Source organism: Phyllostomus hastatus, unplaced genomic scaffold, assembly GCF_019186645.2.
Source record: "Phyllostomus hastatus isolate PE091 unplaced genomic scaffold, TTU_PhHast_1.1 phas_contig_150, whole genome shotgun sequence".
Lineage (NCBI taxonomy): Eukaryota > Metazoa > Chordata > Mammalia > Chiroptera > Phyllostomidae > Phyllostomus > Phyllostomus hastatus.
The window spans coordinates 13,235,468-13,378,864 of record NW_025333611.1 but is presented as its reverse complement, the minus strand read 5'-3'; the positions used below and the strand labels follow the sequence as shown (position 1 = coordinate 13,378,864).

Sequence of the window (143,397 nt, the reverse complement as noted above, 5' to 3'; positions counted from 1 at the left end):
TTGCAAGTCTTTCTGCCATGGTTTTAGCCTAGAACACATTCCAACCAAGAATGTGAATCCAGGTGAGAGCTGGCGTTCGGCTTCACTGGATTGTGAACATGCAAAGGTTTCCTTTTGGAGGGGGCTTGTGGAGCTGGGTGGAAAAGGTGAAAGGATTAAGCAGGAAAAAAAAACTCATAGACACAGACAACAGCATGGTGATTGATTACTAGAGGGAAAGGGAGGGTGGGGGAGGTGGAAGAGGGTAAAAGGGAGATAAATGGTGATGGAACGGGACTTGATTTAGGGTGCTGAACACACAATACAGTTTACAGATGATATATTACACAATCATATACCTGCAACCTATATAATTTTATTAACCAATGTCACCCTCAATAAATTCCACTTAAAAAATGAAAAAGAAAGGAAAATGTTTCTTTGGGGGGCCACGTGATGCTACTTTAGCAAATGCTACAAACTGCAGAGTTACACCTCTAGTTCAGTATGTGATTTGCATACAACCTAGCTTGGATCTTAATTTAGACCTGGGTGCCCAAGCCTTTTCCACAGAAAGGGAAGAGGGCTGAGGAAGTGGCTCAGAAAGAACAAAGCTCCTTCACGTTCCTCCCTCCCGCTTTAATCTCTGCAGAAGCGCAATTAACCAGGCAGCGCCTGCCCGCTGCTTTCATCACGCTCACTCAGAGACAAGCTTTCTCTGGGCACAATCAAGTGCTTTCAAAGCTTAAAAGTCGTGGCTTTTCAGTGAATGTAGCTTGTCCATTTCCATTTCATTCAGAACATGAGGGAAACAGATTATGCTTTGTCAAGTGGATAAAAAGAGAGGGGTGGCAGGGAAGACAAAAGACCAAAAAGAATCTGTATTCTACGAGTATATGAGTTACTCCGCAGCGATGTTTAAATCTACAGGACAGTGATCAGCCTTTTAAGATTTCATAGACCCGTAGAAGGTAGAGTTGGAAAGGATCGTAGAGATCAGCAAGTCCAATCCTGTGCATTGACATAAGGGGAAACTGAGTCCCCAAAAGAAAACACTGGTCTTCCCAAGGCCACATGACTGGTTGGTGGCAGAGTAATGACTAGAACCCTGACCTTCTGTCTGGTGCCCTTTCTGTCACACTAGACTGTCCCCATATTCCTTTTCTTCACTTACCCTCTTGCAGTTGGTTTTTATAAATTTGTCCAGCACACAGAATCTGCCCCCTTGTATACTAATCCCCAAATTCTCTAGTTTTCCAAGACCAGTATCTATTCCATGTGCTTCAAGAAATTAACCCAGTTATTCTAGAAATAACTTCTGCTCCATTCTCTGAAACCACGGCGTTTGTAATCTGAGTCATTCACTTGTTTGTGTTGTAGCTTGCAAGTGACAATTTACAATTTAAATTGTCCTAAGTAAAAATAAAAGGGACAGTTTGTTCGCTGGAAAACTGAAAAGTCCAGCGGTAAATCTCACTTCTGGCAGGACTGGATCCTGAGACTCGAGTGACAGCATCAGCACTCAGCGTGATTCTCTCCACCTCTCCTCCGGTGGGTTCCTGTCTCGGGGTCTCCACCTCGAGGGGGCAGGGTGGCTGTCAGCAGCTCCGTGTCGGACTTGTCCTTTTACCAGCATTATCAGGAAGCAGCTTCTCTTTCCCAGCAGTCCCACACAGTTCCCATGTAGGAGTCTGTCCCATTGGCTCTGCCTGGGTGCGTGCCTGCTGTCAGCCTGCTGTGCTCACCTCCTCCTGGACCCTAGAGGTCATGGTCATCATTACACGGCTGTGGCACAAGCATAGGGATGTTTGGTTGTTATTAGCACATAACTTGCGGACAATGCAGCATGCTGCTGTTACTGGTGAACTAAGAAATGGACAAGACTTGATAAAGTTAGTTTGGTAACCATGGTGTTATAGTATAACGCCTCACTGGGGGCCTCCTGAGGTCTGTCAGGACCTCATGGCTGAAGGGCCCAGTTCTGTTACCACCGACCCAAGTGCCTCTTCCATTGGGAACTGGGGCATCTCAAGTAGTTGAAGTCCTTAAACATGCCACAGCCTGTTCTTGTGTCCTGGCATGTTCTGCTGATAATCTATCCTTTGAGCTTACAGAGTACTCTATAACTTTTGTTAATAGTTTAGATCAGAAAGAGCATTTTCTGATGACCTTCTGTCCATCTCTGAAAAATCAATGGAATGTGATGCTCCAGTTGGTCAGGGCTGGGTCACGTGACTTCCTGAACTGCTTCAATACCACAAGGCAGAAGTAGCTATAATGTTGGATTCTTGAATAGTATATTTTTTCTTAGAGAGTGCTAAATGCTCCTAAGAACATGGAGTGCGGAGCAACAATTCCGAGGAAAATCAGGTTTCCTGCCAGAAAAAGAGGAAATGGTTGTTAGGCAGGGAAGAAAAATGGTGATTCATCATAAGTGGTGTTTTCTTATTTTTTCATGTGTATAAACCTTGATTTTCCAAATCAATTTTAAGCTTCTTGAGGGTAAAGACAGAGCTCAGTGTCTAATCAATAATCATCAGTACATTCTTCTTGATTAGTCAAAAGCAAACATTTGTTTGGCACCCACAGAGAACCAGGTGCTGTGATGCTTCGAGGAGTCTGAAGTATCAGACATTGCTTCAGATTCGGACTCCACTTTGGTACCACAGACATCTCCTGAATATCTACCATATGCCAAGCACAGCGCTCGTACTACAATTACAGAGTTGAACAAAATACAACCCCTGCCCTTAAAAAGCCTCATCTAATAGAAATAAGACCAGTAATACCATCATTTATTGAGTGCCTACAATGTGCCTATGTTTCACATACATTAGTCTTAAGTCTCAGCACCCTTCCCTGGTATGACATTATTTCATGATGATTTTACCGAGACTCAGAGAAAAACACTTACAATTTGATCATCAACCTTGGAGGTCAAATAAAGCATTAAGAATGTCCAAAGACACAGGGCTAGTACGTAGTAAGTGAGGAATTCTGGTTGTAAGGCGTCTCAGAGTTGGTTCTGATCATTTAGGTATGTAGACATCAAAATAGTGGGGGAAAGGAGAATCCATTACAGAGCGACTTGTAGATGTCTCTCTCCTCTGAAGAATTCTGAAAAGCCCTTAAGACCTTACCGCTTCCCTCCACGTACACACCCGCCCCCACCCCTTTAATTTTACTTCTGAACGCCCTGCATGCTCAATCCTTTTCTGTATAAATTACAAAGCCATTCAACCATTAGAGGAGCTCAGTGCCAGATAAATACAATATATTACAATTACCATTTTGATCATAATTCTTTTTTCTTTAATGGAGCATTCTTTTTATGGCCACTGAACACTACTTCTGGTTGATTAGGCTTTTAGTATTTCATAAGTTTCAATAGGAAATGAGCAGGATTAGTACAGTATCTTGAATAATGAGCTATTAATGTATTTTTAATGACCAAGATGTTCCGACAAGAAACTTGTTGATTTTTGTCACTGTAACATTATTGGGAAAACGATCTGCGCATAGACTGAGTGGTGTGCTGTTGTGTGAAGTGGGATGCTGTTTAGTGCGCTCACAGCATCCTTTAGAAGCCAGTCTGACTTAGGCAAGTTGTCACGGAAAGAGGAGAGAGCTTAGATATCAGACTAGAGTATGAATTGCAACATTTTTATGGCATTCTAACAAAAAAGTCTGTACTTATTTCTCATAGAAGTTTTCATTTTGTCTCCTTTGTTCCTTGCTTGTTAATATCTGTTAACCCATTTTACAGATGGGTACAGTGGAAAGGCTCGTCCTGCTTCTGTCTAGATCTGACTTTCAAAACAATCATGGAATCAGTTTACTAGAGTTTTGTTTTGTTTTGTTTTGTTTTTAGTAGGAGAGATTATATAACCTCTCTGAGTCTTGGTTTCTTCATCTGTTAAATGGAGATAGCGAAGTGTGTGTTTCATAGGATGTTACAAAACTGAAATGAGATCACTCATGTGAAGTACCACTAGGTTTTCCCCTCCCTAATTTAGTCCCTAGGACAAGTCAATGAATGTCCCCCGTCCTAAGACAGTACTTTTGGGGGAAACTTTGTATTTTAGTAGCCTTTAATATCCTACTTGGGTGGGGGCTCCCTGAGGTCAGGGACTACATGGTACGCATTTTCCTTTTTAGTCCTTCCGTGCGCGCAGCCCTGGGCCCCAGCAGGTGATCGATAGACCTCTGTCGAAGACGGCCACCGGGCTCCCTCCCGGCGCTTACACGCTCTGACCGGCTCTGGCAGACTTCTCCAGGAGCACGGGCCCGTTCACTGGTCGTTCACTGTGGCATTAGAACTTCTTATTTCCATGGTAGTGATAAATTTAATTGTAAGGAATCTATGGATAGACACTATCTTTCCAGACAAAATGTAGCTGCAAATGCTTCCGAGGGTTAAATGTGAAGAATACTAGTAAATAGAGTTGACTTGAGAAGAGGAGGAAGAAAGAAGCCAAGTACCTGGCATATCTGTGTGTAGGGTTTTATTTTAGATAGCGATTTGGGGTAACTAAGTAGACTGGGTTATTTAAGGTAGCTTAAACAAACAAAAAGGCTATTTATGTGTGGTCTTCTGTCTCCTTGACCCACTCTCCCCAGGGGAGGGGCGTTGCCTTTATCCCCAGGGCGGTGACCACTCCTCACCACGTCCTCACTCTGTCCAGTAAGAAGAGGAGAGAGGGAGGGAGTGCGTTCTTTCCCTTTAAGAGCACCATCAGAAGTTGCACACGCTTCTGTTCCCCGCTGCTTGGTTAGAATTTAGGCACAAGGCCATTCTAAGCTGCAAACGAAGATGGAAAATATAGTCTTTATTCTCTGTAGCCAAACGCCCAGCTGTAAATCATACAGGTCAGGCGTTTTATTGCTGTAGAAGAAGACAGGGGTTATCGGGATATATGACTGGAAGTGCAGACACTCACCGTTTTCATGATGCCCTTACCTGTAGAAGGAAGGAGTTCTCTGAACTACCAAAACAATAGGTTGTCACGTCATGTCATCCTTGACCTTGAAGCCCCCAAAACTTTAGGGGATCACCTGGTGTGGCCACCACTTTAGATTTTAAAGGCGAAACCACCTTTTACAGGCCTCGGGGACCCTCGGGAGGCCCTGGCCGGCTTGCCCGTCTCACCAACTGGGCGCCCACAGCAGCACCTGACTCCGGTGGGGGTGCAGTGAACTTGTTCAGTACGTGTGTGCACTCTCTCAGTTTTGCTTCCTCACTGCGTGGGGATTTCTGGGTCTGGTCCACTAAAAGCACAAGTTGGGAATCATTTGGGGCCCCATTTGACAAGGAATGTTAGGAATCTTCTGAAGCAGCTGGAAAAGAGCTCTTACGAGAGAGAGAAGAACATCGACAACGTTCAGGTCAGGGTGGGCTTCGTGAGAAGCCCTGGGCAGCCGTGGCCCCGCCTCGCAACTTCCTGTGGTTTCAGGCCCCCGGCCGAAGATGTCCCCCGTTGGTCTGAAATTCTGCCGCTAGTTCTTTCCCTCGGTTGGCCGAAGCCCCACAGAATGTCCCTAGTTCTACAGCGGGCACCGCCACCAGGCAGGTCGCTGTCAGTCAGTAACACCGTTATCCATGGCAGCGAGCAGGGGCCTGAACGCAGGAGCAAGGAGAAGCCATTTTTAAAAAGATTTTATTTACTTATTTTTAGAGAGGGGGAAGGGAGGGAGAAAGAGAGGGAGAGAATCATCAATATGTGGTCGCCTCTCACATGCCCCCCACTAAGGACCTGGCCCACAACCCAGGCATGAGCCCTGACTGGAAATCGAACCGGCGACCCTTTGGTTCACAGGTCAGTGCTCAGTCCACTGAGCTACACCAGCCAGGGCAAGAAGCCATTTTTTTTTTCATTTGTAGGGAGGAGCTTCTAGAAACAACAGACCAGACTGAGGGAGAAGGTGAACAGACCAGCCCAGCCAAGAGGCAGCCTGAGCATACTGGGCACGAGGGGGTCTGGGGAGTGGACTGCAGACCCAGGCTCATGGCTACCACCCCCCCTAACTTCCCAGGTGGTAGCAGGTGCTACAGAAATATTTGTAGAAGAGGTCAGTGGGGCATGATATTTATTCAGTTACCTTATTTAATAAACACTTACATCATGCCTACTATGTGCCAGGCACCATTCTAAGTGCTTAACAAATATTAACTTGAATTTAACCATCCAAAGGCCTTGTGGAAAGTCAGAGCGTGAGAGCCATCTCTGCTTTTTCTGCCTGTGTGTCCTTGAAGTACTGATTCATGCCGTCCCAGGCTCATTTTATCCCCTATAGAAGGGACACTGTAGTGAAAGTACCTCAGAGTTATGGCGAAGACCTATAAAGCTAAGAGCCGTAAAGTTACTTTATAGACTGAAATCTTTAGCAAATCGTAACTAATACTATAAGTAAGCCTGGGACTGGCTTAGCCTGGAGAGCCAACAATAACAACAAAAGTCATCCTGTGGTATATTGTTATCATCAATTACCTGCCTTGTGGCCTTTGGAATTGGGTGACTTCATTCCGGTCTATCAGGCGCATGACTTTAGGTAAGCTGCTTTGTTCTCAGTGGGTCTCTGTTCCCCTCTGTAAAACTAGGGCTAATAATACTATCTACTTCATAGAGTTGCCTTGGAAACTTTAAAAAGATGATAAAAATAAGGTGCTTAGGACAACAGCCTAGAGCAGGGGTGTCAAACTCATTTTCGCCGGGGGCCGCATCAGCCTCACAGATACCTTCAAAGGATCGAATGTACTGTTAGGACTGTGTAAATGTATCTACTCCTTAACTAGGGGCAAGGAGCTCGGTGCTGCCACCAGATAGAAACAAGGTGCCGGGCCGGATAAAACAAGGTGGAGGGTCAGATTTGGCCCACGGGCCTTGTGTTTGCACCTGTGGCCTAGAGCAATGCACCATAAATGGTACCTATCTCTCTGCTCTTGTAAGCCTTGTTACAAAGTAGGTAATTGTTGTTGTCGTCCTTATTTTCCAGAGAGGGAAGTAGACACAGAGAGGTTGGGTCACTTCCCCGAAGCCATGTGTCTGGGGAGCGATAAAGCTGGGGTTCCTAGACAGGTCTCCTCTGACTTGGGCATTTTTGTGGCTGCCTAAGTGAAGATTCACACTGTCCACAATGACATACCAGAAACCCTGAAGAAATTCTCGAGCAAAAGAAAGAATTACAAAGCTAGAAAAGAGATAACAAGTGCCTAACTTCTCTCTAGATGCTAAGCTGTTGCAAAAGGGAAACACAATCCCTCAGACACAGATGCTGGGGACTGGAGAGGCTCCCAGAAGCCACCTGCTCCCAGCTCCTGCCCAACCCAGGCACGGCACAGCTGGCGGATTACAACCAGACTCGTCCCCTTGCTCCCTGGGCCATCATCACCCGAACCCTGCGTGCTGTATGTGGGTGCCAGTCAGTGGAGTATGAGCAGAAGGCAAGAGTCCCTCTTCCAGACATGGCCTAGTGTCACCTCTTTCCTTCTAACTGCTTGATGCCATTGGGCACGGTGACCTAAAAAGCCACATTTGAAGATGATGGAGCCACCGGATGAAAGGGGCCTGAGTTCCTGAACTTCCTAGTGAAGAGCTGCCTGCCCATCAAACGCAGCCAACTAAGACTACATAGCTAAAAAAATAACTCTCTTTGATGAGTGAACCATTATAGAGTTTGGGTCTGTTTGTCACAGCAGCTGGCATAACTACCCAATGCCGGGAGGAGGAGGAGGGAGGGCTTTCTCATGTCCCTGACCATTGGCCACTCAACCTCTGCTTAAATCTTTTCAGTGGTGGGGAACTTATTTTCTCCTGAAGTATTCACTGGCTCTTCATTCATTCCATCACCAGCTGTTTATTGAGTTCGTACTATGTTCCAGGCCCCACACTAGGCACTGAAGAAGCAAGGATGAACCAGACACAGAGGCCTCTGCCCTCACGAAGGGTGTTGCTCAGACTAGTTAGTAGGAAACGAACAAGTGAGCAGCAGTAAGCACAATGTTTATTGACTTTGATGAGGAACTTAGAGGAAATAAACAGACTGATGGCACAGAGTGATGGGGTGGCGGGGGGACATCAGATTTAGCTGGGGAAGTGGGGAAGGAGGAGTTCATGGAAGCCTTCTCTGAGGAGGTCACGACACCGGCACAATTGGCAGACAGCTCTGACTGTGAAAAAAAAAACAGTTGGGTTTGTTGTTGTTTTGCTTGTATTAACAGAAAAATGTGTCTCCTTTAGCTCTACCTCCAGTCCTAATTATAGAGGCTGGGGTCCCAGAGAAGTCTGTTTTTTCTCATTTCCAGTTGACAGCTTCTCCAACATCCTGCGCGTGCAGACAGCTGTCGCATGTCTCCTGTCCCCCAGAGTCCCCCCACCCCCGCCCCAAGCAGCCCACAGGGTTCGGAGGCCCAGGCACCTGCCCGAGTATGTGCTGCAGGTATTAGAATCAGCAAGTACCTAGCACCCAAGGTCCCGATAAACAAGGGGGTCCCATGCAGAGGCTCTGTGGGCCACCCCCAGCACCTCGGGGATAATTGGTCCCACTCCGTGACGCGGCTTGCTCCTCTCCCTAGGGCGGCTGGCTGGCTGCTGGCTCCTGTCAAACTCTGATTCCTGACACTGTGAGAGAGCAGCGGGGTTAGGGCCTTCAGGGCTCCCAGTGGAAGCCTCTCCTCTCTCTCTCTCTCTCCAAAAATTTATTTTATGTTAAAACCACGTCCTTCGCCCCTGGTTTGAACACCAGAACAAACTCAGCTGTCCCTAGCGTTGGCCCCAAACCGCAGGCATTTGGCTGGAGAGCCAAGGAGGCAGTGGGAAGAGCTGCTTGGAGTCTGGCTCCTCCAGATTCCTGCCAAGTGCCACTCAGGAGGCAGGGAGGCTGCATTGTACAGAGGCCCAGCCTCCCTGTCCTCAGAATTACCCAGAAGGAGTCTGCCCCGCCCCTGCGGAAGCTCTCAGAAGGCAGAGGCTTATGCAAGCTCCAGGGGCCCCTGGGCTGGCGGCAGCCCCTGTCCCACCCACCAGCTCAGGGGCTGGACTGAGGCTGTCGACCCTAGCATGGTGCCCACAGGTGCTTTTCTTGCTTGGTTTGGAAGTAAAAACTGCGGCTCCTTGTTTTCTCACACTTTCCACCAAGATCACTTGGGGCAAGAGTCAGTCAAGGCTTCCAGAAGGTGTGGTGATATAAGGGAAACAAACAGAGGTGCGATAAGCACGGGACACCCTTTGCCCAGCTCCTTCCATGTCAGAGTCAAGTCATACTGTCTGTAAAGCTGGCCTTTCGTGGCCTTCACACATCTTGTCCACTCCCTGGGGTCTTCTCCGCTCAGTCTGACCTATAGACACGGCTCCCGACTCATGGCTGGTCCTCCTCCCTCCCTCGCACAGCCCAGGTGAGGGAGTGAGGCACCTAGGGAGCAAAATTTAAGGAAGTGCTCCCTCTCCAGGTCATACAGGTTCAGGGTCAGCCCTGAGAGTAAGTGCCTCTTTAAATGTGGCTCCCTAGGCACCTCCCTCACCTCACCTGTTCCTGGCCCTGCACTTGCCACCCAAACTGCTGTCCACGAAGTTCCCTGAGGAAACATTTTATTTCTTCGATCTCCCTGATCCCCTGTCCACTGGAAAGATCTGCAGATGGCTTTTTACTCCTTTGTAAGATATCGAATCCAGCTTGGAGAGACAGAAGTGTTTGTTTTCTTTTCTTTTCTTTTCTTTTCTTTTGTTTGGGGGTCAGATAGTACTTTGACTTTTGTTGGTGTTGCTGTTGTTGCCAATATTTAAAATTCAGAAGAGCTCAGATTTTAAAAAATGTTCTGTTTTGTCTTGAAAACACAGAATATATGGCCCCTCTGGCTGGAGCCGGCCACCGCTGCTCCTTTAGGCCCTTGGGCATGGCCTGGGCTCTCCAGAACCCCACTGTCCCCGCTGTGCCAGCTCACCGTCTTTATTACCTGCTCAGCCCCCTAGGCTTTGGAAGTTGTGACCTTTGGTCTAAAGACAGATTATGTCCAGATATAAAGTGCAGCTGCTGGCAGCAGTGACTGGCCAGCAGCGGGTACTGGGCTGGGGAGAGGAAGGGGGAGAATTCCCGATGCCCTTCGAATCAGGACATGAAGGCCCCGTGCCACCAGCCAGGGTGCGTGAAGAATTGACACCCGCATCTTGGGAGAAGAAACATGTTACGTGACGACATGAGAACGGCTGCTGGGACAAACGGACTAACCCTGAGATGAAAACAGCACTGCCCAAGGGTCAGGGGGCCTGCCTGGGTAGCCTGCATCTACCCCTGTGGGTGTGGTGTTGAATACAGCTCCTCCTGAGCGCCTCGCCCCTTGTTAAGGAGAGTTGAGCTGGACTATTTTTAAGGTCCCTTCCAGCTCTTACCCTCTTAAATTGAATGCTTGCTATTCTTAGGTGAAATTATTCTAGTAAAAGAGAGCCTCAGAACATTGTTCGAGCTTAGCTTAGAAGTGCAATTGAGCGAACATCAGAAACGACATTTCATTGATAGCATGGAATTTTGCAACTTTCTCAGCTCTCTACTTATTCTTTCATAATTTCTCTGATTCTGCTGAGAATATACACTTACAGGAGCTCAAACAATAGCCTGACTCAACAATTTCTTCCCTTAACAATCACTTGTCTGCTTGAGAATTCACTAGGTTTGAAAAAGAGTTTGCTAAAGACTGTCTCTATTTTTAAAATACCTGAGGAGAAGAAAGCTTCCTGTGCGTACTGGGGTTGGCAGTCATAGTGGAACCCAGTGCAGCCGGCAGCAGCAGATACCCGGGCAGCGCTCTGCACAGTGGGAGCTGTGGCCCAGGAACTGCAGTCGGAGTGAAGCCCAGTCCTTGTCCTCAAGGAGTCTCCAGCTGGGCAGGGGAGGTTAGCACAGCGCCTCCAGAACCCAAATGCATGGTAGAGTACAATAAAAGTCTACCCAACCTACAAGGTGCCAGAAGGAGTCCAAAAAACCAAGGAGTTACATAGGCCAAGGGATGAAGAAGATGAGGATGAGCAGAAAGGAACTTGGGCCCTAGTCTTTCCTTCGTCTACCGAGGATGCAGGCTTCCCACTGCCACTGTTGCCTGTGGCACTGGGATGTCGGGGGTCGAGAGACGGGTGGAGTCCTGCCGTCATGGTGCTGACTCTCTAGGGAGGGACAGACAAGTACGCCAGTGCGTCTGACCACTTCAGATACTGTCGAGTGCTATGGAGGTACTGAATGATTGATTATCAGGGTGGCCACTATGAGTCGGACAGGAAAGACTTCTCTGCGGAAGCTCCGATTAAGCTGTCATGAGATAGCCTGGGGAACAGCACCCCAAGTCTTCTCCAGACATTGCACATGGCCAGATACCCCTGGGGGGAGTGCCACGTGCCCCCAGCTCGGAACTCTTGTGGACCGCACGACAGCCAACACCATCAGGCCACTGGAGCTAATGGGTCTTTCTTAACCCAAGAATCCGACATCCAAAATGGTTTTAGCCACCAAATCAGGGGCAGCATGAATTTGACAGAGAAAAGTCAAATGCCCTCTTGCAAAATGTCAGCTTACCTCCATATTCTCTGGCACACCAGACTTCTTCCCCACCCTACTTCAGTGAGTAGTCGGGGGGCAGGGGGTGATGAAGCCTGGCAGTAAGCAGGATATTTCATTCTAGGGCTCTTCCCCCCCCACAGACAAAAGGAGGGACAGTAGCTCCTGTTCGCTCTTTTTAACGCCGGGACCAGCCTGCTGTAACCCTGACTTGGAGACGGCAGCTTCAGGAATTTATTCAAGCCTCCCCGTTGTTTAAGGCAGAGTCTCCATAGCTAGGCTTGTCTATTTTTATTTTTTGTTGTGTTTTTTAAAGAGGACAAGAGGAGAAAATAAAGTGTGATTTGATTCAATAGGTATATTCCATGCACCTCCCTTGTGTCCATTAGACCAGGGTCCCCGATGGGCACCAGCCGAGACACGGTGCGTCTGGGGACTGCCAGTCCTGGGTCTGGGCCCAGTAAGGGGTCAAGCCACAGAGCAGGACGGAGGCCAGACCTGTTCTTGAACACCAGGCTAAGAAATTTTACTTTGTCTCGTAGGGTATAGACCATGGAAGACTGAAGCAAGAAGGGTCACTTATTCAATATCTGAGGGGTTTTAGGGTTCATGTGCACCTTCAGCAGAGCCAACCCCCCCCACCCCAGCCCCGGGCCCTGCATTTCAACTCAACCCTGTTCCTTCACAGCTTGGCACAATGCAGCTGGAGGGGCACAGAGGTGGGAGCCAGGAGGAGCCTCCCTGGGAAAACAAGCAATGGCTTCGTTGCACAGGACGGATCCTTATCCCCAGAGGGTCCCAGGGCCTTGCCTCTGAAGGAGGGGATGATGAGTCTCGCTGTGGCTCAGAAAACAGATGCAGCCTTGGCAGCACTTGAGAGCATTTGGGAAACTTCTTACCACGTTTTGTTTTGTTTTGTTTTGTTCACAGGCCCTTAGAATAAGCTGCAGAAATAGTCTCTGGGGGCTCGGATCCCCCATCACTCTCCAGCTGCCACGAGCTGCCCAGGGCCTTTCCTGACCTGGCACCGCCCACAGCCCTTCATCAGTGTGGTCGTCTTTCCGAAACTGAGCCTACCTACCACAGAGGGAGCAGCGTTCACCAGGTCGGCTCGAGGCAGCGGCCAAGAGTGACTGCAGGCTGTACATAACCACCACCACCACGGTCATACCTGTGACTTAGCCGGGTGCCAAGATCAATATGTGTATCCTGTCATCTAGTGGCCAGAACAGCCTAACGAAGTAGGTTCAATTATTTTCTTCGTTTGTTAAACAGACCGAGGCACAGAGAGCAGCTTTCCCAGTCAACAGCTAGTGTTTGGCAGAACCTAGTTCAAACCTGGTCCTGACTCTGAAGCCAGACCGTTGGCCCCCGAGTCTCCCATTTCTCAGCACTTGCTCTAGGCACTGCCCCTTCCCCTGCCCGCCGGCCACCCGTCGCCTGGCTCCTGACTTTTCTCAGGGCAACCTCCAGTTCTTCCCAAGCGCAGCTCCTTCTTCAGGACAGTCTCGGCTCCGCCGTGAATTGATTCTGTGCCCCGGGAAAACTCGTTTCACCCACCTGGGCCTCAGTTTTCTCATTGGTACAGTGGGGGTGCCCTGCCCATCTCAGAGTCAGTGCGGGGATGAAATCAGTTTGTGTCCCCCAACCCCTCAATAGCCTGTGATGGGCACAAAATCGAAGGGTCTTACCCTGATGGTGCAGAGGTGACTCACAGAGTCAGAGGCTCGAGCCCTGCCCGGGGGCAGTGAGCACCCAGGAGGCCTCCACAGGCAGTTTTGAGGGAGAGCTGTCTGCACTGGGGAAGCTTGGTACCTGCCAGCTCTGCTGGCACAGCTCGCTCTGGGCTCTTCCTGCAGAGAGGTCACATTCCATAGCCGGCAGCCCCCACAAGGGAACAGCCCCGCCCAGAGACACTCACTGGAGAAGTGAAAAGGAAGGGGCTCTGTTTGTTTATAAAAGGTTATTAGCCTCCAAGTTCTCTTGTTTGTTGCTGAGGCGAGCAACAAACACGAGGAGGGAAGCCTGCGGGCTCCTTGCTCTCAGCTGGTAAACAGAAGCGCTGTCAAACCCAGGGCTGGGGCCAGCAGTGTTCCCAGCCAGCCGGCTGTGCGCTGCTGTGTTCAGGGCTCAGGCCGGGGTCTGATGAAACAGCAGCCCCGGAGCACCACCCCAGGGTCCGTGTCATACCTGCTGCGTTAGTTTCCTGGAGCTTTTGTGACAGAGAACCACAAAGTGGGTGGCTTAGAGCAACAGAAAATTTCACAATAAATTTCTAGCTCTGAGGGCTACAAGTTCAAAATCAAAGTGGCAGCAAGGCCGTGTTCTCTCTGAGACCTGTAGGAGAAAAGTCCTCCCTGGTCTCTTTCAGCGGCCATCATGCTGTTTGTGCTACTCATCAGGCCGAACGTCCAGTTCACACTGCATTGTGTGCCTGGGGTCCAGGTGTCAGAAGCCAAAAGGAAACCAGACTTGCCTGAGTAAGTTTTCTGAGAGAAGTTTAATTGAAAATCATATTTTTCCTTTATTCAACCATTCTCAAACTTTATGTCTTCAGAACACTTTTTTACTCTTAAAAATATTGAGGACCCAAACAGCATTTGTCTGTGTAGGTTATATCTGCCCATACCTAGTGCATTCAAAATTAAAGCTGAAAAATCTTAAATTATTTATTTATTAATTTCAAAAATGATAAAAACATCACATAACAAAAATAATACATTTTTTAAATAACTGATTTTCCAAACAAAAAAATTAGTAGAAAGAATGACATTGTTGGGCATCCTGGAAATCTCTTTAACGACTGGGTTAGTAGAAGACAGCTGGGTTCCCGTATTCATTTCTGCACCCAGTTTGTTACGTGTCACGCAGGCTCTAGGATACTCCCCCTACACTTACGAGGGGACGAGAATGGAAGAGCAAATATTTTAACATTATTGTGAAAATAGAGTCAGCCTCACAAACCTCTTGAAAAGATCTCGGGAACCCCCAGAGGCTCCCAGACCACAGTTTGAGAACTGCTGCTCTCACCTCTGAATTCTCCATGCCTTCTCCCCTGAGTTTCAAGTCCAAGGTACAGCTGGTTCACCCAACAGCCACATGTGCACCCTAATTGGTAGCCTACTAATGTGGTCCCACCCTCGAGAATTATTTTGTTCACTGGTCTGTATATAACCGCTGTGTCTTAAGGTGTAACTGATTATTTAAAGCTTTGCTCAAAAAGTCAGGAAGCCTGGTTTTGCCACTTACCAACTGTGACTGCAACAGTTGTCCCTTCTGGGCCTTAGTTCATCCACTTGCCAAATAGATACTCGTTTACTTCACAAGACTGCTTAAATATTAAATTGAATAGTAGGCATGAAAATGCTTTTAACACATTCATGTAATAGGACATTATGCCATTCTTTTAAATCATTGTATTATTTGGGATGCTTTGGGTCGTCAGCAATGGATAATGCAACTACCTGGGCATAGATTGATTGGCTCATTTAACTGAACAGTCTAGAGGGGGCATGAGCCTCAGCGCGCTTTGACCCCAGTGCTTGGTGATGGCGTCCGGGCTCTGATGTGCGTCTCCCCCATGCCCTCCGCTCTGCTCTGGATGCTTTAGTCTCAGTTAGCGCCCTTCCTCCTGTCAGTAACAACGACTGCTAGACTTCTTCCCATCCCACCTTCTTAGGCCGCACTACCTGAGGTGAAAGAGAGCATCACGGAAGCGCACGGAAGTTCCAGAAGCTTCCGTGAAAGACTGAAAAGCATTCTAACTCAGAGGTCCTCAGCAAATGTCTCCCCTTGGATCCAAACTGGGTCAAGTGCCAATCCCAGAACCAGTCACCAAAGTCTGGGTAATAAGATAAGCCGATTGGCTCGATCTAATCAAAGTCCTCTCTGGAGCTGGGGATAGGATGACTCACCCAAACCACTTGGCTTGGAAATTCTTCATTCTGTTAAGAAATGAGGCTTGCCCTGACCAGTGTGGCTCATTTGGTTGGGCGTCATCCAGCAAAGCAAAAGGTTGCCAGTTCAATTCCCCATCGGGGCACAAGACTGGGTTATGTGTTTGGTCCCCAGTCAGGTTGTGTATGGAAGGCAACCAATTGATTCCCTTATATCGATATTTCTCTCCCTCTCTTCCTCTCTCCCTTCCCCTCTCTCCAAAAATAAATAAATAAAATCTTTTTAAAAATGAGAAGGTGAGAATAGTTGTTTGGAAGGCAGTCAGTGAATGTCCAATATAACATCCCAGATCTGTATTTATTGACTAAGGAAGATGATCACAATGTGTCTAGTAAAATCCCCATCTGCAGAGTTCACATGTATACATGTATGTGTATGTGTATAAATATGTATCTTAGTGGCCATGACTAGGGGATGGGATTATGGGGGACTATGCACTTTTGTTTATTGGTTTGTTTTCTGTCATCTAAATAGCTTTTATGTAATAGAAAGTGCAATACTTTATGTAAAGTTGCCAATTGGGGACAAGTCTAAGATCCTGTAGATTTTTGCAGCATAAACACCGGCCATGCCATTCTTTACTCCTAACACCCAGTAGTCTGGCCTCCTAGGACCCGAGGCTGACCTTAGCTCGTGCCACCCAGTGGGCCCCTAGGCAAAGGGCTGAGCCAGTGCACGAAACTTACATTTGCTTCGACACCCCTAAAGAATCACAGAACCAGGACCTCTTGCTCAGAATAGAAAATAGTCTATTTTCATTCATATGCAATTCTAATTTTTATTGGTTCTTTTCCCCTGTCCTCCCCCTCTCCCCAATTCCTCCATCAGCTCCCATGACCTCATCATGATATTTAGGATAATAGTTTTTTCCCACAGGTCATCAGCTTCTAAAATAAATGTATTTCCATCAACGGAAGCTGCCGAGTCACCGAAATTATTATACCTCAGTTCAGAGTCACAAGCTCATTAAAGACTGATTATTGTGCTTTTCCAAAAAGAATGGCAGTAGAAGGAGCAGGATGATTCTTTTCCATTTAACTAGGGAAAGAGATGCACAGGCAGATTCACATAAAAGGCAGCAGCCTTTGGAGGAGGTAGCTGAGATAGTTAATAGGTAAGAAAATGAGGGAACAACAACAACAGAAGTCTTGCTTGATAAGCATTTCATTGGCCTCTGAATTTCCCTGGAACACTCGAACAGCAGTGAGGCAGTTTAGTCAAAAGGAAAAAATCTCAAGAACAGAAGTCAGGAATTCTAGATCCCATACTGCATCTTATTCCAGGAGGGACCTTGTCCAGCTCCCTGGGCCCTTGAAGTTGAATAAAATCAGAGATGGAAAATGGCTGACACCGCTCCACCCCCGCCTTCCTCATCCTCCTGTTGTCCGTCACTAACCCTTTCCCAGCGAGCCCAGATGCGGCCTGAGAACCCGGGCCATGCTCCAAGCAGCCATTCGCCACTTACTAGTGAATGCATGAGGCTGTCTGATTTCCCTGGGCTAACGATTTCTAAAATGCCCATGAAATCCTGACTCTCTGATTTCCCTTTGCTGACCCAGGCTTATTTCATTTGCTAAATGCTCACAGCTGGCATTTAATAATCAGTCGTAACATTATTACCATCATGCATAAAAACAACTGAGAGTTATAAGTGCCTACCATGGAGAGGAGATTAAAACAATGGCAACACATCTGACTCTGCATGTCCGAGGACTTGTCGTGTGCAAGAGACGGGATAAATCTGTGTAACCCTGAGATGGAACTGGGGTGATTCAAGACCACGGGCTGCCCCCCACACACGCATTTCTCTACCTCTGGATGTATTTCCAGCAAAGTGGGCTCAGCGACACCCCAGGGAGGCTGTAGAGCAGGGTCACAATTATGTGAGATGGACCCAGTGGAAGTGAGGTGACCAGGGAGCACATGTCCCGTCTGAAGGGGACAGGAACCAGGATGCTCTGATCACTAGCAGCCCCGTGTTCATCTCCTCCCCGCTCTCCCAGCCTCCGGCTGTCCTACCTCCTTTCACACGAGCTCCCTCTTGTTGCCTCCCTACTAGGCAACTAGCAGTGTCTGCCACGGATCCGTGTGGACGTAATGAGAAGGTGGCATAAATACATACACAAGGTGCCATTGGAACACAGAGCAAAGACAGATGGATTTGGTATGATGGGGCTGATGGAGACCTCCTGGAGAAGACGGCATTGGCTCTGGACTCAGAAGGGGCTTGGAGTCCAACATGCAGAGATAACAAGGAAAAGGCCCTCCTGGTGGGAAAATGGCACGAGCAACAGCATGGAGGTAAGGAAATGTGGGAGCAGAGGGGCCGTAACGAAGGAAGGGATACAACTGGAAACATGGGTCCCAGTCAGGTCACAAAGGTGTTCGGACACTCCACCAAGGAAACTGGATTTCACGATGCAGTTTAGGGGGTTAACGTCGCGCCCACTCCTCGGCTTTCCCGGAGCAACCCTCCTGGCCTCTCGCCTCACTCCTCACTCAGGCCTCCCCTGGGGGAGACAGGAAAGAGGCAAATTCTGTCACTGCTATTTAATCTCATCCCAACTGGCTCAGAAGGACTATGAGCCACACCACTTCCTGGGTTGGGCTTATTCAGATTATGTGGCCGGTCAACAAACCGAGGGCCCGTAATGTGCCAGGCACTGGGGACAAAATGAGGGACAAAGCAAACTGTGTCCTGCTCTCATTGCTTACAATCCACTGGAGGATATAGATGGTCATTAAGTCAATAAATAACAAAAGAATTACAAATAAACAGTTATGGTGCGGAGATAAGGAGTGGGGGAGGCGGCAGTGGTCAGAAGACCTGCAGTAGACGTGACAGTCAGAGGAAGCTCTCCGAGGATGGAGTGTTTAAACAGAGGCCAGAAGAGTGCAGAGGACCCAGCCAGGTGAAACGAGGGTGGAGGGAGGAGATTTGCAGAAAAAAAGGATGGCATGTGCAAAGGCCCTGGGGCAGGAAAGTGCCAGGTCAGAAAACACTGAAACTGGACAAGGGTAGCCAGGACATCAATGAAGCAAAGACACTGATTCTCACAGAAACTGACATTGACCCACTGACAAGTGGAACAAATCTACTTGAACATGTAACCTACTGGCCCTCATTCTATTATACATCCTGTGGGAAATAACTTCCCAAGTGTAATGAATACTCTGTGAAGCCAAAAGGCATCCATCCATCCATGGCCAAAAGGAAGGGGCAGACAAACCCGCATACACTGTGGGGCGGTGGGTGGTGGGAAAACGGATGGTGTTCCTGTTGGGAAATAAACTTTCAAGGAGAAAAGAGTATCTCCTTTGAGTTTCTTCTTCATAACTCCATAAAGTTCTGCTTTCTTAGCCAAACATGCCACGTCCCGGGAACCTCAAGATGCCAAGCGTTAGCCTCTTTCAGGAATTTCCACTAGAAGAACAGTGCTCAGTGGGTAGCTTTTCAGGAGGGAAGGGAAAACTTTTTAAAAGAATAATAAAAGTTTCCATGCCAATCGGAAGGAAGAATGGTGGAATGATCACAAGTCCCTGACAATTTCTCCAAACCAAGTAGCAAATATGACCTAGAGGAGAGAATGCAGCAAGTATTCCTTTTAAAAGCAAGCTGATGCTCCAAAGGCACCGATCGGGAGCACTGGGGCCCTTGCTTCCTATATAGACACTGAGCTCATCTCAAAGACTTGGGTTCCGTAAGCGGGTGAAGGGCCCAGAGATCTGCCTTTCTCACCAGGACCAAGTGTCTCTCCTGTCACGGGAAAACGCTGCCCCACGTGCACTGGGGGAGAGTGCCATCAGGGAGAGAAGGAAACAGAGCCAGAAGGAAGTCAGAGGTACAGACACTCCTCCGGAAGTCTGCACAACTCTGGACCGTGTCCCTGGGCGGCTGGAGTCGCACTGCCTCAGCCTCGGGTTCTTCACTCCTTTTTGCCCTGCCTGTGATCACTCATCGCCTTCTGCAGACCTCCTCAGCTCCTGGCCGCACTCCTGCTCTGCCAGCCCTGAGTGCCCGTGTGTCCATGTCTCTGCCGTGCCCGTTGTGGCTTGACAAGAAGACACAAACAAGGCTTTCGGGCCACAAATCTCCAATCCCCTCCGTTGACTGACAGAGCCAACACCTCCACCTGTTCAGGGAACGAACTCCATTTCTCCTCTCCTACCCAGGAACTTGGCTGACATCTCTGTCCACGTGCTGTCCCGTGTGAACATCCAGTCCTTCTCCACTGGATCGTCCCCTAGGCCTACGGACTTGCTCATCGCCTTGGCACCCACAGCCCCTCCAGCCACCCCTCCACCATTGCTCTGTCTCCCTTAGAGCAACCCTCCTTGAAAAAGTTGTTGCTACTTGCCACCGTCAACCCCTCCCCGTGCATCATCTCTGTCACCCTCTTCAGCCAGGCCTCCAGCCACCCCGTCTACAGAAACACAGTCCTCTAGGACCCCAGCCCCTCCCAATGCCATTGCACTGCGGGTTAGGGTTTCAGCATGAGAATTGGGAGGGGGAAACAAACGTTCAGGCCATAACATATGAGAATGTAAGCATCCAAGTGTATCCCCAGCCGCATCTTAAAATAGGCAACATTAGTTGGCAAGTTTTCAGTTCCATAATCATCATGTACCCACCATGGACCTACTGGGTGCTCAGGTGGAAGTCAGACCCCTCCCCCACAGTCAGACTCAGAGCCTAGCTTGTTGTTTCTGTAAAGTGATTTGAAAAGACTTCTGGAAAGTGTTCTTTTTAAAAAGGCAGATACACTGTGCACTATTTTTCTTCCTCCTCAAGTGGTCATGAAGTTTATAAAGTTCTAAATCCTAGGATAGAAAACCCCGCTCAACTTGGTTTAACCCCATGCTTCCCCAGTTTATTTGCCCATAGAATCCCCATTTTGCAGAGTACCTATTTGCCTCCTACAAATGTGTGTTCCAAGGCACAACCTTATATAAACAATACTCCACCCTGATGCTCTCACCTCACCCCAGTCAGGCCAGTCCTAAGGGGTGGGTTCTCCAGGGGGGGTCTTAGCCAGGCTCGGAGTCCTCCTTGTCCCTGGTCCCCTTCTTTCACCTCTGCCAGCGTAGTGTCTTTGTCTGGGCTCCAGGGATCCTGGAGGGGGAGGACTTGGTGTCGATCTAGCACCAGGCCTAGGAAAGTGGATTTCACGTTCACCAGGAAGTTGCTCCCTGGAGCAGCCCAGAAGATGGGGCTATTTTGGTCCAGGCAGGCGATAAGTCTCCACACGGAGACAGCTGCCCACTCCTCCGCCTGTCAGGCCGCCCTGTGAGATGTTCTCACTCCCGCCGTCCCCCTGCTGCTCTTCTCGAATGTCACCCTAGCTCTGCAGCGTTGAAACAGAGCTGGGCTTACACAACCTGCCTGGATACGCGTGCTGCCTCCCTGCTTCTTTGGACTTCCTCTCTGCCCAGGGTTACAAGAATCCAGAAGCAGAAGGAACTCGTCTCTCGAGTGCATTGAACAGTTGAGAAAACAGGCATAGAAAAGCTCAAAGTCAGCAATTAGATGCAGTAGCCCAAGCTTGTGAGTCCTGGGTCCAGGCTGGTTTCCATCCTGTGATGAAGAGTCAGTAATAGCAACAGGCTGGAAACCAGCTGTGCCTGCATAACGTTCTGTGGCGTGAATATACACATACATGTCTGTGAAGAATTTTGTATGCACGTATCTATGCAAGTTCTTTTAAAAATTACCAGTGGACTCATACTCATGCTTCTGCAACTTGTTTTTGTTTTCTTCACTCACCAGTGTTTGGAACGTCTTCCTCCCCCATGATCACAGTTCGCTCTCCCTCCGTACACAGTCCTGGTCTGCCTGCCTCGGCTTTGCCTGTCCACCAGCCTAGCTGCACTCGGCAGTCAGAAGAATCTTTCTAAAATGTAAGTCAGATCCTGTTACCTTCAGGCTCAGAAACCTTCAGTGGCCTCTTATTACTCTTAAGACAAAGGCCAAACTGATCTCTGAGGCCCTAGGTGACCTCGCTCCTCACTCCCTTCCTGGCCTCACCTTGGCAGCCACACAGACTTCTTTCAGTTCCTTAAAGCCACCCGGCCCCTTCCCCAGCCCCACGGCCCACTCAGGGCCTTCTGGAACGCTTCCCCCTCTACTTGAAATGCCCCACACATGCACACACACACACACACATGCACATATTTCTGCATGCATGCACGTTCACATCTGCACACAGACACAACTTTCATCTAGTCTTTTAAGATTTTATTTACTTACTTTTAGAAAGAGGAGGAGGGAGAGGTAAAGAGAGGTAGAGGAACATCGATGTGAGAGAGAAGCATCAATTGGTTGCCTCTTGTCCACGCCCCAGCCAGGGGCCGAAACCCTGTAACCCAGGCATGTGCCCTGACCAGGAATCAAACCAGAGACCTTTCACTGCTCAGGATGATGCCCAGCCAACTGAGCTGCACCGTTCATCAGGGCAAACCTGACCTAGCCTTGAAAGTTCCACTCAGACGTGACTTCCTGTTTCTCCCGATATCTCCTCCACTTCAGCCCCACTCTAGGCTATATCAGATCTGTTGCTATGCACCCTTATAGCAGCATCTATTTCCCTTAAGTCTCTATCCAGGTGTGTATTTGCATATTAAATATTTGCAGAATTATGTGATGAGCATGTACCTCTCCCGTGAGACTGTAGGGTCCATTGGGGCGAGGGCAGGCTTTGTACACTATTGCATCCTCCACACTTAACCCAGCACCTAACAGAGAGTGGACCCTCAGTGAACATTTACGGGCTGAATGAGTAAACGGAAAGACCAAAGGATGAGTGCGGGTTGTACTGGAAATATTGCCCAAGGAAAAGACGAGTCTTTGCCTGCAATTAAGAAGGCAGGCACAAATTGCAGGCCTCAGATACAATCTGACAGAAATAGCGCCTTCTGAATTTTTTTATTTAAAATTGATTTACTTCCTACTCTGAGCCCTCCATCTGCCGGAGTGGATATGGAAAGGGAAAGTCTTTACTGGGGGTTCCGACTCCCTCCCCCCCAGGCACAGGAACACAGTGCATTGATGGAACGCTCCAGAAACAGAAAAAGCGCCTGCGACCTCCAGCCTATCATGGAAACCACTGATATTTTCCAGGTCTACCCCTACGCAGGGGTGTGCAGTCTGTGGCCCAACACAAATCATAAATTTACTTACAACATTATGAGATTCTTTTGTGATTGTGTGTCACAATGTATTTAACCTGTGGCCCAAACGACTCTTCTTCCGGTGTGGCGCAGAGACGCCCAGAGGCTGGACACCTGACAGCCCTCCTTGCCCTCCAGGCCCCTCATGGGGCACAGGCCTCCACTGTGACCCAGGCCCGCAGTCATAGGGTCCCGCCCTCCTGGGGGAGGCCCAGGCTGCCATCCCCACAAGGCCGTCTCATCTCCTCAGGGGGCAGCTGCAGGGCCCCCACGCAGAGCAGGAAGCCCCACTCTGAGAAAGTGCCTCGGAGACACGTCCTCTGCGTGCTGCCCCAGCCCGCCCCGGCTTCTCTTTCCTCTCATTCAGGGGCAAACCGGCTCAGTCTCTCCCCTTCTCCTCCCCCAAGGACACCTAATGGCATCGCCTCCCGAAATGCAGATGCGCTGTGGGCTGCAGGCTGCTCCTGCTGACAGGAATCCCTGAGGTAAGAAGCCCAGGAGGGCCAAGCTGCTTGCATAAGATGAGCATGGAAGAAGAGAGTTGAGGAAGCTGAAAAACACATTAATATTCCAATAAATCATCTTGCCTCACAAGTCACTCTGATACCTTACACGCCCCCACTTCCTGTCTGAGCTGTGCCAACTGCTATTTGCAAGAAAGTCCTGATCACTGGGGCTTAGACCTTATGCGGAGAGGGGTGAGGATCTGAGGAAAGGGAGAAATTTGAAGAGGGACTAGGGGGAGGGGGCCAAAAATATTGAGAGTCAGGAGGCGGGGCATCTGGTAGGCCACTTCCCAAAAGCCTACACTAGCTGATTGGTCCCCCTCCCTCATGGTCACAATGCCACCCTGCCCCCACTTCCTCCCTGTCCTGCTGTAAGACGCTCTTCTGAGATTTTCATGGTAGAAATACTTCCACCTCCCTGGAACTTCAACTGGGTTTAGCCTGGGGGAGAGAAGAATGGTAGACTCAAGAAGATGACTCTTACAAAGGGAGCGGGGTGGTAGGTGAAGCTAGCCCTCCCACTACTAGACTGCCAGACAGAACAGACCACAGGTGAGCTCCTTCACAGCTACTCAACCAGAAGGATCTGCTGCACCCCATGGAACAGGAAGGAGGGCCCCTTTCCTCCCTGAAATGGCATAAATGTGCCCTCTAGAGAAATCCTTTTGAGTAAACTACGACCTCTGGGCAATCGGAAGACAGGCCAAGGGGTGGACTGTGAAACCATTGCCAGAAGATAAAAAAGTTAGTCACACACCCTCGAGCCTGGGTGTCATCGTCCAAAAAGCTTTCACCTGAGCTCCGCTGTAATCTCTGGCAGCTCCCGACCCTCCTAGGAAGGTCTGCCCAGATCCCACTCTGGCGCCAGCTCCTGGGTGAACCACAGGAGGCTGGGGTGACTTCTTTCTTAGCTGATCTGTAGCAGCCACTCAGTTGGCTCATGCCTCAAAGGCAGAAACTCAGCCTGTAGTTCATCAGCACTGGTTTCTGCCAAGGGTCAGGGAAGGGGACAGGCTCTGGCCTCCCGCAGGCCCCTGCCTGCCACATGAGCCCAGACTCAGACTGTGGCCAGTGGAGCCACTGATTACACAGGACCTCAGGCTTAGTCCAAGGTGTCATCTGAGGTGGAGTATCTCCTTACCACAGGCCCTCCTTGGCCGGAAGTCTCCACCTGGATCCTGGTGGTGATAAGCAGGGTGCTGATAAGGGCCTCACCTCACCTCCTCCTGGGTGGAGATAAGAACTGAGGAGGACTGAATACAACGACTGTGTCGGCCCCCAAAGAATGCTTGCTGAGTGCCTAAACAACCGAGGGGAGTACGTGGCTTTGTGACCATAAACAACAGATTGTGTAGACGACACAGGTCAGAACATTTTATGTGCTGTGGAGGATACGCAAGTGTTTGGGGTAATCTTCTTATAGGATTACAGCCCAGGTGAAGACACCAAATGTGTGCAATGCGTGATGTTCGTTTGATAAACATTTACTGAGCACCTATCCTGTGCTTGTCACTGTGCTGGGACAAGGTCTGTCACCAATGAGGGGACACACTCAAGGAGCTCACACTCTCATGAGTACGACAAGAAATTGCATGAGTAATGTACAGTAAAGTCTAGTGGATATTTCTGAGTGCTGTGAAATGCAAAATGAAGAGAACTTCACTGCAACGCGCTCTTCAGGAAGAGGCTCCCTGGAGAAGGCAGGGGCAGGAGAGAGGACAGGGGCTGTGCTACCGGCGCTCGGAGAGCAGGCCGCACTGGACAGGCCAGCTCAGAAGCTCGTGCAGAAATGGAGACGTGACCAATGTGTCGCATTCAAACCCCAGTTCCTCTACTCACCCTCGTCCCATCTTGGGCAGCTTTCTCGCGTGGAGCCTCAGTGTCGTCATCTGTGATAAGGTGGTAACAGTGGTGTTTGTCTCTTGGGATGTCTGGGAGGGTTCGATGAGGCAAGCGATACAAGGAATGATCTCAGCAGAATAGGTCTCCATGTTGAATAATTAGCATTATTATTGTTGTTATCGTGAGAGCTCAGCTGAGGCTGGAGCCAGAGAAATTATAACAATAGACAGAGTCCAGGCCATGCTGATGAAACAGTGTCATGGGACTTGGTGACAGGCTTTGTCTAGGTATCAGGGAAGAGAAAGAACTGGCAATGATTCCCTCCTTGTTGGTGAACAGTGTGGAAACTGCTCTGAGCCATAAATTAGGGTGTCAGAAGGCCTGTGCACCTCATGAGGTGGTACTACAGAGCAAGCAAAAGGGGGGTGTGTGGGCCCTTTGGTCAAATTGTAAAGTGCCACCAGCCTGTGAATTATTATTATCCTGAAAGTTCTAGCTTGAGAAATCAAAAGTTCATGTTTTGGATTGTATCCAACAAAGGAGATTCTAGATTTCTTTTTCTTTGCTTCTTATTTGCCTTTAATGGCTCTGAAGCTGTGCTTTTCAAACGTGACTGTCTCTGCAAATCCCCTGGGAATCGCAGTAAGTGCAGTTTGATTCAGTGGGTCTAGGGTGGGCCTGAGAGTCTGCAGTTCAGACAAGCCCGTGGCTCATAGCACTGCTGGCCCGTGGACCACACTTTGAGCAGCAGGTTCACTAGGGGACCACACCATGGTCACATGCCTCAGGCTGAGCTGACAGCATAGCCCAAGGGGAGAGATAGGACCCTGTGAGAATGTTCACGATCCATACCTTTAGTGACAGTCACTCTGTGGTGTTTGCTCAGTGTCCGGCTCTATATCCTAAAGGCTTGGCAAAAATTTATTCACTTAATCCCCATAACATCCCAATTTTGCCCCTACTTAACAGATAAGGAAACTAAGGCCCAGAGAGGCTAAATTATTTACCCAAGTACACACGGCACAGAGTCTTTATACCTCCAACTCCAGAGCTGAGTCCAGAGCAGACAATAGTAAAATAATACGTCCTGTGATCAGCTGTCCCTCCAAACCACAGAGCAGAAAAGCAGCTGCTGACGTATCACCCACTGGCAAGGCTGGTAAGAGGAGAGTCACTCAGTGGCCGTGGCCTGAAGAAACAGTGTCACATCTGCCCTGGTTCCTGTCCTGGCCCATGTTCTTCTCCCTTCCGTCTTGTGAGGTCTGTGGGATCGGTCCAATGATCTGTTGTTTTTGAAGGGCGTGGCTTTGAATCCTGACATCACCTCTTCCTAGTTACCTCACTGCTCCAAGGCTCAGTTTCCTCCTCTGTAGCATGTGTATGTAACAGTATCGACCCTGTCGAGTTCTTGAGAGGGGTAAAGGTGACCGGGCATGCTGAGCACGTAGCCCAGTGCCCTGTCCCCAGCATGGACTCCATAACTGTAACCGGTACGATTATTAAGACAAAAGTGAGAACAGGCCCTTAGCTCATGTGCTGTGAATTCAGCCCACAACCACCTGGCCCCGTCTTCAGATGTGGCGGAAGCCACCCAGGGTGTCATGGTGCCAGCGGCGTGAAGAACTTGTACTTCTGGCAGGAAGTTCCAGGCCGCTGCACCTGCCAGCCACATTTGACACTGCCTCTCTTAGAAAACAGGGAATGTGTCACAGTTGTGGGGCCCTTTATCGCACTTCGGGGCAGCACTTTGCACAAATGTTTGGATCAACTCTTCATGACGCTGGCCCCGGGCCCACTGTGAGTCAGCCTTGCGGTCCAGCTCGGCGCCACACTGCTCCCGCGATGGTCCTGGGGTGCCTGTCTCCAGCGCTGCCTGCCTCCCTCCCTCCCCTCCTACCTGCGGTCAGCACCACCACCCTGGGTCCCCCCGGAACCCAGGGTGAAAGAGGAAGGTGCTGACTGATGTGGATGACAATTGCCCAGGAGTCACACTGGCCCTGCAGGATTTGTTGCCTGCTATTAAAAGATACTCCAAGTCATTACTGTGGCCTTGTGGGTGCTTAGCCGATGGCAACTAATCTCAGGCTCCCTTTGTGTCCCTAATGGAAGGGAGCACCCCATGTGAAAAATCCCATTTCGTGCCTTTCTCCTAAAATTTAGTTTAAGAAAAATAACTAGAGTCAAATGTGATATTCAGCCATTGGAAATGAGTGAGATAAGCGTGTAGGTGCAAAGCAGGGGACTCGCAGAACAGCACTGTTCGCGGTGAGGCGGACGTTAGAGACAGCAGACGCACAGGGCGAATTCGGGGCAAAGAGTGTTGAGTCACGTGGTGAGCAAATCGTCCTCTTGTGATTCTCTTCTGTGCCTTCCAGTTCCATCAGTGAGAAGCTCCCCTTTAGAGCAGTGTGTCTTTAACACCCTCGGACACAGCTGATCTCTCTCTCTCCTGTAAAAGGGAACACCAATAGCCCCCTCGCAGAGAGTTACCCTGAGGACTGCCTGAGGAACTCCAGAGGAGGCAGGCTTGGCACAGAGCGCTTGGCCGGCGCCATTGTTTGGCAGCCGGCAGCCTCCGACTGAGCTGTAATTGCTTTGTGCTCGTAGTACTTGTGTTTAATGTTCGATTCTACTCAGGGACACTGTATTTGTTTTCCATTTTTAGTAGTAATGTAAGATGCATTTGTAAAAGAGAGGTACTTAAAATTTAGCCCCAAATAGTATATTAACAGTAAAATAGATAATATAAGGTTGTAAGAAGTTCACTGAAAGTAGTACGAAGTGACTGAATTTGGGTAGCCTGATCCAGTTGAAGTCACTATTTAGCAAATGAAGACCTGAAGCCCAGAGAAGGAAAGTGATTTCCTTGAGGTCACACAGAAAGCTAGAGGCAGAATGGTTCTAGGATCTAGAACCCTAACTCCCTGCCCAGTGATTTACCCAAATAATGTATTCCGGTCACTAAACCGATAGTGTCCTAAGAAAGGACCAATTAAAGGGCGCCTGGGAAGCGAGTGGCCACGCCCTTCGAAGCCCTGGCGCTGAGGCCATCATCGCAGAAGGAAGGCCTCAGTCACAATGAGCCACCTTCCTCACACACACAAAAGGAAACATGGTTTTCAGGTTTTCAAAAACCTCAGGCAGGTCATAAAAACAACTCAGAACCCAGGATCCTGTTTGCACTGGATTATGAGTAAGATATGCCTTTGGCATCCTTTTTCCCCCTTCATAAAAGCATATTTTGGCTGAAGTAGAAAATACTGTAATGATTTTTTTATAAAGCAAGAAGGGCAGGCAAGAGGGTATCTATCTCATTGGAGAACAAAGGCCGAATTTACGGGGTCCAGTGTAACCGCAGCCTAACGAGATTACATCACGGGGCGGGGGTGGGGGGAGATCAGTCCAGTGGCAATTGGAGAGCAAAAGCCAAATCGCTCCCCAGCCCAGGTCTGAGTGGTAACTGGCTCCAAAACTGACCTCGGACTCTCAACCCTCCTCATCATTTCTCTCCCGTAGGCAGGACTGAGGGTATCCTCTCAGTTCTGACTTTCCTTGGCACTGATTTTTTGCAAATCCTAGTGCCTAATGAACAGGTTTCATGCTAATGAAGGGGGGTGACTAACTCCCCCCAATACCAGCACCCACAGCAGTAAGCAACACACAGGACCGAACCTCCGAAGAGGTCCTTCTCTTCCGCAAGACAGAACTCACATCTCATGAACAAACCCCGGAGCCATGAGGAAGAGCCGGAGGTGAATCAGAAGGAGGGCTCGCCCTGGGGGTGCGTGATGCTGAGAACGTGAGGGTCGCAACTCCAAAGCGTTCATGGAAATGAGAGGAGCAGGCCCGCCGTGGACAGTGGGGACCCGAAGATCGTGTGCCCTTCGAAAGTGGCAGCAGCCACTCAGCTCTGGTCATCACATATTGTCTTGTAACTCGGGCCCAGCATTGCCAGATCTTTCCATCTTTAGAGAGAAGCCAGGAACCTAGACTTTACATCCTATTTTTTCTAATTTTTAAATGTTGATGACTACCTTGTTTCTTATCCAAAATTCAGTGTAGGCTCAGCACAGGCGTCTGAGCAGCAGACCCAGCCTCGGGGGCCTCTGCTCTGCACTCTCTCCCAAGGCAGCTTCTCTCCTCTCTGGGCTTCAGGCACAGAGCGCGAGCGGCTGCACTCCAGCCTGGCCCTCAGCAGGGCTCTCGGTCTGCCTGTCTCAGCACCAGCCTTTCTCCTGATTGTGCTGTTATTTTGGAACATCTAAAGCAGGGATGGAGAAGGAGGCAGTGAAAGACACATGAAGAACCTAGTCAACGTCATCCAAGAGGGCAGAGAAGTCAGGATGGTCTCTTGTTCTCCCTTGTAGCCTCAAACCTGAACACAGTGCCTGGTACGCAGTAGGTGCTTAATTAATGTTTGTCACTGGATGACAAGTGAAAAGATAAACCAGAAGACAAATAGAGGCGCTATGTTGTCCATAAGGAATAATAACCAGGGTGTGAAGCAGACAATACCAATCACTATAATGGAATCAGGGATGAAAAGACTTGAGCTTATGAAGTCAGAGGTCAAACAAGGAGAGAAAAGAAAGGTAGAGAATTTTAAGTCCCACAGCCTGAGTCAAAGTTGGGATATATCACTTGGAGACAGAAAGTTGGATGTGAGTCATTGCTCTGCCAATTAGTAGCCACACGATTCAGAGCAAGTCATGAACCCCCCTGGGCCTTGGTTTCTACATCTGGAAACTGGGGCCAGGATTAGCTATCTCCTAGAGGTGACATGAGGACCAAATGAGATAATGGATTTTAAAATGCTCTGTATACTGAAAACACCCCAGAAGTGGGAGAGGGGGACAGGAGAGTCGAATCACGTAGAGGACTGTGAGTCAGAGGGACAGTGCAGGGCCAACACGTTTCTTGGGCTCTCTGCATCACTTTACCCGTCAAGACAGCTGTTGGCCTATCCTTCGGCGTGAGTCATCCTGATTAACAGGTGCCCGGCCAGCCAGGAGTTTGAGGTGATTGGATGACTTAACAGGGAGGAGCTCCCTCCTGAACTCGGCTGCTGACTGGAGAAAGCTAAGACAGCAGCCAAAAGGGAAAACAACTTTCCCCACGCAGCCCAAGGACAACAGGGTTTGTGTAAAACACATCCTACAGTCTGTCTCCAAGGGTACTCATGTAACAGTTCTTCCAGGGTCTCAGTGGCAATGAAGACAGCACACCAACAAACAAGCTCAGAGCTCATTCAGGGTGTGAATTATTTACATTCATAACATGCAAGTTTACACAGATCCATTAACAAAAATTATATCTGGCAACCACTCCAAACAATTACAGTAACTGTGGTTTTAAGTGGTGACTGAGGTAGTAACACAGAGCAGCCATCCTCACGCCTGCAGAATCTCTCTCCTTGACCTCAGCAGCTGCAGGCTAGATAAATGATTCCACACGAGGGCTCTGGAGACAGGCCTGGTTCATTTCAGCTCTGTCATCTTGGGTCACTGACTTAACTTCTCTGCATCTCAGTTTCTCCCACTGTGAAATGGGAATAATAATAGTAGCTGCTTTCGAAAGAGGTTGTAGGATTAAAGGAGATGACCCTTGAGAGATGCTGCGCAGAGTGCTTCTCTCAGAGGAAGCAGTCCAGACACGGGAGAGAGCCTGCCCGTTTCTACAGCCACTTCCGAACTCCGTCTTAGATTCAGTCCATTTCCAACTGGGATCTGGGGGCTTCTAAACTGTTAAAGGAAGCACCACTTAATTAAGGCTAATGAGGACAGAGGGGTTTTTCTTTTCTTGGCACCAAGGGGTATCTTGAAGACCCACAAGAAACTTTTGGGATACCTAGAGGGCCCCAAATTAGAAAAGCTATAGGTCACCCATGAGTGCTTCAACCCAAATGGATCCATTTTGATCTGATTTTTTTTTAATACCACCGCTTGGTATAGGATTTTGCTTGAAGAAAAGTTTTCACTAGTAGAAGTAATTCAACCACTTCATTTTACAAAGAGAAGCTGAAACCCTGAGACAAGTAAGTGGCTTGTCCCAGGATACCTTGTGAATATGTAACAGATGTAGGACCAGCTTTTATGTCTCCAAATGTTTGTTAAGCTTAAAAGTAATTAGCCTCAATTATTAACTATTAGGTGATTAATATCCCCAATGCAACTACTCTGTCAGATGAAAGTTACACCCAGTCCAATATGCTTTTTTTTCCTTCAAGACATTGGCTAAAAAGGCATGATCTCAGGTCCAAAGAGACGGGGAATGTCACTAAGGCACAGATACCTTGTGCCTGTGATCTCAAGTACAACCCAAGAACCTTCACCTTCTGTGGCTTTGCTTTGGCTTTTGTTTTCAAACTGGCAAAAGAGCAAGCCAAGCCAATTTAAAAGCGATAGCAAGGAAATAAAGAGGGCGGGAGAAACAAGAATGCATGAAATCTCAAACTAGAAGAGTTCTGAATACACAGAGAGCGTCTAGCCCCCAGGAATACCATTAAATTACCATCACCCTGGCCCCGTTGTGCATCCTCAGAGTGGGCAGCTGCTGAGCGTTTATCAGAGCCAGGCCCCATGCCAGGCACTTTGCACATGTTTCCTCGTTTGAATCTCTCAAAAACCCCATGAGGTAAGTAGCATTATTCCCATTTTACAGATGAGGAAAGAAACACAGAGACATTAAGTAGATGGCACAAGATCACAACACAGGGGCAGAACCAAGGTTAGAATTCACATCAGAGTGACTCTAAAATTCTTGCTCTTAACCATGGTGTACAGTGGACTCATAAACCCTGCAGGCACATGGAACTTGCACAGATTCAGCTAGATACAATTAAACAAGGAAGAAAAGCAACCAGAGAGAGAGAGAAATAACCCGATAGTTTAGGTGGTTCCAACTGTCCTTCTAACCATTGCCTGTGGCCACCTTTTGTGGCATTAGCACCACTACCCCGGGAGAGTGACTCCAGACATGTTTCCTCATTTCACCGAAATGTAGGTCAGCTGTGTCATCTGAGGCTCCAAGAAGCAGCAGCGGTCTGGTCCAATACTGGGAGAAAAATGGCTGTGTTTTGGCTCTCACAGTGTCCAACAAGGGCAAGTCGTCCTGAGAGATGTTCAAGGGGAATTTTGACCACACCCAGTGTTTCTCCTGGGTGCGCACGTTAGAACCCGGTCCCCATAGATGTTATGCGCCCTGTGTCTGAACCGACAGAGAGCCTGGTGAGGCAGGAGAGCCAGCTTCCGGTCCTCACCGTGCCACCAGCCTGGAGGGACACCCCTTCTCATTCTCTATTGTATGAGGGGTTGGACTAAGCTGACCACTGAGGAGCCAAATGACGAAGAAGCCAGGACCTGGGATTTGGGACTTGTCTCTGAAGGCCATGGGAACTGGGTTAAGCCAAGTTGAGCCCTACAAGGGGCCTGTCCAAACCTGCAGGCGATTCCGGCTTTCTACGCAGTGGACACCCACTAACCCCAGCCTTCCTGGGAACTCCACGTTGTTTAACGGTTGAGCTTTCTCCTGGGTCTGTGGGCAGATGAAAGGGGACAGCTCCTTGGCCTGGAGGCACAGTTGCAGCTGAGCTGGGGCTCGGACCTAGACCTGAGGAAACAAAGACGGGCTGCCCAGCCTCTCTCCATCCAAATCAGCCGCCCTCCCCACCCCGGCAACCGGCCACTGATAGTTCATAATCTTGATGACAGAAGAGGGGTGGGGAGCCAAGAGAAGACAAGAGAGCCTTTCCAGCCCACTGGGATCTGAGCTGTTGCATCCAGAAGTTTAATTTATTAAAAATAAGAACGGACAAGAAAAAACTTGACCAAGTGTGGTTCAGAGTCTGCCATTGCGCATGGCTGGGCTGCCTGGTGAAAAATGAGGACTTCCTCCTTCAGCCAGTGGTTTTATCTTCCTTGTGCCAAGCAACCAGCCACATCGGCTCTGTTTTCTTTAAACAAATTGACCCGTTTTATTCGAACAAATAGACCAATTGATCGAGTGCCATGGAACATAGCCTTCATGTTCTCCTGCATCTTAGCAAAGTTTCTCATATAACAGCTTTGCACGCCTGCCCAGGCTGATAAAACGTACAACTTAATCGTTTAGGGCCCTGAGCCAAGGTGATTGCTGGAGGAGACAAACAGTCCGTGTAATGAAGGTCCAAGGCCCTGTGGAACCCAGTGGAAAACAGTGCTCTTTGGGGCTGGAACCTGGTAAGAGATTCAGTCCCACCCCAGTGGAGTTTCAACCGTAAGTACCGAAAGGATCCAGAACAGGCAGTTCTAGATGGAACCATTCTGCTGCCCACACTGACTTTGTAATGCAATACCCCCCACTCCTGCGGTCTGCCGCTTGGAGAGGTTCCTCTGCCCGCAGCCAGATGCGCTCTGCACATCAGCCTGCTTAACGAGCCAAGCTCCTCTCTGCCTCTAGAGGTAAAGGCCAGTATCCATGTGCCACTGGTACACTTACTCTCCAGTTTCAGGAAGTTCTGTGTGTGTGCGTAAATATGTAATTAATATTAATGGTACATCATATACCTGTGAGCTATCATACAACCCGAGAATCTTCCTCACTTGCTGCCTGCCTTTTATTCTCAAACTGGTTTTGGGGGTTAAGCCTTTCCTTCTCTTTCCAGGCTAGGAATATCTCTTGTTTCTCTAAATCAAGAGAATTCCAGTGGATCTTGAAGTAGGGCTCTTAAAAGTTCATTTTCCCATCCAGTGTTTAACTTCCTGTCCCAGAGCCCAGTACAGGATTGGGCTCACAGTTGCCACTCAGTAAATGTTTGGAAACTTCATCAGGAGGTTGGTTACAAGGCTGCCTGGGGCCTGCCCCAGTCAAAGGCAGTGGCAGGTCCTTGGCTCTGCTTCCGTGACCACGCCAGAGCTACGAGGACCCTCCTCCTCATCCAGTAAACATACGTACACGACGGTAAGCTCCACCAGTACAGTTTGGAATTCCCCGCTTTCCAGGGCAGCCCCTGAGCCAAAAACTCAAGGTCAAGTGGTTTATTTCAGAGGTGATCCCAGGAGGCGCCACCAGGGGTTTGGGGAAGTAAGATGGAAGGGAAAGCACCAGGACTGGCAGTGTTCATGAGCAGCTGAGTCATGTTTCCAATGGGAACCTGTGGGACAAGGTGGAGACCACGGCCCAGCGGTGTCCCCACTGAGGGGTACATTCCACCAGCTCCCATCTGTGAACTGAGGGCTCCTCCTATAGACGTCGGTCCTCACACTGCCGGCTCCTGGGCTGCGCGCGCTGCTGCTGCCCGAGAAAGCCCTGAGGCAGAGTGGAAGGAGCCGGCACTGAGAAGCTGGTGAGCCAGGGGAGGATGAGTCCTGGGGGAAAGGGGACAAGCAGGACACTGACAGCCACGGTTACAGCTCGACTCCTGGGGCCCGTCGCAGTGCCCGGCATGCAATTGCTGGTGCTCAAAAACAATGTTGCACAAACAAGTGCATTTATTCTATTGATCTTTATAAAACTTTTTACTATTTTTTAAAGGAAGATACTTTCTTCAAAGGAAATCTTATGAGAAAAGTTTAGAAGGTAAAGGAGATTAAAGAGGAGTCGCCTGACTGAAGGACCGAAGCCCTGTCGCCTCCCCGCACTGTACACAGGCAGACGTGAGGAACAGCCAGGGGCCTCGGAGTGAGAGGTAGAAAGTCCCGATTTAATTCATTCCCCTTGTTTTATACACGGGATCATGAAGGTGCTGTGCCTCTGGTGACACCATGAGTTAGTGCTGGAAGCCAAAGGCCACCAAGGAGAGTTGGTCACAGGGCGTGGACACCCCTCTGAGCACGAGCCCAGTCTCAGCAGGAGCCTCCGCTGGAAGCCCCTGGAACGCCCTGGCTCAGGGGTGGATGTGCGGCCTGCAAGGCAGGCGGCGGGGTGGGGTGGGGGCAAAGGGAGCCATCTGTTGCAATGTCGTGATGCCCCCACGGTCTCCAAGAACACAAGTGATTAACTTTGCTGTCCTTCACATCCCATCACTCCAGGGCCGCATGTTAGCAGCCAAGAGGGATGTCAGCACCTCCCATTGTCACCATGACTGCGTCTACTCTCCACAGCTGCCAGAAGGGCTGTCATCTTGGACAGGCAGACTCTGCACCGCACGTGGAACCGGGTCCCCTCTTCCCCGGGAAGGCGTGCCGGACATCCCGAGGGGGCGGGCGAGAGAAAAAGTCCCGAAGAACTTAAAAACACATGTTTGTGCTAGAAATCCAAGTTTGAGGCCACTAAACTGGAGTGAACTCAGTTTGGACAGAGAAAAAGACTGACATGTAGAAGGAAATATTTCATTAACTTTCAGGAGCTGTTGGATTTCCCGTGGCCGAGTTTGGATCCACACGGCCACCTCTCTGAGTCTCGGTCTCTTGCAGCCGACACTGAAAACCTGGGCTCAGCCGTCTTCCCCTTTCCAGTCCCGCCATCAGCCTGAAAACCAGGGGAGGCAGCCAAGATCACCTGCCAGTTTACCAACGCAAGAGGGAAATCCCTCTTCCTCAGTCTCTCTGGAGCACCTGGGCCTTCCCTCTGCTGACCACAAAGAGAAAAGAACTAACAAAGAATGGTCTCGTGTGAGCCCCAGAGGAAAACAGCGCCCCGCCTCAGCCTCCTCTCCGAAGAGGAACACTCACCAGGTCACTCCAGCCGGGCGGTGCACCCGGAGTCCTCATTTCCGCGGATGGACGTCTGAGGCCCGGAATGGGGTAAGTGACTTGACTGAAACTTCAGTTATTCCATAGAACACCTACAGTTGAAGTTATAATTTTTCCTCATTCCTGGTCCAGTGCCTTTTTTTAAGACTAATTTTAAGTAAAATCAATCTTTTTTTCTTTTTGTTCTACTTTTTCTTTTCTTTTTGATTTTTATTTGTGTATTTGTTTATTTATTTAATGTTTAGCTCTGTGTCTGGCACACAAACTCTTGTCCAATATCTGTTGAATGGAAGGACTGTATGCGTATATGAATGAATCTCCCCTCTGAGGGAAAGCTTCGGACTTCTTTTTATGACCTTCAGAGGACTCCTAAATGGTACAAACATACGCTTCTCGGATGAACCACGTTCTCGGTAGAAGCTGAGGTTTCCAGATGGAGGGCAATGCACTGGAGTTCACGACTAGCGGTGATGGAGAGTGAGCAACATTGGGTGGCGCCCCCTTGGGGGTTCTTGGATCCCTTTCAGTGGCCCAAGGCAGGGGCAGTTCACCCAGAGCTTGCCTTGTGGCAACGCTGAAATCGTTTCCAGTCCTAAAACGCTATAATCCACTACACCAATTCACTAACAATTAGGATATCTATACAGCTGGATATGATCACATGTACACCCTCCTAACACTTAATCACACTTAACCTGTGATTGCGGGGGGAGTTATTTTGATCCAAAACAGCCACAGTTGTTTCCCCCTACGAGAGAAGTCTCCAGACGTTAGCCTCTCCTTGCAGCCCAGCTTGTCTTGCTTTGGCTTTACCTACGTGTCATTAGCGCTAGAGTATTGAAGCACTAGAGCAAGCCACAGGCTTTATCTTTGTTTGTGTAAGTTTTGCTATTTTCTTTTCCATAAAACAGGCTCGCTGTAAACACAGTTCTTTTCCAACAACACAGACACTGACAATGAAGAAAATAAAAATCACTATCGACATTTTTATGAGCATCCTCCCTCTCACATCTCTGACTCTGTCGTCCGCCATGTTGACCCCATTCACCCTGGTGTTTCCTGTCCACACACTGCAGAACGTTGGAGCACGCATTTGGAGCGTGTTGGGCTGAGTCTTCATTTAATTCTCACAACCTCCCCACACTGTGACAATCACTATCCCCGTTTCATAGGTTGAAAACTGAAGCTCTGAGAAGCTGTGACCTGCCCCAGAGCACACAGCACCTAAGTGACAGAGTTGGGTTTCAAATCCTGGTTTACCTTATTCCAAAGATCAAGTCTAAAATATATGACATTTTTTATATTTTTACTATGTGCCAGACACTGTGCTAAGTGCCTTATATATTAACTGAGACCCTTACAGACAGTTGATAAAGTAGCTTTTATTCTGTTGTTGGGAAATATAAAGCATAGAGGGGCAGAGTGACTGCCCCAGACTCGCACAGCTGGTAAAAGGCAGAGCCAAAAAGCAAAGTCAGGATTTCTGACTCCTCGGTCCATGCTCTTGCCAGGAAACTGCATGGTGCCTCCATTCCCCTGGCTGAGGCAGATTTACGCAGATGTGGAGACATACTCTACACACTGTTCTGTAACTTGTCTGCTTTTCGCATAGGTAAAGGTAGTGGGGTTTCAGTGCTTGCCTTTGAATTTGAAATGACATGACACAGTCCTGATCCCTTTGGCCAATACTTGGCCCTGACCTACCTGGTGTCCCCCGCTACTTCATCACAGCCCACACGCTGACCACCCATCTCAACCTCTGGCTCTCTGTCACTCCTCAAATCCGCATGGTGGTCTCGCCTTCAGGTTGTCTGTTTATTCCCACCTCTGGAACCCGGTGCTGCGTACAGACCCTCTGACCCAGACCTCGGTTTCCCACAAACCCTTGCCCCCAGGGTTGGCCACTCGGCCTGCTCCTCTGCAGGCCATCCAGCCTGCCCCTCACCCCCAGGCCATCCAGCCTGCCCCTCGGCACTCGAACTCTCACCACAAGTCCGTGTCCTGCAAGCACTTGCCACCTGCCCAAGATTGGCTCTGGCTGACTAAACAAGCCAGCAACAGAGACTCTACCCAATAACCACCAAATGCCCTGTAGCTGAAAAACAGCACCCAGTGTTGCCACCTGCACTTAGATAAGGAGATGAGAGTTTCTTCGTAAATATGCACAGACCACACTCTCTGAGGTTGACTGATGTCTGTTGCTCTGCATTAAGTAATCTCCCTGAGTGACTTTGAGCAAGTCACTTTAGCTCTCTTGCCATTAGTTTCTCTAGCTGTCAAAAAAAAAAAAAAAAAAAACCAAACCAGGTATAAATAGATGGCCCCAGGCTTTGGCAAACTCTGGAATTCTATTATCCTATGATTAAAGAAATAACAAGCCTGGCAGATATTACTCCCATCAGTGTTTTTGTCCAATCATTTACCAAACTAATGAGGCCGTTTAGGCAATCCAACTGCAAAGTTCACTTTCGGGGACAAGGGGAGGAATCAGGGCAGTTGGACATTCCGGGACATCGCTGGGGGCCAGACGTTAAGTTGATGGTAGAGTGCTGTCAACAGAGAAAGGAAATCGGGGGGATCCTCACGGAAATGGGGTGCATCTTAGAATGAGGGAGCACTTTCGGTGAGTAGAAAACTTATCTGGCTGAAGCCAAGATAAAATCTACTTTTTGAAAATGTTTGTTGTCTTTTAAGTTTGGCTCAATCACTTGTTTTGCTCTGTTCCTTATGTAATCTTGTGGGATGCGGTGTCAAAAGTCATAAATCATTCATGGTGCTCCAAAAGAAATTACTTTTGCAAAGCAGATGCAACTTAAAATGAAATGGGAGAAGTTTTTGAACCAAACACAAAGAAAAATATAACTCACATGGTTCATAACCCACATGGATCGCTAATTCCCATAATCACTCTGTGGCTCGGTTTTTTTTCTGGCTTCTCGATGTGCTTTGTTTTAAGTGGAGACTGAGTTAGCCCTGGCCAGTGTGGCTCAGTTGGTTTGATTCCAGTCAGGGCACATACATATACATGTTGTGGGTTCGATCCCCAGTCAGGGCACATAGGAGAAGGCAACCAACTGAAATTTCTCTCTCTCTCTCTCTCTCTCTCTCTCTCTCTCTCTCCCCCCACCCAATAAAACTTAATTTTAAAAAATGTCCTCAAGTTAGGATTAAATAAGTAAATAAATGGAGACTGAATTAAAGATGTAGCCTGTCACAACTGTACTGCGTTTTTTGAGGAGTCTTAGAAAAGAGGCTATACTTACGGCATTTGCACGGACAGCCGAAGCTGGCGGATTTTATTTCCTGCTTCAAGAAACCAAGAAAGCCCCCTCTTTGTCCAAAATCCCCTTTTCAGTATGCCCATCATTCTGTCCACAATTCCACAGGCTAGTTAAATTCCCTTTGTAAATGTACTCTTCCCCAGAACCCACATACAAAAAAATAAAAAACAAGTAGCCCCCAACAGAGGGAACCCATAAAGCTAACTCCTGAATACTAATGCCTTAAATAAATTCAGTTAGCTTTATAAATTCTAATGTGGCAGCTAGCTGTGATGAGGTTTCTAATAAACAAGAAAATTATGGGTTTCTAGAAATCTTTCATATTCATGAACTCGTTGGTGCTTCACAGAAGTAGCAAGCACAGGTATATGTTCATTGATTAATTCATCCCTACCACAGATTTTACTGACTGTCAAGCACTGTGCTGGGGCACTAAGGTTCAGACAATATGAAGCTCCTTGCCCTTGAGCCCCTCACGGTGTATAGGGAACCTCTGACCAGAGTCAAGTTCTTTTCCACTGAGAGCAGAACAACAGCCACAAGTGGAAGTAGCACGGAAGTGGGCTTCAGCTTTGTGTAAGGAAGAACATCTCAGCTGTTAAGGTTCCCCAGTTAGAAAAGCGAGGGAGTCCACATTGCCAGATTGTTTCAGAAGAGTCTGAAGAACTAACTCTCAGAGTTTCTGTAGGAGACATTTCTACATTGCACAGGCTACAAAGTTACCCAAGATAGATAGATAGATAGATAGATAGATAGATAGATAGATAGATAGATAGATAGATAGATATCCACCTAGTTCTAAGTCCCAAAGTCCCTCAATACTCAATCATGATTCATTCATTTACCCAACAAGCAGCTAATGACTGGTGCTGACTTGGGGACCCTCTGGCTGGGTTTAAATCTCAACTCTGCCACTTTCTGCCTGTGAGACTTTGGACAACTGAGCTTCTCCCTATCTCAGTTGCCTCATCTATAGGACGGGAACAATGATCGTTTCTGCTCACGGAGTTGCTGTGAAGGTGAAAGAAGGTTTGGAACAGCGCCTGGCACATAACACGCAGTCAGCTACTGTCAGACGCTGGTAGCAATAGGAGTGTGTATCGGGCGCTGGGCTGCACCCTACGTCACCAGGGTTAAGAAAAGAGACACCAACCCTACCTTTCTTGAGTTTAAAATCAGCCAGGATGTGGGAGAAGATAAAAGATATTAAACTAAATGTGACAAAAATACAAATACAGCTTGAAGCTATGACAGTTGCTGTGAAGGGAAAAGAGAGTGCCTTGAGGACGTATGATGGAGGAGGGGGGACTCATTTAGAGCAGGGGTGTGCACAGATTTCTCTGAGGAACTGTCATTTAAGCTGAGTTGCAATACATATGCGTTCCAGCACCCTGCGGTGTAATGAAGTGCCTCGGTGCCGCCGGGCCTGCCTTCAAGTCAACAGAGAAAGGAAGCGAGCTCCCTCTGCACGGGTACGGAGTCCCCTGTCAGTCTGAGTTCCAGTTCGTGTGTCAGGCTCACGTCACACAAGGAAGGTGTAGATAGGATCTCTTCTCTTTAGCTATTCGTTTCCATTTGATTTTTTTCTTAACTGTATAAACTCATCGGTTTATCCATCAGTCATTCATCCAGTCTGTGGGGGTTTCAAAGATATGTAGCCCCCAAATGCAAGGAGCTGCTGTAAGAGAGGCTGATGTGTGCACAGGTTCCTGTAAGCAAAGGCACACTGAGGAGGTAGAGGAAAATGTTACGGAACTTTGAGGAAGCCAGAAAGGCAACACAGATGAGGGGATAAAGGGAGAATTGTTTTAAAGGTGGCACGTTGAAGCATGCCAGCGGATTCTAAGCAAGGTGAATTTGAGGGAATCAAGTCTTACTCAGCATCTGAGTTCTAAAAATCAATGCATAAAGCCAAAAAAAAGTCATGACTAGACAACAGTCAGAGGTACCCTTGAAAATCCCTTCAGCGGGGACTGTGTTGGAAAAATGATGTAATCTCTCTCAAGAAATCCAATCTAGTCAGTGTTTCCTCCGGTCCTGAAACCAATTGCTGCTGCCTCAGTGGAGCATCAGATGAATGTGTGAGCCTGCCTTGAGGTGCCAAGTTGTGTGAAAAATATGAATCCTTCCATGTAGAACTCACACGCAGTACAAGGTCCACAGGCGCGGAGAGCAGGCTGGCATCACCATGCCTCCTGCGCCCTCCTCCATCACCTGCCCCGTGCAAAGTGGGCAGAACTGCTCCCAGTAGCCTCAGTGTTAGTGCCCTCTTGCTCTCTGCCTCTCTGTGTCAATCAATTAACCTATCTCTTTTTATTTTTGCCAGATAGTTAAATTTGCATGCATTAAATATAAATATGATATGCATGTCCAATAATAATATGATTAAAGACCTGAGGTCCGCAAAGAGTTGGGCTTTCAGGAAATAGCCCGGTGACACAATACAGCTGAAATTTGAGATCTGTATTACTTTTCTAGGGCTGCCATAATAAACCACCACAAACTGAATGGTTTAAAAAAAAAAAAGAAATACTGTCTCACAGTTCAGAGGCCAGAAGTCTGAAGTCAAGGTGTCAATAGGACCACACACCCTCTGGAAGCTCTAGGAGAAATGTGTTCCTTCCCTCTCCCAGCTTCTGGTGCCTCCCGTGCTTCTCAGCTAATGGCAGCATAGCTCCAGTCTCCACCTCTATCTTCAAGTAGCTGTCTTCCCTGTGCCTCTGTGCCCCTCTCCTTTTTCTTAAGAAGACACCTGCCATTGGATTTAGGGCTCAGTCTAAATCCAGGACGATGTCATCTGGAGATCCTTAACTTAATATCTTCAAAGACCTCATTTCCAAATATGGTCACATACATAGGTACCTGAGGTTAGAACTTGGACACGTCTTCTGGGGGCTACCATTTAACCCACCACAAGGATCAAGAAAAAGAGAAATAAAAATGAGTTGAAGCTCTATTTTGATGGCTGTAGAGTGCCAATTTCAGATGTTTCCGAGGGTCTAGTTATTTGCAGATTCACGATGCTATTTAAACATCTTGTACTGTAGGGTCTCCTTCTCTACCTCCCTGCCACCATCTGACATCCTGAAGCCCTGTTCCCCATACTTTAGTCGCTCAGCAGGGCCCCTGCAGTGCAATAAGCCTTGACATATTTTAACATCTGCTTTTCCATGTCCTAATCAAAATTCCCATCTCATATCCCATCCTCTACACAAGTGATGGTTAATCAACAAAAATAATCTTTATGAAGGCACTGGCTTGTCAACATTGTTAAAACTTGTACATGTAACCCTTAAAGTGTGATCCTGTTAATACCAGCTCCCCACTGTGGAGGTACAGCTGCTGCCAGAGACACTACCAGAAGCTGATGGGGAGGAGAGAAATGCCCCCAGCTAGCCTCTTCTTGTTGTCCCCAGAGCTCCTACAATTGGCCAAACTCAGCTAGAAGCCAGCTGATACCGGAGTCTGGGAAAAGTAGCCTGAGAGATCAGCTCCCTGTGACACAGAGCAAAGGAAGGAGGCAAAGGCACAGATCTGAGGACAAGTAGGCTCAGGACCAGCACATACTATCATTCCTCATTTTACAGAGTAGGACATGGAGCTCAGAGAAGGTTATTAATCTCCCAGAGTCACATAGCTAGTAAATATTAGTGTGAACCTTGAATCCAGGTCTACCTGAATCTAAAGTCTGAGTCCTTCCTTGCTCTGCTGTGCTCTGCTCTCACCACCATCACAGACAGTTCAGTGGCTTTGTCCAGCCGCCTTGGTCAAGGACATAATTTGGGGTTCCAAGAGGCTGTTTCGTGGCTATCACAGCAGCAAGAGGACCTTCTCTGGGTTTGAGGTTTGGATCTTGTGAAGGACACAGAGATGCCTCACTGAGATCTCCCCTCAAGGAAGAACTCGCCATGCCTACTGCTGCGAGTGCTATGAGCTCATCTTGGCCCGTAACCCCTCAATGTGCACGTACTAGTTGATGATGGGTCACAGCGGAAACAGTGTGGGTAGTGTCTCCTACTTTTCTCTCACACAGTCTGCAAGCTTCCAAACCTGGCCTCACTGCGATTTCCCTGGGTAATTTAGCCTGATAAGCAAGTGAAGATACTATCAGATGATGAGGCATTCGGTCATTCTCTTGATGACCATCCTTTGCTGGTCCCTCCACAGTGGTCACCAGGAAAGTATTTGGTCTCTGGAAACACAACCACCAGCTCTTAAACCTCACATCTATTTCTTATGCAGAGACCAGGACATGTCTCCTGAACCATTACTAGCTTGGTGGCAGGAACTGAAACCCATCCCAGCATTGCTCAGCACTCCTGGGGAGGCTGGGCTCTGCCTCTCTGCAGGGTGCTCATTCTGAAGGGATCAAGGTACTTGGGGAAGTGCGCCAGCTCACTGATTTCTGGCTGCTGCCCCCTCTGCCGGGATGAAGGCCTGGAGCTTGAAGGGGCTTCTGGCAGCCATCAAGCCCACCTCTCTGCCCTTGACAAAAGGTCTCTCTCTTCGACACAACCACATTTTTTCTTTTAAAAAATATGAAATTCCCTACTTTCTTGGTTACCCAATCAGATGGCAATGAGCTACAGAAGCTCTGTAGGACTGGAGCTGGCCTCCCCCACATACTGTTTTCTTCTCCGCCAACTAATCCTGCCCTTAACCTTCTTAGGTGTCAGTACAGAGCCTATTATTCATTCTTCATTGGCATTTCTTCTCAATCCCCGAAGCTGGCGGTGATTCACCTCTCTTGTCATCAAAGGGCAGCAGTGGGCTGCACACAGCGCACTGCATGGAGTCCCTGGTAGCGCTTCCCTGATGCCTTTCAACAGAGGCACTCCGAAAACTTCCTGGCTCGGTGGCCTGGAGGCTAACGTGCAGGTTTCTAATTTTACAGCCTGTGGACTTAAATTAAGCAATTCCCTGGGTCATACCGACACCAGGACTCTGGACTGGCCATTGGGGAGCAGAGTCCTCAGGTCCATAGAAAGTTACTTTAACAAAGGCCTTCCTAGTTTGAACCTACCCACCCACCAAAATGCTCTTAACACAGAAGGGGAAGGATACTTCAATGCAAGCCTCTTTCTGAAAACAGTGTCCTTGGATTTTCCATGGAATATTTTTATTTTACTGAAAAGAACTAAGCCCTTATTGGGCTAAAAAGGACTGAAGAAGCTTGCTCCCAGACAAAATGTGTGTCTCCACAGCACTGAAGAAGTCATATGGAATGGCACTTTCCTGGGAACTTGCATCCACCTTCCTAGCCTTGTGGCTGTTTGGTACAATAGATTCTCCTCCTCCCTGTACTTAGAGCCTGAAATATAGTGGTGCTTGGGTAAGAGAAGGGGGCTTCTGATAGTGGGCCTTAGTGGAGAAAGTCGGTAACCCATTTAGTAAAACCACACCCAAGACCTGTGTGAAGAGGTGTGTCCTGCAGGGTAAAGGTTTGTTGTCCACAAGATGTTCTACCTTAACCGCAGGCCAGAGTTTTGGCCTGTGTCCTCCCAACCCCCATCTTCTAGCTCCCATTTCTGTTTCACCCAAGACCATAACCACAGCCCCACCCAACAGGAGAATCTGGAAGAAGTCACTGAGACCCCACACTGGAGATCAAGCCCAGGGAGAGATGGAACTCCGGGATTAAAGCCAAGTCACAAATGTGTGCCCTCTGGGCTATGCACAGTGCTCAGAAGTGCTGGTTTGGTCCGTAGAGTATCTTTATTTAAAATTTAAATGCATATACAAAATGGAGAGATTCCATGTAAAAATACAGTTTTCTGATTTCTCTTAAAAAAAAAAAATCTGGCTCTGCTAGCACTCCTGCCTGGCCACTGCCAGTTGGAGCTAAGTAGCCAGCACCAGCCCCTTTACAAGGAGTACTCACTCTCCAGTTTGCTTCTCTTAAACCGGAAGTTTCACCTTTCTGTATTACTGCCCTGGCCTCTGCAGGCGTCAAAGTTTGAGTCCCTTGGATTATGGCAGGGAAGGCAGAAGACAGAAAGAAGGTCAAATGAAAAGAGATTTCCCTGATGTATTAGTTGGAATGCTTTGGAATACAAGTAACAGAAAATCTGATTAAAAGTTGCTTAAACAACCAGGACTGTTAATACTTTAACGGAAAGGTTAAAAGCAGGCTGTTGGATGCAGAGTTAGATCAGTGGCTCAGCAATTTCAAGGCTCTAGGTCAGCTTCTCTGCAGTGTCCTTGGCCTTCTCCTCATGGTGGCAAGATGACTGCCACAGCTCCAAACAATCACACCCTCACTGAATGACATACAAAAGAAAGAAAAAAGAGATCAGAGTTTCTCCTCCCGTGTCTCTCTCTTATCAGAGAGCACAAAGTCTTCCCAGAAGATTCCAAAACTTTGCCTCAGGTCTTATTGGCTGCAGATGGACCACATGACCACCTGTAAATCAAACATTGGCAAATGGGGTAGAGTTGTCATGTTTGAGTAAGACCAAACATGGTTCATCTCTGGATCTAGTGGAGGGGTCCCCCTTAGTACATTGCTGCCCGCACAGTTCTGCTGAAAAGGGAACATGGAGAGGATGGTAGGTGTTTGTAACACCAACCACCTGTGAAAGGGTGGCCAGGCAGGGCATCCCAAAATTCCACCATAATGGCCCCATGTCAACTGGGATGCTGAGGAAGGACTAAAATGTGCCTGAGGGGCATCAGCCACTGTGGTGTTTGTAGGGGGTATAAGATAAGGCTGGAACACACAGTAAAGGACTGTTTGTCCCTTCTTCTAGACTCTCTGTATGCCCAGCTGAGAGTAAGACAATTTTGTTACAAACTCTACCAGCCCTCTCTCCCCATAGGGGCCTGATTCTTGTGTTCTGGGTATTCACTGGCCAATAAGAGGACAGGTTTCTATCCTGATCTAGTCCCAGAATTTGCTCTCTGGGTTTTCTTCCCCCTATGGGTTGCATTAGAAGGCGTTGCCCTTGGGGTCAGGCCTGAGACTCAGCCCTGCAGCTGAAGGGCATGTCATTCATCTGGGTGAAGCTCTTTCCCACGGGGACTGATGATGTGGCTTCTGGAATGGGGATCTTGGGTCATAAATCAGGGCTTGTTGGTGGATCCTTTGTCACCTCATCTTTGGCTTTCTCAGTCCCAAGCAGCCTCAGAACCACAGGCCCTGGGAAACAGCAAATAAAGCTTTAACTCCTGGTCCAATGTGCCCTCCCCTCTTATAAACCACTCCACTAAGCTGGAAGGACTGAGCAACACTGATGGCCTCAGAGGGCCCCGAGACAGCAGGCGGGCCCTCTTACCCCTTCTGCCCACTGCACCAAATTGAAATGTTATACAAGAGCCAGGACTGGAAGAGCCCATCACGCCCCCTGTCAGCCAGGTGCCCAGTCCATGTCCAACAGTGCGTCAGTTGGCCAAGTTCAAAAACTGAGAAATAAATTATTTTAATACTCTATGTGATGTCATGCTCTCCAGCCTTCTTTTAAGTATGTTCAAGTCCCTTATCTCATCGGATCCTCCTGATAACCCTGGGCAGCCCCTAGGACAGGGGTCACAAGAGTAAATCTGAGACACCATAGCCACCATTTCGTTGGCTGCCTACTGCACACCAGGCACTGTGCCAAGCACATCACGCCCTTTGTCTCAGTTAATGCTCTCAACAGCCCTGTGAGACAGGGCCTGTTACTGACCCCATTTTACAAGTGAGAACCTAAAGCTCAGGAAGATGGTGCAACTCACCTAAGGCCACACAGCTAGCAAGTGACAGAACCAGGTTTCAAGTTCAAGTCTGTCTGGTTAAAAGCCTGGCCTTTTAATAACTACTATGGTATTCTCTCAGCCTAGGAAGTGGTGTTTTAATGGTGGCTGGAGTGACTACTCTTTATCTCGAGAGTAGGATGGGTATTACACCGTTAAGGTGACTGTCCTCCACTTCCTGATTCTTCCCTCTCTCCTCAGCATCACTTCCTGCTCTCTTTTGCCCTCTGACCTCCCCCAGGAATAAGTTCAAAACTGCTGGATTTGGTGCTCTGTATCCTAGAAGATCAAGTTCAAGGTGCTTCAGCATGGTCTCATCAGGACTCCAGAGCTAAACTAGGCCCAGGAATCAGAGATGGAAACTGACAGGCACGAACAAACAGCAGGCCAGTCTCAGGCAACCCTGACATGTTGGGGAGGTCAGGACCAGCAGACCCAGAATGAACCACTTAAATCAACAGAGTTCAAGGACAAGCTGTGACTGCTACCTAAGCCACGTTCAGGGCCAGAAGCCAAGGGCCAAAAAGAATTGGCGTGTGGGCAGAGCACAGGATCTGCACTGACCGATGGGGTCCAGTCCACAGGGTCTCCCTCAACCTGGAACAAAGGTCCAGACACATACAGATGCCAATGGAGACCAGTAGGAACTGAGAGGAGGTCCCACACTCCAAACAGGGCTTCAGGCCAAGCAGGAGTGCTCGAAAAAGACCAACACAACAAACCCTCCCAAGCAGTCTTGGGGGGTCCCTGTTTCCTGCCAGGTGCAATCTGATCAATTAATCCCACTGAAGTGTTTTTGGTTCATAATAATTTCATATCCATTCCTCCCAGGATGTAGATATGGATCATAATGAAATAACATGCTTGCACCATCTCTAACTCTTAGCATGGCCACCAAGACATAGTAAGTATCAGTGAGTCCCCATTTTATAGATGGGCAAACTGAGGCTTGGAGAGATAGGTGGCCTGCCAAGGTCTTTTAAAGGAAGGGGCAGGTTTAGAGCCCTGGTCTTCCTGGCTCCCTAGAAAATATTCTTCCCTCTCTAGCCTGCATGGTACCCAAGAACTATAACTGGGGTCCTCTTGCATTAGGAGATTAAAGAGAATATGCAGGAATCCATCTTCTGAGTGCTACCTCTATGTCAGTCAGTGTGCTGGGTGCTAGGGGTGCAACAGTCGATGAGACACAGAGTCTGCACTCGAAGAACTCATTGACCCCACCGTCATCACCACCAGCCCAATTGTGCTGGTGTCCCTCAAAGCTCCGCAAAGAGTCAGCTGCCTTTTCCCACCCCGGCCCGTGATAGAAGGTTGAGCCCAGCAACATTTTCTTCATGCCACTGGTTCTGCTCATTACAGAAACCACACTGTTGACAGAGGCAGGACTGTTGGGCCAACGGATTAGACTGGATCATTTTGAATCTAAACTGCATCCTCCCTGATCAGTGGCCCCTGCCGGCCCAGAGAGGTTTCTGTTTGCTCGGAGCTGGGAGGATTTGCTGGGATTAGCATACAGATTGCTGCGCACTGGGGAAACAGGCCCAGTGCTGCCCAGTGGACCAGCTGGGGCACAGTCGGCTCCACTCTTCCCTACGGAGCACAGTCCTGGAGTGACATGGCACTTCTCGGGGCTCCAGCAGCAACAGGCGCCTGCCTCCAAGATGACTCGATGGTGGGAATGACATCTCTTGGTTATCTTACCGGTCAATGAAGCTCCTTAGGAATGATTTCAGCCCTCTCTCCAGCAACCAGGGCTATAAATAAAGATTCCCAGGGGAGGCTGAATCCTGCCCTCATCCCGGCCGCCTGTGACTCACCCACAGACAGATTCATCTTCCATCTTCTTGATTATAGGAAGAGGGAAGCAAGAGTCTGCCTGTCAGTGTGCACGGATGTGCGCGGCCGTGCTCGCCTGCATGCTGTGTGCATTCACTTAGGTGCGATCTGTGTACATGCTTGTGTGTCTGTGCATGGAATTCTCTGTGTACGCGTGTCTCCTTATGGTCAAGTGTTTCATTTTAAGGGGTAAAGGAAAGGTGCATTCTCATGCAAGTTTTGGTGTGGAGACTGGAAGCTAAAACTCCAAGTGAAATCTCATCTACTGCTGTTTTCCAATCCCTTCTTTGTGCACAACCCTATGCTAAGCAAGGAAAACAAGACACGGGCTCGGTCATCTGATGGACTACAGCTGCTTGACGCAAATAAAATCTCTGAAATGGCAGCAGCAGTTGAAAAGCAGCATTTCATGAGGAAAAAAGAAAAAAAGCCTGACTGGTAACAGGGAGGAACCACGAACGCACTCATGGAGCTCTCCTCGGTGCCCGGCACTGACTAAGGACCTCACAATATGCTCCTCCCATGACACAGTAAAAGAGAGTTTCTCATCCCAGTCTTCACAGGTGAGGAAGCAGCCCCAGAGACGTTAAATAACTTGCCTTAAAATCACACGAGCCATGAAGGTCCAAAGTAAAATTGGAACCCGGGGCTTTGGGGCACAGTCCTAGAGGCCGTATCATCCGACCCTCCTTCTGTTGTTTGCGCTTCCCTACAAGATCCCTGCACACTGGTCATTCGGCCCTTTGGTGGGAGAAACTCAACCCTTGAGACACACTGTTCCTCTTGATGCACTGCCCAACTGCAGGCAGGCTCTCTCCTATGCTGAGTCCCTCGTCTCACTTCTGCCCGTCAACTCCCTCGTGTCCTCGGAGGCCAACAAGGCCAGTCTGATTCCTCTTCCGGTCCCTTCCCTTCAGATAAAGATGACGGCCGTCATCATGCTGTTTCCTCACCAAGCCAGGCCCTTCAACCACTCCACGCCTGAAGTAATTTTGAATCCTTAAATATTTGCACATCGCTGTGTCCCTCCTGCTGGTGTCCACAGTGTGGGCACATTTAGGTTAAGTAAATATCAGTTGAGTAAATAAGGAGATGAATGGGCCCTTGTAAGTAGATGGTAGCACAACGTGTTTCATTAAGTCTTTTGTCTTAATTAAGGATTGTCTGGTTGCCAGAAACAGAGCCTATTTTGGCTAGCTCAAGTAAAAACATTGAGGTTTGATGGAAGAATCCAAGGGACTCTAAAGAAAGCTAAATGTAGGACCATTAAAAGGCCTTGTGGAATAAGAACAATATCAGAAAGTGCTCACTCTCTCTCTCTCCCTCCCCATTTGTGTTTTCTGCTCTCTACCTTCTTTTTGTGTCTCTGCCATGTCCTCCTCTTGCTACACTGATTCCCCTCTATTGCTCATGGCCCAGCATGGCAGCTGTCCCAGAGCCATATTCTCACTTGTCTCCATGTCCATCAGCATGTAAATAACAGGAGCTCTGTGTCCCAGTAGAGAGGAATGGATTGGTCACTCTTCCATGAAGTGGCCACTCCTGGACCAATCAGTGAGAGCTGGCAGACACAGGGAGGAGTCACCTAGCACCAACATGCATCCTTCAGTGCCTCTTTAACAAGGATTTAAAGGGTTTGTTAGAGGGGAGAGAAAATCCTTTGGGAAAGGAGTATGGATGAATAAAAATGCTCACATCTCTTGTACACCTTTAAGTACCACTATTATAAATTCATTTGAAAGGCTCAGGATGCTCTCAGAGAAGCATTTCCTCCTTAGGATGTCCAAACACGAATGCAAGGGACTTGGGGCCTTCAGAACTTCTTGTGCTTCTATAATTCAGCTTCAGGACCATGGAGTCATGAAAGGCTTGACCAGTGACAATAGGTGGCCTAGAGAGAGCTCAAGCTTCCCTTCTGCAGGACGTGGTGCTACTGAAATTAGTAATGACTCCTTAGCATCTTGTCAGTGATCCTGCTCATCTTCAGGTTCAACCAGCAAGTGCTAGATGCAAAAAAAATAGCCCATTTTCTTCTTCCTTGTATGCATTGGGAAGGAATGTGTGTATGGAGTGATGAGGGTTATGGTTGGGGAAGGGCTGGAGAAAAGGAGAATGTGACTGTTTCACAAAAGAAATTCATTGGATTATAGATGAGAGAGTCCCTTAAAGATCATCTAGCCATGTAGCTATCAAACTGTGTTCCTCAGACCTCCAGGGTTTCTCAAAAGTCCCTCATGAACCAAAAGAGGAGGCAACAGGGAAGACTGAGTAGGCAGACTTCCAGCTGCCGCCACCACCTGGCCCACCAGTATTTGTTCAGCAACCACAGCAATTCTGGCATTCTTTTTTTAATATATTTTATTGATTATGCTATTACAGTTGTCCCATTCCCCCCCTTCACTCCCCTCCACCCTGCACACCCTCTCCCACCCAAATCCCCCCCTTTAGTTTATGTCCATGTGTCATAAATTCTTTAGCTTCTACATTTCCCATACTATTCTTGCCCTCCCCCTATTTTCTACCTACCATCTATGCTACTTATTCTCCGTACCTTTTCCCTCTCTCTCCTCCTCCCACTCCCCTGTTGCTAACCCTCCATGTGACCTCCATTTCTGTGGTTCTGTTCCTGTTCTAGTTGTTTGCTTAGTTTCTTTTTGTTTTGTTTTAGGTGTGGTTGTTAATAATTGTGAGTTTGCTATCATTTTACTATACATGTTTTTTATCTTCTTTTTCTTAGATAAGTCCCTTTAACATTTCATATAATAAGGGCTTGGTGATGATGAACTCCTTTAACTTGACCTTATCTGAGAAGCACTTTATCTGCTCTTCCATTCTAAATGAAAGAATGGAAGAGCAATCCATTTGCTGTATAGAGCAATCTTGGATGTAGGTCCTTGCCTTTCATGACTTAGAATACTTTTTTCCAGCCCCTTCTTGCCTGCAAGGTCTCTTTTGAGAAATCAGCTGACAGTCTGATGGGAACTCCTTTGTAGGTTACTGTCTCCTTATCTCTTGCTGCTTCTAGGATTCTCTCCTTCATTTTTACCTTGGCTAATGTAATTATGATGTTCCTTGGTGTGTTCCTTCTTGGGTCCAACTTCTTTGGGACTCTCTGAGCTTCCTGGACTTCCTGGAAGTCCATTTTCTTTACCAGAATGGGGAAGTTCTCCTTTATTATTTGTTCAAATAAGTTTTCCACTTGTTGGTCTTCCTCTTCTCCTTCTGGTACCCCTATAATTCGGATGTGGGATCGTTTAAAGATGCCCTGGAGGTTCCTAAGCCTCTCCTCATTTTTTTGAATTCTTATTTCTTCACTCTTTTCTGGGTGTATGTTTCTTTCTTCCTTCTGGTCTACTCCATTGATGTGAGACCCAGCTTTCATTTCATCACTATTGGTTCCCTGTGCATTTTCCTTCATTTCACTTATTGTAGCCTTCATTTGTTCATCTAATTTGCAACCAAAATCAACCAACTCTGTGAGCATCCTGATCACCAGTGCTTTGAACTGTGCATCTGATAGGTTGGCTATCTCTTGGTCACTTAAAAGTACTGGATCTGGGGCTTTTAATTCTGTTTGAGTCATCTTTTTTTTTTCCTTTGGTCTGGTCGCACCTGTTACATATGAGGGGAGGAGCCTTAGGTGTGCACCAGGGCAGGGCACCCCAGTCACTGGGTTGTGATGTTGTATGTGGGGGCGGGGTCCAAGAGGGAAATGGTACTTGCTCGGCTCTCTGTCGGACCTCCGTCCCTTCTGCACTTCCCTCGAATGAACTGGTCCCCTCTGGTGCCACTTCCAATGTGGGTGGTCTTATACATCCCGTGGGACTTTCCAAGGACCTCTCCTGTGAGGCTGGGAGTCTCTCCCTGTGCCTCACCCCCCACAGGTATTTTCAGTCAGTGCCCTGAGGCTCTGTTTCCCAGAGCTGGGATCCCAGGTTTCACACAGTGTCTCGCTTCACAATCACCACCTCACTGGGTCTGCTGGTTGCCACCCCTCTGCCGGGGTCTGCCAGCTACCGCTTGCGCACCCAGGGTCCGCCCACTGTGGTCTTGCGCGCCCCAGATGCCTTATGCACCCAGTCCCAACACTCTCTGCTCTCCGCACTATGACCCTCGCCCAGCTGCCCGACTCTGCCTCTCCTACTGGTCTGGATGAACGTGTCTATTTTAATTTCTTGGTTGTCCAACTTCCATTCAGATCAGTTTTGTGTCAGTTCTGGTTGTTATTCTGTTTCTAAATTGTTTTTGTCCCTATCTTGGTTGTGCGAGGAGTCACAGTGTGTCCACCTATGCCTCCATCTTGGCCAGAAGTCTCTGCAATTCTGGTGTTCTTAATATTATATATTGGGTTGCTGTGTGTTATTTACTCTTTTATAGGTGAGGAAACTGACTGTGGAGGGGTAGAATGACTTCCTCATGGTCACATGGCTAGCGAGAGCCTAAGCTTTCCTGGTTGCCAGCTATGCTGACTCCCAGAGCCCTCTCTCTGCTGGCACAGGTCATACTGAGACAAGAAAGAGAGCAATGATTTTTGACAAGGATAAGTATCATGACAGCTAACCATCTGTGTCTGCAACCTGCAGCGAAGCATCAAGCATTCACTACTGATACGTTACCACTGCCCAATAGCCTGAGCATACAGCTGTGCTTGGCAGTGTTCAAGCAGGACAGTGATGAACTGGTAGCTTCAGGGCTCAAGTCCTCTAAATGGTCAAACTTACTCCTTGGGTGCCTATTTTGCAATTAGCTCATCCATAAAGGGACCCTATAACAGTTAGGGTAATTTAATTACAATCAACAGAACCCAACTCTAACTAGCTAGAAAGAGGGACTGAGAGAGAATGTTGAGGAGCTCTCCAAATTGGCAATGTCAGGACACTGTGGCTAGAATAAATGAAGGTCAACCAATCTTCCTAGATATAAGGTCATCAAAGGGAGATTGACAGATGAGCTCAGTTTATATAACCACCTGCTTAGTGGCCGCTGATGTTCTCTTGTTCAATTCCTATTCCAGGCTCTCTAAGCCAACATATTTACAGCTCCCCTTGTGCCAAATCTTGGTAACATGGTTCTGACAGTCACAGGCTGTCTAGCTCAGAAATTGGTCTGGCCCCTTCTTTCCTCTCCCATTCTGACCTAGCTCTTGTCATGCCTCCACCAGTCCAAGAATCATAAGACCGAACTCTGTGAGCATCCTGATCACCAGTGCTTTGAACTGTGCATCTGATAGGTTGGCTATCTCTTGTGTTAGGGATAGCCAACCTATCAGATGCTCCAGAGTTTCCTTGTGTTTTTAGTGTCTTACAGCCTGATAGTATATCTTGCATTTGACTCATACATAGAATTTCTTACCTTTCACTCTCTTTTAGGCACTTGGGAGAGGTTGATTTGGGGCTGGAATAGAGGGCAAGATGCAAAAAGTGTAGCATCCAAAATTATCCCCCTTCTTTCATAGGCCATCCAAGGACTGGACTCTAACTTAGAGTCAGTCCAATTCAAGAGTTAAGGGGCAGCCCCTGTTCCCATTTTGGTTCAAGAATTTTAGCCTAGAGCAAACAGTCAACTCCAGCACATTCCCTCACTGGTTCTCCTAGAAGGCCTATGGGGACTTCATACAAACAGAATCTTTGCGTCAGAGTCCCAGCAGCAGACACAAATTAGACCCACCCCGTGGAATTTGCTGCAAAAACATTCACACACATAACCTCCAAAGTCACTTCTAGCTCTAAGGGCTCATGATTCTCTGATGAAGCAAAGGGGATTAATTTCTAAGAAGGGGGAAATGAATGTCTTATTCAATGACCCATAATTCACTCCGCCAGATTCTAGAGACTTCCCAATCATTGAGAGCACTCCCATGGTGCTGCACTTCTGCCATTTGCCTGGGAGTTTATGACATCAGAGAGCAGGGTCTGACCTGACCCTTGGAGGAAAAATGTTTTCTAAACTATGAGATATTGTTTCTACTCTCAGAACCAAACACATCACTTTCTGTTTGGCTCTGGCCAGTTGATCAGCCACCAAGGGGTCGCTGATGGTTGATTCAACCAACCACTTGCAACAGCAAGGAGACCGTGGTCTATGCCATCTGCTCAACAAACAGCCTTCATAGTGGCCAAAAGCCAAGAATAAATTAAAAAGAAAAATGTCAATTCAATTCTACATTTGGAACTAAGCTACATTTCAGGATGGGGGAGCTTAAAAAAATTGGTTGTTCCATGATCCTAAGGAATATTTTCCCAACCCCCAAATGGCATATCATTATGTTTTGAGTTGTTTCTTCAAATTACAATGTTTTTTCACCAAACCATCCACATTGGTCCTTCTTTTTTAAAAAAAGTGCACAATCTGTGACCACAAAACACAAGGGAGGTATCTCAATGAGCTAACATGCTCAAACCTACTGTTCTTCAATTCAGAACACTATTTGAGGAGGACTTGCCAGCTTTGGTAGAGGGGGAATTCTCAGGTAGTTTCCTGAAGTAGAAAAAGGCAGATGCTTTGGTGTATAATCAACTATATCCTCAGCTCAGTTACCCAACTCACTGTACTGAGTGGCAGATGCTGGCATCTTGATATCAGCCAAAGCTGGTTCTTAGTAGCTTGGCTTGAGGTATTTCTGAGAAGGAAATAAAAATGGTACATTTCAGTTGCCCTCTCATCAGTAGATTTAGGGACAAAACTTAACCCCATACACACTGAGAATACTAAGTAAAATCAGGCTTATGAATCTCAGAACCGGAAATAGACCGGGAGAGCAAGTAGTCCAAAGCAGAAGCTAATTTAAAAACCAGCAATAATAAAAATAACAATAGTGAATTTTAATGATGGTAGAGATTTCTGTTAGATGCCTAGCCAGAATTCTTAACTCCCTCCCTTTCCCAACAGAACTTCAGTTTTCTTTGGGCACCCAACCTCCTTCCATGTACCCTCAGGGGAAGATGACTCTGCCCTTCACATCCAGGATGAGTTCCATAGGTCAGGTGCTTCTTACAAGTACAGTGTAACCTTGGTTCTCAAACTTAGTGCATTCCAGAAAACTGTTCAAGAAGCAATTTGTGCAGAAACCGAAGCTCCTTTGTTTGCTGCCTGGGAAATGCATGACTTGTATCAGCATGAAAGGGTTGTCGAGTAGAGAATGGAGACCCGAAGTCTTGTTAGACAACTGAGACATTTTTTTTCTGTGAACAGCTTGGTTGAGAACCAAAATTTGACTATAATTAGTGAGAATAGGCATTTGACCCAGTTCTGGCTAATAAGATATAAGCAGGTTTGGTGGTGGAATACAAAAAAAAAGTTTCTCTACTTGAAGTAGTCTGTGGAGATACATCCTTCTTCCCCAAGACACTGATGCATCCAGATATGGTATCTGGGAATGAGGCCGCCACATTGATCCTGGCCTAAAAGTGGAGCCAACTCTCAGGATCACAAAACAAACATGGCAAGAGCCTGGTTCTTGATGAGATCACTGAGTAATTAATTTAACCAACTTTGAATACATCCTCTCTTTGAGCTTCTGATTACCTGAGCTATTACATTTTCTTTTATAAGTCACTGTGAGCTGGAGGTTCAGTTACTTGCAGTCAAAAACATCATAAGTTAGAAAGAATGCTTACCATTGCCAGTTCCTGGTACCCTAGGGGTATTATTTTCCTTAATCTTTGTGGCAGCCCTATGAGATGCATACTACTGTTAGCCCATTCTACTTTTGAGGAAACTAAGTCTTAGGGAGATAAAATAATTTGCTCGGAATCAGTTGGAAGTTGTGAAGACTAGATTTAAAATCTAAGCAGCCCAACCTACAGGGCCTGCACTCTTACCCTCCACGCTTTATAACCCAGCGAAGGGAAAGACTTGCTCCAAAGAAAGCACCATAGGTCAGTATCACTCCGGACTTGAAACCAGGGCCCAGGGTTCTTTCAGTGCCTGTGCAGAAGGTGATGACTTCAAAGCTTAGGAGCCAGTGTGGTCTCCTCTACCCTTTCCCCAAGGCATCCCTTCCCATGGAACCCAAAGTCTGGCTTAAACGACTGGCTCTTGTCTCTAATCATCGGCTACATGGCTGGCTCTCTGTGCTCATCTCCCTTCGACCTCCTTCTTCATTGCAGCCTTTTATCTCATTAATTGACTTTCTGCAGCCATTGCAGAGAGACATATCAGTCTCCTGGAAAACATCCCAGGGCAGAGGCAAGATCATTGCTAGTGAGGAGGTCTCACCAGCAAAGAAATTAGTCTGCTGCAGGGGGTGTGGAGGATGAGTTGGCAGGTTTCCCATGCTAATCTGTTTCAGTCTTGATTCAATGGGCCTCCCAAGCCAGGTGACAGCTCTATCGTGTCCAGCAATTCCAGACACGAAAAGAAGGCAAACACTTGAAGCTGCTTCAAGCAGAGGATGAGTCACCAGGAGCTCCACCATAGGAACCTCACAGGCCTGGAATTGTCCACAAGTGAGAGGACAGGCTGATGATGGCATGACAGGCTGGCATCATCACGCTAACAAGAGCAACAGGAATGGGGAGCCCACCCTTGCACGGGCAGTCCTGGAAGCGGGGCAGCAGTAGGGTGCTGTAGTTGTGAGCATGGTCTTGTAATTAAGCAGATGTGGCTTTGACTCCCAGTTCAGTTACTTGCTAGCTGATAAATGCAGAAAAAAGTGAGTAATGGAATTTCTCTGAACCTCAGGATTTTTTCCTCTGTGAAAAATAAGAGTAGGATGGTTGTGAGTATTAGATGTGATGAGCATTATGCCTGGCACATAATAAATGCTCAGTGCCTTTGAATATAATGATACCAGCTGCAAAGATGATGTCAATAATGATGAAAAGCTGAGTGGATGGCAAACATGTGTTCATTCTCATGGTCAAAGTTTCTCCTCCTTAATAACAACCCCAGGCAAGGCCCTGCCTCATTTGAAGGGACTCTCACCTCCTATTTTGACCCATGTTCCCCCATTTCTTCCCTCCTTAAGGAAAGCAAAATTCAGTGCACTTGAACTTTACCCAAACAAGCAACTGGCTCTTCTGCAACCAGCTACAAAGATGATTTCCTGTCATATCAAGTTGTGTTAAGGGAGAACACCCACCTCAGCTCAGTAGAGACAATTAATCAGACTACATACAGAACTGGAAAAGGTGAATCAACACAGATATGGTTAATTTCAAGAGGGGATATTTTTATGGGGTGACTAAGCCTCAGCACTCAAAGCTAGTATAATGACCTTATCAGGTTTATGGTGAAAAGACTTGGGCTATGTTTACTCAAATTTCTCCATAGGATTCCATTTGCATCTGCCAGTGAATATGGTGTGGTTATCCAGTTGCCCAAAAGACACGACTTATTTGACATGGCTTTAGAGAAGATTTGCACCTAAGTTTTTAAATCTGTTGGCTGAAATATGGCTGTGTGCAGGCTATCATTTGAGCAGTGCCTGGTCATCATATTTAATTGGCTCAACTGGTTGTTCCTGTATATGTAAAGCTGAAATATACAGAAGATGCAACATAGCGCAGAGTCATAACTGCTCCATGGAGCCCTAGGGATGTGGTGAAGGTGTCACTCAGGGTCATGACCAGGGGAGCACTGGAGTCCATAGAACTCTAGAATGCCCGCCCCTCGATTCACCCAGAGCATCTATCTCTGGTTTCCATATTAGGCTTCTGCATAATGTTACTCACAACTTTAAAAAAACCTTTGGAAATCACCCTCCTGATTGAACTCACTCATATTTCAGGAGAGGAAATTATGGTCCAGAAAAGTCAACTGACTTGTCCAAGGTTGCACAGCCAGCTACTGTGAAATATGGACTCAAGTTCTAGACTCGGAGATCAGCACACCTGCCTAAGAAAAGCTACCGAAGCTTTCTCTTGCAAATACACACTGCTGATCTTCATGACTGTCACTATAAACACTGCTGCTGTCATATACCTACCTGTGAGTGTGTGGTACTATATTTGGTACCCTGGGGCTTGGAAGGGCAGAGTGCAGAGGCAACATCAGGAGAATTAATGCCTGAACAAAGTTTTGAATAATGCATTGAGTTTACTAGATTGAAAAAGGAAGAAATTGGAGCATTTCAAACATTAAACCTCTTTGATTGGGAAATATGTTAAAAATGCAAGGCATATTGTTCTCGCCAAATTATCATGTGTATCAGAGTCCAGTCAGGGAAAAGGAAGCACATTAGTATTTCAAATCAGGGCATTTAATCCAGGGAACTAGTTACAAAAGATTGGAAATGCTAAAAGAACAAAAAGGGAAAAGTGAAGTAAGCCAGAGACTAAGAAAGAGCAGAAAGCAGCTACTTCTCTGAGGGCTGGGACAGAGATGACAGTGTGCTATTATCTAAGGGCAGGTGTGCACTTGTGACTTCACCGTTGGGGGTGCCAGAGAGTGTGATGGCACTACTGAGAAGGGACCACCTAGTCAGTACCAGGACCAACAGGCAGGGCTGTCCCAGGCTGGTACCAAGCTAAGTGGCTGAAGATGGAATTATCACAGATGCTGTCACTCCCAAAGATCACATGAATGAGGGAAGGAGGGAGGGAGGGAGAGAGAGACAGAGAGAGCGAAAGAAGAGCATGCTTTCTCACCTCCTCTGACTTTTCAACTTCCTATCAATTCTTCCCATTGGCTGGACCTACAAAGGAGGCCTGAAATCTGTGGTTTGCAGGGGCCCAGGCTCTGTGATGTAAAGCAGGCCATGGAAGGGCAAGAATGGTGCAGAGAATAAGCAAGGAATGACTAGCATGCCCTATTTTCTAAATGTAATATTCATTCTGGAAGTTTCCCCAGGGTCTATGCTTCCTCTCCACTACAAACACACATTGGCACACTGATGTACACACATAGGAACAAGTCCAGAACAACCCAGTAGTAGACATTTGCCATTTTTTCTCTTTCCTAGTACCTGAAACCTCTTCCTATTTGGGGAAATCCCCCATTGTACAAAGATGAAACTCTATATCCTTAATTTCCCAGCTCCCCTTGCAGCCATGCCCAAGGCATATGTGGTGGCATATGACCAAGGCTCTACCAATTGATGCATTTGTTTCTGGACTTGGAAATAGTAGCTAATGACACAACAAAGTAGAGACATGGAGGGAACCTCCATGGTGGAGAAATAGCCACACCCAGTTTCCAAGGGCTGTGACTACTAGGCCTTTATTGAACTGGTTCTGTCAAGTGATGGCCCTTAATCTCTAGCTTTCCCAGGGTTTTGAGAGGTATCCAGATATTTCCAATAATTTCATTTTGGCTTAACTCATCTAGAGTAGTTGTTTGTTGCTTGCAACCCAAAACATCTACTAGCATAAACTCCTCTCTTGTTTTGTGGCCAGAGATCTTATATCTTGAGTCTCGTACTTGATTGCCCATAGGTTTTAGGGAGCTTCATCTCTTACAATATCCAAGAGAAACAGGCAATGGAATGTAAATAGGCCTTGGCACAGAACCCCCCAGAAGTCGTAAGGGGCTGGGGTTTGCTGTGAGCCTCCAGCACCCAGAGTTGTGGAAACATCTCCTACCATGAAAATCAAGAAAAGTCATTTTCCTTGGGGACTAAGTTCAAAACCCAACAGCAGAGACTAAGTCATCTTTATGCCTCTCCCACAAAGGTGCACCCCACCCAGGAAGCTCTAGGCTTTGTTGCATCTCCTGCTCTCTCCCAGGCCAAGCACCATCAGATGTTTTTGACCTCTACTCCCCTGCAATTTCAGAACCTCCATCCTCCTTGAAATACCAGCCCAAGGACCTTCAAGGGGTAGGATGCTTGCCCTGCTCCTCCTGTTCTAAATCACCATCTATTAAACTGGTCATCTACTGCTATACAATGAATCATCTCAAAACTTGGTGGCTGAAAACAATAGTAGTCCAGTATTACCTCTCATGGTTTCTACGGGTCAAGAATTCAGTCAGGGCACAGTAGGAATGGCTTATCTCTGCTCCTCAGTTTTTGGGGGCCTCAGCTAGAAAACTCAAAGGCTGGAGATTGCGTTCCTCTGAGGGCTGTAGGCTGGCACGGTCAACTGAAACACTTCCCACGCACGGCCTCTCCCTGGCGTGTGCTTCCTTACAACACAGCAGCTTCCAGGAGCCAGGTGGAAGCTGGATTGCCTTCTGTGATCTAACCTTGGAAGTCAGGTGGCATCACTTCCACCACATCCTGTTGGTCAACACAGTTACTAAGATCCACCCCATTTCAGGAGGAGGAAAGAGAACCCCCTGTCTTCTCAGTGGAGGACTGTCATTGTCACATGGTAAAACAAGCCTGTGGAATGGGAGGTGTATTTACACAGCCGTCTTGGGAAAATACTTTCTGCCACAGTCACCTTCAGTAACTCCCAGGTTAAGAAGGCCTCTTTGGACTCATTCTCCTTGGACCCTGTAGCAGCGCATTCTGCTCCTGTTCTCCTGTCCCCACCCTCAGTGAGTCCAGAACACCCTTCACCACCCACCTTCTGAGAAGGAGGCCGCACTCAGCGAGTCCCAGACTGTCTTCTGGATCCTTCTTCTGAAGAAAAACAAATAAGTGCAAATATCATCTCAGTGTTGCTCCCTGCTGCACGTGTGATCCCAGTGATACTAATCCCGAGTGCTCCTCAGCGCTGTGCGTGGCTTTATGGTTCACACTGTGCTTTCGCTTGCACAGGCTCATTTAATCAATAAACTCCAATATGACTTTTCTGACAAAAAAAGTAAATAAATGAAACTACACAGTGTTAAGTACAAATGTGGCTCGAAAATCGCTCAAGCAACAATTTCCCAGCTTAACTTCTGCCGCCTTTAATTATATTCATGAAGACCCGGCACCCCCAGGGACTGGCACCTCAGCGGGAAATACATTCCACGTCAGCAAACTCGTTGAGGTGGGAGGGGAAACCAGGTAAGAAGGTGGCTTATACAACAAGAGGAGGCCTTGGCAAACTTGAGTTAATGTTCCCAAGCTGGAGATTGCGGAGGAGCTGGGTAATTTGGAGGCGGAAAGGCACTAAATAAATTGACTGTGCTTTAGCTCTCAGGCAAAGCATCCATGATTCATCGCCGAGAGTTTTCACAACACCCTCCCGCAGCCGTGCAGCCTCCGATCTCCAGCCAGAGGGCAGGTCTGACTCCGTGTGAGACAAGGGCAGAGTGGTGTCAGGGAAGCAGCAGTGGGTACGGACTCTAGACTGCTCAGTGGCAGAGAGATTCCAGGTTCCAGTGGTGGTGGGAGACTCTCTTCTAGGCTTCTACCATGACTGTAGAGTAGGAGTCACTTGCACTCGTCACAAAGCTTGAGTTGTCAATGCTGAATTTTGAAATGGATTCCTCATGGCAAATAAAAATAATAGCTATCCTTTGAAGAGGCTTGGTTCATGCCGGTCACTGAACTGTGACCTTTATAGGTATCATAGGGTCAGCCACATGCTTCCACAGAATGCCTGTCGTAATTCCTAGCTCTTGTATCAGTTCCCCACAGCTTAGTGGCACCAACCCATTTTAAGTGATCAGATGTGTCCCTGGAATTCTCAGGTGTCCCCCCTGATTCAGATAAAAGGTATGAGCTCAGGAAAGAGGGCAAATCTGACAATTTACTAGTCACTGAACGTGGGTATGGAAGGGCAGAGAAGGGTGGGGCCATACGAGTCCCCCATTTCACAGGGTTTAGAAACTTAATATAATGTGAAACCAAAGGCAAGTTGAAGATCACATTAGGTCCTCTGTCAAATCCATTCTTGTTTCCTGATATGATCATCTCAAGGTAACGCACCTATCAGCCTCACTCCACTGGAATCTCAAATCTCACAGCTCCTCAACAAAATCCTTAAGGACAGGGAGTACTGCCCAGCACTGGGCAGCAAAAGCATCTTAGTTCTCTAAGTCACCAAACTAGAAAGATGCAGGGTCACTGCACATGTTCAAGGAGATGGCAGGTGGCAGTGCCTCACTCAGTGCCCGGCGCGTTGGGATCTGAGAATTCCCTTCTGTAATGAAAGAGCTCCAAGCAGCCGAGCTCTGACCAGATCCAAAATAACTCCTCACAAAACATGAGACCATCTGGAAATTGCCCACCTTTCTTTTTGTTTTCTCTCCAGCAACTCTTTGAGGGAAATTGGCAATGGCTTTACCTCCATGGGGCTGAAGAGGAAATCAAGGCTCAGGAAATTGAGGGAGTGACCCAAACTCACACAAGGAGGTGGTGTGGCTGGGACAGAAGGGGTGCTTTCTGGACCCCAGGGGCTGTTTCCCTGGACTCCTCTGCCTCTCCCACTGGCTGACTTGTCTTTGTGTCTTGAACTGGCCCCACCCATGGATGAAGCAGGTAGATATGTAAGCAGAGGGATGTTTTTAGCAATTTCTCTGCCCCCTAAAATGTCTCATCCAATGGACTTGCAAAGTGCCTGAAATCCTTGCTCACCTCTCTTCAAGGTCAAGTGCTCCACAGAACTGACCCATATGAGTCTTCAAAAGAGCCCAGGCCTGGTGCCTGTTGGTGAACATTTGAGTCAAGATTTTGCTTCCAGACTCCCATTGCCTTCACCTATAAAATGAAGAGTCTTCAAAGTCTGATACTGCTGGGACATTCCCTGTCACTCTGATCTAAGCAGACATTTAAGGAGTTTGAACACCTCTTCTTTGTTTACTTATGAAAGGCCCGGTAGCAAGATAAGGACAAAGAGCACTGGTGCCTGAAAAGAAATGTTCCTGCCAGAGTCTGGCACAGCTCCTATTCCAGTGCCATCTAGCTAATAACACACCGCCCCCCCTGTCCTTCCTCCTCCCGCTGCCTGGCCAGGCTGGCAAACCGCAGGTAGGCGGGTCCTGGGCACGGCTGCTCTGGGGGGTCTCCACTGGCTCTGCCTGGTTCCACTTACAGAAACCAGCTGTGCTAGTGGCTGTGGTCCTGCCCAATGTGTGTGGCTGCTTCTGCATTGCCAGTGAAAAGCACTGAAGGATTTCCTCCCCTGGCACCAGCCACCACCACAACCCCACGAGTTCACTGGTTTCCTGCAGACACAGACAGCCAGGGTAGGGGGAGGGAGAGAGAGGGGGAAGAGAGACCAACTCAAGGGATAGCCGTGAGGCACGGGACAGAGAGAATGATCACCCCTGGACCTTAAAAGCCACCAGATCACACCTGATTTCCAGAAGGGGCGTGTGTGTGTGTGTGTGTGTGTGTGTGTGTGTGTGTAAACTAAAACTCTGATATATATCTAATTCTCAGTAATACCTAAAAATTTCACCTTTGGTTTATGTTCTGACCTAAAGAAATGGACAGACATTAGAGATTGTTAGTACATCAAACATTTATTTGTAGGTTCTAACAAGGTGACTTTTTAATATTTTATTATAAAATTACTAATTATTGACCATTTGCAAGATGTCAGCCACTGTTTAAGAATTTTACTTGTATTATCTCATTTAATCCTTAAAATATTCTATTAATATGATGTTACCATGGCTGTATTGACTGTTTTGCGTGGGACTTCTCACTATCTGATGCTAGTATCAATGATGAGAAGCTAATTAGAGGTTTGGGAGGGAATCATTCTGAAGGCAGATCTGAGCTCTACTCACTTTAGTGCAGGAAAGCAAATAGATTTTGGTTCCAGTGCCAGCTACAGTTGAAAACTGGGAGCAACCTAGAAGGTTGAGAGAAATTCTGAGATTAAGTCTGAGCTTAGCTGGAAAGAGTAGCATAACTGACAGGCAATGCCTGTCACGGGCACTGGAGGGAGAAGTGTCACTACATGTGACAAGCAGTTGCCATCCCTGCTGAAGAACCAACTCCAGGTCCGTCCTCCTGGGCAGGGCTCCTGTTCTTACCCACACAGGCCGTGCTCTGCACAGGTCTAGAAGGTGCCATTCACATGGATTTCAATCAAATGGAACGCCCTGGAGTTGTGCGGCCTGGAACCCGCACAGCTGTACTGGGCAGCCCTACCCCCACAATCCCTCATGGAAACGAAACCCACGGTAGGAGACGATGACCCAGGCTGTAGAGATGGGTCCTTAGAGGGAAGGTGCTTCAGCGCACAGAGCTCCAAACAGGAAAGAGTGCGTCCTTGGCCCTGCTCTCAATTTGCTGTGTGTCCAGGGGCAAACTCTTTACCTTCGCTGGGCGTCAGCTGTGCAGCTTATGAAATGAGCTACTTAGATCACAAGGTCTCCCCAAATCCCTGCCAAAAGTGTGTGTGGGTGAACTTTGTTGTTGATTTTACTCTGATCCAATATCTCCACCTCTTGTGACTTCATACCCCAATTTTGTTTGGAGGAGCTGCCCACCTCACACTCAACTTTTAAACTGCACGGCAGTCACTACCCTATGGTTCAGCTGAACAGAGCAGTGTGTCTCATCCACCCCGGACCCCCAGCCACAGTGGCTGGTTCCGAGTCGATCCCATAATCCACACAGGGCCAATGAGACTCAAGTCCAGGGATTTTTCTAAAGCTAGCATAGAGATGACCTTCACCTCTCCTATTGGATATGAACGTAGAAGGATGTAGCCCCAAGAAGTGTTGGCAATAATTTGGGGGAGCGTGAAGGGACATCCCGATTAAAAATGGAGCCCTTACCAAAGAAGCAAAATAAAAAATAGAGAACTGTATAGCAGTTGCACTGAGTCCTGTTTCAAGCTCCCCCTGAAGCCAGGCATTCTCTGCTATATGAGGTGTGTCTGGAAAAAATCCAGCCATCATTAATATAACAAGAATGATTTGTGCAACATCGATGTAGCCTGGCAGCCAAGGAGAGTGGACAGGAGCGCACATGCGTGAACAATGTCGACTTCACTGTACTAGTCAGTATGGTCGGTAGATACCCATTGAGTAAACATGTGTACTGTGTGGCCTTCACGTTCAAAATGACTGATGAGTAGAGCAACAAATCTGCATCAGATTTTGCATTTAGCTTGAACATTACTCTGCAGAAATTATTCATATGATTTAGGGGCCACCACTGTGGGCAACTGGTGATTGGCAGTGTCATCACAACACATGCCCGCTCATGCATCGCGTCTCCTGCAGAATTTTTTTGGTGAAACATCAAATCACCAGGGACTCAGCCCCACTACAGCCCAGGTTTGGTGTCCTGCAACTTCTGCCCTTTCCCAAAACTAAAATCGCCTTTGAAAGAGAAGAGATTTCAGATCATCAATGAGATTCAGGAAAATATGATGGAGTAGCTGATGACAATTGGGAGAACTGTGTGAGGTCCCAAGGTACCTTTTTTTTGTAGCAAAGAAAGTTTTTCAAGAAGTTGCCCATGTCCAGACAGGTGAGCCAGCACTCAAAAAAGATCTGACTCCTTGATTACTTCCAGGGGAAAGTCATTAATCATGGTGACTAGGGGAGTTAGGGTTGTGGTCAGAGTCATGTTCTCTACTGATTGGTCAGCACTGGAGTGGGGAGTAGGGGTCAGTGCCTCTGGTCCTGGTGTCAGCCATGGTGTTGCTTCCCTGGCGTCACCACTCTTCTGGGTCTGGAGCTGAGACACAACTGAAGTCTAGATGTTATCGCTAGTTTGAGGACTATGTCTCTGGGGTCCAAGGCTTTGTTCCTGAGATTGTTTGATGCTGATCAGAACCTCGTTGTCCTGAGGGCTTGATGATTAAAGGAACAGACTTGCAAGGGAGAAGGAGGCAGGTGAGCCAGTGTGCTGGATGAGGCCAGTTTGAATCAAAGGAAAGAAAGGAGAAAAGTTCACATTAAAGAAATGAAGTTTCTATGTGGTTATATATCCTGGAAGTAAGTGTTTATTTTATTCTAAATTTATTATGATTGTCTCTGTTTTCCTCATGTAAAGTAAAATCCCACTGATTTGGGCTCTACTACATTAGGCATTTCAGAATGCAACATGTCAACATAAGAAACTTCCAAATCTGTAGAAAAATTTTATGAGTTTATTTGAGCCAACCAAGGTGCCTACTTTGAAGGGGACTGAGGCGTCATTGTCCTGTGTACAGTGTTTCTTGTATCTTGTATCCTCTTCAGTAAACACCTCTGTTTTTCACAGAATATGGCTGGATACCTTCTGGACAGACCTCATAAACCAATAAGTTCCTTTTGCTTAAGTTGTCTGGTGTGGGCTCTCCAATCAGAGAATCGTAACCAGAAACATGAATTTATGGGCTGAGAGAGAGCGAATATTACACCCTATAACTGGCTGAAACTGGTCCCAGATCACCGACAAGAGCCCAGCAGAAATGGGTCCTGGTGTGATGCCGTGAGATGCTCAGTGTGCGTCCCAGATTCCACGTGAGTGCTGCTCTCACACACGTCACGTGCACATAATGGGACTGGGAAGTGAAATAAGTTATTAGCATGCGTTTCAAGACCTCCACTCTCAAACGAGTGCTGTCATCAAAGCTGTCACCTGGGGAAGGAGGCTGTGATGTATTTCTTTATGTCAAAAATGCTTCCAGTCCCCTTTATGAAGGCCTGCAGACCCAGTGTACAAAACCTCCCATTAGGATGCTCTCTAGGTCAAAATTTCAACAACGTTTATTGACTGTCTATTAGGTGTAAGGGGCTGTGACAAGCACTAAGAGATGAGCAAACAGCAATGAAAAAGCCCAGGACCTCAGAGCATTTATAATTTAGGAGGAAAAAAATAAGGCGTGTGGCCAATCCATCCAAGCATTGTGCTCCTGCTGGCTCATTAAACTAATCTTTAAATGTTAAGTGATTTTTCAGGCACCCTCAGGCTCTCCTCCATCCCGTTTTGGATCCTTCTGTGCTCTGTAGTGAACCCTGTGAGGCACCTCTTTTTAGAAAAAAAGAGGACTTAGAGAATCCTTAGAGGATGGCCCCCTCCTTGTCTGTAGGGACACCACAGAAGTCACCCCAGAAGGATGCGACCATTCTCCCCGGCCAAGGTTTACGATCCAGTGCTAGTCACCCACCCAAGCTGAGGCGGTAATAGAACCATTACGTAGTGACAGCTGATTGGTCCAGGTGTAAGCTGCTGACCCTCAGATTTCCCCGATCCCTTCCATGGGAGTTTTAGGACAAGACTGGTGTAAAGGAGCCAGCTTTTTTTGTGGCTGCTTACACTCGAGAAGTGTAAAAATTAGGACTTTTGTGGTCTTGCATCTCATCATGTGGGTCAGAGGAGAAAAGGGTTTCATTCCATTGGGGGGCAGGGGCCAAAGACGAGATGTGGTACGTGAGGCATTGGCCCAAGTGTCTCAGACCCATGCGTCCAGCTGCTGCTGAAGTCCAGCAGAGGTTTTGAGTTGCTTGTTATATTCAATCAGCAGAATAAGTTTCTGGTTCTGCTTCCACTGAGTGGAGCTAGTTTTCCAGAACCAAGAATCCTTATAAGCACGTGGCCCTGAGAGCTGTCATGTCTTTAAAAAGAAAGACTTGCTAAATACCAACGTGAATTAGTGAACTAGCTATAAAATGTAATTTCAATTCTGTATCATTCAGCTTCCTTAAAGTCAACCTTGAGAAAAATCCAACACCTTTCTAAAAGCTCCTTAAGGGATTTCTTGTTCATCCCGGCCGTCCTCAGCACCTAGTAGATGCGGAAAGAATAAAGTGAAGTTGAAGCCATTTGACACCAACGACTGGCATGCTCACTCCTGGGGCTGCCCCGCACTTGAAATCCCGCCCTGGCGACAGCCCCCTGTTGCACGACTGGGCCCCCTGCGCAATCAGTAGCACTGTTGACGGCAGAGTCTGTGTTTCCCCCACCTTTGGATTTTCCTCTCAACCCAGCACAGCCTGGCAGAAAGCTCAGCAAATGTTTGAGCCATAAATGAAGGAGTAGATGAAATAGGGCCTCAGTGCCCCTGTCCATAAAATGGGAGCCTCGAATATCTGCCTTCTGAACAGTCTGTGTGAGGGAGGAATTACTCTCAGTCTCTCCGCCTGTAGGAGCTGAGGAGGAGGAGGGCTCTTCCTTCTGTGCCACCCACAGGTGTCTGCGCCCCTCCCGATGAGTCATCTGGGAGCCAGACGCCATCCGTCTCGGACAGAACCTGTCAGGTACTTGCTCCGGAGCAGCAGCGCCATAAATCTGTGCTGCATCCCCTGCGGTTACCTAGGGAACACTGGGGCACAGCCAGGAAGGGGGCACTGCAGCCAGAGAGGGCTCTGGCCAGTGTCCAGGCCTCTGGGTGACAGCCCAGCCGGGAGGGGACTTCCCACTCCCTAGTTTGGAACCGGTGTCCTGTACCCTGCAGAGAGCAAGGTGGCTCCCAGCCAGGAGCACCTGGAAAGCACCAAGGTCCCCCTACCAAACATTCAAAGAGGCAGGAGGGATCCATTAGCACAATGACTGTGACAGGAGTCGGGGCAGCTGGAGTCAGGCCCTGCGTTTCACTCCTTCACCTTCACACAAACCGTCATAGCGGGTCCCTCCCGCGCCCTGTGGGTGCGGAGACTGAATGAAATGGTGTATTAAACCGCTTGGCAACAGCCCTGACCACAACAAACAATCAATAAAGCAGCTGTAAATTTAACTGTTGTTGCTGGTATTGGTGGGACTAGTAGTACCTTACCCTCACTGAAATCTCTCAAGCAGTATCCCACTTTACAGATGAGGAGGCTGGGCCCAGGGAGACTAAGCAACTTGCTCAAAGGCCTTCTATACTAAGACCTGGACCCACTGGTAACGGGCACCAGCTACCCTGAGGCTTGGGTGTTATGCTCTCGGGAGTAAGCCCTGTGCGAGTGCGTGGGAAGGACGGACAACACCCTGCAGCTCTGCACAGCTCCACACCCATACTGGTGCCCTCACCGTGGTCGCACGGTGGCTGGAGACCTTGCTCCAGGTCCTACCTCTCTCGTCTTCAAGTCTCACGGCAGAGGGGTCCCTGAGCTCCCACTGGCTCTCTTTGGGTTAGGGTCCCCCCACGGAACACAGGAAAGTCCTAGTCTGGGTCTGCGAGGTGGGTGACTGAAGGGACAGCGTGGGTACTGAGGGAGGGGTCTGAACAAGATGCACATGTATGTGTGTGTGTGTGCACACACATGTGTGTGTAAGATCTAGAAAACATTTGCCAAAATGTTTGCAGTGATGTCCTCTCAGGAAAATAGAATAAAGGGCAATTTCCTTTTTGTTTTCTATACTTTTCCATAGTTTTACCAAAAGCACAATTTACTTTGGTAATTATTTTAAAAAGCAATTTTTCATTTGCCTAGTGATTAAATAAAGTAAAAAATATATTATTATATTAAGTATATTTATTTTTGAAAGTATTGAGCTGGACATTAGGGGCTTCGGTCCTGGTTCTGGCTCTGGGTGACCACGGTCACCTCACTTGTCTGGCCTCAGTTTCCTGTCTGTGAAATGGGGGCAAGGCTACACAGTTTCTGAGGTCCCCTCCAGCTCTGACCCTGAATGTGCCTCTCCTGCGTGCACACAGCAGGCAGGGGAGTGGGGGTCAGCTGGATCCTAGGGGACCCACTTGAATGCAAAGAGAGTAATTGTTTTCAAACAGAAACCAGTTCTGAATGCAAGTGGGTACTCTTATGAAGTCGAAAAAGTTTCTTCACAAGTTGAATATGCTCCCCAGAACCACAAAGAGAGCACCCCTCCTCTGTGGAGACCAGCTCACCTACTCTGGCCCTGAAAAATCTCCCCCTCCACTAGAGGGAAGAAGAATTAACATGGCCGAGTGGGCCTTCTGGGTGTCAGGCCCAACACAAAGTGCATTATACACAGAACCTAATTGAAACTCATAGCATTTGTGGCTGCCATCATTTGTTTGGCAAGCAACAAGGTCTCTAGGAGTATTACTTAATTCCCATACTGCGATTAAATATGAGTACATGGCACCTCCATAAATACCATAAGAGGAAACATCAGTTTTTATTCATCTTTGCACGTCCCTCAGGCCCTAACAGCGGGCTCAGGAGACAGTTGCTGATCAGTAGGTTCCTCCCCCATCATCAGGGCTGCTGGGGCTCCATGGAGGGTGGTCCCTAACATCAAAGGTTTCACCAGCTCATTGGAGCACACACCTTTGGCTAAAAAAGTGATGAGCTTAGTTCAAATTAAAGGGGAAGGGGAGGGGCAACCGATTAGGTAATGATCCACCGTTGGCAGGAAGCCATCCCTTTGAAGAGCTGCCCTAACACCAGGCCCTCAAGAAACAGGACATTGGACTGGTGTGACTTTGACCAGGAACAGGAGGTTAGACAAGGTCAGGATTCGCGGTGGCTGGAGGCAACGTGAGAGCATTGGGACCGTGGGCATAGGTTAGAGTTGAAAGGAACAGAGACTTACAGAGAGGAGAACAGATCCCCAACATAAAAGGTGCTGCAGTAATAGGAAGATTAAAGAAATGGTAGTGAGAAGAGACAAAGAGACAAACAGAAAATGTAAGGAAGCAAACCTCCTCCTGCACAATTTTGCCCACAGGAAGCTGTGGTTTCAGGCGTAGATGGGCAGATGGGATCAAGTAGGCTCAGCCAAAAAGACCAAAAAAAAATCACAAAAAAGAAAGCTCGTTGAAAGACAACAGTTTCACAGATCTTGCTTTATTTTGACTTTCAGTTAAGATTGCAATCAACCTGCCCTTTTCATTCATTCTTTCACTCATTCACTCATTCATTCACTTAGTATTTAATAAATATTTATTGAACGCCTATGATTTATCTATCACACACTGTGTTAGGCCCTCGGATGGGCAAAAAGAAACCCCTGCTCTCACTGTGCCTGAAGCCCAGGGAGGGGGGCACACGGAGGCTCTGGAACCCCAAACCAGGGTGAATGCTGTGAGGGAGAGGGGTGCGGTTTTCTGAGAGCGGAGAAGAAAGGCACCTCACCTAAACCGAGGTGGGGAAGAGCGAGACCGTCTTTCCCTGAGGAAGTGATCCTGGTTTGAGCTGTGACAAACAGGAGGGTCCCTGGCAAGGAACAAGGAAGAGCCAGTGGAAGCCAAAGTCATTTTTAATGGGTCCAGCCGAGGCAAGACTAACAGACAGGTCAGAGAAACCTGGGTTTGAGGCCTAGACCCTACAAGAACCCTCTCTGTGAGACACGCAGCCAAGTCATTTGTGCTTTCTGGGCCTCCATTTGATGATCTGCAAAATGGGGGTGATGGGCTAAAATAATGTTTCCCAAAATGTGGTCTGCCAGCCTTCTGCAGTGGAATCATTTGGGTGACTGGTGAAAAGTATAAACCCCTGGAGCTCACTCCAGACCTGCTGTGGCTGGGGCCCCCGGAATCTGAATTGTAAGGCCCCCTCTGGGTGGCTCGTGCCCAGGGAGACTTGGGCATCTCTGGCCATGTGGGCCAGACCTCGGCCTGCTCAACGGCTGCACATTTCTTTCTTTTCCATTCCTCGGCTCGCAAGAGAGCAGCACCAAGAAGTCATAGAGCGGGCCATCCCCCAGACGGAGCAAAGGAACATTCTGAAGTTCTCAGGTGACAACAAAGGACTGAACTCTCACACCTAGAGCTGCTTCAGGGACAAGTTCCCCAGCCTGACTTGAGAAAAAAACCCTCCAGACTAAATACTTTTTTCCTTCTGACTTCTCCACTCAGCCCCTGGAATTTGATTGAAAATAGATGTATATTCACTGGAGTCTGTTCTCTGCCCTTGTCGCTCCTTCTTCCCTTTCTCGTGGATCTGGGCCTCTCTGTGATATTGGGGCCAGGTGGAGGTTTTTGTGCGACCCCTTTCCTTCCCTGTCTTTCTAGGGCATGAATGGTCGGCCTCTGGTGTGATGGTTTATAGTCTGTGAGCCTCTTTGGTCTGATTCCCGAGGAAAGTCCCTGTAGACACTAATTGTACAGTGACGGAGAGTTATGGGCTGACAGCGCGCCGCCTGCCTGCTGGACTAAGCTGTCTCCCTTCCCCTGCGCACAGAGAGCTCACAGGGCCCACTGCCCGCCACACCCCAGGCCCCGGGTCCATCGGCACCCACACTGGCTTTGTCTCTAATCCTTCCAGGAGTTCTCTGCATGAAGAAATATTTCCAGCAAGTCTGAGCGCTCTGGGTGTGGTAGAGGCAATTTCAGAAATTGTGTCTCAAAGACCAGATATATTACTTCTGCCTACCTAGGATTCTTGTATTAAAATGAGATAGTGTATGTAAAGCCCACGATGCAAGCCAAGCCCACAGAAAGTTCTCAACAAATGTTAGCTGTTGTTATTTGTATCAATGTTATTTTTCCAGCCAATGGGTTTTTTTTAGGACTATTTTTACATGAGAAAAAAAACGGAATCCATTATATCAATTGGCAAGTAAAAGGTTGGACGATTCACTGAGCAGCCAACTAGGAAAATCTGTACCTTAATACTCTAGACTCTGAGACATCTGTTGTATATTTTTATGAGTATACAAAGTACCAACAATGACATATTTATTGAGAGCTTCCTGGGTGCCAAAGCCTTGTTGAAACCTGACAGTAACTCAATGGGATAAATATTATTAAAATACCCATTTACAGATAAACAAACAGATGGAAGTTTAAATAAATGAATTAACCTGCCTGAGGTCACAAAGCTAGGAAGTGCCAGAAACTAAAATTTGGTCTGAAGTTTTAATGAGCTACTTCCTTTGGTCTGACTGGCATCTCTCAGGCTGTCTTTGGAGTCTGGATTCTCTCTCTCTCTCTCTCTCTCTCAACAGTTGGTTATCATCATGGGGTCAATAACTTTTGTACTCCTTAAAGACAATTATCAAATCAAGTCTTCCACTCTTTTTCTCGGAAAACTTGAGATCCCAGCCTGACACACGGCCTTGAGCGCACTTGAGTTTCCCGGCAGCAGCTAGGAGGGGAGATAGAACCCTTGGACCCCACCCCAGAGAAGGGCCCTGGTTTGCACTGGGCAGCAGCACACGGCCCAGGGCAACTTCCGCCTCCCTGAATCCACCCACATCCCCAGCTCGCTGGGGTTTGCCCAGAAATTCCCACAGTTTTGTTTGGCTGCAAGGTCAGCCTATAGCCAGATTTGGGTAATCGGGGAGGGGGGGCGGTGAAAAGTATGGATTTTGAGTCAAACCGCCTCTGCCCTAATCCCATCTCTGGGTAATCTTGGGCATGTTCATTCATCTTATCCTCAGTTGCCTCACCTGTACCCGGAGCCGACGATGTCTTCCACAGACGTGTTGTTTGGAGGACTGAATGAGCTATTGCCTGTGAACGAGCTTAGCGCAATGCCCGATGCATCATGGCCCTCAGTCAGTCATATTTATTTAACATAGGGCCAGGGGAAGGGGGCGGTGCCTACCTCTCAATGGACAGCTCTCCAAAAGGCAGGGGAAATACCTGGAAGCCCCTCCAGGAACCTGTGATCCCTAGCGTGCAGCTAACTGCCACTATACAAAACTGCTCCTGTGCAGAAGTTTCCACAAAATCTCCCTCAAACTCCACCCCCCAAGGACAGTCTCACAAGAGGCAGAAAAACTAAGGCTCCTCCTCCCTCTCCTTCATCTTTTCAGGACTGCAAAGGCAACCTTCCAAATCTGCTGTTTTGGCATCCAGTAAACAGCTGAGAAACGCTGGGCATTTCCTGTCCCAGCATTCTTCATACCCGAAGGAGATGGGCAAGGAAAACTGCCTTTCTCACACTCTGCCCTCCTCTGCCATGCCCACGGAGGCCCCAGAGTGATGTACACACAATTTTCCGAGTATGCCCCACCCCGTCCAGGGCCCCACCCTTTCATCTCTGCCAGAGAGCAGAAGTCACCCACTGATTCACTTCCTTGCCTCACTCCCCAGGGGCCTAGTCTGTCCTCTCCAAAGCTGGGCTCTAACATTTTATCCAGATACAATTTTTAGAAGCCCCTAAGGAAAAAGGTTTCCACTGCTTCCTGTAGACCTTTCTGAACTTGGGGGCTACCACAAGTGAAAATCCTCCAAAAGGGTTGGATGGTTTGGTTCAGAGGGCCACAAGAGAGGAAGAAGAGGAAAGATGGAGAAATTTGAGACCCACATCACACATTTTATTTGTTTCCTTATTTAACTCGTATCTCTGTTCAGTGTCAGACACGATTCTCCGTGCATCCTCAGATGCACATCCCCATTATTTATCTTAGACCGCAAACTCCGGGAGGACAAGAAGGGCCGGCGCCCATTCACTTTATTCAGTGCAGGTTCCCTTCCGTGATGAATGGGGGAACGCTGCATTGGCTCTGTTGCCCAGGACTGAAAGAGGTCACACTGAGATACAGTTAGCACCAGGAGAGAGACCCGGCAAACAAAAATAAGTGGTAGAAGGGTGAGTATCAATTAATCAAGGGGCCCCGATGGGAACTTGGCACCGAGGAAGAACCCTGTAAGGAATTCAGGAAAAGTGTGGAGTAAAGCAGTGTGTCCACAGCTTGCAGCAGCTTCTCAATGAGATCTAGGGCCTAAAAAGTCAGAGAACCAAGGAACAGCCCTTTCCCTTATGAAATGTAGAGTAGGAAGGATAAGAGTAATGCATATACAATCACAGAGGACATCAATCTAATAATAGGAGCTGTTTGAGGTTGAATTTTTTTATGAGCCATAAAAAAATGCCCCAGCCTATGCATTACTAACCCCTTTAATTATCACAACCACCTACTATGCACATTATCTCAAGAAATAGAAAGCATTATCCCCAGGTCTCACAGGAAAAAGTGGAGTCCTAATGAGTTTGTGTAGCTTGTCCAAGGTCATACACCTGGTCAACTAAAGCTGGGATTCAAACTCAGACCCTGCTCCAGACTGCAGAAACAGGTGATCACAAAAAAGAGTCATGCGGCAGAATCAAATCCCCAGGCTGCTGACACTGGCTGTGCTTTAAGCAAGCCCCTCCCTCTTTCTGGGCCTTTGTGCCCTCCCATGTAAAATAAGAGGGATGACCTAGATCAAAGGTCAACAAACAATTTCTACAAAGGGTTAGAGGGCAAATATTTAAGACTTCACAGAGCACAGGGTCTCCAGTGCAGCTACTCAACTCTGCTATTGCAGCAGGAAAGCACCCACAGACATCGTATAAGGGAATGGTTGTGTTCCAATAAAACTTTATTTACAAAAAAAAAGGCACAAGGTGAAATTTGTTGCAAGGGCTGTAGTTTGCTGAGCTCTGGACTAAGCATCTCTAAGGTCTTTCTAATTCTGAGATTCCTCAAGTCCACAATCCTAACTGTCGCAGTGCAGCCTTGAACAGTCAGCCATAAGGAGTCTATTGCCACAAGTTTTGTTTTGTTATGTTTCACTTTAACCTTTAATGGTTTCAGCTCTGTGATTAGAAAGTACATTCTGGCAGGGCGACCCAAAGGCAGCTCGGGAGAGTTTCAGTGCCAGTAAAATCTCCATTGGCAGCCTGCCCTCCGTGTCAGGTATGGAAAATGACATCGGCCTTGCGGAGACGTGGTGCAGTCACACCGCACACCCAGCTCCAACGAGGCCACGACCTGGAGACCTCTCCCTGGTCAATTTTGGGGTCACCATGGATTCCTGGACAAAGGGATAGGCAAAGCCCATGGGCATAAAGGGACAACTGGAGTCATTCAAGAAAATGCTGCACTGTCCCCCTGGCCCTCGTCTCTGCAGCACCTTGGGCCGATGTGGGCAACCTGTTTATCTCGTCCTGCCCCCCCAGGGAGAACAGACCCATTCTCCAGCTCCAGAGTCGGCAGGCTTTCCACACTCCACACTCCCGTGCCTTGTGCCTTCACACCCCAGCCCCCAGTTCAGGGCTCTCCCCAGGCTTGGAATGTGAATGCGGCCCCCCCCGTGTGACGTAGCAGTTAAACTTCACCGGCCCACTGCAGAGGGCTGCTCCCGAGCTCCCTACCTTGCCAGGGAAGGCTGTGCAAGAGAATTTCTGACTTGGGGGAATCCGTGCTCAACAAAGATTGACAAACTGTGATTACCAGAGAGCGAAGCAGGCTTGCCCCGAGGGGGCTGAAACCCCCCACTCCCAGACGCCTCTGGCCTTTGGAGGCAGTGAAAACGGCTCTTCTGCAGCCAGTGCCCCCTGCCCGGGAGGAAGCGTGCCTCTCCTCCTCCCTCCAAGTTCCCGGAGACCCCAGTGCAGCCCATGAAACAGATGCCTCCCACCTCCAATTCCTTTTTTCACTTTCAGCCTCATTCACTGGGTGCTTTGTATTCCAGCTGCACCAAGTGCTGGCCCAGTGGCCTTGGGCAACCATTCTGAGACTCGGTTTCTTCGTCTGTAAATGTCAATAATAATAGCACCCACCTCATAATGTTACTATCAGGATCAAATCTGATAATGTCCATAAGGCATTTTGGGCACCCAGCCAACACTCAGTCACCCCTAGCCGGTGTTATTCCCATCCCTCTGCGCTAGGCGCTGCGCACTCATCCCTGAGTCCAGCCCTCACCGCAGCCCTCTGAGGCGGGGCCCGTTAGGGTCTTCATTTCACAGATGAGGAAACTGGGGCTCGGGCTGCTCAGAGAGATGACTTGCCCAAGGACACACAGCTAATAAATTAGTGGAACTGGAACATATATCCAGGCCCGTTGGATGCCAGAGTTCAGGCTCTTAATCACTTTACTCTCCTGCCCAAGGTCATTTAGCAGCTATTAAATGAGGGAAGCGGGACTGGCCTCCAAGTCGGCTCTCAGACTCTCGGCAGACCGGTGCCGGCCGAGGAAGGCGGCCTGAGGAGCTCCCCTGCAGGGCCTTCTGGCCAGGACAGCGCTGCCTGCCGTTCCCTCCCTGGCCTCTGCCTCACTCAGGAACCTGGTCACATCCTGTCTTCTGCTGTGGTTTCCTTCAAGGCGAACCTTCTGCTTGCTTGCTTGCTGGCTTGCTTGCTTTTCTTCTTTCCTTCCTTCTTTCCTTCATTCCTCCATTTCCATTCCTTCATTCCTCCTTTTTTATTTAAATCAGTCTGGTGCAGAGAGAAGGATGCAAGCTTTGGAGCCAGACAGCAATGCTCTGAATATCCATGCTGCTTACTCACTGCATAGGCTTGGTCATGTCACAGAACCTCTCTGGGCCTCAGTTTCCTCGTTTTGTGAAATGGGGATACTTCCTACCTTGCTTTGTTGTGAAGATGTGCGTAAATGAACACGGAGTACCCAGTGCAGTGCCTGGCACGTAGTAGGTACTCTATGAAGAGTGCTCTACCATCCTACTCCTTACCCCTGGCACCAGGATCAGTGCAAGATTGTTTGCTTGATTTAATTAATGTTTTATTCACCCCAGCACCTAGCATGGTGCCTCACATGGAGCAGATGCTCCTGTGTATGGCCGCTCGAATGGAAAACTGGAGAGAGCTAGAGAGGGAGAACCGCGCAAAACCGCACGGCCACACGGGAGAGCTCTCCTCCCAGAGACCCTCTAAGCAGATCTCCCCCAGTGCCCTGGTCTCCCCGGAGGTCAAACTGAGCTGCAGCTTCTCCTAGACGGCTCCCAGAAATGGGAGCCTGCAACATCAGAGGTTTGTAATGTAATCACAGGTAATGAAAAGGTTCTCCTTCTCCAAGCCTCGAGTGAGTCAGAGCTCTGTGCTTGGCTCTGCCCCAGGGAGTACCAAGAAAATGAAATATCGTCTGTATCCTCATGACACCTAAACAAATGGTCAATTCCATGGGTCAGATATCAGCCAGGGGGGTTAAGAGGCATCTCCAGTGATGGGAGGGGAGGAACAGCAAGGCAAGGACCATTAGCAAAGGTTGCTTTAGTGGGGTCCTTGTACGTGGCTGCTGCTTAGGCTAATAATACCTGTTTGCCTGATGGTGGGATGCTTGTCGCGTCTTCGTGAAAGGCACCGGTAAATGACAACACCTCTGAAATCTACAAGGATTTTGAACCTCTCGATATGGCTCAATAACCTCTTCCACATCCTGACACCTGAATCAAGCATAAGTTCTGATCTAGGTAACACACTGTTCTCTCTCAAAACAAGTATAAACCAACCCTGAAATCTCAGATCTGCTCTTTTTCTTTTCCTGGCCTTTTGCCACCATAGAAAAATGTCTGATAGGCTGAGTTTTCGCACTGCAGCTGGTGACTGTGATTATGTAGACACAGCCTCCGTAAATTCAATGGTGTGTTGCTGGCTGTTCAATAGCTGGTGAGATTAGTGCCCAGGGAAGTGGGAAATGGGCCACCGCCATCAGTATGTGGGCTCGGAACTTGCTCTTCATGCTGTCCCACCCTTTCTCTCCCACACCCCTGCCTTTGTGCTAGTCGCCAGCTTCTGCCAACTTCCTGGCATTCTCTTCCTCCTCCCACTCCCCCGGGGAACCAACTAGTTCAAGAGAAGCACCATCATCCTAGACTGAAGAGACACAAGAGTGGTGGGAACTGAGTGTGTGACGCTCCGCTCTACCACCGCTGTGGACGAAGGGGAGAAAAGAGGGCAGCAAGGTGCCTTCAGGGCTCACTTGACCCACCAAGGGAAGCTGATTACCTGGGGCTAAGAGACCTCAAAACACCATCTGGCCCAGCCCCTCTCTCCAGACAGATCAGTATTAGTACACGAGCCACCCGGGAACAGAACAATGTCCCCTCTTCATAAAGACCTTGGCAGAGGGCTGTCCCAGTCTCAGGCCGCCCCCACCCGCCCCCCACCATCTAAGTCCTGCCTGAGTAGCTGTCCTGTGTGGCTTCCCTCGGGGGGGAGGAAGGAGCCCCGCCCTGGGGGCCAGGGAAACAGTGTTTGACAGCCAGCTCTGTACCTGGTGCTGGGGAGCTCACCAGTCCCCACTTTGCGTGGACCACCTCCCAAGTGGAAAAGTGACAAGAAAGGGTTCGTTCTAATAGCTCTCGAAGAGTGAAATTGCTATAAATCTGTGAGTCTCTTATTTTAAAATCTTCAAAGCCAACTTAAGCCAGTTTAATTAAAATAGGAAAAAAAAATCCGTTTTCAGGGCTGTCTCTACCACAGATATCTTGATCTCAGGGAACCCCTTGAAATTGTGTGTTTTGTGCATTTGGGAGTCTGTGCATTTGGGTGGGAAAAGATTAAAACCATATGTGTGTGATAACCACCTACCCTCCCAAAATATATATATTAAAAGTAAGGGGGAATTCAGGACCTTCCTCTCTGTTGAGGAGGGACCTTCCTCTATGTTGGGGAGCTGAAATGTACATCGCCCAAGCGGGTCCCCTGGCCCTGCAGGTCAGGGCGTAGAGAGTGTCCAGGGGAGAGGGAGGAAGCCCCAGGCCCGGCTCGTGGACAGGAGACGGAGCTGCGTCAGGCTTTGCTTTTCGGCCTCCAGCCGGCACCGCGCATTGCTCTGCCACGTGCCCACCGGTCACACACACTCGGGAAATGCAAACTCTCTCCGAATCGTGGTTTCCTCGTCTGTCAGTGCAGACGGGTTATACTTCCCTCAAAGGGGTGTTGGGAAGAGTAATGGAAAAGGAGTCAAGGCTTGGCTACCAATAAATGTGGGCTCCATCCCGGCACTCATAGCTCGGGGCCCCCACATTTACTACGTGGAAGTCTGCTCCTGTAACAATCAACCCACTCCCTAGCTCAAATTTATATTGGTGCAGTCGCTATGGAAAACAGTATAGAAGGTCCTCAAAAAACTAACAATAGAATTACCATATGATCCATCAACCCCACTCCTGGGTATCTATCCAAAGCAAATGAAAATAGGATCTCAAAGAGACAGCTGTGGTCCGTGTTCGTTGCACCATCACCCACAGTGTCCAAGATATGGAAACAACCTACGTGTTCATCCGCTGATGGGTGGATACAGAAGATGTGTAGATATACAATGAAGTGCCTGCCATTCAGCCATGAGAAAGGAGGAAATCCTGCCACTGAGAGCATTATGCTAAGTGAAACAAGATAAACAAACAAACAAAAAAGACAAATGCTGTGTAATGTCACCCACACGTGAAATCCGAAAAGCTGGACCCATAGAAAGCTGAGCGGCAGTTACCACGGGTTGGGGGAGGGAAACGGAGATGCTGGTCAAGGGCCAGAAACGTCCAGCTCTGAGATGAGCGAGGTCCGGGGGTCTGATGTCCAGCGTGGGGACCGTAGTTAATAACACTGTGCTGTGTATTTGAAAGTTGCTAAGAGAGTAGATCTTAGAAGTTCTCACCACAGAAAAGGCATAGTAATTAATCATGTGAGTGATGAAGGTGTTAGCTAACAACATGATGGCAACCATTTTGCAGTTTGTAAGTGTACCACATCCACCTGTTATATGCCTTAAATGGATACAGTGTTACATGTCAGTTATGTCTCAATAAACCTGAAGAGGAAAAAGCCACCCCTACGTCGCTTCTGGGGGAGAGGCGTGACACCGCAGCCAAGCGTTTCACTTGGGACAGACCCACCACTGGGTTCAGTCCCCAGCTTCTCTGCGTGGACCCGCACAAAGAGTTAAACTTCGCTGCATCTTGGTGTCCCGTCCACAACACGGAAGGACAGGGAGAAAGCTCCCCCTTCCACAGGGTCATGAGGAAAGGCAGAGCGTGCTTAGAACCCTGTCTCTGCCCAAGTGCCAAGCACTGGAGTGTCGTCCAGGAACATCCGGCTCCCCCGTGGCATCTCTTGGCCCGCACCTTCTTTCCCAAGTGCCGTTTGCCCGCCTTTGGGAGTGTGTCCCTAGAGCCGAAAGTCCGGTGTGGCCAACAGGAAGGAGGAGGGGGATCCAGGCATAATCCAGATTCCCCAGCTCCCTTCCCCCCAGACAGCCCACTAGCTGGTTCCTCGTTTCTTTCAGGTCTTGGCTCAAACACCATTTCAGTGACGCCCTGAGCACCCATCCAAAATTTCAAATGCCACCCCCCCACACACACCATTTCCCCCTCCTAGTTTTATTTTCTGTTATACCTGTCAGCCCACCACACACCTCACAGTGTGCTTACTTTTTTTGTAAGTGTCTTCACCTGTTAGCGTGTAAGCTCCTGGGGGCAGGGGGACACAGGTCTTTGTCTACTCGTTCAGTTGCTGTGCCCACAGCACCTAGAACAGATCCCTGGGCAGAGCATGGGTTCTCAGTTAACAACCTGTTGAATGAAGGAGGGAGGGAGGGAGGGAGGGAGGGAGGGAATGAATGAATAGATGAAGAGAGGCCTTATTTTTATTTTCATGGGAGGTAAAGGATAGGGGCTGGTCTCTCATGTGACTCAAGGCCCTCCCACCTGCCTAACCTTGGAATTCTTCCTCTTTTAGGTGCCGCACAAGTTGCACGTCCCCGTAAATCCGGGGATTGACTCCAGACGCCCCCCCGTTAGAGGTACGCACCCCCACCCCACTTTTTAAAATGAAGAGTGAATAGGAGGGAGAAGAATCCAAGGGGGCCACCTCGGGGTGGGGCGCAAGGGGATCCCCACGCTCAAGTCTCTTTTCCTCACTCCCCCTCACACACGGGCGCGCGCGCACACGCGCGCACACAAGGCTGGCCCTGGGGCGGCGGGGGCGCCGCGTCGGGGTGCGGGCGCCTTCGCTGGACCCGCATTGCCCCCTAGTGCCGCGCGGAGTCAGGGCGCCGGGCTCCCCCGCCTGATGTCACCGGCGTGCAGTCAGCCCAGCGGAGGCTCATTGAAAGCAGACCCTCCTCGGCGCTGGCTGGGCGGAGGCGCCGCTGTCCGCAGACCCGCAGCGGGCCCGGCCGGGCCGGGCCGAGCCGAGCCGGGCGCCCCCTGCCCGCGCCCCTCCTCCCGCGCTCCCTCGCGAGCCCGGCCGGCGCGCCTGACGTGGACCATTAACTTGGAGCTGCCGCCTGGTCCCCTCTCTCCTCCTCCTCCTCCCTCTGACAGGCGAGCGAGCGGCGGTGCAGGAGGAGACGCGCGCTGCCGGGCCGGGCGGGCTGCTTGGGGAGATGACTCCTCGCCGGGAGGGCGCCTCTGGGAAGAAGACCACCACCGGGGAGGCAAAGTTTCGGGGCAGCTGAGGAGCCTTCCCCGCAGCCCTTCCAGCCCCGTCAGCCCCCTGGCTATGGAGGGCGGACTCTAAAATGAATCCCGACCTGGACACCGGCCACAACACATCAGCACCTGCCCACTGGGGAGAGTTGAAAAATGCCAACTTCACTGGCCCCAACCAGACCTCGAACAACTCCAGACTGCCCCAGCTGGACGTCACCAGGGCCATCTCCGTGGGCCTGGTGCTGGGCGCCTTCATCCTCTTTGCCATCGTGGGCAACATCTTAGTCATCTTGTCTGTGGCCTGCAACCGTCACCTGCGGACACCCACCAACTACTTCATCGTCAACCTGGCCATCGCCGACCTGCTGCTGAGCTTCACCGTGCTGCCCTTCTCGGCTGCCCTGGAGGTGCTGGGCTACTGGGTGCTGGGCCGCATCTTCTGCGACATCTGGGCCGCCGTGGACGTCCTGTGCTGCACCGCCTCCATCCTGAGCCTGTGCGCCATCTCCATCGATCGCTACATCGGAGTGCGCTACTCCCTGCAGTACCCGACGCTGGTCACCCGGAGGAAGGCCATCTTGGCGCTCCTCGGCGTCTGGGTCTTGTCCACGGTCATCTCCATCGGGCCTCTCCTTGGGTGGAAGGAGCCAGCACCCAATGATGACAAGGAATGCGGGGTCACCGAAGAGCCCTTCTACGCCCTCTTCTCCTCGCTGGGCTCCTTCTACATCCCCCTGGCCGTCATTCTGGTCATGTACTGCCGCGTCTACATCGTCGCCAAGAGGACCACCAAGAACCTGGAGGCCGGGGTCATGAAGGAGATGTCCAATTCCAAGGAGCTGACCCTGAGGATCCACTCCAAGAACTTTCACGAGGACACCCTCAGCAGCGCCAGGGCCAAAGGCCACAACCCCAGGAGTTCCATAGCTGTCAAACTTTTTAAGTTCTCCAGGGAAAAGAAAGCAGCCAAGACCTTGGGCATAGTGGTCGGGATGTTCATCTTGTGCTGGCTACCCTTCTTCATCGCTCTGCCACTTGGTAAGTCGGGGCCCTGGGCACTTTCCGATCTTGGCTTTACTGATGAGCTTGCTGTAAAGTTTTTTTGTGGGTTTTGTGTTTTTACACAGTCTGTGTGTGTGTGTGTGTGTGTGTGTGTGTGTGTGTAGCCTGGAGAATACTGTTCATCCTGTAAAGGCTCTGCAGATTGGGTATCCATCTAAGACCCAACTCAGGTGTTAGTGGAACACACTAAGGGACTAGTCACTTGAAATAGAACCACAGGAGGAAAAGCTGGTATGTGGAATGACTCATTCAGCAGCCTCAGTTTAATAATTAAAAAGGCCACTGGACTCGAACATCACACCAGCCTTATTTCAGTAGTAATCATGTGTCGGCTAAGGCAGTGTCACGAATGCAGCATACAAAGTAGTTTGTAGTTACCGCAGACGCGGCATTTGGAAAGGAGGGAGGCAGCCTGCACATGGAGAGGCAGCTTTCATTCAGCATTTCCAGGGCTCTTGCAGAGAGCCCACACTGCTCGAGAGCTTTGCAGAGGCTGCGTCTCCCTGCCTCCCCTCGCGGCTTGCCGTCACCCCGGTGCACCCCTCCACTGTGAGTTAATAAGAGCATTTTACAACCCCACAGCCCCGAGGCTCCTTTAAGTTGTCTAAAGCCTGAAATTCGAAAGAGCAGGAAGATGACCTGAGGATCACACATTCTCACACCCAGAAATGCTCCTGACTCTCTGGTGATGTTGTGAAGTCACCAGAATTAAATTATATTTGCCTCTCACCTCCAGCTGCCAGACACCAAACCCTGCTAAAATGAAACTGAGTCCTTCCCCTCCTGTAAAAACATGTCCATCTTCTTTTGTTTGAGAGTCCTCCTGAGTTGTTCCAAAGGCTCCCCGATTGATCTCTTCTAAGGAAGAAGAGGTCTGGTTAAGAGGCGAACCTAGAGGGTAGTGTGACATGCTGTCCACACGGCCCGGGAAGCACTTGTCCCCCCTCTGAGGCACTGGTCTGCTTTGATTTCTCCTCCTGGCTCTGGGGATGCTCCAGAAAAATGAATGGAGGGAGGCGATCACGACAAAGTCATGTGCCCTGGTACCGGGAGAGGTACCGGCGGCTGCATGGCACGGACCACACACACCTGCAGTCGCACCAGCGGCTCGGGTAGAGCCCGACACAGCGGAATTCCTCAAGTAACTGAAATCCCGAAGACACACTGCTGCTTTCAAGAGAGAGAGACAAATGGAAAGAAAGCAAATTGATATCGGGAGTTTCCCTTTAAAAAAGATAAAGGAAAAAGGCTGTTTAACCTTCTCTCCACAGTGTCATTTCTAAGGCCGGCTAATGCCCATCAGAAGTGTTTTCGGTGTGTTAAGTGGACAGGGTTGGAAGGTCTGCCCTCCCCCACCCCCCACCCCCAGCCAGGAGTGATCACATCTCACTGCAGAGACTCTTTCTTTTCTTTCCCAAGGTCTCGGGGTCCTTTTGCAGGCTTGTTGGGTTAAGGTGGGTGACATTCATACTGCATTGGGCCATACAAAGATTGTGATTGTATGTGGAAGTGATATGGCCACTTATTATTAGCTAAGTGACCTTGGGCAAATGACCACTTCTCTGTGGGCTTCAGTTTCTGCATCTGCATAATAGGGCCAATTACGATTTGCTCCATGGGGTTCGAGCTAATACATGCAAAGGACTTAGTACAGTGGTGCACTGCTGATGCTCAGGGAAAGTTAGCTGTTAGTACTACAAACCCAAGCCCAGCCAACCCCTCAGCTGTAACTGTGTGCTTTCTCCTTCTCTACCCATGTGCCAACCCCACACCTGTTACTAAGGCTCAGGAGAGAACTGGGTCCTTCTTCCCTCTGCTCCTGCCCCCTGGCCTGCAGAGGCTAGGGCCAGGGCATCCTCAGCAAGGAGCAGACCCCAGCAGGAGGCACGGATGGGTCAAAAGTGCAGGCTCTCACTTAGGGGGCAAGGGAAACAGCTCCAGATAGGAGACGAGGCTGCCGGCCTGTTGAAATGCTCCAGGGCTCAGGAGCACCCTGGTTGTCACGAGAGCTTTCCTATCAGGTAGACCTGTGACCTTAGACTTGTCGCTTTACCTCTGTGGGCTTCACATCCCGCTTCCAGGGAGCCACAGGGTTGGACTAGATCAGGGCTCTCAAACTGCAGTAAGTATCAGAATCATCTGTGGAACCTGATAAACTTCCAGCTGCTTAGGCCTGACCCTCAGAATCGGACTGAGTAGATCAGGTGGACCCCAGGAGTCCATGCGTTTAACCAGCCTACCAGGTGATTCTGAAGAGTCAGTCCACCAACCAGGCTTGGACAGCCACTGGTGGGACAACCCCCTGGCCCCCTGCAGGCTCCAGCCTCCTGGAGGCCGCAGTTTTAAATGCTGCAAAGCTTAGCCCTTCCATAGCCCTGCTCTTGGTGGTGCAGGATGCTGTGGCCTCTCTCCGGGCCCTGCTCCTTAGGACCACCCTCAGTTCCTTCTCACTCACATTCTCTCCACTTTTCCCTCTGCAGAGACCTTATCCCCCTCACATCTCAGGTCCTTGGCTTCCACGCCATTGAAAGTGGGGCATTCTTGCCACCGTGACGCCCTTAGAGCTTGTTCCTCCTCTCCTTGCCGTGAAAGCATCCATGCCATTGTCTCCCTGAGGTGTCCCAGTGTGCCATCCCTGCCCCATCCCCGCCCACATCCTTCTCCCATGGAAACCCAGGCCTCAGCTGGTGAGGAATCTGGACTCCAGGCTTTAGGTTTGGGATGGACTCCGAGAGGTACCCGTGAGCTTCAAACAGTGAAGGTACCTAACTAACGTGTTCTTAGTATTCAGCAAGAGCATCCAAGCAAAGCCAAGATGTGGGTTTCTACCTCTTCTGAGTTCAGATAACACCCAAATAAAAGTAGTGCAATGTAGAACAATAACCCCTTTGGAATCTGAAGAAGGTTCCAAATTCTAAATTTTCCATGAAAGGCTTTCCACTCATAAGGCGAGAAAGCAGATCTGGGGAGACAGTGGTTGGCAAACACAAACGCAGGTAGGAGTAACTTCCAACTGGTGACTTCCAGGGGCCAGATGGCGGGAGATTTCCATAGCCGTGTTTGTCTTCTCCGTGGGAGAGAAGGGTTGGGATTCCTCTTGGGAAGGAGGGCAAAGAGCCATGCCCCCTGCAGGGTCCTGGTCAGGGGCCCCATTTGTTTACCTTCCTCCCTTGTTTGTATTTTTGGGAACAGGGTTGGGCTGCCTGCAGAGCGGGACCTCCCACCTCCTGCGGAGCCCTCCCCACCTGTACCACACTCCCTAGCTCCTCCCCACCCTTTCCCTGAGGCCTCAGACCCAGTCGGGCCAGGGACCAGCTCTTACTTACTCGGGAGCAGGGATGGACTCCACCAAACAAGGACCTCTTTATTCAGCCCCTGGAATCAGGCCACGCAGGGACAGGGAATAATTGGAATATAATATAGCAGCATTTCTACCCATTGGGTCACGCGCAAGATGTCCGCGGAATCTCCGGCCACCCGGCACTGTAATGAAGCCAGCTCCCACCCGCCCCGGGGAAGGCCCGGTCAGGGTCTCAGAAAGAGGCTGGTCTATTGAGGGAGGCACACTGCACTGGGGAGAAGGATGGGGTGGGGGGTGGGGGGGTTAGGGGATAGCAGGAAGCACTGGGGAGCCAACTGGTCGCTGGGCTTAGTGTGTTACTTAGAAAACTCTGGAACCTTGCCTTGCTCCAGATCTTTCTTCCATCTTTTAAAATGCTGAGAGGCACCAGGAAGCCATTATTGAACTAACTGCTTTCCCCTCCAAATAAATGAAGGTCAGTTTCAAAGAAACAGTTGTACTCTCTATATACTGGAACCAAGCAGGAGCTCCTCTCGCCGTTGGTTTGTTTCTCCAGTCCTCTTGTTCGCAGCGGGGCCGGTGCGTCCCCTCCTCCCACGAGACACAAGGGAGGGTGCGGGTCCCGAGATGACTCAGGACAGAGCCGCCCCACAAACACACACTAATCCTCCAGCTCGGAGGTTTCAGAACATAAGGATTTGAGTCGCTCACAAGGAAAGTCACTCGTTTGAGTGAGAAGAAATTTTTACACATAGGGAATCCTTCCTGGAAGAGGGAAATCCTACTGAAGAAATATATATTTGATCCTTAATGAAATCATTCAGACTTCCTAAAGCATCTACTGTGTGCCAGGCACTATATTAATTACTGGGCTGTTGGGCCAAAGTCAAACATGGCTCCCGCCTGCAGGAGTCCTACAGCCTAGTGAGATCTTATTATCATGGAGCACATCCTGTAAGCCAGACATTCTGTTAGGCCCTCCACAGACATCATCTCATTAATCCTCACAGCTGCACTGACAGCACCGAGTAATTGCTCCATGTCTACAGATACACATACCGAAGCTCAGAGAAGGTGTCTTCTCGCTCAAGGTCGCACAGTAAGGAACTGACGGCACCAAGAGCTGAATCCAGGTCTGTCAGAACAGGCACCAGCCTGCTCTACTGCACCCAGGAGATGTCCGGTCCCAAGCTGCTCTCATTGCAAATGCTCTCCAGGAACCCCAGAGCCACCTTGCCAAAAGGTGGTTATTGTACTTCTGTTACAAATCCCTACCTTTTCACTCACCCCTGAGGAAAAGATGCACATACAAAGTGTCAGGGAAGTTCATCCAACATTCCAGCCTAGGGCTGGATTTTCTCCACACCTCCTGCACGGCGTGGGATGTGGGTCTCTCAAGGTTGGGCCTTTTGCCATTCACTCACTCCCTCATTTCACTGAATGAGTATGTATTTATAGCATGCCTACTATGTTCAGGCATGTGCTAGACATGTAGTGATGAGCAAAACAGCCATGTTCCATGTTCTCATAGGATTTAGTTTTAGTGGGAAACACAGATAATTTGAAAAACCCATGCACACAAACGTGAATGCAAATGTGATAAGTGACTTGAAGAAAGGGGTGAGATGCTATTAGAGGTCTATAGCGGGAATCAGAATGTCATAGGGGTCCCTGAGTGACATTTAGGGAGAATCCTAAACAGTTTGGAGGAGCTCACTCCGTGAAGGCAGCGGGTAGAAGAGGAAGGGTCTAGGCAGAAGGCAGGGCACACGTGCAGGGCCTCAGGCAGGAGCTGGCAGAGAGCTAACAGAGCCTGGAGAACAGAGCGGGGCAGGTGCAATTCCAGACTGGAGGTGTGTTCAGAGGCCAGGCCATGCAGGAACTTAGGCCAAATTTAGTTTTATCTTAAGTTGCATTGGCCACTACTGAAGGGTTCAAAGCTAGCAAGAGATAGGATCTGAATTATGTCTTTGAAAGACAACTTAGGCTCCCATGTGGAATGCAGACCAGAGATGGGGCAGTTAGAAGGCCACAGTCCCAATGAGAGCTAGTGGCTGGTTAGACCAAGCTGATGGCTGTGGAGATGGGGAGAAGTGGACCAATTCCAGGGCTTAGGGTTGGGTTGGTTATGATGCAGGAGGGTTAATGAGAGCAAGAAACATGTCTGGGATGACTCAGAGGTTTCCGGGTGATGAAGGTGCCATTTGTTGAGATGGGGAAGATAGGAAAGGGGGTGGCATGGAACACACAGCCAAGAGAACTCTTCCCAGGATCTTCTTCGGACCCCATTCATGAAGGCCCATAAGACACCACCCTAGGAATGATCTGCCAGACATTCTTATGAGTTGAGTGGTCAGAATGTCCTAACCCCAAAGCCCGAGAGCCATGATCAACAGCTAACCTAGCTGCTCATCAGCAACATGAGGGCTTGGACCACCCCCTGCAGACCTAGTCTATCAGTCTCTCCTGATGGGGTTGTGAATCTTGATTTTTAACAAGTTTCTGCAGGTGGCTTTCATGCAGCCAGCACAGATAGCACCAGTCCTCCCCATGCCCAGGAACCCCTAAATCAGCACCCCACGGAGAGCCCAGAAAGCTTGATGAAGCCTCCCCTGGCACAGCCAGAAGCATCCCACCCTGCCCAGTGCCTTGGACCAGTGCACATGGTGGAAGGCAGGACGGCCGGCAGGGCGGAAGGTGAATTCTTTCAGCAAGAGCCTCCCTGGAGAAGGGAGAGAGGGGAGTGAGCACTGTGGCAGCAGCACCTTCGATGTAGCAGGTGCACTGCTCAACCCTGAATATGCTGCACCACCCGTAATTCTCGCAGCCGCTCTGCAGAGCAAGCGTCACCACCCCCGTGTTAGTAGGTGAGGGAACAAGAGTTCAGAGAGGTTTGGTAACTTGCCCAAGGTCACACAGCTAATAAATGTCAAAGCCCGTTCGACTCCACTTCTGGCACCCATTACACGTTCATTATATCATTCCTTTTGTAATTATAGTGCTTCTCAAACATTTTTCTGATGTCTGGTGCCACGGGTGGTAAAATTTTTACTGCTCATGACAAAATGAGAAAAAAAGTAGAAAAGTTCTGTGTTTTTCCAAATGTATTTAATATAAAATGACTGTTTTTTTATTCTAAAGACTGTGTCCTTTCTATTTTGGGACACTGAAATAGCATTTTTTAATAGAATCATGCTTTTTTTGATGGAATGATGGTAATAAGTAAGTGGTGATGGTCAGTGTGTGTGTGTGTTTCATGTCTTACTTGCAAAATAAGAAGTTGGTAAATCTGTGTCCTGTCCAGAAAAACATTTTTTGAAATTTCACCGTGAGAAATGTCTAAAGCCTTGGAACCGTGAGAGACACCGTGGCGGCCGGGCACAGTAACCGTTTGTGGGAAGGAGCAGTGAGGGAGGGAGGGACGGGCCGGAAAGCAGAAAAGAAAGGAGGGAATGGGTCAGTGTTAGCCTCAGCCTTGAGGCTCAGATGCAGAGCTCGGAGGCAGAGGGCAGGGAGGGGAAAGGCGATCGTGGAGGGCCTTGCCTGTCGGGTACAGCAGAATGAGGGCCCTTTGTGGAGGCACCCTGTCCTGCTGGGGCAAAACAGGCCACAGCAAGGCCACGGCAGCGAGTGTAGCTGCGGTGACATCACAGATGGGCCTATTAAGATCTGTAATGCAGGAAATGCCTTTACCTGAGTATGTGTGTGGCTCATGACAATAACTCGTGGCCTCCAGGCCACGCTGGGAAATTGCTTTCTCCCATGTCTGCGGGGTGTCGCTGCAGTCCCCATGCTGCCTGAGCACGTGTGACCATAACCATGCCAACAGCTACCATTTATTAAGTCTGGCCGTGCACCAGCTCGCTGTGCCGCACCAGGCTGCAAGTGCGCCCTGCGGTTCTGTCCTGCACTCCTCTCCAGAGCCTTGCAGAGGGGACGCTGCCCTCTCCCTGTCTAACTGATGAGGAAACTGACACTCAGGGAGACTGTGGGATTTGCCTCAGGTCACCCAGCTGAGTAGCGACAGGACCTGGATTATCTCTAGGCAAGCAGATAATGCTAAACAGTCCATCACTAGGAATACACTCTGTGTGGGGCCCTGAGCTCCTTTATGGAAACGAGAGCCTGTTCTGAGAGGGAAAAGGAAGGGTGAGGGGCTGCCTGTGGTCAGCAGCCAAGAGGCGCACTGTCCTGATGAGCACATAGAGAATATAAAAGTGGGTCTTCCTTCCTCTAGCAAGGGAGGTCAAAATTTCCCTTTTATTATGGGCACTCCAGACTTTTTTCAGCTTCACAACTTATTCTTGGCCATGTCACATGGCATTTTAAAGATTTTTATGAAATTTGGGAAACCATCAAATGTGGAAGACGGTTTCACAGTTTAGGTTCTGACTGCGCACATTGCAGACCTTCATTCACCTCCCCCGGCTCCGTGAGGTCCCAGCACAGCAGGACTCCCTCCTGCGAGGGACCGGTCTCCCGTCCTGCCTCTCATGTCACAGGTCCGGGGGAGTCGGCATTGTGGACAAGAGACTATTTCTAGAAGCTGTTTTTCCACTTTGACCTAACTCTGGCTGGTGATAACCTAGTTATACAGAAAGAAAAACCTGCGAACCACATATGTGTATTCAACAGAACTGAAAATGTCTCTTATCTCTCAGCTAGTTCCCCAAAATGCCCACGGCCCTACACTAACCCCACACGAGGGAAAGTCTGACAGGGGGAGGAGGTCAGAGCGGAAGTAGACAGTGGCCCTAACCAATTGCAGTAATAGATCTTACTTTTGAAAACTTTACAAAAGCATACAGTCACGAGAAAATAGTGCTGGGTTCCCTCCCAGGGTCCTGGACGGCCCCTGAAGGGAGACTGAGTAGGCGCCCCTCGCCCACACCCAGACGCCCCAGGGATGGCTCTCTGCGGCAGCCTCGTGACTGGTGGGCTCCCCTGTCTCCTCTCCAAACTGGAGCTTTTGCATAAGCAGTGGCCACATCCTGCCACCTGACGCAGGTGGTCACGAAAGCTGAAGGAAGGAGTGAGTGCACAGCACAGTGAGTTCAGGATCAGGAGCATACTCTCACTCAGATAAATTTGCCGTTTCACAAACACACCTTGTATTTTCCTGCCCCTACGCCTTTGTTCCTCCTGTCCCCTGTGCCAGGGACGCGCGTCCTGTGCCCTCCGAACACCCCAGTCCTGCCACCCGTCAGCACCCAGTCCTGTGGACGCCACTCTCGAGGTCCCGCCTGGTCCCCACGCCCTTTCTGGTGAGCCCTCTAGGTGTACCGTATGGCACCGGCCACATTCGTCCATGGGGACCAGGACTGATGGGGACACTTTTAACAAAGGAAACTGGCTGCAAACCTCTGGGGGACAGGGTCCAGGTTTGACACATCTTCTTGTCCCCAGCCCGGGGATGAGTACCCAGATGACTCCCTGTAAACACGGCCGTTGAGGCTGTGATTCAGGGTGAGCCTGACTTCCGAACCTCCCGACGGCCCGTCAAATAGGGATTAGTGTTTCCCCCACTTGGCAGGTCAGGAAATGGGCTCAGAGCGGGTGGGTGACTAGTCCCGCTCCCCGGAGTCACCGCCAGCACAGGGGAAGGGGCCCGAGGGGGGAGGAGAGGGAAGCTGGCACCCTCAGCCGCAGCAGTCCTGGGGAAGATTAATCATGGGAGAACGGAGTGAGCATCGATTTACGGAGAAAAGATGCAACTTTCACGTGTGTATTTTCCGTGGGAAATAGGAGTTACTGTCAATGTGGGTTTGACGTTTTTAAATCTTCAGCTAATTTACCCCAGTCACGCGAGTGAGCGACTGAGCCGAGATCTGAATCCATGGCTGGCTGACCCTATGTACTTGGCGACTGAGTAGATGAAGGAATGGATCCGTTTCAGCACAAGGCAAATGTTGTGATCGGAATGATGAGTGTCTCAGGAATGGAGGGGAGATAGAAAGAAGGGTGGGCTGAGCAAGGTTGGGGGGAGGAGGAGGAGGCGAGGCGAGCTCTGTCTGAAGGACTTGTAAGGCTGGAGCGGCTGCAGGGGAGGGCATCTCGCCCGGCCCGTCACCCTCCCTCCTGGCGTGACAGAGCATGAGTCAGCCCAGGGCGCCGTCCTCACTGGCAGGCTTGTGTTCTCAGGACTCTGGCAACCGCACACTCGTGACCACACCTAACCTGGCACATCTGAGCCCCCTTCGGACACTCAAGTGCCCCTCTCTGATGGGAGCACACAAATCGGTCTATAAAAGTTGCACCAAGGAGCAGTTCAGACCAAAATGTTCAGAAACAGAATGTCCTAGTTAGTGCATGCGAGTGGACCGTCCCTCACAGAGCCCTGTTCAACTTTTGTTGTAAGACAGGCCCACAGCGACTCGTTCCCCTGGAGCTGGGATGCTTCGCACGCTTGGCTTCCGCACACTTTTTGAAATTCTTCTTTAAGATAGAGTTTCCTGTCAGGCTAACATGCATCGCTCCAAGGCTGAGCTCAGCACCCTGGCCCGGCCCCAGAAAGAGGTTAAAATGGGACCAAGGGCAAGCCGGGCTCACTGTCATTCACAGGCATGGGCCCCAGGCGCCTCAGCACCAGCACGGGGCTGGGCAGGGAGCCAGGGAGGCAGCTGGTGGGGCGGGAGGGGGCGGGAGCGGGGAGGTTCCACCAACTGGGACAAAAAAATTACATCTCCAATTTATATATTCAGGCCATAAATCGCCCCCTGGCATCAAGAGAAAGTGATAGGGCCCCTCTTTCTGCTGGCAGGCACGCTGTCCCAGTGTCCATTTGTGTCTTCTTGTCCCCAACCCTCCAGAATTTATCTTAACACAAGGGTTCCTTGAGCCCCTGTGGCAATCCAGTGGAGCCCCTTTGCACAGTAGACACGTACAAGAAGAGGCATAGGATTTCAAAGAAAACCAGTGAGGTCAAAATAGTTATTATAATGTTGAAAAAGCAAATTTATTATAATAGAGTAAAACAGTGTTCTTCGTTACTAACACATTAAATAAACAAGATCTAGCAGCAAATCAAATAAACAACTTCTGTAATTTTGAAGTAGTGACAAGTGGAAATATTTCAAGATATCTGCAATAAATGAAATGTGATAGCATAAATCTGATTTCTTTTGGTGAAAAATTCTGCTAACTGTGGCTCGTTGCTTACATTCCTGTTGAAGGAAACGCTAATTTACAGCCAAAGGTTAGTTTTTTGTTTGTTTTTTTTATTAAAGGTAATTTTTCCCATCCAAGTTTATGGTCCCCCAGAATAACAACCCTGCCTCCCAACATAATAAAGATCTACTTCAGGCAACGAGGTTTTTTACCTTTTTTGTTTCCAAAAATATAGTCTTAAGACCACAGGGAACTAGGACTATACCATTGTGCTTTGTAACAATTCTGCATGACTACTCGTAGCAATTGTTGTTTCTTTATTAGAAAATAGTGCATAGACTTATTTACGAGTCCTACAGAAGGGGAAAAAAGCAATGAAAAATCTCCTCTGCCCCCACAGACCCCAGATTCACTGCCGCTCTGCATCCTCGGTTTTTTTTTCTCCAGAAGCAACACTTACCACATTATTTGTTTCCAGAAGTATCCTATTCATCTGTAAACACATATGCAAGAATGCATGTGTATTTGAGTGTGTGTGTATGAAATGTGTGTATTTCCACAGTTTATTTTTACAAATGGTAATTTATAGACAATTTACACTCAGCAGTGTATCTTGGGCATAGTTCTATGTCAGAATGTTTACAGTTGCTGCTTTCCTTTTTGTGGCCATATAGTAATCCATTTTATGGACTGCTCTATTTTACTTAGCAACTTTTCAATTCATTGGCACTAAGGCTATTTTTAACCTTTTACTATCATACACAGCGTTACAATGAATACTTTTGTGTATCTGTCTGTGCCCACATATTCAGGACAAATTCAAAAAATGGAAGCACTGGGGCAAGAAATATTGAATATTTTAGGGTTAACCTAATTATGTGCAATTTTACTAAATAAGGAATTTAAAATGAAGTAAAATATAAAGTTGTGTTAAAACACATGGGTTAGCCCTGGCCAGGTAGCTCAGTTGCCTAGAGTGTTGTCCCAATATGTCAAGGTTGTGGGTTCGATCCCCAGTCAGGACACATACAAAAAGCAACCAAGGAGTGCATGAATAAGTGGAACAACAAAATGATCTTTCTCCCTCTCCCTCTCTCTCTCTCTCTCTCTCTCTCTCTCTCTCTCTCTGTCTCCCCCCCACACACCCTTTCTCTCTTCCTCTCTCTCAAATCAATAAATAAAACACACAGGTCAAATCTGTGTATACTAAGCTATCGTTTAGGTGGGTCATTCGTGATATTTACATTTAAAAAGTAAGGCATAGAGTAATATGTAATCAATCTCATTCTTAAAAACTACTAACTTAGTCACCTCAGGCGGTAAAATGGAGTGAGCAGGAGTAGATTAACTTTTTCTATATATTTCTGTATTATTTCACATTTTATTTGTGATTAAGACAATGTAATAGACTATAAATTGAGTTTTGATAAAGTTATAATGGGAACTGTTACATTTTTATGATTTTAGGAGAAAAATCTTTTTTCAAAAAAGAAAAAGATTACTGTCTTTAGTCAGTTCTAATCTTGACACACATTAATCTAATTTTACTTGATTAAAACACACACATCTCCTGCTATTTGATCACCAGCTCTAGAACACTTAAAAATTCCTTTGACCACTTCTGCTGCTGCATATAGAGCTGCCCACTCCCCCAGTTCAAAAGCATGTTGTTTGTTGATTTTTGTTTTTATTTTAAGGAGGAGCTCTTTTTAAAAATATATTTTATTTATTTATTTTTAGAGAGAAGGGAAGGAAAGGAGAAAGAGAGAAAGAGAAAGATCAGTGTGTGGTTGCCTCTCGAACACCCCCTACTGGGGACCTGGCCTGCAACCCAGGCATGTGCCCTGACTGGGATTCGAACCAGTAATCCTTTGGTTCACAGGCTCATGCTCAATTCACTGAGCTACACCAGCCAGGGCTGATTTTTGGTTTTATTTTTTTTAATGAGAAAATTACTCTATCTTGGTAGCAAAAAAATAATTTTCACACAACAGCAAGATATAAAAAAGAAAGGAAAAGTCACCTATAATCCTACTCTCTGTATAACCATGTCTAATATTTTCCTGTGGAACTTCCCAGAATTTTCCGTGTGTATGAGTGTGTGTGTGTGTGTGTATGTGTGTGTGTGTACACAGGTAGGATCATCTAGTGCTTTTATCACTGAACATCAAGCGTAGATTTCTTGACATTTCCATAAATCTGAATCTTTTAATTTTCATTTATTTTTCACATCTTCTTAATGCTGCATCACACTCCATAATAGAAGGCATCATGATGTACTTAACCAGACCGCTTATGACAACCCACTTATGTAAATCGGTGAGACATACACAGAGCACAGGGTATCACAGCCACAAGGCCGAGTGTGCAGTGAAAAGAATGTCCCTCTCACTTCGCTGGCCCCCAGCTGTCCCTTTCACGCCCACTGTGCGACAGTTACTGTTCCCAGTTTTTTTTTCATATCCTTTCAGAGCTATTCTCTGCACACATAAATATATCTACGTGTTCTTCTTTCATGGCAATAACATACTGTAAACACTATTCTGCACCTTGCTTTTTTCACTGAATAATATATCTTGGCAATCTTTTAACTTCAATATAAATAGAGCCACCTCATTCTTTTTAGTAGCTGCATAGTATTCCATTGTGAGTCTTTTAATAGACCTGTTTTGAAAGGTATTTATGTCATTTCAAATTGTTTGTTATTACAAACAATACAGTAGTAAACATTCTTGTGCATACCTCATTATTTTCCATATTATCTGTAAGATAAAATTCTGGAAATGGACTATTCTGAGTTAATGTTTTCACTTTTATAAATATTGCCAGAGAGTCCTCCGTAGAGAGTTACATTTCCATAGTGAGCATGTGCGAGAGCCCACACGTTCACCAAGAGTGTGGTTCCCAACTCTGGAATCTTCTCCAACTTGGTGGGTGAAAAGTTCGGGAATGAGGTGAAGCATCTTTCTGTATGTGTAAGACAGACTCTCCCCTCGTGATACACATGTATCCTGAGTTTTCAGCTGTGACAAACATTCTTATACACACAATTTTCATCTTTTGTGCACCCGACCTTTAGGATCTCGTAGGATAAAGTCCACTTTGAGTGGCCAGATCAAGAGGTAGACTCGTGTGAAAGGCCTCAGACACACACTGTCAAATAACCCGGTGAGAAAGGTGTAGCAGTCTGCACTTTGATAGGTGTGTCTGGGCAAAGCTAAAGGGACAGCCTTTTGTCCTGGTAGCTCCTCACTGGCTGAGGCCCGAGAAGTTTCTGGCATCTGGGAGACACGTCAGCTTCCCTTCAGAGGTGACAAGGTGGCTCGAAAACTTCAACTCCTTCCAACTAATTTGGTGTCAGCTTCCCAAGTTCAAGGCTAGCAAGCTGCCCTCTTGGAACACAACGCCCTGTGCATCAGGGGAGCCAGGGCAGGCGGCAGCCTTGGAATGTGTGTACTTTCCCCCGGATCTGAGAACAAAAAGCAGTCACCCACCGTGTGTAAACGGATTTGATCTTTCGGGGCTGCCAAGCCCACCACAGTCCACATCAGTGGTTCAAGGCTCCGGGCCTGACTTCCCGATTCACACCCATAACAAAAGAAAAGAAAACAATGGGAACCGATCAATCGACTGTGCAGCATTCGGAGGGTGAGTTCATCAGGAAGGATTCCTCTGGGCATGCAGGCTTGCCCCGCCCCACCGTGGGGGCTGTGTGGAGGGAACGCAGTGGACCGCCTATATTTAGACAAGGGCACAGCAAATGGCCCACCTTTTACTTGCAAGATTCGGGTTGGCTCCGGAAGATGCCAGCCCTATGAATTAAAAGTTGAGGCGAGCGCCATTCAAGAAGCAAGGAGATGGCCAGTGGAGCAGATCCTGCCAGGAAAGGAGGCTTTTTGAGAGGCCGCGAATGGGCCCCGGTCAGCCAGGGGAATGATCTAATCCTGACCTTGAACGGCTGCTCTGGAAAGAAAAGCGGAGTTATTTTCAGACTGTACTAAATCTAGAGGTGTTGGCACCAACATCTGGGACAAGACAGGAGTGGGTGAACTTTGACCGACTGCCACAGGGTCTGGAGATCAAGTCCATGTTAAACCGGGGCCTGGGATCAACCAGGGATTCTCAGAACCTGACCAGGACAGCCTCCTCTGCCCCCTGCCTCTGTCAGTGCCGTCCCACCCCCACCCAGTGAAGAGGGCTGGCACCTCCCCTTCCCTGGGACATCCTCCTTAGCCCTGCAGGAGTCCTGTGTGAGTGGCAGCTTCAAGCACTAGAAAGCACAGGGACTCGGAAAGCAGACGAATGCTGGTCTGGAGTCCCGGCTCTGCCGCCCACCTCTCCAAGCCTCAATTGATTTGTCTGTAAACTGCAGGTGAAATCGTCTGCTCTTAGGACTGTAGTGAGGAGTAAATAAGTAAATGGCTGAAAAGGACTCAGCCAGTGCCAAATCCTAGTAAATATTTCATAAACATCAGCTGTTAATATGAGAAGCCTCTAGCATACTATCAACTCCGGAGGAGGTGTTTAATAAGTATCTGTTAGATCATCGTGATTATGACTAATTCTATGAACAGGCTCTGTCTTTTGGGGGAAACAAAAATGTGGCCAATTGCTTCTCATTAAGAGGTTATGACATCCCTTTCTTAAGAAAGACAGAAAGAATTGAAAACTAAGTAAATCGAGTGCTGAGTGTGATGGTCACGTGCTCGGAAAGTATCAGAAGACTTCAACCTACATTTTTACTCATGTTTCCCTCTTCTGAAAATTGTTTTGGTATTTAATTACAACATATCTGTTATCCCAAAAACAACGACAACAGCAATAATTTAGGAGACATCCAAGACTCCTCTACCCAGATTTAACATATGTTAACATGTTATTGAATTTGCTACATACTCTTTTCTTCTAAGAAGTGAAATGCTACAAATACATCTAAAGCCCCCACTCCCGTTCCCATTCATTTCCCCCCTTCACAGGGGCAGCCACGAGGATGCATGTGATTAAATGGACTTTCTTCTATACATGTTCCTTCTCTGCACCTTCTTAAACATGTTCTCCCAGAGGCAAGGAGAAGAGTGGTCAAGACTAGAACTCTGGATTATGTCTGTCCTGATTTCAAATTCTGCTCCTGCTTCTTTACTAGCTGTGTGGTCTCTGACAAATTGCTCGACCTCTCTATTCCTCCTTTTCCCCCTCTCTACAAATAACACTTCCCCTGGGGCATTGTGAGGACAAAGTAAGATTACTCAGGTAAAGCAATGGTTCTCAACCAAGTGTGATTTCTCTCCCAACCCCCCAGGGAACATTTGGCAATGTCAGGGGACGTTTTCGGTCATCACAACTGGGGTGTGCCACTGGCATCTAGTGGGAGAGACCAGGGACGCAGCTGAGCACCCCTCAGGGCTCAGGACAGCCCCCGCGACGGAGAGTTGTCCGGCCCAGGATGCCAATAGTGCCAAAGTAGAGCAACCCTCGTACAAAGCATGCAGTCGCTATTTCATTAGGGCTCAGAAAAGCTGCTCCATAAACACAATAACAAAATGATTATTTTTATTTATAAGGCATCGTGCCAGACACTTTCACATACACTATCTCACTACTGCCCAGTGGTTATCTCTTCCTGGTTAAAAAAAAGAAAGAAAAAGGCAAGCACTGTTGCTTCTGCACATCTGAGAATATCTACCCCAGTCATTAGGTCAGTGCTAAGTGTATTTAAAATGTAAAATCTCAGGCTAACAGGTTAACTGGAAGTTGTTACTCAGAGCCTAACCCTCCTGGTGCTCTGTGAAGAACCAATTGTATCAGCACTTTCAGTCACAGAATTGGTTCGTTTAGACCACAAATATGCCTTCCACCTAAGCAGGCCCAGAGGCTGGCATGGCAAATATAAATAAGGCATCATAATTAAGTGGACATTTTTGGCCCCTGTTTGCAAGAACTGGCTCTCAAAGGCTCAAGAAACCACAGGGGCAGGGTGGGGAATGAGGGGGAGGAGAGGGCCCAGCGCCCTGCCTCTCCGAGCCCCCCGGGCTCGGCGGGGTCTGCCCACGGCTGCCCCCGGGCCACAGCCTCTGCCTGTGTGTCTTTGAGGCCAGCTCCACCTCTCCATCACCTGTTCTCACCTGTAAACCAGTTATATGAATACATGTATATTAAGGTTATTTAGAGAATAAAATGGGGTAATCATAAGATTATTCAGCCCAATGCCTGGTGCACACATAGCAGAAACTAGTTAACTCTCTTGGCTTTTCCCATCTTCTTCTACACATCAACTGTCAAAGCCACTCAGTTCAGGCCTGATTCTCTTGAAGTCTCCTTTGTTGGCCATAATATTAGCTAAGAAGATGAGTTAGTCCGCACCAAGGTGTTAACTCACCATCACGGTTTTCTGTGTTTGCCTCCAGAACGCCATCAGCATTTCAACTGGGGGCCCTCGCGTCCCCAAAACTGTGTGGGCTGGGAGTGATGGAAGGCGGGAATGCCAGGGAGCACGGTCGGCCAGTGGGGCGGGGGGGGGGGGGGGGGCCTTTCCGCACGCATCCTTTGCGTCGCTCTAGCACAACTCCGGCGGCCGGGAGTCCCAGGGAAATGGGAAACGAGATTTTGAAATGTATATACGCCTTCAGGTTTGCACCTGGCTTTGAAGAGGGAAAAAATGAATGATAGGCATTTGAATATCAGGATAGTTGGGAATGGTGCAAAAAAGAAGTGAAATCAAAGACTAATGGGTCAGTTGCCAACGTTTAATACAATTGTTTGGGATCTGCGTGCTTGAATGTAATAAAGCTTCACTAAAAAGTAGTTATAACAACTAATAAGGCCCCAATTAAATTAGCTTTCACTGGGCAGGCTGCTTGCTGGGTCCTAATCAGGTTACTTGCTGCCATTGGCCCAGCCTGAAAACGAAAGAAGATTCTGTCACGTCTTCAGTGATGTCTAGGACGCCAGACCCCCGGCTTCATGCAGGAAACGCTCGAGAGGCTCTAAGTTTGGGGGTCAGCCAGTCCATGACTCCCTCACCTCCCCCCAAATCACGGCGTGTGGCCAGAGCGAACGCCTTCCGAGGTCCACTGCCCGTAGGGGCCAGCCAGGGTTGGAGGTGGAAAGGGCAGCTGGAGATGAACATTCCAAGAAGCGCATTCTACAGAGGAGGAAACAGGCAGCGAGAAAGGGACTTATCTCAGATCCCGACAAGGAGCAGTGAGTGTCCCCTTCGCCTGGTTGTCCTCACCGGGGGGGCTGGAACCAACCAGAACTCCTGCCACCGCTGCGGAGTTCCATCTGGGAAGAGAGAGGGAAACAGAGTTCTGGATTCCCAGAGGCTCTTATCTTTGAAGCCGTGTGTGCGTGTGTGCACGTGCATGTGTACGTGTGTGTGTGCGCGCGCGTGTGTGGGCTGCTGCCCTGTTGGCAGTGAGGCTTGAGCTCTCTCCAAACCTGCCTTTGCATCGCTGCCTCACTGATCGCCCTAAAACACAGACCCGGTCGCGCCAGGATCCTGCTGACCTGCCCGCAGGGAAACTTCTGACTCCCTGCACGTGGCCAAAGAGTCTCGTCACCACTGGGCTTCAGCCGACCTCGTCCTCACGACAAAGTTGTTTAAGGACCCACCAAGCAAGTCCCTCACGGAGCAGGGCGACCTCGGACAAATTACTTAATTTCTCTCTGCTTCCACTTTCTGCCTGTAAAAGGGGGTGACATTTTACTTATCAGGCTACTAGAGGAAACAAGTGGCAATAAATCAGATAAGGCCCACGTGACCCACGCCGAAGCAGCCTGTCTTCCCTCAGCGGCCTGGCTCCTCGCGTCCCGAGCCTCCGCACGCGCTGTCCTGTCCGCTGTGCCCGCAACCCCCGCCCTCTTCTCCGCATCTCCACTTCTCCCAGTTCAGAGGTCCTTCCCCTCCGCAGCCTTCCACCACTCCTCGGGCACTGCCTGCCTCTTCCTGTGCTTCCTCTGCCCGCCCTCGTCCCCCGCCAGAAGGCTGTCGCGCTGGGCTGGGAGAGGCCTCTGAGGTCCGCCTGCCCCCGGAGACTGGGCCTCACCTGGTGCAGGCCTGGCACACAGTGACAACTGAGTGAGTGCACACGGCCTCGTCGCAGGAACTAGGGGGAGGGACGGCGAGGAAGGAGCAGCCTTGGTTCCCATGTCACTTCTGCTCTGGTCCCCCAAACTAAGAGATTCAGATGCCATGCACACACCCGAGACGCCAGAGGAAGAGCCCTGGTCGTTTTCTCTTCTCACGCGTGTCTGTGGTGAACGTGGGTTGCTCTTGTGCTAAGAAACAAAACAATGAAGACAGGTCTTGAAACTGAGCGAGCTGAAAGCAGAGATATACAAAGTGTGAATATACCAAACAGGTCCCCGAAAAAGTCGGGAGTGGCCTGAATCTCGGTGCGGAGCCTCTCTGACTGAAGGCATCTCGGCCTCTGCATTCCTTCCTTGTGGTCCCGCGACAAAGGCGAGTCTGGAGCTGTGAGGGGCAGCCCGGACGGAGGGGGGTCCCTCCCCCAGGATCTCTATGGTGACTTTTGGGGAACTGTGAGTGTTTACAGACAGGAGAGAGTAAGCACTGTGTGTTCCACACAGCAGCCACTGGCCACCAGAGGTAAATCAAGTCAGATTCGTTAAAATTAAATGACATTGAACACTCAGTGCCTCGGTCACAGTGGTCCCTTTCAGTCGCCACACGGGACTGGCCAGCACGCCTGCGGTGCAGGAGGCGCCTCTGGACAGCTCTGAGTTAGTTTCCCAGCTTGCTGCAACTGTGGTGGGCGAGGTCTCGAGAAGACGATCACGTCATCCATCTGTCCTGTGAACGTGCTCGTCCTTGTTTAAAATAATTTCTTTGTGGCCATGCAGCCACTTTGGAGAACGGTTTGGCAGTTCCTCAAAAGGCTAAACATAGAGTTGCCCTCTGACCCAGCCGTCCCACTCCTGCTAAATCTCCAACAGAACTGAAAACATCCGCTCACACGAAAACCTGCCCGCGATGCGTAATTAACAGTTAATTTTTAAAGCTCTTTATTAAAATAAAAGCATGCGTGGAGAGACTCTCTGCAGGCGATAAAAAGAAATGGAATGAAGAGCAAGCCTGCAAGACAGAGACTGCCCAACGGTAATCAGATACTTTGTTAATGGAGCTCTCCGGCCTCCCAAGGAAAACAGACTTCAGCTTTGCCTCGCCCTGAGCTCTCCTGGCCAGGGCCGAAACTTCTCCGCAGGACTATTTCCTCCGAGTTCCAGGCTAAACGAGCCCCAGACCCGCAGGTCCTTAACTCGCTGCTCCAGCCTGATTAAAAGTTGTGGGTTGGATGACTTCCTGTCTGCATCACCTCCCACTAGCCAGGTCCATCTAGGTAACGCCCGGAAGGTCTTTGATGCTCCCTGTGGCCTGTCCTCGGCCTAGACGACTGAAGACATTGCATGTGACCTACTTAGGGGGTCCGGGGAAAGGAGAGATTTGGTTTTGCATTTGATTTTCCCCCAATGTCTTTCAACCTTTTCTTCCCCAGGAAAGAAAGAAAAAGATAAAATGCAAAGGAACACAATGGAACACTTTCTCATTTTGTAGGTAAAAATCTGTGATGGTGTTCTTCCAATCAGGGTGTTATTATACCTGGGTGACTGACCGAGTTCCACAATGGGCTCTCATTCTCCCTCCCTCTCCCCCTCTCCCCCCTCCCCCCACCCCCGCCACCCGCCGCGTCTCTCTGACTCTCTCCCGCTCCCCAATTTTATTTTTCTGGGTTCCCTCTTTTAAATCAGTAGCTCTTTGTCCTTCTGTGAGGTTCTTCACCCAAGCCTTGCCTCTTTGTTTACAGTGACATCTTACAGAGATCCCTTTTACCTTTGTGCGCTTCTTAAAGCAGGCAGGTCCTGTTCCCTCTGAACCTTTCAAGCCAGTTTTTTGATTTTTTTAACAAGGCACTTCTAAAGATACCAATTTATTCCAATGCCCCAGGAACAAATGGCCCCATTTGTTACAGCGAGAGCCTTGGCAGTCTGCTCTGTCGCTAGCCCCCGTCTCCTGGCCCGGGGTCTCGCTCCCGTGTCTTCGTTTCTCAGTTTCTCACCTGCCCAGCTGGGATGCGCTGTCCTGCGGGCCGCTCGTTCTTCTCGACGCAAATGCCATCTGCCCCGGGAGCAGTGGTCCAAGGAGCACAAGGTCTCTGTCCGTCAGTCAGTAATTACACGACACTCGGAGAAGGGCCAGGACTTAGCCAAAGACACTTCCGAAGAACACTGGGAAACCTGGTCTCGCAGCGTGCCAGATTACAGCGTGGTCACAGAGCCCTGATAAGAGATGATCGTTCGCTGGAGATAAATGAGTCAGAGGCCTCTGGTTGGGAGGAGATTAACGGAGCCTTGCCTGTGGCACCCAGGGGGCACGGCCGCTGTGGTGCGACGTGCCGGGCACCGCGCCTCACACCCACTGCCTCCTGCAGCCTTTACAGCGGCCCGGGGTGGGAGGCAGGCCTGTGATCAGTCTGATTTCACCGATGCGGAAACTGCAGTGTAGAGATTGAGAAGTTTATAAAGATCACACAGCCAGCTATCTGGGAGGTACCTAGGATGCGCTGGGCACTCTTTCAGGCACTCTTGATACAAAAGTGAATGAGACAGGCAACGCCTCCAGCTGTGTAAAGCTTCCGGTCTTAGGGTGGTGGGGCAAGGAACAAATAGTGACGGTGTGCACAGATGACACAATGCCAAGTCACTCTGAGTGCTGCCGTGGAGAGGAACTGAAACGAGGTGGTGTGCTAGGGAGGGGCAGGTGGTGCAGGTCACGAAAAAGCCCATGACCATGGAGGGGAAAAGGTTCCCTAAGACCACAGGCTGCAGCCTGCGTGAGCAGGAGGAGCCGGCCGTGCAGGGATCTGGGGTAAAAGCACTGCAGGGAGGGAAACGGTGAATGCAGGGGGCCCTGACGTGGGTTGTGCTGGGCATGGTCGAGCAGGGAAAATGGCAGCCAGAGCGCTGGAGTGGGGAGAAGTGACGGATGACGTCAGACGGAGAGACCGTGTGGACGCCTTGTACAGCCCTGCAGGTCCGGATCCAGGGCAGAGGTTTCAGTAAGTGCGATAGAAAGTCACTGGAGAGCTTTGGAAAGGGAAATGATATAATCAGATTTACGTTTTTTAGAGAAGACCTCTGTGGATACCAGAAAGGAGTGTAGAGTCAGGGAGGCCGGTGGGAGGCTGGAGCGGGGTCCAGGAGGGAGGCGACGGTGGCCCGGGGCTGCGCTCGGTCCTTCCATCTGAAGGTTCAGAGCCTCAGGCCACAGCGGCATCTAGGGTTCAGGGAGAGCTCTCTGCCTTCCGGAATAAGTTGATATGACAGCTCTTTAGGTCGTGTCCTATCATAATGGACATGTGCAAAGTGTGTGCCACTTACTTTATTTAAACTGTGTATTAAAACGTGACATCCATACAGAAAAGTGCACCGATCATAAGGACAGGGCCCGATCTGTTTTCACAGAGGGAACACGTCGCTGTGAGCGGCGGCCAGAACCAGAGAGGAAAGATGAGAAAAGGTTGCCCCCACCCCGGCAGCTCCGCTCACGCCTCCTTCGGGCCAGCCTCTGGCTTCCAAGTGTGTTTTGCCAGAATGATATTCTGCTAATCATTTTGCTCAGCCTTACTTAGCCGTGACCCCTTTTTCTAAGCTGAAAGTCACGTGCCCTCTGCAATCAGAGATTCTCTCATACCACCAGCCAAGAAGATCTGAGCTTTGCATTCCGTGATGCGAATAATGAAAACAACAGGCCTTTGCATTCGAGATTATAGATCGTAGAAGAATATTGAATGTGCTCTTTTCAAACTTGACGTAAATTCTCAACCCCAGGTCTGTTATATCCCCACTTAAGAATCACATGGTACAAATTCTGGGGAGACTACAAATTGCCTTTGTCTGGAAGAACAGTCTGGAAATCCAGTGGCACGGACAGGAGTGGGATCCGTGAGTTTATAATGCAGGGTGATGGCATGATTTCGGGGCCTTGTTCAGCAGGCAAGATGCTGGTGGAGAACCAATATTTACTGAGCACGTATTATGTCCCTGGCCCTGAGCTAGGTGTTTTGGTATGTAATCTCAGTGAACCTTTACAACCCTTGAATGGCGGTAGCATTCCCTGCATTATGTAAATAAGAAACTCAAGGCTCAGAAAGGTGAAGTCATCGGCCCAAGTTCTCAGGGCTCCTGAGTGACCAGAGCTGAGCTCGGCCCCTTCCCCTGCTCCTTTCCGTCAATGAAAGCAGCCTCTCTCGTGCTTTTCTTCCTCCGACCGAGACAGAGTGAATTGGAAATGTCGGTCTCAACATTTGGGTGCTGCAATAAGCCCCATTTCTCCTCATGGTTTCTCTTCTACCTTCTTTTTTAATATAGTAATCCTATGGATAATCTTGTGCCACTCGATTTCCAGACTGTTCTTCCAGACAAAGCTGAAAACATTCCAGACATTAGCAGAAAAGCTGTTCATCAATGAAATAGGGCACCTGGCTGTAACTTTGCTTCTTTCCAGAAAGCAAGGGCCCTGAAGGCCCGGTGAAGTGTAATGCTTTGCTATAAACCCAGGAAAGAAATGAATGAGCACAGTCTGTATCGCCCAGCCCAGAGCCTGGCCGCATGAGGGGCACGGGAGCCTCATTGCCTCACCACGTTATCCGTTACTGAGAAAAGAGCCCAGCAATCAGCAAAGCAACCCAGTTTGACCATGTTAGCGTCTCTGGGGGAGCGAGTCATGTTCCCCTGTGTTCTGGAAGCTCTTCCAAGCTCAAGCTGTCCCTGGGTTTTTTGGCTTTGCATCATGAGGGGAGTTGATTTGATCAATTACATTGCTGCTGTCTAATTAGTAAGCAGGGCCACGCTCGCCCATCGGTTTCACGGAGATTAAGCTTGGGATCCTGACTGCAGACGAAGTTTTGTACCTGCAAGTCACTGTACCTTTCATCCTCAACCCATTCCAGGTTCCCCAGAGTTCATGGTCACAGGACTGTAGCCCAGGGCTGGAGGCAGGTTTTCAAGGGCCAGGTATCCGGGCCTCTGGGGCCCTCCCGCAGCTCAACTCAGAGGGTTCACAGGAAGCGCCTCGGGGTAAAGCCCTGCTTTCTGGCCCCTGCCAGGGGCCACACCCTCCGCTAGGCGCTTCCCCCTGCACCCTTTCATTTGAGTTTCCCTGTATCTCCAGAGGGAAACAAGGCACAGCTTTCATTTTAGACATAAAGAAAGGAGCCTTCACAGAAGTGATTACTCAGAGCCACAGTGTTTCTCAACTCAGATTAGTCATCCTTTTTTTTTTAAATCCTCACCCAAGGAAATGTTTATTGATGTTAGAGATAGAGGAAGAGAGAGAGTGAGAAACACCCATCGGTTGCCTCCCATTTGTGCCCCAACCGGGGGATCAAACCCGAAACCTAGACATGTGCGCTGACCTGGGATCAAGCCTGCAACCTTTCTTGATGTACGGGATGACACTCCAACTACATGAGCCACCCAGCCAGGGCTCATCATCCTTTTTTTAAAAAATAACTTTTATGCCCTGGCTGGCGTAGCTCAGTGGATTGAGCACGGGCTGCGAACCAGAGTGTCGCAGGTTCAATTCCCAGTCAGAGCACATGCCTGGGTTGTGGGCCATGACCCCCAGCAACCGCACATTGATGTTTCTCTCTCTCTCTTTCTCCCTCCCTTCCCTCTCTAAAAATAAATAAATAAAATCTTAAAAAAAATAACTTTTATTAGGTTAGGTTTGTCTTATTACCATAAGTTATATGTATTCCTTGAAGAAAATTTAGAAGATACAGAAAATCAAAAACAAGATAATAAAAAGCCATCCTCAAACATAACTGCTGAAATAGTTAATGCACATTTATTCAGCCATTTTTCTATGGGATGATATCGCGTATACTATTTTATAACCTCCTCGTTGTCTTTTGATATATTATGAACATTTTTCCCAACCATATTAACTAATTTAATCTTTAATGGTTGAGTTGTATGGACCATTCAACCAATCACTTATGTTGGATATTTGGAGTCACTTCCAATTTTTAGTTATGATAAGTCATGTGGCAACAAAACCCTTGTATCTATATTGTAACCAACATTCATTTAGTTTGTATTGTCTCAGGCAGTGTACTAAGTGTTTTCCATGTATTATTTAGTTTAACCCTCCCCAGAATCCTGTGGATAAGTAATATTACCTCCACCTTAAAGACGCGGAGACTGGGGCCTGGAGCAGTTAAGTAACTTGCCCGCAGTGACATAAATAATGACAACAAAGCCAGCAGCCTTGCCCATTCAGATAAACCCTTAGAATTGTAATTTCAGGGTAACGAACTGTCTGATATCATAAGGTCTCTGAGTCATATTACTTCGGGAAGTGCCCCAGTTTAGACTGCCACACTCCAGGTGCAGCTGCCCGTTCACTTACATTGTCACCGACACGAGGAACCCCTCGTTTTCTTTGGCTCGTTAGAGAAGCGAAGCCCAGATTCTCTCGGCCTGCGCGCACGCGTCGGAGCATGCGTGCCACCCAGCTCCTGGCTGAAACACCGCCGTCCTTTCAGTGAGTGCTGCCTGTCCTTTCTGGCCCATGGGCCCCTTTGGGACTCTGATGGAAGCTAGGAAGCAGCTACACAGAAAATGCACACGTGCACATCACAGGACCCTTTAGTTTTCAGGGGTTCACAGACACTGTTAAGTGCTCCTGTGCTTGCCAGAGGATTGAACGCCACTAGCACTGAACCTAAAGCTAAAAACACAGTAAAGTGCTGGTTTGACCAGATTGGTTAAAAAAAAAAAAAAAACAATCCTGCAGCGCAAGGAACCCGCTCAGAAGAGGCTGGAGTAAAACGCCCAGGCACTATATTGGTGCATTAGCCATGCGAGGAGGAGGTACCAAGGTCGAGCCTCTGGCCTTGGGTCGTGCTGTCCTCTACCAACCAGCAAGACCTCAGAGCAGATGGACCCGCCTCCATGTGTGCACTTGACCGGCCACCAAAGAACAAGTCTGAGATCCTCCTGCCAAGCGCACTTCCTCAACACTCGGGTGCTTTTTATTATCTCCCCTTGTACCCTGCTCCTTCGTGATTTGTGAAGCCTCGTCCCAGATCAGTCACCACCCCCACCAACCCTCCCCCACTCCTGTCACAGGCCCTGGATTAGGACAGTGGGGGAGGGAGTGTGAGATCCACAGTCTCGCCCGCCTGTCCGTCTGCTGTGAATTGCTGCTTTGCCAGGCAGGTCTTTCTGGGAGTCCTTCTTGGCGTGAGCACATGCTCCCGAGAGTGATGCGGCCGTTTTTCATGACGATCCATCGAGGCTCAGTGTCATTTTCAGGATGGGGTGGGGGAGATGGGACATCCAGTCCCGGCCTGCAAGGAAGGAGGTGGACAGAGGAATTAGCACACTTGAGTGAATTGCCCTTTGGGGCGCCCAGTGGAGCATGCAGCTCCATCTGGATGGACAGGCCGGGACAGCCAGGGCCCCGGGAGACACACACACAGGATGCAGGCAGCTCCTCTGGCTGGAACCGGTGCTGTCCTGGCCTTGCCACCCATCCGGGGCCACCTTTCAAGTCTCGTTTTGCATATGGCTACCACGTCCTTTTCGGGACCATGGGAAGAGTGGTGATGGGGTAGGGGCTGTCTTGTCCTTGTATTGCCTGGCTTGAATCTATCTTTTAATCTCCGTTTTTCTCCACCCTATAAAACTGACCCTGTGCCTCCTCCTCTCGCTTTTGTTCTCGGTGTTGCCAGTCTGCCACTGATGGAAGAAGTTCTGAGCTAAACATCCTTCTCCCCGCACCTTCTCGTGTGCCCAGGACTTACTTTCACAAAGCCAGGAGAGGGCAGGAGGATGACTTTCCAGTTCTACATAATTACTGTTCCTCCCGGACTTGGCTGGGCAGATGAGCCATCTGAAAACTATTTTCACACCCCAGCCCAGCTCTTCTTTCCCCCTGCACCCTGCACTCCCCTGTGGAATTTGCTCCACTTTTTAAAACATTCTTTGAGTCCTTGGTTTCTCAGTGGCCCACCTCACAAGGCCAAAGCAGTAGAAGGCAAGAAGGAACTCATGGGTTCCAATGACACTCTGCTACTTAGTAGCTCTGTGACTCTGAGCAAAGTGCTTCTCCCCCACCCCACTCCTCCACTCCAAATCACTTCTCTTCCGAGCCTCAATTTCAGTGTCTGTAAAATGGGGACACTGACTGTGTCACCCACATAGAATTGTTTTGGGTACTGAATGAGATCGTGCGTGTTGGGGGTCAGGCACCTCACTTGCCACCTATAAGTTCTTCAATAGATGGTGAATGCTATTGTCATTGTCGTCATCGTTGTTGTCAAATTCAGATCACTGCCGTCTTCCAGATTTTCTTTGAAAACCCCATGAAGCTGGAAGCCACATCGAACTGCTGTGAGCCGGCGTGCACACTCCACGCTCCCCGTGGCCAGGCCTCCCCTCCCACGGGCTAGAGAAGCGGCCCGCTCTCTGAAGCACTGGTGCCCCATGGCCCCGCAAGTGTGGGGGGTGCCATTCGCTGCCTGTCCAGCTTCTGTCTCCTCGAAATGTGTGCAGATGGAATCATCTTTGCAGCAAAGTCCTCAGAAAGTAGCAAAGCCAAATAACACCTCCTTCCTCAGCTCTCTGCCACATGCATCGCTCCTTCCCTCCGTAGAACCTGCACACCCTGGTTTTCTTCTAGGCAGCTGCACCCCAGCCGTTCCAGGGGAACAACAGATCGTCAGCCTGCAGGAGTCGCCCTTGGGGTGGTGCAAACACCCATGGCTCTGGGGTCAGGCCAGGAATTGAGCCCTGACTCCAGCACTATGTAATCTTGAAGCAATTTCCTTAATTGCTCCAAGCCATAGTTTTTTCATCCATAAAATGGGCATAATAATTATATTCACTCAATAGGTTTAAAGTAATCACTGAACTCTTGCTTGCCCAGGCAAGGTTGATCTTCTGGGTTAAATGCTCAGCCAGCTGCAGCACCTAGGAGATGCCAGTAAAGTCGCTGTGATGTGGAGCACAGCTTGACCTGCCACAGCCAGCAGGACTCTAAAAACGTGCATTAGAGTGAGAATGGAGCCTTTGTTTGCATGGAACGAGGTGGAGAAAAGTGCATTTTCTGAAAATCTAGATTTTCTTTGGGAAAATATCTGAATTAGAGCTGCTGGTGGAATGTGAAACCTGTCTCTCCCCACCACGATCCCGTCCTCTCCTCCCTGCTGCCCTCAACAGGCTGATGCCAAAGCTACTGGAGAGAGAACAGAGATGCTCACCTTTAAAAAAAAAATAAGAATTTGGGACTTTGGAGCAACCTGGGAGGAGAGGAGCTGAGATGGGAGAGGGCAAGGAGGGGTCATTGCCGGAAGGTGCTAGAAGCAGAGCAGGCTGCCAAGGGACTGAGGCCCAAGAAAGAGACAGGAATGAAGTGGGTCCCCTGCCCCACTCTGGAGCCTCCTCCGAGGGGTTTGGACACCCAGGGGTTATGGACAAGGGACACTCGAGGTAGTCTCAGCCAGCTTTCAAAGGGCGGGAAGCAGCCCCCCGCCCCCGCCGAAGTGCGAGCTACCCACATACGAACAGCACAGGCAGTAACATGGCACATCCTCCCGCGGCTGCAGCAAGCCCGGCCAGCTGTCTGTCCCACGTGCCATCTCCCAGTCAAGTGCAGAATTGTCCTCCAGGCGCTTCCACCTGGAAGGTCTCCTGGTGGGCAAGGAGCCTCCGAACTGTGACAAAGGGCAGAAATCTCAGGGTCATTGTACGGCATGCCTGTGGACCTGGACTGGGAAGCAGGAGAAGAAAGTCCCACTTTGCAAAAATCTGGAGAGTGGCATGGATGCGGCAGCAAAGACCAGCTGCTTCGTCACTCGGTGCTGAAGACACCAGCCATGTGCCTGGCTCTCTGGGCTCCAGACAGCAGGACAGGGCTCTGGTGAGAAGAGGAGACACCTTCGAGAGAGCCAGCTGGCATCTCTCACTCTGTGGTCGAGAAACTCTGAGGGCTGCAGGTGACAAGGACGGCACGGCCCCCAGGTGTGGCCCCCTCAGATAGGAGTATGTCCCAGACTGGGCCAGACGAGTGGAAAGAAGACACAGAGCTGTCCAGGGGTCCCGGGCCAGCCTGGATCCGGCCAACCAGTGTGGATGTGGGAAGCGTTTTGATTACCACCCACCAAAGGACACACAGAGGGCCGAGCCAGGGCAGTCAGTGGGCCGCTGTGGGAGAAGGCGTGACAGGCACGCACAGAGCCTAACAGCCTGAGGGGCCCAATCTCAGCGGATTCCCCGAGGCCATTAATTGTTCCTGTTCTCCGGTGACTTTCATCCAAAGACACCGGGCCTCTCAGCCAGCCAACCAGCGGGTTCATCTGCTGCCTCAGAAGGAAGGATCAAGTGACCCATGGATGTGTGTTCCAGGTCTGGGCTCAGCGACACTCTGGCTGCACGTTTATTTCTGTCTTCCTTCTAATTTCCGTTCCACCTCTACAGCAGGGTGAACACAAAGCTTGCAGTCTGAGAAGAAGGGGGCGCTAGTGACTAAATGCACCTTGTTTCATATGTGAGGAGGGTGGGCACCCAAAGGTGGTGATCTGGCCTGAAGGTTGACCAGCTGCCAGCCTGTGAGCCTCACGCACTGGCTCTTTTGTCCCTGTTTCCACCTCTCTCTCTCTCCCTCTCCACCCAATCTCTCCCTCTCTCTCTTCCCCTCATCTCTCTCCCCCCATCTCTCTCCCTCTCTCCCTCTCCCTCTCCCTCTCTCTACCCCATCTCTCTCTCTCCCTCTCTCTCTCTCACATTACAAAGGCAATGATTGTTCAGTGCACAAAGCACTTGAAATACAAAGTAAAAATCTTGCCATAGAGCCATCCTCCAGAGATAACCACTGCAAATAGTTTGATGATTTTTGCCTATGAACAAATGAACACACATACACACACAGCATGTTTTTTATAAAAATCATATTATACCAGGCATACTTTCCTGAAATTTGCTTTTTTCCTACTTAATTCTGCCATGAACATTGTTCCACGTGCAACAGCTTACCATTTTAACAGGTGTATGGTGTTTCATTTCATGACTGCTGCATGGCGTATTTCATAGTTTGTCTCTCCATACTTCACGTTGGGATTTAGGTTATTTTCCCATTTGGGGGGAACATCGCCGCAACTCCTCATGTTTTCATCTTTGCTCCCTTTCACGGGTAACACCGCAGGATAAACTGCTGGATGCGGAGCACTCAGATCAAAAGCTGTGCGTGTTTTTATTTCATTAGATAACACCACTTTTCTACCCCAGATTTATACCCCTACCCAGGACCTGTGAAAATACCTGTTTTCCCACACCTTCGTCAAATTGAGCACAAGCAAAAAATTTTTTTGGCCATTTCCCCCATTGTTCCTTTACACTCTGGGCCCCCTGACGTCCCGCACTTCCAGGAGCACATGGAGCTCTTTCGTGCGTAGAGAACTTTGCACATTCCGATCCTCTGCCTGGGATGCCCTTCCCTGCAGCCTCTCCGCCTGGTCGGCTCCTGCCCACCTCTTCAGACCCAGAAAGGTCTTTCCCGAGCAGAGCTAGGACCGCCCTGCCCCGCCCACTTTACTCTGGTTATGACTCTTTTCCCATTAAGTAAACATTTACACTACCTTCTAATTCCACTATCTGAGTATTCTCAATTTCATTTTTCTATCTCAAGCAATTTTTTAAATATCTTCCAAAGTAATAGACCTGTAATATTTTGCCACTCTTTAATTTGCATTATTTATTTTCTAATTTTATTGTTTTTATTCATTCTTGGCTGTACATTGTACTTACTAGCTTATCCATGTGATTTGCTTTGTTTTCTATCGAGTTGTTTTTTTCTCTTCTTGATTTGAAACAGAACTTCGTGTGTTTGAAATACTATTCCTTTTACCGTTGTTTGAATTACAGATGTTTCTCTCAATCCTTCTTTTAACTTTGTTTTTGAAGTTTGGGACATTATAGAAACGTCCAGGCAAACCTAGCAGTGCTTTTCTTTACAGACCCTGCACTTCTGTTATGCTTAGTTAAAAATTATAAAAATATTGACTTACACCTTCTGATGTTTTGATGATCTTTACACTCAAAATCTTGGATCCATCTGGATTTATTTTGATGTAAGAAGAAATAAAATAGCACTCCAGCTTTATTTTTTTTTCTAAGTGGCTAGCCTGTTGCCCCCACCCTACTTACAGAATAATCTCTTCTTCACCACAGCTGTTGGTGCGGCATGTAAAATCTCATGGGTGTACAGTTCTCTCTACAAACTGTATCCTTTCATTGCCTTAGCTGCCCGTCCTTGCACCTCCTGCTCTAGTAGTTCTCTCTCGCTCGCCGTGATTTTGCGATAGGCTCTCAGATCCACACAGATGAGCCGACCCATTTTCTCAGTCCCACCCCCGCCACTCTCCATGTGTATTCTAATTGGCCTGGCTGTTTTTTCATGGTTATTTTTTCATATCTCATATTCTCCATATCTTTAACTTTGGATCGTTTAGGTTGCCCCCTACAAAACAACACCACCACCTCCTGTTGGTATTTTAATGAGATTGTCTTCAATTTCCCAATTCACTTGGGGAGAACTGAAGTTATCTTGGATAGAGACTTCCTGTACCAAAGCAAGCTATTTCTCCCCTTCATGCATATCTTCCTTTATGCCCTTTTGGAAAGCTTTATAGCTTCCTTCGCATAGATCCCACCAGTGCTCAATTTCTGAAAGTGGTCTGCAGGGAATTGCTGTTTTCAGTGAAGTCAAAGCGTGGAACACACTCACTTTGGCATCCAAGATGGACCCTTATCTGCTGCAGACACCACTCCACCCCATCTGCTGTCAACTCTGGGCTAAGCCAGGAGGTAGCTTTCCTCCCACAAGATGGAATGGGTCAGTCGATCAATGGGTAGTTGATGGCACGGCCACGTGCTCAGACCCGTGCTAGAAAAATAGGACACAGACCCCATGGTCAAGGAGCTTTGACACTGCCTGCCTAAAGAGCCAAACATCACATCCTTTAGCAATAACCTTCCATGTTAACCATTGTGCTATGGACTCTGTTTTAATGGTGAATAAAGGAGAAGAGCCTGGAGCAGTCAAAAAGGTTTCAGGAAGGAGACGGGAACTGAACTGGGCATTGGCCTGTGTTACCATGTAAATAAATAAAGAAGAGGAAGACAACGGAGTACAAGGAGGGGGTCACTCCACAACCACTGAGGCAGCACCTACTGTGAACCCAATACATGAAAAGGGGGTTATGTGCTCAACAAACCTTTTCACACATTCACTGTAAGCCAAGCTCTGTGTTGGGCACTAAAGAAACCAAGACAAGTAAGATCTTGGCCTCAAAGAGCTTGAAACAAGGGAAACAGACTCTAAAATTTAAAGTCAGTCCAATAGCTGTTACGATAGAAATCTGTGGAGAGAATAGCAGACACCCTTAATCTGGTGACCGCACACCTGGTGGGTGCCCGAGGCTGGGATTCAGCAAGTCTGTGAGACCCTGAAATTAGATGATGCTAAATGATTTGCATAATCAGTATTGTTAGGTTAAGAACAATTGAGGCAGAGTGATTCAAAATTCTTGGTCTCTAGATACTTGTATTTTAAAAGCCAGAGAAAATACATGTAAAGACACTATTACAAATAGCAAGTAAACAGTTCCAGCCTGCCCTCAGCCCACAGGTGTTCCAAGAGTTTAGCGGCAATCTTATCTGTTGTGGAAACTGCCCAGGTGGCAACCAGGTGGATTTGGGTTTGAATCCCAGCTCTACCATTTAGCAGCTGTGTGACAATTCTGTACATTCAGAGACTCGATTTCCACATTCATAAACAGCGAATTGAGAATTACAGAACCCATCCCTCCCTCCTAACTATTATGAGAATAAAATTAGGTACGGTGTGAGGGTCACTTGGATCTTGGCAGGTTCACGGCCAAACCATTCCTTCCTCCTGTTCTCACACTTCAGAGGAAGTCGTGCCTCGTGGGCTGTGGTTATGAGAAGAAGGCATCCGAGCCAGACCTGGAAAGGGTGGAGAGGAGGAGGGGAAAGGAGAGGGCTCATCACACCAGTGGACAGCACGAATAAAGGGAAAGGAGCCAGAAGAGTCCACTGACGTTGCAAAGAATCAGACCATCGCAGCCAAGTGGAGCAGGTTTTCAATTCCAGCCTAAGCAGGTTGACTTTGCTCCTACAAACTCTAGGAGCTGCTGACGTGTTTGGGGCGAGGAAGTCAGTCCCACGGTGAGGTGGCGCTCAGCCCAGCCTCTGCTCGTCCATGAATCCCAAGACACCCAGAAAAACAATTTTTAAAGTAAAATTGAAATGTGGGCTAAGGCCATGCTTCCCACCCTGGGATCTTGTTGAAAAGCAGATTCTGACTCACTGGATCTCCGAGATTCTGCGTTTCTAAGAAACACTGGCCCGTATCCGCGCTGCCTCTGCAGGAACCTCACTTTGAGCACCAGGGGCTAGCACACTTCAGCTTTATTATTATTCTTCACCATTATTATCATGTAACACATATTGGCTGAGTACCTGTCATGTGTCAGGCACTGTGCTCAGTCCTGGGGGGAGAGAGACAAACCAGACATGAATTCTGCTTTCTAGAAGCTTACATCCTAATCAGGGGACATGATACATAGCCTGAGGCCACTGGAACTCGAGGTAGAAAGTGATAAATGCCACATTTGCAGTTCAGTCAAAGTGCTGTGACAATTCAGCAAAAAGAGAGATTGTTCCCAGTTGAGGAAGAAATGGCCTGGTACTTAAGGAAATAAATAGAAGCTTCTTTTTCTTCAATCGAGCGATGAGTAAGATCAGACCTGAGAGCCGAATTTTAATCCTAGCTCTCCCACTACTAGACACGTGACCTTGTTAATCTGTTAAACCTCAGTTTGCTCATCTGTGGGCTGAGGCTCAACAGAGCAGGGCTGCTGGAAGGGTCATGTAATCGCAGTTTTAGGCACAGCGCCTGATAACTGGTTCCCAGTTCATTATAAATGGCGGCTCTGCTGATTATTACTGTGTTCAGCATTTGCTTTAAAACTTGACGTGAATCTGTTGGCCCCAAGGATACTGTATTTGTTGGACAACTTTATGATCTCATTCCAGGGTTCAGTGGCAAATGAAAACAGAAAAACCTTGAAGGGACTTTCCAAATCCAAGGAAAGCTCCCTTACAAAGCTGGTACTGAAAGACTCAGCAACTATTTTACATTTTTTGCATTTTTATTGAGCCAAACTGGGGAGACATGGCTCGGCTGTGGGTACAGCAGCTCACTTTCCATTCCTCGGAAGTGCAGTAGTCCTGGCCTCCAGCAGACCCGAGCAGGTTGGAGCAATCGATCACCAAGGAGTGCTGTAGACTGGAGTGTGGAATGGCGCCCCCTAGAGCAGGGCACAGTCATGCCAGGCTGCCTTGGGAGCAGTGACTGTTAGAGGAGTAACTGGAAAAAGATGGCTAAGCATTTAGCCCAGCGGCTGGCACGGAGTCAGCTTGTTCAACAGTAGTTACTGTTCCACAGACATGCCCCAGGGTTTGGAAGAGCGGAAGTTCACACAGACCTTGTGTTCACTATCCAGATTTGTCGAACAGCACCTTAAGGATACTCACTGGGACTCTGTCCAGCCAAGAAATGCTTCTCCCTGTGCGGATCCTGCTCAGCTTTAGCTTTTGATCCTTGAACTTCACAATCCCTTTAAATCGCCTTAAAGCAGGCAAGGCCCTAGTGATGGGGTGGGCTCACCGCACCATCTGCTTGTGGTTTTATCCATCCCCCTCAAACTTCACCTCCTCCTCTTCCCACCCAGGTGTCCAGCTTCCACCCTTCCAAGCCCTTTCAGAAGCGTTGTCTCATTTGATCTGCTTTAAAAAGCCTCAGTAAGAGGCCAAGGGAGGCCTCCGAATGGAGCCGGGGAGCCTCCAGCAAGTGCTTTCCCAGGGTTGTGCCTGCTACTCAAGTTCAGAACAGATCTGAGTGGTGTGCAGACAGCTTGCAACGGCAGCTGGACAGGGCACGAGTCTGTGAATCGCATATTCAGTCCATCTGTGGGTCACTGAGCAAATGTTTGTTTAGCCCCGACCACGTGCCGGGGGCTGGACTCTCCAGCGAGGGCGTTATCCCACGTTCACTTCCGTTTCAGTCCTGCGGTTCCTCGGAGATAATGCCTCCCCGTGCAGGGCCAGCAAGCCTTCAACGCCCTCCAACCCGGCGAATCTCCCTTTGTGAAAACGAGGGCAGACCTCAGACCCACCGCTGTCTGGATTGATCTTATTTTTCTCTACCAGGACATTCTATTTATAGCAAATAATGCAGGTTTTAAAATAGTGATAAAAAGCTTCCTCATTTTTTTTTTAAGTTTAGATACCAAAAGGGAGCTGACTTAAGGCAGTCAAAGCAGGGTAAAACTAGGTGGTCCGGGTGGTAGAGTGACTGAGGCTTAGGAGGCCAGAGACTGAGATGGGTGAGGCTTAACCGATCAAGGGTTGCAGACTCCTGCATGCCCGTGGCGACAGCTGTGGCTTCTCCCCCAGAGAAATGCACAAACACCGAATACAATTTCAGCTGGTTCAAGAACCACCGGGACCCATGCTTGGGCCGGTATTAGAAAGAGCAGTGACGTGAGAGTCCTGGCGCTTGGTCAGCACGAATCGCATCCCCTTCCTCGTCTTTGCAGCAGCGATGCTGGCAGTAACAGCAGCGTGGGCAGTAGCAATAGTGGTTGTAGTTGAAGCAGTCAGGTAGCTGCACTTGAGGGCTCTCAACCTGCCAGGTACTTACCGAGCCTAAGTTCATTTGCCCATGCAAAAGAGAACTGCCACCATCACTATTTTCCAGGAAACTGAGGTTTGCCAGCTCAGGGAGCTTCTCCAGGGCCACACCTACCCGTGACGTCTGAACAGGACCTTAACCACTAGCCACCAATGCCTCAATAAGTGTTTGTGGGACCAAATGAATGACAACTTGAATGGATTCTAGTGGTCCTTCTGCCATTCGCCAGCTGAGTGACCTTGAGCAAATCGCTTATCCTCACTGAGCTCCCATTAAGGAAGGAGGTTTCCCAGCCCTGGCAAGCCATGATTCTAAGACACCGGGCAAGGAGCACTGAACCACTTCATAAGCATGAGAAGGGGAGCCAGGCTCAGGGGCATGCACAGGGAGTTTGTGGCCATGCCACAGAGCCCAGCACAGCCCTGACAGAGCAGAAAGCAGGCTTCCAGGACCTCGCATTTCCTGTTGATATTTGCTCCCCTCTCCTGGGCACTTCCTTGGCCCCCAAAGGTCTGTTTGGATGCCCAGAGAAAAGGACCCTGCCACCGACCCTCTTTCATGCCAAAGAGGCTCAGGACCTTCCTTAATTAACTAGGCTTCTTGGCTCCCACCAGGGCAGGCCAGTGCGGCAAAGGGGGCCCCTATTTCCAGTAGCTACTGTGCTGCTCTGGAGAGAAGCAAGGGAAGGCGGGCGGGCGCGGGGGGGGCGGGGGGGGGCGCTCGAAATACGCAAGGAATTCCAGGTCCCTGGTGGTCCAGTCCCTGACCCACACTGCCCCTGTGTGGTAGGTCTAGAGAAATCTAGAAATACCGGAGTTTAGATGCTGTTTAGGTACAGCAGGAAAGCTTCCTTGTACTAAGGGGAAGTTACGGAGGTTGGCCCTAAATGTGAATGTAGGATTCGTTTATTCTGAGACAGAAAGGCGAGCATCCCAGGCAAAGGAGCCTGGCAGCATCCTTTGCGTGAGCAACGTTCAGGTAGAGCACGCAGAGGAGAGGGCCTGACTACTCACGAACTCCTGTCTTTCTGCCCCCGCCCGCCCCCTCCCTCCCCCTGCAGGCTCCTTCTTCTCCACCCTGAAGCCCCCGGACGCCGTGTTCAAGGTGGTGTTCTGGCTGGGCTACTTCAACAGCTGCCTCAACCCCATCATCTACCCGTGCTCCAGCAAGGAGTTCAAGCGCGCCTTCCTGCGCATCCTCGGGTGCCAGTGCCGCGCCCGCCGCCGTCGCCGCCGGCGTCGTCGCCTGGGCAACTGCGCCTACACCTACAGGCCGTGGACGCGCGGCGGCTCGCTGGAGCGCTCGCAGTCGCGCAAGGACTCGCTGGACGATAGCGGCAGCTGCCTGAGCGGCAGCCAGCGGACCCTGCCCTCGGCCTCGCCGAGCCCCGGCTACCTGGGCCGCGGCGCCCAGCCGCCCGTCGAGCTGTGCGCCTTCCCCGAGTGGAAGGCGCCCGGCGCCCTCCTGAGCCTGCCGGAGCCCTCCAGCCGCTGCGGGCGTCACGACTCGGGCCCGCTCTTCACCTTCAAGCTCCTGGCGGAGCCCGAGAGCCCCGGGACCGACGGCGGCTCCAGCAGCGGGGGCTGCGAGGCCGAGCCCGATGTGGCCAACGGGCAGCCCGGCTTCAAAACCAACATGCCCCTGGCGCCAGGGCCGTTGTAGGGCCCGGAGCGCCGCCTCCTTTCCCTGGGGGGAAAATCGCCGTGGGGGCAGGGGAAGGGAGGGGCGTGTCGGCGCCTGGCAGACCCGGGACCCGGGGCAAACGGGGGCGGGGGGCGAGGAGAGGGGCAGCTGCTTTTCTGGCAGGGGCATGGGTGCCAGGTACAGCGCGGAAAGCTGAGCCGAGCATGCCGAGAGCCTGGGGCCCCGACACGGGCCGGGATTACGCTTCCCCCCCTCCCGCCCGTGTATATATCAACGCGTCCCTCCGTACATGTATTTAACCGTGGGTACACGTGCGTGTGTCTGTGCGGTGTACGTGTGGTCTGCATGTGTGCGTGTGTGGGGCAGAGCGAGTGCGCGCCCAGGAGGCAGCGGGGGCCTCGTTCGTCTAGTGACTTCGTACCTCTCAAGCCCCTCTGTCCTGCAGGGAGCCCTGGCACTTGGGCGGGGTTGGGAACCAAGTGGGACATTAAAGTTAATTTCTTCTGTGTGGCCATGAGTAGTTTCTGGTCCGCTGGCAGGCAGTGTCTGGTGTTTCCTTCCCCTTCGGCTTCTTCCCCCTCCCTCCCGCTGCCCTGTGGGAGGCCCCCCAGTTGTGGGGGCCCCCCCTGGGATCTATTCCTGCCCCCCAGCGCTGCACAAATCTGACCCTGTGGCTGCCAGTGACCCCTTCCTTGGACTTGACCCATAAACCCTGCTTGCCTGCTTTTGGCTCAGCAGTATTCTAAGTCTTTCTGCTATGGGCGGCACTGGGCAATGTCTGGCCTGGCCCTGACCTCTAGGGCCCTCTAGGCCCTAGGCCCCTAGGGCCTAGGGCCCCTCTAGGGCTCCCTGGCCGGGACCCTAGTTATGCCTGTCATCTAAAGGATGGGCCCCAGGCAGAGGAATGGGTGGGTTCCCTTCCCGCCTCCCCCGGCCCCAGGCCAAACACTCCACTGTTTGCCTGTGCCCACAGAACCTGGAAAAGAAATCAGACTGCAGAGTTTTCTGGATAAGACACGGACCCATGTGGCCACACAACACACGTGGGCACAAGAACCCTCCTAAGCTCTTCTGACTGGCCAGCCTGCCTGGGAAGAAAACTCTGAGGAGAGGCACACAGAGGTGGGTCCTACCTTGGAGAAGGGAACCTCAGCTCCGGTGTCAGGCCTGCTACCTGTACCGTCCGACCTCAGGAAGGCACATCCCCGCCCTAGGGCTCGGGGTCCCATCTGTGTGACGATGGGGTTGATTCCAAGGTCTTTGCTACCTCTGGAAGCCTCCGGTTTGCCCAAGCAATAACCGACAGGGAACAAAACTGGGAACATTCTTTTCGTCTGCAATTCAAAAACTGCACAAGAGGGACATTGCCGCCTCAGTCCCTCTTCTCCCTGCTCTCTTTTTTCTAAGTTAAGCCTCATAATTTTTCAGCTGGCAAGAGCCTTTTCCAATAACGTTAACACATGGATCGTTTATTCTATCACGAGCGAAACAGAAAATGCTTTAAGGGAGTAGAGGCAGTTGTTCATGCCGGTGACAAATGTAAGGGGTATCAGGCATGGCTGGGTCTAGGGGCTAGAACAAGACTGTCAGCATACTCATGGGCGCTTCTCTTTTGCCCAGCTCCCATTTCTAGCTCTGATCTTTATTTGTTGCCCTTGTTTTCCTTTCTTCAAACAGCTTTCTCATATCATTCTTACAACTCAACCACCACCCCCCACCCAAAAAGAGGTTTCCTCCCACTTCTGCCAGAAAAAGTCCTGAGAAGCTAGAGGTGTTGTATCGCAGTCCTCTTTAAGACTGATGGAAGCTATAGAAATACTTTCAGAAAAATCCACACACTAAAGCATTTTACAGCATTTCCGTACGATTTCAGGTGACTCACCCCTGTTTAAGATCTGATTATCTAAGACTGATAGCCCAGGTCCACAGGTTATTTAAGCTCAACTGGATTTTCAGGCTTATCTAGGCCAAGCCTCTGGTCTGCACAGAGGGGGAGACTGAGGCGGATAACTGGGCCACATCACAATCAACTGGACCCAGGGCTGCCGCCTCCCTGCCGGTCCCTTTTACAGTCCCTTGCACTACCACCTTGGGATAGAGTACATCATCCAACGGAGAGCAGGTCTCTTCTTGCCCCTGTAGAGAAAAGGTCCCAGGGAAGAGGAGCCTGAGTCCAACTCCCAGGGAAAAAGAACAGTTTGGCATAGTCGTCTGAAAATATTTTGTTAGCAGCACAAATCTTTCAAACCCAGCCTACACAGAATCCTGATATAGGTGTGGCCCAGAGTGAAGTGGGGAGAAAGGACAGAGCCTCACCCTTTTGGCTGCCTCTTCCCCCTTCTCCTCCCCCTCTCCCCCTCCTCCCCCTCCGCCCTCGCCTCTGGCCTGCCCCAGCCCCCTAGGACTCCACGCAATGAGGTTTGAAAACTGCTGGTCTAGTGCAAGTGAATAGGACTGGGAGTCAGTGGGAGCTGGGTTCAAGTCTGCACTCTTTGTGACCTTGAGCGATTCGGCTTGCCTCTTCTGATCTGCTTTCCCATCTGTCAAATGGATATGATCGCCACAGCCCACCAGGAAGCAAAAAGGATTCAGTGAGATCATTGTGGTATAAACACTGAACTGTAAACCACTGGGCAGATGCAAGCTATAATTTAGACCTCAGGCTATCTGAAGCCACAGGCACCAAAGGCATTTCCTGAGCCACTCAGCTCTGATGACCTCAGGCCTTGCTGGTGTTTGGAGGCCACCCAGGAGGCACCGGGAGGCAGGGGCAGCCTCCTGCCTCTTTCCAGAAGGAAGGTTTACCAGGCAGTGGCTCACATTCCCAGAAAATGCTGGGCTCCAGTTTACCCCCAGCTGGAACCTGCATCATGCTGACCTCTGCAGGTCACCTCCCTGTGGTCAGGCCCCCAATGGGCCCCAAGTTCAAGAGCCCGTGGGGTCCTACTCTGACCTCTAGGTGGCAGCAAAGCAGCCCTACTTTATCCTCACCAGCTACCCAAACCCTACTGAGGCCTTTGTTACCACCGAGGCAGGCAGAGCAATACATCTGCCAATCAAAGAGGGGAGTGGCTCAGCAAGGTAGGTTAATAGTTAATCCTCCAGATTTGGGCTCAAATCCCACCTCTGCCGGTTAGTAGCTGTGTGGCCTTGGGCAACACGTGGCCTGGGTCTAAGCCTCCGTTTCCTTAACTATTGAATAAGGAGGATTATAGGGCCCACTTCATAGGGACATTGGAGGATCAAATGAGATCCTGAGGGTAAAGCACCACCATGCCAGTCTCCTGGACAACATCCCAGCAGAAATATACTTCTGCTAAGGTATTCATGACTCACTTCTTTCTAAAGTTTAGAAAACCTGAATAAAGAGACAGACAACACATTCCATGTCATTCATCAGATTCCAGGGTTGCAGGAGTCGGACCACCTTGAAGAAGAAAGACACACGCATATGACAGCGTGAAAGAATCCTGTGTCCCACGGTGCGAAGAAACACATCACTCAAAGAGGTAATCGACCTCAACTAAGAGTAAACATGAACTCTAATAAAAAGTGTGAGATTGTTACAGCACAACAGATTGCAAAGGGAAGGTCTAAGCTTTCCACCAGTCTGACCTCGGAATTCACTTTCGTAACCATCCCCCCAGCACCTAACTGCAAACGTCCCAGCAAACCCCGTAAACCCAGCGAACATCCCTTCCCTCTCGACAGAGCTGGTGAGATGCTGGGCCAGACTCGAGTTCTGGCACCTTCTGGCCATGACTTGAAAAGTAGACAGAGGGTGTGACGGGAAAATACAGAAAATCGGGCCCAGAAGGGATAGATGTGCTTTGTGGTTTGATTGGTTTTCCCCCAGCTTCATTGAGGTATCGTTGATAAATTAGAATTGGATGTAGTTAAGGTCAGAATGTTATGTTTTCATACACATTTACACTGTGAAATTGGATTATCACACTCAAGCTAATTAACATACCCATCACCTCACAGTTACCTTTTTTGTGGTGAGAACATTTAAGAACTACTACTCTCACCCTGGCTGGTGCGGATCAGTGGGTTGAGTGCCAGCCTGTGATCTGGAAGGTCGCCTGTTTGATTCCTGGTTAGGCACATGCCTGGGTTGCAGGCCAGGTCCCAGGTTGGGGGAGTTTGGTTGGGGGTGTGAGAAGCAACTGATCGATGTTTCTCTAACACATCAATATTTCTCTCCCTGTCTTTCTCCCTCCCTTACCCTCTCTCGGAAAAAAAAAAAAATCTTTGAAGACAAAAAGAACTACTACTCCTTCAGCAAATTTCAGGTGTACAATAATAGAGCGCTATTAATGGTAGTCCCCATCGTGTACGTGAGGTCCTTCAGAACCTACTCCTCCGGCACACCGGAAACTCTGTGCCCTTTACAAACACCTCCCCGGCCCCCGCCCCCCAGCCCCATACCATCTGCCCTCTGCTTCTGTGAGTCAGTCTTTTTAGATACCACGTGCAAGTTTGGTCGCGTAGTATTTGTCTTTCTGTGTCTGACATTTCGCTCAGTAGAAGGCCCTCCAGGTTCACCCATGTTAGAGCAAATGGTAGGGTCTCCTTCTTTTTTAAGGCTGAATAGTATTTAAATTAGGGCAGGCAGCTCCGTGCTCCCCAATCTCGAGGACCTCCAAAATTGGTTAGTGCTGACTGTATCGGTTTGCTGGGGCAGGTGTAACAAAGTGCCACAGACCAGGGGCTTGAACGACAAATCTGTTTTTTCGAACTTCTGGAGGCTGCAGGTCCCAGACCAAGGTGTCGGAAGGGTTGATTCTTTCTGAGGCCGCTCTCCTTGGCTCATAGATGGATGTCTTCAATGTGTGACCTCTCACAGCCCTTCCCGTCCCCGTCCTGTGTCCATTTACCCTGAACTATGGCCCGCCCTCATGACCTCGTTCTCCGTTACCTCTTTAAAGACCCTGGCCCCAAACACAGTCACAGTCTGAAGGGTTTGGGGTCTAAAGCTTCAACACACGATTCTGGTGTGGGGGGAGGGGGCACACCTCAGTCCATAACAAGTATTCGTGCCTCAGAACAGTGGGACCAAAGGCATAATATTAGGACACAGCAACGAGGTAGCACTGTCTCCTTTTCAGGCTTAAAGAAGTTTGCGTAACTGTCCACAATGATGTGACCTGCGGGCGGGAGAGGCAGCGTTTGAATCAAACAGCTACCGACCTTGCGCTGCACACTTACAGAAATCTCTTCTGCACGTGGGAGGAGGCCTCTCACCTCCTTGTTTCTTCAAGGGCCCTTCTCCCCACCCCCACACCTCCACCCTGCCCCAACTCCGCCTCTCTGTGGTCCTGGGCTTTTAGAAAAGTCAGGAAACCTTGCAACTTCTGCTTCCTCTCTATCCACACCTCCCCTGAAGATTTGAAGCACAAAGCCTGCGGCCTGCTTGAAATACCGGAAAGGGATGGGTGGGGTGGGGGGGCAGAAACACGTGTCATCCAGTCTCACTACCCAAATGTCCGACCGACCCCCATCTGGAGGGCGAATCAGGGCGACCATGCTCCTGGTCGGTGCGCGCAGACTCAGCCAGGTGCGGAGGGTCCAGGGCACACAGCCAGTGCAGCCCCGGGCCACCCAACACAAGCTCTTGCAGAGCAGGGGCAGGTGAGGAAGCTTCCGCTGCAGCGTCCAGGGTTGAGGCGACCTCCTCCCTACCTGATTCCACGATGAGCTCAGCAGCTTTCCCAGGAGGGGCTCAAGGGCCTTCGCACCACAGCAGAGTCTGCAGGGCTGCCCCACCCCTACTAGGTCCCCCCTGCTGCCCCACCCGGGCTCTGACCCCTGCACCCTGGGCGGGGCTTCCCTCTCCCCCCACTGCTTGGAAAACACCTGGAAGATGGTGTCAGGGCAATAAGATGCCCTGGTGACAGACTCTGATCTTGAGGTAAAAACAGGAGAATTCTGCTCGGCACCCTGCACGGCGAGGGCCCTGTGAGACCTGCAGGGAAGACACTTGCATCTGGTCCCTGGGGTTCGCAGCTCTGGGAGGCCCGGGACTCTGCCCGCAGGGAGGCAGGGAGGCAGCGAGCTCGGGAAGCACCAGGGAACTGGGCTGCAGCGCCTCCACTGCGGTCCAGCCTTTCGCAGCTCGCAGGAAGCAGTCATTAGGGAGGTGGTGGGAAAAAGGAACTCCCAGGGGCTCCCAGGGAGTCTTTCTAAGAGGGCCTGAGGTTTGATAGATGGGGGGCCGCTAGCCAGAAATAGTAATTATTCATATGCACATGACCTAGTGTGTACCCTCTGACGGGTGGAACTGGGGACAGCCAAGGTGGGAAGGAGAGAGGGGCTCAGCAGCTGGCTCTTGTGTCTGAACCAAAAGCTTTTGGCACCGAGAGCTGAGCCTTTGGCTCTGAAACTCAGAGAGTAAAAGAATTACTCAGGGTCTTATTAAACACTCCACCACCTCTGGCCTCTGCCAGATGCTTGAGTAGGTGGAGGGGAAGCCCAGTAGTCTGCACTTTAGCAAATGATCCTGGTGGTCCTTAGACCACACTTTGATAAGCGCCGTACTTTGCATGCACCCCGTCAGGAAAAGGGCCGGATTTCACTTCCCTCGAGATCCCCTACCGCCTTCTGGGACCCGCTCTACTAAACACTGAGTTGGAAGAGCCGCTCCCCCCTCCCCGAGGCCTGCTAGCTCTCCGCTTTAAGCCCAGGATGGCTTGGGGGAGAAAGCTCTCAGCTGACCCTCACTTCTTAGACTGTTTACGTCCTCACCGTGCCTTCCTGGAGGAAGGAGTCAGGCCCGAGGGCAAAAGGGCGGTGTTGTAAGAAGCTCGGGGAGCCCGTTTCCAGAAATCAAACAGCAGTTGTTTTTCATGCCTTTTAAATCGCGCGCGGGGAGGTTTCAATTTCTTCCTTTTGCCGGCTCATACATATTTGGCGTCCGGTTTGTTTTCTTCCACTGCCGGGAGCCCTGATCGCGGGTCCCCGGGAGGGGGTGCAGTGGGCGCCCAGGTGCGCGGGTCTCTCCCGAGGGCCCCGCGGGCCCAGCGGGCCGGCGCCGCGGCGTCTCCAGCTGCGCAGAGCCTCTCGGAGCCGCTTCTGGCCTCCTGGAGCCTGGCGTCTTTCCTCGGTACGTGCAGAGCATAGGAAACAGTTCTTTAGACACCGCAGTGACCGCTCCACGCCCCCTTCCCGTGAGCAGGTGTTCGGAGTGGGCGAACTCGGCCTTCAGGCAGACCCGGGCGCCCCCTGCTGTCCAACGCGCCCCGGCAGGCAGCGGGGTGGTAGAGGAACGAAGTTGCTTTGCAGTTTCGCCTGCGCTGCTCTGCCTGCTTCCTCCGAGACCCCCTTCGGTGTCTCAGCTACAGCTAGACGTTCTAGAAATCTAGATGCTTAACTCGGAGTCACATGCTGGCTTCAGCGGATCTGCGAGCCCCTAAACATCTATGCAGAAGGTAGGGCCTCTCTACGTTTTTCTGTAAGAGTGGTGTACGGCTTTCCTGAGTCTGTCGTTTTATGATCTGGGGACCATGTGCCAGGCAACGTGCAAGCCATTGGTGGTCACTAGTAACCAAACAGGTCACGTCTCCTCATGAACCTTACATGACCTTTACTATCGTCTGTAGTAGGCTGAATAATGACCTCCAAATCTATCCAGCTCCTAATCCCTGGACTTGTACATACTACCTTTTCTGGCAAAAGGAACTTTGCAGACGTGATCAAGTTAAAGATCTAGAGATGAGGAGATTATCCTGGGTTATCCCAGTGGACCCAATGTCATCACAAGGGTCACTGTAATAGGAGGGACACGGCAGCGGTCAGAGACAGCCAGAAGGCGATGCAACAACAGACACACAAGGATAGAAAGAAAACCGTTTGAAGATGCTGCGTTGCTGACTTTGAAGATGCAGAACAGCGGTCCGGAGCCAAAGGATACAGGCCGAGTCCAGAAGCTGGAAAGGGCGAGGAAACAGATTCTCCCCTAGAGCTGCCAGGAGGAACTGCTGTCCTTGTGACCTGAGCTCTGGAAATGGCTTTCTCGCTTCCAGCCCCCAGACCTGTGAGAGGATACATTTGCGTCGTTTATGCCACTAAGCGTGTCGTGATTTGTTTCCGCAGCAATCAGGAGCTAATGCACATCTTAGCAGGTGCCAGACCCCGAAAGTGGTGAGACCCCTCACCCACAGTCCTTTCCAATGCTGGGGACCTGGGTGTCACTGGCCCTCGCCCTCTCCAGGAGGGGACGAGCCAAAGAGCCAGAGAGTGAGTGCACCTAACCCTGAGGACGTGGCTTCGCCACACCTCTCCCCAGGGTCAGGTAAGTCCGCTCAGAGTCCCTTTCCCAGAGAGCTTCGGGATGAGTGGGGAAGGTCAAATTCAGATTGCATTTTTCTGCCTGGGCGATACAGAGATGTGGCAGGGACTCCACAGAGCTACAGGGTAAGTGTGGGGCATCTCCTCGAGCACCCGTTGTCCCGGAAGAGACAAATTTAAAAACGTGTAGCACAAGCCTACCTTGGCAATGTTGTGGGTTCAGTTTCAGACCACTGCGACAAAGCCAGTTGTGACCTTTTTGACTGATGGGGGGTCTTGAAGTGCAAAAAAGTGAAGCATGATGAAACAAAGTATGCCTGTATGTAAATAACTAGAAGGTTAAGACATAACAAAGGACTTCAATGAAATTTTTCTGTTTTTGTCCCAGACAGTCTGAGTTATACATTCGCTCTCCCCTGCCCTTAGTGATATTTTGGTGGAGAAATCAGAAAAGATCAGGTTAAAGAAACAGGGGACTTGGAACCAGTGTGGGAGGTGCCTTTAGGTAAGTCTCTGTGGCTCAGCGGAGGCCTCCAGGCAGAGACTGAGGCAGGAGCCGCTGGGAAGCTGGGAAGACTGCTGAGTGGGGGGGACCGAAGCCTGCCTGGAGGATTGTGGGTGGCAAAGCAGAGGGGAAGGAGGGAGAGACCACGGGAAGATAGCGTAGGCTGCTGTGGGCCGCTGCGTCGGTAGGAAAAGGTGTGCAAGGTGGCCTGGGTTGTGGAGGCCTGGGAAAGCACAGCAGGAAATATTTTGTAAATTGTTAATTGATTGAGAGTGTGGAGACAGAGGCAGCCTCGTACAGTGCTGAGGGTGGTGTGAGTTCGTGCCGGCATTTTCGAGGGTGATTTGCCAACATCTAAAACGTTTTAAAGGGGCATTCCTTCCGCAGAGCGCGAGTGGGCCTGGGAGCCACAAAGATACTCCCACAATGCCGTATGAGGATGTTTCCTGCAGCGTGGAAGTCTTGTAACTGTCTGTCCGGAGGAAAATGTTTAAATAAGTTATGCACATCCGTGCCGTGAAACTATGCAGTGCTTAGAAGAAGGACGTCACTCCCTATGTAGCGCCAGGGGAAAACCTCGGAAATGTAGCGGACACGGGAGAGGGCAGGCTACCCAGCCACACCTAGAGCTTCGTTCCGCGCAGACATGTTTTCCAGCCGTGTGTATGCGTGCGTCTCAGCGGGAAACGGGCATGAGAGCACCAGGAAGGAACAGGGGAGGTTCTCTCTTCTTATTTCATGTATTTGCTGTCTGTTTTGATTTTTACACAGATAATGTAGTCCTAACGTATTCAAGTAAGCTTTCTTTTTCCATCCTGGTAAAATACGCTTAACATAAAATTTACCATCATGGCCATTTTTAAGTGCACAGTTCCATAGTGTTAAGTACGTTCAGTTGGTTGCGCAAACTCCAGAGCTCTTCCATCTTGCAGAGCCGAAACTCCGCTCCCCAAACCGCAACAACGCACCCACACCCCACCTCCCCACCCCGCTCCTGCACCCGCCCTTCTCTTTTCCGTTTCTGTGAGCTTGCCTCCTTTAGAAGCCTCCCGGATGGTATTTGTCTCTCTGTGACTGGCTCATTTCACATAATAGAATATCAAGGTTCGCCCATGTTGTAGCGTACGTCAGAATTTCCTTCTTTTTTAAGGCTGAGTGATATTTCATTACATTTATGCACCACATTTTGTTTACCCATTCTCTCCCTTGATGGACGTTTGGGTTGCTTCCATCTTTCAGCTCTTGTGGGTAATGCTGCTATAAACACGGGTATAAATATCTGTTCCAGGACCTGCTTTCGGTTCTTCTAGGTGGACATCCACAGTAGATTTGCTGGATCACATGGTAATTCCCCGTTTAATTTTTTAAGGAACAGCGGCACCATCTTCCGTATGTAGTTGCTGCATCATTTTACGTTCCCACCAGCTGTGCAAAGGGTTCCGATTTCTCCACCTCCTCGCCAGCCCTTGTTATTTTCTGGGGGTTTGTTTTTGTTACGTAATAACCGTCTGAAAAGTGTGAAACGATATCTCCTTGTGGTTTCAATTTGCATTTCCTAACAATCTGTGGTGTTGAACAAGTTTTCATGTGCTTCTTATCCATTTGTGTTTCTTTTCTGGAGAAATGTCTGTTCAAGTCCTTTGCTCATTTTTTTAATGGAATGACTTATTCCTTTGTTGTTGAGCTTCAAGCAAGTTTTTTTCATCAGTTTTATTGGAGTATAAGTTATATAAAATAAGATTCCCTCTTTATTAAGTGTATGGTTTGATGGATTTTCACAGTCGTTTGCAGTCATGAAATCAACACCACAATCAAAATATAGAACTTTTTCATCACCCCCGAAATTTCTCTAATGCCCCTCTGCAGTCCCACCCTCAGTCCCCGCAACCTCTGATACTTCCTATAGTTTTGCCCGGTACCGATCGGTGAAACCCTCCTGCGTGGTAGCCTGCCAGGTCTGGTTCTGTTCGTTCTGCACGATGCTTTGAGATTCATGCATGTTGTTGCGTGTGTCAGTAATCCATTCCTTTGTATTGACGGGTGTTGTGCTTTCATGTGGATAAAACACAAATTTGTTTATTAATTCCCCATTTTACGGACTTGGAGCTATTTCGAGTTTTAGGTTATTATAAATAAAGCTACTGTAAACAGTAGCCTGCAGGCTTTTGTGTGGGAAGATATATGTTTTTCTTTCTCTTGGGTACATACCCAGGAGTGAAAGTTTTGAGTTGGATGGTATAAAAACTACCGACCTGTCTCCCAAATTTGCTGTGCCACTTTGCATTCCTTCCAACAATGCATGGGATTTCCGGTAGCTCCACATCCTCACCAGCTTCTGGTGTTATTGGTCTTTTTAAGTTTAATCATTCTAGTGGGTGCATAGTCTCTCTTGTGGCTTTCATTTGCATTCTCCTAATGACTAATAATATTGAACTATGATCCCATGTACATGAAATATCTGGAGTCGGCAAACCCACAGAGACAACATGGGTCAGTGGTTGCCAGGGCTGAGAGGAGGGGGGCAGAGGGGAGTGAGGAGCCATTGGTACAGGTGCTGTTCCGGGGATGATGACAGCGTTCTGGAACCAGGTGCTGGTGGAGGCTGCACGACATTCTGCATGTGCCACATGCCACTGATAGCAGCTTTCATGTTATGTGTGCTTTACCACTATAAAAAGTGGGAAGTTCCTTTGTCCTCCTCTCCCCCTTGGGGCCCTAGTTCCTTTGCCTACGCAAGGAGAAGGTTGATCTCATTATGTCCTTCTGATCCTAACTTTTTAAGATGCCGTAACTGCTCAGGTAGTGGGTGTAGCGCTCTGCCTGCATGTGGGACGGTCGCGGTGAAACCCAAACAGGCAGTGCTATTGGGCCATAAAATGAGAGCGTCCTCTCTTTTTTTGGTCTCTTTCGCTCCATTTGATCACATCCAGTTGGAAGTCTCAGGCTGATGCTGGTACATCTCTAACGCTGGCCAATCTCTCTCTCTCTCACAGATATATGTATATTTAAGTAAAGAAATAGCCCTGGCTGGCGTGGCTCAGTGGATTGACCATGGGCTGCAAACCAAAGCGTCACAGGTTCGATTCCCAGTCAGGGTATATGCCTGGGTTGCAGGCCATGACCCCCATATATTGATGTTTCTCTCTCTCTCTGTCTCCCTCCCTTCCCTCTCTAAAAATAAATAAATAAAATCTTTAAAAAAAAAAGAAATAGCAGGGCTTAGGCAGAGGGCTCAAGTTTAATAGTACTGATTTCATCATATTTACTTTTACGGAAAACCTTTTAGAGCAAGTGGCACTGACATTATGCAGATGACATAACATTTTCCATTTAATATAAATCTTATTAAGTGGAAAAGGGTGACATTATTTTAAAATTTCGGTCAATAATGGAGGAGCACAGAAAGAGCAAAAGTCACAGCCTGAGTACTCTAATGGCCGAAGCGCACTGTTCAGTCCCTGCTGTTCCTTCTCCGGAACTGCAGCCCCTCAACCCTTGAGAAATGACAGGCTGCGGACCAAGTTCTGGCTCGGAACGCGGACCGTTCCAGCCCCCACGCACCCTGTCACTGTGTCACCGCAGTGGAGCGCGGGGCGCGGGCCAGAGAGGCCTGCATGCAGTTCAGAAAGGAAAGCTGAGGAGACGGGGGCTGGCTTCCGGTCCGAGGCCCTTCTCGCTGACCCTGACGGTGAGAGGGGGTGCTGTGACTCCATCGCAGAATTTCCCAGCAGGGAAAGGGGGGACCGACGACAAAAAAATGCCCGGTCACTCTCACTGCCTCCCCAGTCCCACCCCACCCTCCAGAAGGGGCCACGGCAGCCGCCCCCGAGCTAAGGAATGGCCAGGGCCGACCGCCCGCTCGCTAAGAGGAGGAAGGGAAAGAGAGGTTCAGCACAACGCGTCACTTTGAGAAACTGTCCGGCTCCTGGACTTATTTAATGAAGTCAGCATGTTAGTCAGCTCGGGTGGCCGTAACAAAGCACCACACATGTGGTGACTTAAGGGACAGGAATTTGTTTTCCCACGGTGCTGGAGGCTGGAAGTCAAAGGTCAGGGTGTCCGCAGGCCGGTGTCTACAAGGCCCCTCTCCTTGGCTGGCAGGCGGCCCCTCCTCACTGTGCCGTCACGCGGCCTTCTCTCTCGGTGCGCATCCCCGGTGTCCCTTCCTCTTCTCATTGGGACGCCAGCCCTGTCGGATCAGGGCTCCACCCGTGTCACCTCCTTTAACGTTCCTTATTCCTTGTAGGCGCGGTCTCCAAACACAGTCACAGTGGGGGTTAGGGTTTTCACATACCACTTTGGGGGAGACACAGTTCAGTCCCTAACAGTCAGGCCATGGGGCTCTTCTGGACGGACACACAGCGCACTGTTGCTGCTGTCATTTCTGGGGTGCGGTGCTGGGTTCCGAGGCAGTCCTACTCTTCTACCTGAATTTGTTTAATGGTGTTATTTTAAAAGGCGGTAATGATGATAAAAGGGTAGTAATTGAAAGGGGTGATGAATTTTAGCCTGCCGAGTACATCTCAAGAGACAACCCAGCCCCGAGTGCCGAGAGCCCCGGGCCCCACTTCCTGATGCCCAGGAGGCCTGCTTTGCAGGCATTAGCACGGCAGGTGGTCCCCAACCCATCGGTGCTGAGGGAAGGACGAGGGTCCTGTGGGAAACACCACCATCCTGTGACCAGACCGTTGGCCACACACATCTTTAGGAACCTCCCCTGCCTCTTTACCCTTTGACCCCTCCTTAGGCCTGTGGGCTCACACATGCCCTGCACTCCCCATGTGTCCCCAGCTCTGATGGCAGAGGTCCAGTGAAGTGGCCACTGGAGCAAGGTGTTGGGAACCGCCCTGCCTGGTATCAGAAGCTGTAACCCCCGCCTAGGCTAAGGCTGAGGAACGCCCCTGGAACCGTAAGCCAGCAAGGAGACAAAAGCTTATCTCCCTGGCAGGAATGCTGCTTCTGCTTCATTCATAACTGAGCCCCAAAGCTTGGTCAGTTAGCCAAAGACGGGTAAGATTCCCCAAGGGGGGAACGACCTAAGACAGGCACGATCACTTGGGAGGCCCCCAAGGAAGGACTTTGGGGGCTATAGCAAAAGGGGGTGATGGACCCTCGCTCCTCGGCTTTGGCATAGCCTGAGTCCTCATCGTCTGGGAGAAAATCTCCTTATCTCTTGGTTGCCTCACTTCCCTTGCTCCACCTAAGCCTGAAACAGTGACAGGGTGGTGCAGCTCTGAGCTGAAAAGGGCGGATTCCCCGGGTGGGGTGGATTCCCCGGGTGATCAGAAAGAACATGTAAAATCCTGTAAAACCTTCTTTGTTTAGAATGCTCTCAGTTGAATGAGAAGGGTCCAAGGAGGAAGTTAGTTTGTTCCTCAAAGTCTTACAGCTCTTTGACCCTGACTCAAAATAGACCCGCAGAGTTCCTTGTTACCTATTGTTCCTTACTTCCTCGTAATGAGTACTGTACTTTACCTGAATTAGTATGCAAAACGAGCCCAATAAAAGCAGGTTTGGACGGTAAATGGGTGCGCTCCCCACTAGAGGGGGTGGCCATTCTGTCCCTACTTCTCCACAGAAACTAGTCTGTCTCTGTGCGTGTTTTTTCTCGCTTGTTTTCATCGAGCCATCCCCAGTGTTCCGTGATCACTGCTGGCTGGTGACCCACACATCAGCAAGGAGGAAGGAAGGAGGCAGACTTCAGGGTCTGCAGGTCCTCTGCAGCCCCCCACAACCTCTCCACTCACTTCTCATCCTTCATTCTTCCTGTGAAGTCAGCCCTGCTGGCAGAAATGACAGCTCAGGGGCTTAGGCCAGAAATCGGAGGAATGAATGAGAAGTTGCTTCAGTCCCCTGAATTTACATAAACCTCCTAATTGCCTCCGTGTCTGTGGTTGTTAGCCACTAATTACCAGGTGTTTTGTCTCTGTCAGTGTTTTCATAAAACACTGTTCCTTTCTGCGAGGCGTGACCACCATTTAACCAAGGCTGAGATGCCGTGACGGCGTGTGTACCTGAGCCTCTACCACAGCGGGCTGGAGGGTGGGGGCAGGGCGGTTTTGAGGCTGTGTGTGGGGGCTTGGAGCTGTGAGCCAATGTGGTAGAAAGCGCAGGGATATAATAACATCTGCCTTTTAATGTGCCAGGCACTGCGCTGCGTCCTTGGTGTCCTCTAGTCCTGGCCAGGAAGCCTCAGATGGCACCCTTCTGGACGAGAGGCTCGGTCCCCAGCCAGGGAGGGGTGGGCATCAGTCGAGACCTGTGTTTGGCAGCACATGACAGAGCCAAGTGACAATGGTTTGGATGCACCAGAAGATTTTTTGTGTCTCTCACTTGAGAAGTCTGGAGGTAGCCAGTCCGGGAGCAGTGTGGCTGCTCCACGGTGTGGGGAGAGGGCCACGTCCCTTCTAATGCTCGCCTGCACCCTCCTTCCCGTGTGGCCGTCATGCCCCTCTTCTGGGCAGGAGGAGGAAAGGGACAAGAGCAAAAGCCACATACCGTTGACTCTGTCCCCCTTTCAAGGGAGCTTCCAGAAAGTCCTGTCCCTGCGCTTCTGCTGGTTTCTGCCGGACGCTGCTGTGAGCCTGATACTGTGCGGAGCCTCACACGTATCACCACCCTGAGCTTTCATGGCAGCGCTTGAAGGGAGGTGTTTTCAACCCCGGGGTCTTGTGTCATCCCTGCTACGGTGCTGCTAAGTAACCCGGGTCAACCGCTTTCCCTCCCTGCCCCCTGTCTTCTCCCTTGTTTTATGAGGAATTGGATCAAACAAAGGAGTTCTTCACTTGGGGTCTGCAGACCGCTATGGGGACATGGATAAAATTTAAGGGGGGTGAGTCATGAATTTGGATGGGGAAAAATATTATATTCTTGTTTTCACTAATCCCTAGTTAAAATCAAGCTTTTCCTTCTATTATGACTGTAGGCAACAGACCACAGGAATCTTAGCAGAACCTGTGACTTTCTCACCAAAAGAAATCACAGATTTTTAATAGCACATTTCAGTTTTTCAGCTATGTTAAAATAATGTTTTTTCTTACCACTACCTCAAAATTTTAGTAGTTGTTACGCCTACCATATTTAATGTAATTATATGTACACATATCTCAAGGGTATGATGTATGTCACCAAAATATGTTTAAATATTTCAGTAACTTATTGCAACATAATTTTATTTCTTTACAATCCTGTGTGTTTTGTTTTGTGCACTAAAAAACATTTTTCTAAAAAGGGGTCCATAGGCTTCGTGGCCTTCCGGATGAGTCAGTCATACTCCTACACTATGAATTCTCTTTGCTCCTCTGGCTATGAATGAAAGTCTGCCACTAGCTATCACGGTCATCCTGAACAAGTCCCTTTATCTCTCGAGTTCCTCAGTTTTCGCTTCTGTAAAATGGGAACAATACATGCCTTGTCTAGCTCAGAGCTTCCAGGAGAACCAGAGTAACCTGCATTAAGCACACTCAGTTGCAGAGCTTACACCAATTCCTTACATGGAGTCAGCTTCTGAAGTGCTAAGCAAATGCTGAGTGTTATAAAATCATTCAACTTTAGCTCAATTTCCCAGAGATGCTGATGTTTTTCTATTGCTTCTGGATAGGTGTCCTGCTACAGCCATATATTTGCTAATGCCAGATAGGGATTGAACTAGTAGAAAATTCAATAATAAAGACGAAGATGCACCTTGAGTGCAATTGCATGAACCTACTTAAGAACACAAGGAGATAAAAGGAGATTTCACCAAGGAATCATATAGCTTCAATTGTCTAAGGCTCTTTGAAAAACTTGAGCCAGTATACCATGGTTTAAAAAAAGTCATAGGTCAGCAAGTCATTTCTCTTCAATCTCAATGTACAGGGATAATGGGATGAATGACAGGAAAGTTGGTTTCCTCTAGAGTCTGTGCCTTTAAAATATCTGTGCCTACTTATTAAATATTTATTGATCCAAGAAGTCTGCTGAGATGGCCATAATTAATGTGTGAAATAGCAAAGTAAAGATCTACATATATCTTATTTGTTAAGTTATGTTTTAGAAAGAACCTTAAATTATGTTTGGCTCCTTACAGAATGCTTGCAGACTTGACCTCAAAGACACAGGCAGTCCACTTGGCCAAGGAAGACGGTTCCTAACCAGGCTGGTATTTTGATCAGTTTCCTCAAGGATCTATGGAAACACTCAGGGATGCGTGTGTTGGAGAGGACGTTTGGGCTGTGCAATGGAAACGGCCCTTTTCTCCGGCCTCGAGAGAATTTCAATCTGATGCTGGGATCTGAGCTGTAGAGAGAATCTAGCTAAACGTTTGGCTTGGAGGAAAGGTTTATGCCACCGAAAAAGAAAAAAAAAAAGAAAACCCTACTATATTTAAACAAAAATGACAGAGAATAAACCCTGTGTTGTTTTATTTTCTGTCTTGGTATGAGATCACTCATTCATTCATTCACGTGTTTATTCGTTGACAAGAGTTTCTTGACTGCCTCCTTGTGCAAGGCACTGCGCCAAGCACTCAGGGTAGAACCGATGTGGCCCCTGCCCTAGGGGCACTTAAAGCCTATTATTGTCGATAACGTTCAAATGTTTAAAAGACAGGCTCTGTTCTGAGTATTTTAATATATCAATTCATTTATGCTTCTCAACCACCCCAGAAGAAAAATACTGTTTTTGTCTCATATAACAGGGAATCAGGAATTATTGAGCATAAGGAGTTTCCAGAAAACTTTGTGGACTAATCATGGGCTGAGCTGAGATTCAGTCTTGGCCTGTCGGATGCCACAATCTGTGTGCTAACACAGGGGTTGGCAAACTGCAGCCCACTGGCCAAGTCCAGCCTGACTTGTGGTTTTCTAAATAAAGTTTTATTGGGATGCAGACACTCATTTATTTACATGGTGCCTGCAGCTGCTTTCAGGTGAACACAGCTGTGTAGCTGTTGGCCCCCAGGCCCTTAAATATTTACTACCTGGCCCTTTACAGGAAAAGTTTGCCAACTCTTATTCTAGAACTCTACTCCCAAGTGGAAAAGGCAAGTAAGAGGTGAGAATAATGATTGGAAATCATTGTTTAAGCACCGTGGTTCATGAAATGGAGTGCAAGGAAAGAGAACAGGTGACTGGAGTGGCGGGTGTGGTTGGGGACATCCTCTTTGTCATGCGAGCCCCCGGAGAAGGGCCCTCCACGCTGAGATCCGAGTCTGGGGCGCAGCTTCTTGCAGGGGAAACTATAGATTGCTTAGTTCCCCAAATGTCCACCGCCTCTGCTTGGACCTGAGCAGAGGGTGACAAAGAAACCAGTCTCCTATCTGGAGTGGAAAGATTTTCTCCCCCTTTAAAGGGAGCCTGGGAAGATTCAGTGAGGGGAATGACAGGTGAAAGTGCTCAGCACAATGCTTGACCCCCAGCTGGCCCCTTTCCTTCTGGCTCCTGCCCTTGCCACCGGCTGGACCCAAGTTGGCCCACTGCCTGAACTCGCAAAGGTTTGTACATCGTGAACTCCGTGCCTCATGCTTTTAAATGGGCATTGACATTTGATACAGAAAAGTGAGGGTCGAAAGTATGTTTCCCGACTTGGAATAAATTGTTTCATTCAGTTGACGAGTCCCGGGGGAAAAATGTGCTAGCTCAGTCATTCCGTTTGTGGTTGGGGCACGAATTCTCTTTCTTGGTCCAAAAGACCAAGGTTGTGAAGGCAGAGGGGGGTTGGGCAGTGGGGCTAGCGGGTGCAGGAGGCTTGCCTCGGCAGTCTTCAGGATGACCGCCTCCGAGACTGTCGGTCTCCATTTGCACGGTACCTTCATCCATCCATCACCAGCCTCGAAGGCCTTATCTTTAACCCGGCTCTGAGCCATTTGCTTAACACTGAAAACCAGCTGAGTTTCCCTGCCAAGTATATATCCCTGTATATTTTTTATAGATAGAGATCACCTTCGAAGGGCACTTCTGCTTTTTGCAGTTAAGGTTACTATATCTGCCCACCTCTTTTGTTCTTTAGAAAAACATACTTTGTGGCTAGACCTGGCATTCTGTCCTTGGCTTGTTCTACTAGCTGTGTGACCTCGGAGAAAACATTCAACCTCTCTGAGCCTCCACCTCATCGTTTGTAATAATAATGCCTAACAATGTCATCCTCTTATACAATATTTGAGGGCTCATCGTGCACCAGGCACTGTGCTGGGCTCTGGGAATTTCAAAACAGGGAAGAAAGACAAGGTGCTGATCTTTGTGGCTCTTACAGTCTAGTAGAGGGAGTTATAACAATCAAGTAAATAAATACTCAAGATTGTTACATCTGTGATAACGATGTGAAGGAGATGTACAGGGAGCGTCTTTAAACGACATTGAGGCGAGACCTGAAGGATGAGAATGAGCCGACTGTGGGAAGAGCATCGGCAGAGGAAACACTGAACTTGGGTGTCTGGAGACAGGAAAACACCGTGTTTGGGGAACACAGAGCAGTACTGTGTCCGAGGGGAAAGTGGCACAGGTGAGGTCGGAGAGGCAGGGTCACATGCGCCTTATGGGTTGTGAGCAGGAATTCTAGATTTTGTTCCGATTGCAATGGTAAGTCAATGGAGATGGTTAAGGCTCATCCAGGATTCATGCTGTTAGTGACCGGGCTGGTGACTGAATGGCGAAGGGACTGCAGGAAACAGGGGTGAAAGGAGGGAGGCCAGGTTGTGTTAAGGATTACCTACAATCACAAGTGTGAAATGGTGAGCACAACCCCTGACACACAGAAGCTCTCCGTGAAGGTCGTTGGCTGCCGTTCCGGAAAGTCTACGCCCGTCCCAGCACGTGTGGCTCCTGAGCATGTGCAGTGTGGCCAGTGCAACTACGGACGGAAATTTCTCATTTCATTTCATTGTAATTAAATGCAACTCAAATTTAAAAACTAATATTTGATTCAGCCATTGGGGGGTATATCTTTTTAAAACTTGGATATGTGGATCTACTTTTCCCACGGTAAGTGTTATGAAATCTGAGTACAGATTCCAGTGTTTTCGATGAAAACTTGATGTCTGGATTGCGGTGCACTACAGCCATAAAATACACACTTGATTTTAAAGACTTAGTTTGAAAAAGAGAATGTGAAATATTCTTTTCATTTTTATACTGATTACATATTTATATGATACTATTTGGGACCTACTGGATTAAATAACCTATTATTTACATTCATTTCCCTTCCGTTACTGTTTTTAATGCTGCTACTAGAGATATGAAATTACATCTGTGGCCTATATTTTATTGCTATCGCACATACTGATCTAAGGGAAAAAAGAAATACAGAAATTTAAATGCTCAGCGTGTTAACTCTTGATCGTGTCTCCTAACCAGAAATCTCAGTTTGAGGATTGGAACTGGGAAAGAATAAAGAGCAGTAGCATCTTTGGGAAACTCGAAAGGAATGCAGTCTTTGCATCTTAATTTAATCCGAATGTGTATTTAATTCACATCTTGTCAGCATCCCGGACTGTTCCTGATTGTTGGACCTGCTTTGGCAAGTTCAGGTGCCCCAACTCTGGGGAAGGTGAAGAATGGTCCCAGAGTGTGAAAGCATCATTCCCGAAGCCGGGCTCAGTAAGCCTTGTGGTATTAATACATCCATCCCCTTGGGCACAGAGAGGACTGAGTCAGTCTATCATAGATGTATTAAATCTCTAGCTCCAGGGAGCAGAGACGCACAGAACCTCCCAAAAGCTTAGCACAGTGCGTGCATAATAAGTCACCGGGGAGGCAGGAGTGATTTCCATCTCTGCCTGCTGATTCCCCACAAAGCAATTTATTTTAAGTTAAAGTTTGTGCCAGGGTCTGTGCAAAATGGTTTAGGTTTGTTATCCCATTTAAGCCTCATAAAACCTCACGAAGTAAGTATCAAGGTTCAGTGATTTGTCCAAGGTCAGGTTCCCCAGCTGCCAAGAGGCTGAGTAGGGATTCAAACCCAGGTCTTCTGACTCCAGAACCTTCACTCTTAGCCGACAGCAATCCTGGACAGCAATCCTGTTTCCCTGCCAGTGACCCAAAGGACCACCTTGAGGACAAGGCTCCTCCTCTAGTATCCTCTGTCACTTCCCGCCGTGCTAGGAGTTGCTCACCTCTCCCCAGTCTCTGCCCTGCTCCCAGCAGAGCTGGCCACAGACCAAGGGGGCAGCTCCTTACTGGTTGAGGGGTAGGTGTGGGCCATTAAGACATCTCCCAGCTGCTCCCGCAGGTAGAAAAGCAGAGAAAATAGCTTCTTTGTTACTCTGATTTATTGCTGTGCCCACCACAGGGTCTAGTCTGATGCCTAGCGTTCACTCATGATTTATTTATTCATGTTCAGCTTCCGTTCTTTCAACAACTTCGGTGCTCAGTCCCGTGTGCCTCGGGGGTGTGTATGAATGAAAGCTGCACAAATATGACCATTAATGAGATTATGGTTATCGTTAATAACACTAGTAATAATTAAATTCCTATCACCATTAATAATTGATCATAATAGTGGGAATACTGTGAAGCCTTCATGAGTAATAACTACAATGACAGCAGATGTTTATTGAGTACTTACTGTGCTAAGTGCTGTAAATAGTATTTTTTTCTTTTTCAAGCACTTCCTTTTCTGTGTTTCAGATAAGCCATGGCACCCTTTAATTCTTACAACAATTTACCTGGAAGGTAAATCCAGAAGTCTCCAAATTTCTTTACGCAATTCATCAGAGCACTGAAAGTCCAGCATTTGGACTGTAATTCCTGGAAGAGGATCATTCACCCATGTGGTAACAGGATATTCATTTGTAAGCAAGGCACACATGGTCTCTACCCTGGAAAATAACAACAGAACGGCCCTCTCAATGAAAAACCTTTTTCCCCCCTTTTACAGTGTGGCTGTCAGTGCTAAGACACACAGTCTCCATGGTTCCAGGAGCTGATCAGTGCGCTTCCGTCTGTAAAACCTGTTTCTTGCTTTGTGCTCTATACTTTAGCAACATCCAACAATTTATTGGCAAAATCTGAAGCAAATGGAGACCAGCCTTGAAGTTTCTCTGAGCAGATAAAACCAATTTAGTCATTAATTTAGCTTATGGCCAATCACTGAGGAGAATAAGCAGTCGCTGCTTCCTCACTCACTATATAAGCTGCTTTATAACAACATACCCTGAGCCTCATTCTGTGTTTTGAATGCTGCTGGTTTGCAAGCTGTCTTTTTGGTGTGGGCGTGATACAGTTTTACTAGTTGCCACCTCAGTGACTCATGGTCTTCCTTTGGCTATTTCTGGAAATTTGACATTTCATGGCACCTGAACAAGGCCCAAAGGAGATGAACCCCTGCAACCCCGAGGCCGGTGAGCAAACCGGGTGCCCGCACCCAAAGAACTCTTTGTGCTTGCTGCTGTCTCACCAACGTGGAGCTCTTGGGTTAAGTGCTTCTTCTCTACAAGCTCCCCTCTCTGCCTTCTGAGCTCTCCAACTGTATTGTGCACACTTGCTCTCCGTTTCTGGTTGGTTGTTTGTTTTTTCTGGTATGTTTCTGTAGAAGTTTCTAGGCAAGCCACCTGACCTGTTTAGAAGTAGGGAAAACACACTGGAAAACAGGGCCCCTTGTAGGTAAGATGTTTTAGGGAATCCAAAAGCAAGACAGGTTACACCTTGTCCTTGGACCAGGGTTTTGTGCCATTCTCGAAAAACGGGTGAACCGTTGGGTATTTGCAATTATAATGGCCATTCTGGGGAAACTTGGTTTCAGATAAGTCCACCTTCAGGAGCACACTTAAAAAGGAAAAAATCTCAAACCACTGGGAGATAATGGAAGGCATTATTTGGTATGCAGAAGCTTTTTAGATACAAAATGTCTCCAAACATAGCCCTAAAAATACCCTTACTTGATGCAAATAAATATCTTCAGTTAAAGACTGGACATCTGAGAGGTCCAGAATCTGAGATGAAACAATTTGGATCTAACTATCCTTTTGCGTTTGGTACCTGAGACATGGCTAAAAGGTTTAAAAGGTCTCGGAATCTGTCTGTCCATATATGTATGCCTATGTATGATCGTATAGATATGTGATCTTTCTCTACCTCTGGATGGTATTACCAAAATTAATTTGTAAAAAGCTCTATTCCATTGGTTTTAAAGACAAGCTCTATACAAATTATGTGCTCAGAAATATAGAAACTAATCCAAATACTTTTCAATTTTACATGAACTGGGATAACCTTTGATACATAGAAGCTAGTTTAACAAAAACAGTGATGTCTTAAGAGTTGCCAGTATTGAGTGTACTGCAAATATACAGCTTTATCTGGGTTTACTAAGCAAATAAACTCATGTTACCTCTATTACAAAATTCATCAACCAAAAAATGAGATGATGGTCAACTGTTTAATGTCCAATCCAAAAGCAAGTGATTTAAATAAATTTAAATAAATGTTTATAAGTTAAACTAAATCACGGATATTCGTTGACATCCAAATCATT

The 143,397-nt window shown here is 49.0% G+C and overlaps 1 protein-coding gene across 2 annotated transcripts; it reads left to right on the top strand.

The window, feature by feature from the left end:
- The first annotated feature begins 38,146 nt into the window (after positions 1-38,146).
- On the top strand, positions 38,147-120,662 carry ADRA1B (adrenoceptor alpha 1B). 2 transcript variants are annotated; one of them, XM_045827952.1, is made up of 5 exons: positions 38,147-38,282; positions 68,368-68,478; positions 81,542-81,605; positions 82,129-83,274; positions 119,569-120,662. In XM_045827952.1, exons 4-5 carry the CDS (start codon positions 82,326-82,328, stop codon positions 120,168-120,170), a joined length of 1,551 nt encoding a protein of 516 aa, XP_045683908.1. In that variant the 5' UTR covers positions 38,147-38,282; positions 68,368-68,478; positions 81,542-81,605; positions 82,129-82,325; the 3' UTR covers positions 120,171-120,662. The 2 variants fall into 2 exon arrangements, with proteins under 2 accessions (XP_045683908.1, XP_045683900.1); XM_045827944.1 differs by lacking the exon at positions 68,368-68,478.
- Positions 120,663-143,397: the final 22,735 nt, after the last annotated feature.

Bases quoted from the DNA above. Each gene is read 5' to 3' on its own strand.
- ADRA1B (XM_045827944.1), top strand. From the start codon at position 82,326: ATGAATCCCGACCTGGACACCGGCCACAACACATCAGCACCTGCCCAC. The intron at 83,275-119,568 runs GTAAGTCGGGGC...CTCCCCCTGCAG, and splicing joins CTTCATCGCTCTGCCACTTG to GCTCCTTCTTCTCCACCCTG.